This window comes from Pinus tabuliformis, chromosome 3_2, assembly GCF_031772625.1.
Source record: "Pinus tabuliformis cultivar Carrire ecotype Pingquan chromosome 3_2, CPIR1, whole genome shotgun sequence".
In the NCBI taxonomy this organism is placed as follows: domain Eukaryota; kingdom Viridiplantae; phylum Streptophyta; class Pinopsida; order Pinales; family Pinaceae; genus Pinus; species Pinus tabuliformis.
Window position 1 is genome coordinate 624,774,933 of NC_142302.1, and position 116,864 is coordinate 624,891,796.

At 38.7% G+C, this 116,864-nt stretch overlaps 1 protein-coding gene across 1 annotated transcript; it reads right to left on the bottom strand.

The window, feature by feature from the left end:
* Window positions 1-26,546: 26,546 nt before the first annotated feature.
* LOC149182179 (uncharacterized) lies at window positions 26,547-115,361 on the bottom strand. Its single transcript, XM_089416791.1, has 3 exons — window positions 114,738-115,361; window positions 27,222-27,309; window positions 26,547-27,005 (listed from the first exon to the last, which is right to left on the bottom strand). Exons 1-2 carry the CDS (start codon window positions 115,246-115,248, stop codon window positions 27,245-27,247), a joined length of 576 nt encoding a protein of 191 aa, XP_089272917.1. The 5' UTR covers window positions 115,249-115,361; the 3' UTR covers window positions 26,547-27,005; window positions 27,222-27,244.
* Between the last annotated feature and the right edge of the window lie 1,503 nt (window positions 115,362-116,864).

Here is a 116,864-nt window from a genome sequence, read left to right on the forward strand (position 1 = left end):
GAAAGGGTGTGCTCCAATTACTTTGAGATGGATGTGCATAAGCTTGAAATTATGAATTAGGTTCTTGCATCATACTAGGTTGAATAGGCTGCCATGGTCCTCTTGGAGCTACATAACATAATTGCATTGGCAATTGAATTGCTCCATTGTCCTCTTGGTAAACTTCCTTCAACCTTGGTAATGAAGGGCAATATTTAACATCATCTGATTCTGCATGGATGAAACAAATATCAACATCTTCTTTTTTCTAATTTTGAATTCTTAATATTTATACTTGTTTGGTTAGATTGCTAATAATTTCTGTTTTAAAGTCATCAAACAAATTTCCAAGTTTAGCTTAACTTACCGATCTTGATGCTGATGTACTTACTATTGCCCTTCCTCTTCATATGTGTTTGCGTGTTTCACAAATTTCTTCAAATGATAGTTGGTATACATCACCTCCACTCATGAGATCAAGGAGATCAATCCACTCATCCCTAATTGTTCTAAGTAAGAGGGTTTTTAGTGTGTCAGATCCTAAATGATGTAGTTTTGCCCTCTTAACATTATACATGAACCTCTCTATTAGATCCTCTAGACTCTCATCTTATCTTTGATTCATTCTAAAGATTTATTTTTTAAAATCATGATCTTTATATTTTTCTAGAAATATAATTTGCATATCATTCCATGATCTTATTGAATTAGTCCCTAAAATCATGAACCATTTAAGAGCTCTATCCTTCAATGTTGCCGGAAACAACCTCAGTTTTTGAGTTTTTAATAAGTAACCATAATATCTACAAACAATTTCAAATTCAAAGAAAAAGGTTTTTGGATCCTTTGACCTTAGACCATGAAATTTTGGAAGAAAATATGGATGGATATTCTTCATGTGCACACTACCATAAGTATCTTGAATGGGAAATCCGAGAGGATCTTCCTCATTGTCATCGTCTCCATCTATTTCTTCTACATTCTTTTCCAAATTCTTCTTCTACCTGCAAATTGAATGGTGATGTGACTCTTACTGCACCACGTGATCAAATGGGGGGTGGGTTGGCATTGGAGATTTTTTTTTTTTTTTTAATGATTGAATGAAAACACTAATGCAATGCACTTTTCTATTGTTGAAATGAAATATGCCTAATGCAATTATTTTTTTGTTTTTGAAAAAAGTAGAAAGAAATTAATCAACTAGGGAAGAAAACAATGCATACTTTGACACCTCCCCGGCAACGACGCCAAAAAGTGATGAGCCTTGGTATTGCAACAAGAATGTTGCAACTCCCAAGACTACTGACTTTAATTATCAACATGGGGTTTGTACAAACTTAAGAGGTATCGACACTATATGTGAAACATACAATGTGCCCTTCCTTTGTTGTCATGATGTAATGGAGTGCATGTACTGAAATCAAATCCTAAACTAACTGCAAAAAATGAAATGCTCGAAATGGAAAACTTAACATATTGCAAGAAATAAAGTACAAGGAAAGAAACCTATTCTAACTGTATAAAGATCATGAACTAAATGTAAAAGAAACCTAAATTAATCCTATTTATCACATGTCATGATTTAAACTAACTGATCATGGAATCTGATCTAGGGAGTATTAATTGTTGCATGCATGTGCTAATTAAGAAATAAAAAGAACTAGTTTTCTTTATCTTTTCATTTTATAAATGCAAATGCTAAACTTTCCTTGTTCTTTGGCAAGGGAGACAGGTGTGGAGGAAGAGGGGTAACAATGGTTTTGATGGCTTGGAGGTCAAGTAGAGGCCTAATCCTAGCTTCAATGATGATTTTTCTCAATTCGGGCTCAAAACAGGCCGCTACAAGATTTCCTCAGGATGTCTACAGGATCCTCTATTTTATTACAAAAAATAGGTCGAAAGCTTGGGAATTGGTCTAGAAGGTGGAATGGAGCTTGGGAAAGGTGGATAATGGAAGAATAAGGCATGGAGTTGGTGGACACTACCCAGAACTCAAGTAAGGGCTTCAAGATGGGTAGATTTGCTCAATAGAAATGGCAATTTTTGCTTATAAAACAAGAATTCGGATTGAGACTTTAGTGGATTTTGGCGACATGGGTGGATGAAGCGAGATGAGGTCTCCCTGCAATGTAGAAACTCCTACAACAACACACACTATTTTCTAAATCTATCCATAAATTCATCTATACATGGGAAAGATTTATTAAATAACATAAAATTACTAGTCTAAAATCTAGAAATTCTAGAACTAGTGAGCTAGTAAATCTATCAAATGCCTAACCTAATCAAGTGAAAATGCAATGGGGTAAATTTTGTTATTAAATAAAATGTTTTTTTGATCTAATGCAAGTGGAACCAACTCAATTGAAGCTTGTTAGCATGCTCTAAAAAATAACATAAATTTAATGTTCTTTGCTACAAAGGAGTTCCAGAAATCTAGATTTGGGAATAAGAAGACTAATCTAAGTAGCTCAATGATTACTATGACCTTCCAAATCTTTTCTAAGGATGAAATGATGCTTGTGATCCTACAAAAGAACTTACATCAACCATTTAACCCAATCCTACAACAAGAAATCATTAATACTAAATGCAGAAATAGAAAGAAACAAAAACAAGAGATGCATGTGAATAAGAAGTGAAAAGAATAAAAACAAATGATATAAAAGGGCTCTGAGCCTCCTGGGATGGCCAAGCCCAATGAAACCCAGAGACCTATGGAGAAGAAGAAGATTTATAAGTTGAACATGACACTAATCTTCATTATTTTCATCAATACAATTACATCCCTGCAAGAAAATACAATGGAGCTGCAAAAATACGAGTTCTCTCCACAATAAGACTAATCAAAATCTCTCCCTAGAGGCAAATTCGACTTGGTACTTATACAAAATGATTAGGAATCATTCCCCATGAAAGGAGGAAGCTTTCCCCACCAAAATCCCTTGATTAGTGGATCTGGTTCCCAATACTAGGAATCTACATTAAATGGCAGGGAACACATTCCTAGATTTTCTCAATCATTGGAGTTCCACAATCTGTGCCATAATTCCATAATATCTTGTTTATTTATTATTTAATATTGATCCTCCTGTAGTAGGGAGCAAGTCCCTAAATTATCTCCTCCTCCAAATCTTCATAATCTGCCCAATATTCTCATAATATTCCACAAAAATAAATAATATTAGGAACAAATATGCAATTATTCGTAAACCTTCCTAATGAATATATTAAAGTTAAAAATGCATTATCTAGTGCAAAAATAGAGGTTTAATGTGCTAAAGAATGGTCATAGGTCTTAATTTATGTTTAATTTAGAGGCATGGGCCTTAATTTATGACTAATTTAGAGGCCCATCAGAGCCTCATCATGATCATTTTAAAGCTTCCAAACATATATTGAGGTATCTTCGTGGCACTATACATCACTACCTAAAGTATGATAGTAAGGAAGTCAAGCTAAGTGGCTTCACAAACTCTAATTGGGGTGGCAGTGAGACTGATGGAAGGAGCACTATAGGAGGATGCTTTAGTCTGGAAGTTACTATGGTCTCGTATATGATTAGGAAGCAAGATCCTGTTGCATTGAGTAGTGTCAAGACAGAATATGTGGCTACATGTGAAGTAGGAAAAGAGGTTGTTTGGTTGAGGAAGCTTCTGACGGATTTGTTCGAGAAGTCTTTGCATCCTACTGTGATTCATTTTGAGAATCAAATTTGTATCAAGATGTATGGAGATCTCATGTTTCATTTGAGGACGAAACATATCAATTATAAGTTCCACTTTATTAGGAACTTGGTGATCGTGAAGTTGGAGTATGTCTCGACAGATGATCGAGTAGTAGACATATTGACAAAGGCTCTTCCTAATAATAAGTTTGAATATCTAAGGAACCTGTTTGGTTTGGTAGATATTGTTGATTGTATTAATGATAAGAAAGTGGAAGAGATTTATTGAGGCTCTGTGACTGAAGCATTTCCTAGGAAGACATCTGGCCGGCACTTTATGTTGATGTTTGGATCCTGAAGTTGGAAAGGTGGTGTTGGTTATTAAGCTTAGTTTTCGATGCACACATGTATGTTTGGGTTGGTGGTTAGCAAGTAAGCCTGATGGTACCTAGGGAGGATGAAATCTTGAGTCCAAGTTATTCCCACTTGGATAGATTCCCCTGGTCAAGAATCTAGTCTATGGCATTGCGGTGCCTAAATTGTTGAGTGACCAATTGGATAGATTTCCCTGGTCAAGAATCTAGTCCATGGCATTGCGGTGCCTAAAGTTCTTCATGGTTCTTATAGTTTGATATCTTCCATTTTATTTGTACATTATGAATACCTCCCTAGTTAAGAGGGAGTGTTGGAAAATGTAACTATGTTTGGTCTTCATTAATGTACTTGAGTCATCATGTAATGTACTTGTCAAAAGAATAAAGAAAATAATTTTTATTATTGTAACAATGACTTATTAAAGCATGGGTTTCATGCTTGGGTCATCATTATATTAGTCAAAGTCCCCATTGTGGACTCCTAGGATTAATATTGAGTTTATAGAGTCATTGTACATTCAAAGAGACCCTTCTTGGGCTTTTGAATCATGTAAAAAGGTTTAGTATTGAGTCAAATATGATTTATGTACCCTCCACATCAAGTTGGCCTAAGTGAGATCAAGTCGGCCTAAGGACCCTAATTCGACCCACAAGAAGCCTATATATACAAGGAGGTTGAAGTCATTTGGACCATTATCTCTCAATCTAGTTCGATATCTCAAGAAGAGCTGGAGAAGTGCGAAGTCTATTGTTGGGAGGACGAAAGAAGTGCGAGTTTGGGGAAGTCTATAGAGAGGAAGAAAATCGAACTTTTGGTACCTCTCTCTCTCTGTTTCATGGTCTGGATTGGGAGATCGAAGTCTCCTAAGTTTTTGTTATTGTCGAAAGTTGCTTCCTAGTCGAAGTTGTTGGAAGGGGTTGAAGATTTGGGAGGTTGACTTGGTGTGGAGGGAAAGTCTAGTCTTGGTCTAGGGTGAAGAGTCTCAAAGAATACTATTGAAAGGAACAATTTTCTTGACCGGGTTTTACCCTCGAGTGGGGTTTTTCCCTAGCATAATGCCTATATCTTGTGTCTCTTGTTTTGTGATCTTCATACACACATAATGTGGTAATTTCTTGATGAAAGATAAGATAATAAAGAAGTAAAATAAGCCAACACACTCACAAGTAATTATCAAGAAAGGATAATCAAACCCTAATATAATTACTTTGATTTTCCAACACCTTATTTGGACAAAGAATCATACCTTTGATTCTTTCTTGAAAAAGTTAGGGTACCAAGCACACATTGAGGAAGGCCCTGGTGGAATTTCCAAATGGTGGTGACAGTTCATCTAGAAACAAAAAGCTGCTATTAAATGTAAATTAGTGTTACGGTTAGCGCTTAATAACAAGCTATTGGCCTAGGATATTGGTCTTAGTAGAGGATGGCATGGGCATAGTTGATGCCCTTTGTGTTGCACAAATGAACAAACCATAAATCACCTTTTCGCACAGTGCCCTTATGTTGATCAGGTATGATCTCAAATTAGGATTGTTCTAAGACCTGCTTCTACATTGTGGGATAAAATCATATTAGAGGATTGCATTAAGGACTAGTAAACAAACAAGTTTGTACAAGAGTTCTCATTTTTTCCTGCATCCTTTGTTCACAACATTTTATGGGCCCGGAATGTGGCCAAGTTCCAAGACAAATTGAATACTGTAGAAGTAATTATTCGATCTATTGAACATACCTGTAAAAAATTTAAATCTAAAACTAATAGGAGAAATCCTAGGGAGCCTATAATGCATGATTTGGAGGTAGCAATTCCATGAAGCTTCTTTGACGGGGCCAATCAAGGCACCTCCCCCATTTGTGGTTCTAGTGTGGCTATTTTCTTCAACATTACTCACTTCCTTCATATACAATTCTTACCTTGGAGAGGATCAAATAATCGAGCCAAATTTTCTTCTTTATGGGCTTTGGTGTATACTGTGAAACTTCATGAGGCAAAAAAGCTCCAATTTCTGGGCGACTCAGCTGATCATGGATTGGATAAATAGAAAGGTTGGAATTTTTGCTCCGCACTTGACCCCTATCTTGTTCAAGATCTAAAGGAAAATCAGGAAACTAGAATGGTTTAGTTGTCGTCACATATATAGAGAGTTGAACACGCTAGTTGATCGCTTATCCAAAGATACCATTCATGATTGTCAGGGAGTTTTGGAAATCCATTAGTACTTTGAGAGACAGTTCTTGAAGGTCATAGCCATAGAAATATGATAATATTTAGGAGTTAAGATGATGACGGAGAATAAAGGGATTTTTCTTGTGTAGTCTCATCTTTTGAAGCTTTATGCAGATATATGAAGACCCTGGGAGTTTGCACGATGTTTATTTCGATATGAAATATAATGGATTTTGTTCTGGTAAAAAAGAATCAAAACACTTACTATGTAATGCTAAAATTTAAAAAATCATTAAAAATAACTAAAAAGGAACTTTATTATCATTATTATTTATAAAAAGATATTAATATATAAGTTCAACATATATACATTTAAAAAAACTTGGATTCTTAATGTTGTAGATTTATCCCCACTTTACAATAGAGATTCTTGATATGTAAATAGACTTTATTACAATACCATGGGCCAATACCATGATTTATCAATATCACATCTCTTAAAGATCATAACTCACTTCATATGATACTTATTCATATGACATTTTTTAATTAATCAATTTAATTAAAAAAGCAATAAAAACATAATTACTTTGGAGATAAATCTCAACCTTTGATTTGTATATACTCTTATGAATACTCTAGAATATTTAATAGAGATTAAATCTCTATCTTTCGCTTAATAATTATTGATAATTAAATTAACATTCTAAAAATTATATTCCAAAATACACCTTTCTATAAATATAAATATAAATATAACTATATTATATAAATAATAATAATAATAAATTAATTATTTTTATTTATATAATTAACATTTTTGTTTTTTTTTTTAATTTTGATATATTTTAAATTATTGTAAATTATTAAAATTTGGAAAAAAAATAATTAAATAAAACTTGATAATTTATTACTTTGTTAATGAAAAGAAAAAATTTCGAAGTTCTATCAAGAGATCGTGTCTTAGTTTTTGGATATTTCAGACCCTGGAACGAAGTACCGACCCCTTTATAGTAACATCCCCAATGCATCGATCATAATCTATCACTTTACGATCGTAAAATTTCCTATTTTCTAGGTTGTTATTGTTATAACTTATATTGTTGGTAGAAAGTAATATAAATGGTTTTATAATTTAATGATATAAAAATTAGATATAATTAATTTTAGTTATGATTAAGAGTTTATTTTTTTGGAAGTAAGGAAATAGGGTAAGGGTCAAAGAATTTATTGACAAGAGTGAAAGTTTGTTTTCTTACAGATTATCACAGGTGACATGGTTTTCTTTTAATAATAGTGGCGTGGTTTTCTTTTAATAATAGTTATGAAACAACCTGTATTTGTGGATAGTAGCTAGTAATAATTGTTCCTACTACTGATTTGACAATTGAATTATGATAAATTTTCTCACTCTTTAAAAAAAAATATAATTATTACATAGTATATTTTTAAAATAAATTTCAGTATTTTCTATTAATCATCTAAACAAAGATACATGGATACACTGATAGGGGTTGAGGGAATTCTGGCTGAGGAAACTCCACCCCTCCAGCAAAGACCCAAAAATAACTAAAAACATACAAACTTTACATTGACCCTGCCCAATTAAACTAATAAAATAAACACTAGATCAACATAAACAAACCACAAGACATGGCATACCCACAACAACAGTGGAACAACCAAAACTAATTTTCATAATTTACAAAACAAGAGACGCATTTATTCATGGAAACGAAAACAAACATCCACACCCTATACATCACCGTAATCCCGCAAGAGATGCCATGTTGGGTTGAAGAGAAACATAGAAATGATCACATCGTGTATTATTTTTACCAGTTATAAATTATTAAACAACATTTCATGTTAATTATAAACAAGGGGGTCTTATACACCAATTTGGTGTTTGGCTTGGTTGTGACCTTAAAATTGGATAATAATAATAATAATAATAGAATTTTTTTTTGGGTTTACATTGTAATGTTAAGTCTTGGCGTAAATATTTACCTCAAAACAATCCATAATTTACTCTTCCATTTAGAGAATGTAGTGATATGATATTGTATTTATTTTTTTATTATAATTAAATATAATTATATATTCTTACCTAAATTGTAAAATTAATTTTCACTATTGATGATGTCATAGAATAATATAATAAAATAAAAACCATTATAATAAAGACATTTTTTTAAATGCATAATAAAACCTTCACACACACAAAAACATTTTTTTAAACAACATAATAAAATAAAACCTTCACAACCCTTGGGAAAGACGAGCTCTGCGCGCGCTGCCATCTAGGGTTCCCTGCTGCGCAGCCGATTGGGCTTTCGACCTTAGCTCATGGCCCCTCCAAAGGCTCCACCGGAGGGGGTCGACATTCAACAGGTGTTCTCCAACCTTGTGAAATCATTGCCGCCACAGCGCCCTCGACCTGCTGTTTCAAAATTTGTCAAGAAGCTAGATGGCCTTCAAGAAGTTCTCTTGCCTCCTGCCCTTCCTCGCATGGCTGCCCTGTCGCTGGCAGAAAAAGGACTCATTGGTCAGTTTACGGGCCTCTGGCCATCTCCAAAAACCGTCCAGAGATGGGTTGAGAGGAACTGGTCTGATAAGATACAAGGGAAAATATCCATCAGATTTTGCGGGAAAGGGTACTTCACATTTCACTTTGAATCCAAAGAAGACAAGGACTTAATTTTCAGAAACGGGCCCTATTTCATGGATTCCAGGGGCCTGTATCTCAACAAATGGACCCCTGATTTCGACCCTGAGCTCGATGTCCCCAGTGTTGTCCCGGTTTGGGTCCGGCTCCCTCATCTCCCTCTTCACTGCTGGGGGGATGATTCGGTTCGAGCCATTGGGAATGCAGTTGGAAAATATGTTGATCGAAGCGAGCCAAAAGACAACATGCAAGCCTGTGCCTGGATTTGCGTTGAAGTGGACCTCGGCAAAGGCCCCATCAAGCTCAAAGTGGATGATTGGAGCCATATTCAGCAGCTGGATTACGAGCAGATCCCGTTCAAGTGCAAGGTATGTTACAAATACGGCCACTTTTCAAACCAGTGTACTAAACTTATTAATGTAGAGAACGATCCATAAGAGGAACAATGGGAAGTGGTTAAAAAAAAGAAATCGGCCTCCTGGTTAAAGCCCCCACTGAATTAGACCCATCGGCCTCTGCAGCAGGTCATCCTTCCCCCTCTTCTCCTGCACCCTCCAAATCTCCTCCTCGTTCCCCTCCTCCGCCCTCCTCATCTAACCCCTTCTCCATTCTTTCCCTCCCTGAAGACCATCCCCTAGATCCTCCCCCCCATGAAAGCCTTCCCCAAAGTTCTTCCAAATCCACCTTGCCCCTGATCATCTCCTCTCAGCCCCCTCTGGATCCTCCCTTAAACAGAATCACCAGGAGTTCTTCTAAAGACCATGGAGGATCTAGTGATACCTATAAGAAACCTGGTCCGGGCAGGAAATCCGCCAAGCAGCATCGGGATGAGAACGCACAGAAAGATATAGCTATGGGAACTCAGACACCTATAGAATCTTACATCCTGGGTCAACATGATAAAGAAACAGATAACAAGGAACAAGGGGGGCGAGCACCACCCCGAACACCACAATTCCAATGATCAAAATCCTGTCTTGGAACAGTAGGGGGTTTGGGCACCCCTCCAAGATAGCAGCCCTTAGAGATCTTATACATCATGAGAAACCTGGAATTATTTTGCTGCAAGAAACAAAGCAAGGTCAGTGGGAAATGAATGGTATTATAGAACAGCAGAGACAGTTTAAAGGAAGCATCAGTGAAGCAAGAGGAGCTTCAGGAGGAATAGCCACTATTTGGAACCAAAACATATGGAACTGTAATTCGGAAATCATCAATCAACACTGGATCAAAACAGTCTTGGAAAATAAAGAGGACAGGCAAACTGTAATCATCTACAACATTTATGTGCCCAACCATTTCAGAGACAAGGATTGTTGTTGGCGCGATCTAAAAGCCAGCATCGATGAAGAAGGGAACTCCAACATTATTTTGGGAGGCGATTTCAACCTTATCCTCCATGCCAATGAAAAGAGAGGCGGTAGCTTCACTTCTGATCCCTACAGAACGCATCTGGAAAACATCATGCAAGATTACGATCTTATGGACATAGCACCAAAAAATCGACGATACACATGGAGTAATCACAGGATTGGCGCAGGTAACATCATGGAGAGATTAGATAGAATTCTAATCAACGTTTCGCTGCTTTCCATGTTTTCTGTTGGATACACCAGCGTTTTGACATGCCCAGCTTCAGATCATTTCCCTATCACGCTCACGCTGGAAAATCATAGCAATCTTGGACCCATCCCTTTCAGGTACAGCTCCCTTTGGAATGACATACCAGCAGTAGCAGAAATTTTCCTCAGCGTCTGGAGTCAGCACGTCGAAGGGTCCCCTGGCTTCATTTGGGAGTCCAAATTAAAAAAACAAAACAAAACAGGCAATAAAAGAACTTGAAAAGGAAAAAAATGAGCTTAAAAACAAGCTTAACAGCACGCAAAGAGCGATAGAGGAGTTTGGCCTCTCCCAAGAAAGCAAACAACAGGAAAGCGACCTCTATTCACAATTGTGTCGGGTTAAAAGAGCAGAGGAATTAAAATGGAGGCTAAAATCAATGCAACTGTGGCTGTAGGGGGGAGACAAGAACTCAGCGTTTTTTCACAAGCAAACAACAGCCAGAAAGGTAAGGAACAACATAAGCTCCATTATAGATGCTGAAGGTAACAGGCAAGTAAATCAGGACGTCATCCGAAGGACAGCAACTGAACATTTCCGAGACCTCCTTACAGAAACTAAAGAACAGGAGGATTATACTGAGCTATTACAACATCTTCCCACAGGGATAAGCAAGCAAATAAATGACAGTCTAACTAAAGAGATCGATGAGGAAGAAGTCAGCAGATCGGTATGGACTCTTCAGCCTGACAAAGCCCCAGGTCCTGATGGCTTTCCCATATGTTTCTATCGAGCATTCTGGGGAATCATAAAAAAAGATCTGATAAAAATGTTAAAATGGATCCAGCGAAAGTGAAAAATAGGGGGGTACACCAACGCCACTCACTTGGCCCTCATACCCAAAGAAAACCGGCCCTCTTCATTTGCCTGATTCCATCCTATTTCCCTCTACAATTCTTCCTACAAAATCCTGTCCAAAGTCATTGCCTCTCGTCTCAAACCCTTTCTCCCATCCCTCATCTCTGAAAATCAAGGGGGGTTCTTAGCCAATAGACATATAGCTGACTCCATCCTTCTAGTCCAAGAAGCCATTCACTCGAGCCAGTCCAGGAATGAGAAAGGTTTTATCCTCAAACTTGATTTGGCCAACGCTTTTGATAGAGTGAGACACTCTTTTCTCTTGGCCATCTTGAAGAAAATGGGATTCGATGCAGGCTTTCTTAACCTCATCAAAGCTTGCATCACCGGGCCATGGATCACACCTCTCGTAAATGGCAGACCAGGTGATGCCTTCCAATCCTCCCGTGGTCTAAGACAAGGTTGCCCTCTCTCACCTTATCTTTTTATTATGATGGCCAAATATTTTAGCAAAGCACTGGATTTCCATTGGAGGGCTGGCCTCATAACAGGTATAAAATTTGGGAATGGAGTCAAGAATATAAACCACTCGCAATTTGCAGATGACAATAGCCAGGCGTTTCAAAGTCCTTCTGGATAAATTCATGGATTATTCTGGTGGTCTAGTTAATCAGCAAAAAAGTTGTATTTATGGTTGGAATACAACAGCACAGGTCCTCCATAATATTGTTGCAACATTTGGGGTCTCATGCAACTACGACTGGACTCATTTTTCATATTTGGGCATTCCTGTAAGCGCAAGGCCCTTGAGGGCAAAATTCTCGGATATTATAATTGATAAGATGAAAAGGAAAGTTTAGCAGTGGGGCTCCATATGGCTTAACCCAATTGGTCGTCTCATCCTTCTTAAATCCGGTATATCCTCTTTGCCTCTATACCAATTTACTCTTCTTCAAGCCCCTGCCTCCTTTCACCACAAAATGGAAGGCATCCTTCACCATTTCTTGTGGCAAGGAGGGAAACATGATAAAAAGAAATTCAATTTGATTAGCTGGAAGCAAGTAATACAGCCCCAAGATCGAGGTGGTCTTGGCATCAGATCCCCCAAATTTCTTAACTTAGATTTTGGAGGCAAAATTGTTTGGAGACTCATAACCGGCCTTCCTGCATGGTGGAAAAGGGTCTTGGAAATTAAATATTTTAATTTTCCAAGGCATCAGCTCCTTGATCAAGACATCCCCAACAGAGACTCCACCAAAATCTGGCGCTTATGCAAAAAAGCAATTCCTATAATTTCCCAAAATACCTCCAAAATTCCCAAGGGAGGAGCCAGCATCAATATTGGAGCTGACAAAATTATGGGACAACAACCTATTAATACGCAAGCAGGAGTCAATCCTATCCTCTCCTTTTTTGAAAGAGTTGGCATCCATCATCTGGATCAGATCTCTTAGTGGGATCCTTCATCCCTACTTTGGTCTGATTGGTCCTTCCCTGTTATACCCAATGAGCTCAAAGCTAGTTTGTCAGCCCTCCATTCTCATTTGCATAGTATAGCCCCTATCAAAAAGAATGCCTTAGATGAGTTCAGATGGGACCCTTTTGGATCCTCATATACCATTAAGGTTGCCTACCATCTCCTCTGCAGCAGCAATCATCCCATGCCAATCTGGAACCATTGGAAGGTTGTTTGGAAGTCTGAGGCCCTTCCAAAAATCAAGTTTTTTATGTGGACTCTTCTCAAAGGAAAAACTCTTACTGCCGAAAATCTGCAAAGGCGTGGCATCATCGGCCCCTCTCGCTGCCCTAACTGCCTGGCTGCTGAGGAATCCATCCACCACCTCTTTATTGACTACCCCTTTGCTATCGAATGTTGGGAAAACTTGTCTCAGAACAATCAGATTCCGTGGAGCAATCAAAATACCATAGGAGAAATTCTGCACAAGTGGAAAAATAATTACCCCTGGCAGCGAAGGAAGAATAGCATAGCGAAGAGGGTCTGGGATATTCTCCCCTACAACATGCTATGGAATATTTGGTTGGCTCGCAATCGAAAAGTTTTTAAGGATAAGGGCTCGACTATTAGAAGTCTCTGCAGCAAAGCAAGGGGCCTCGCCCTTGAAACTATATCAGCCAAGAACCAGAGGAAAATAGACATTACCGAGCTCAGTGTGGAAGAACGCAACTTCATTGGATACTTGTTGGACAAAAACAACAGCGGGCAGATAGGCAGCGTGGCTAGTAACAGACAAAACATTGTTCCTCATAATTGGAAAATTAGACTTAAGGAAAAAGAGTTTGCAGCTTGGATTCAAAATTGCAACAGGTACTGCCTTTTCTTTGACGGGGCTTCAAAGTCGAACCCTGGGGCTGCAGGAGCTGGAGGAGTGATCTTAAATGCTAATGGGGACATTGTTTTATCATATGAATGGGGTCTCGGCCACATTTCCAACAACAGGGCAGAAGCCCTGGCCCTTTACCAGGGACTTATTCAGCTACGAAAGCTCGGTACAGGTGCAGCCTTCATCTTTGGAGATTCGACTGTGGTTATTAGCTCAATGGTCCAGAAGAGAGACTCCCTCAATGTCTTCCTCCAGCAGATCTTAAGCCGTTGTCACATTCTAGCTCACCTTATGCAAGATCTGCGCTTCCACCATATTCTTCGTAGTTTAAACAAAAATGCTGACATACAGGCCAACAAGGCATGTACCAGACCACTGGGTTGTTTAGTTTGCAACGGCGTGGAGACCTATCATCATTTGCCATGACTGTAAACAGCTTTTTTCCATTCAGCTTTACAATAAATCTGTGAGTTCTGATATGATGGAAGGATTGAAGAACCACAAATCTCTCATTGTGACTAAGATTTACAGAAGGCTTTGGCGCACTCAGAAAACCCACTTGCACGAGATATCAGCCAGGCGTTCGTTCCCTTTTCTTCCCTCCGGCCTCTTCTCCCCTGCATCCCTGTTTCACCTTCAAGACCCCCCCTACCCTCTTGCGATTTCTCCATTATGCCCTGAGATCGCCATCCTGAGCCCCTTCTCCTCCTTAATCCTCCCCTTTTCCCTTTCCGCTCCTTTGATCGCTCGGAATCTGCGGACCAGTCTTTGTCTCAAGCCTCAGAACCCCCCTCCCTCAAGGATCCTCCCTCCTGGAAGCATAATCCATCAGCAGCGCTCAAAGAACAGTGTCCCCAAGAGCATCGCTCCTAGATCATGCCTCGGGCCTCTCTTTTTCTCAGGATTTGACCTCATCTATCTTATGGCGCGGATCAACCAGGCGCTTCAATCATGCATATCAGGCTTCTCGTCAACTATAACAGTCAGACATATCAACCATCTCATTATTGATTGATAATGTTCTGCAAATGTTGTCTTTTAGCGTTTCAATTTGTCAGGATATATTTCAGTTTAGCTTTTATCTCAAAGCCTAAGTGGCGGGAACCTGGAGGATACTGTTGTTGTAAATCCCGCTCTCCTAGCACCACTCGGCGAATAATTATGTACTACAAGGGAGCAGTATTCATCTCCTTTTTTATTTTCGAAACGTAATATAGCAACCAATGATGTTAAAAAAAAAAAAAAAAAAAAACAAAAAACAAAAAACAAAAACAAAAACAAAAACCTTCACAATAAATAGAATAATATTATAAAATAAAAACCATTATAATAAAGACATTTTTTTAAATGCATAATAAAATAAAACCTACACACAAACACATTTTTTTAAACAACATAATAAAATAAAACCTTCACAATAAAAGACATTTTTTTAGTATATCTTATTACAAATCACATACAACAAAATTTGTATTAGAAATGTGTTATTTCGAAATTTTGTATTAGAAGTGTGTTATTTCAAAATTTAGAATAGTCATCACACATCCCCTACTAAAATCTTTGAAGTGTAATTGATACTTTAATTCATGAATCTCTTATTTTCACCATTGCATGCCATATTCATTTTATGAATTTTATATGTTTTAAAATGTGACATTCATTTTATGAGATTTGAGATTTATGAATTTTTGTATATTTTAAATCGTGGAAAATAAAATATGAAAAAAAAAATCTAAAAACTATAATCAAATTAATTAAAATATAGTATTACATCATCTATAAATACAAAAACATAGTATCACTACAGAAATTTTATTAAAAATTGAGGCGATAACCATATTTTGTAAATTATGTAATGACCTGCTTGCAAAAATAAGGAGCCTTACAATGTCTTCTTCTTCCTAATTTATACCACAATTACAAGAAATGAAGAATCATAAAAAATTCTTTCAATTTCTTTTTAGCTTTTACACACTTAAAAACTTGTACACACTTAAAAAAATAAATAAATAAAATCATAATCATGATAAAAAAAATTATGAAAAATTGAATTGATAGGAATATTTTGTTAATCAAATAATAATTTGCTCACAAAAATGAGAATTCTTACCATTTGTTATTCTTCCTAATTTAAAGTTAAATAAGACTTTCCTAATTTATACCAGACTTTTAAAAAATGAAAAATCATAAAATACTCTTTAAATTCCATTTTAATTTTTCAACTTGTATTTATTAATAACAATTTTTTATATATAGTAAATATATTATGTAATTTGAAAATCCTTATTACTTTTAAGTATTGTATTTCATTCAACATCAAAATATTGTCCACCATTTTGATTAAAAGAATACTCCATCTAATTAAATATCAAAATATTTTTTATCATTTTAAATAAAAGATTATCCATATATTCTTAAATCAATTGCAGTTTATTATAATGACATCAATTGTATTTATTAATAACAATTTTTTATATATAGTAAATATATTATGTAATTTGAAAATCCTTATTACTTTTAAGTATTGTATTTCATTCAACATCAAAATATTGTCCACCATTTTGATTAAAAGAATACTCCATCTAATTAAATATCAAAATATTTTTTATCATTTTAAATAAAAGATTATCCATATATTCTTAAATCAATTGCAGTTTATTATAATGACATCAATTTCGTTGAATCGTTAAAAATTATAAACTAATAAATAGACAAATTAAATTTATAATCAATAAAAAAAATTAATATATTTAATAAATTTTATATATATATAACTTTTTGGTAAACATCTCTATCTATATAGATAATTACCATTTGATTTATTTATTGTGATGATATGGACTCAAGATTAAGCATAAGGCCATTATCATTTTACTTGTTTATTATGATTATAAGGTTGGCTATGATATTATTGATTTTTAATTAAAATTACCATTTTATAAATATATTTAATTATGTAATTTTTAATTATATATATAAACTATGGAAAAAAATATTGTTAAAAGGCTGAACGTAAGGTTTATAGCAAAGGGGTTCAAAAAAAATGTTAATTTTCATGATGAGACTTTCCTAAATTCTATAACTTTGTCTTAAAAATGTCTCAATATAAGCATTACATCGTAGAATACAAAATATTAATCGTGCATGTTCTAGATATAGAATTAACATCTTTAGATTAAACAAAAGCAATGTAGACATAATAAACATAGTATTAGAGGCTAAGAGAAGTATTAAGATGCACATTGCATTTGATGGAAACATGCTTTAAAATGAATCGTTGAAGGATGTTGTTACGGACCTTCCTTCTTGACAATGATGATGGGCGCTAGTTCTATTCCATGTTGATTGGGAGAGAATTCATCATATTGTTCCCATGAAGTGTTTGCTTCATGTCGAGCAAGTGTATTAACTTGATATTCCAATGCATCTAGATGACTCATCTCTTGAAACAAGAAAGTCATTGCAAACTCCATCTTAATGTTGATACTTTGTTCTTATGTTATTAAGGATTCTAGGGAGGAACTAAGATCAATATTCAAGATGGAAATAGCTTGTTCGAGCCTCTAAAATGATTGGCGGATCTATTTGATTCTCTAATCTTCCATTGCAAAGTTTGAATGATTGAACTATTAAAGAGAGAGGAGCAATAGAAAGGTAAGAACTAGACAACAAAACCAACCTCCTCCAAGATTCCAACAAAGAGAAAGATAAGGGAGAAAATCTATGATGAGAGATGAAGACTCATGCTCAAGGTGGTGGCCTAAATTCCGAAGAACAAAACAAGTGAAACCAAATTCCCTAAGCTTGCAACAATTGAGCTCGAGACCCCTTCCCTAAGATCATAGGAGGGTGGAGAAATCCTTCAATAGTGACAAGGCCATTATCCCACGACAACACCAAATAATCAAAGAGGAACGTTTATTAGAGGAGATGCAAATTAATTGGAGCATGAGTAAGGGATAGTGGTGTCATCCAAACTCCATGTGGAGGGTTTGTCAAAATTGCTACCTATGAAATTTCCATGAATGCACCAACTGGATTTTAATCTTCTAACTATTAACAATTTATTTGTTTACGACAAATAATGTTTAAATCACTAATGCATTCTTCACAATAAAAAAAAAATGCATAATTATAAATCAAGCACTGAGAAATAGATGCACACACATAATAAAAATAACACCAATATGTTTGGACTAAACATCCCCGGGAAAACCTTGAAGGGAAAACTGGAGCAGCATATGAGGGTTTATTTTATCATGCAACAATTTGGAAATTATTACAACTGGATGCCTAATTGGGTGCCTAACTAGCTATCCTCCAGAAATATACTGGAAAAATAATCTGGAGATCTCAAGTCTCCTCTGCAAACCAATTCGGCCTCCTCTGGCTTGCTCGCACCCCACACTGGGAACTTGCACTAATCCCTGGAACACACACTACATCCTCTAAGAAACACGCATAGCCTTGGATTTTCCTCCAACTAGGTCGTCCAACCTCCCACTGCCTCTGGAAGTGACTTTCTCTGCCTCCTGGAAGTTGATATGGCCTCCGGAAACCGAATCAACCCTCTCCCGACAACTCACGATTTCTAACTATTCGCATTGCTTGTACCGTCTCCTCTGCGAATATATTCAGCTTCCCTTTTCCTACCACTCTGACACTGGAAAAACACTGGGAATCTCTCAAGAATCCCAAATTTTTTGTTGCTCCCTATCTCTGATGCTTTCCCTTTGGCTCAAACTATGCCCTTGCTGAAGACTGCAAATTGGGTAGCTTGATCTGCTTCTCACAACTCGATTGCACTGATGTTATCTCCAAGCCCTTTGACCTTCTCTTAGAATCTCTCTTTGAGTCTTCAACGACCACGATTTAATATCCATCGACGGCTAATATCAATTAGAATTCATCAATAGAAGTCTCTAGAGAGCTCTCAAAGATCCTTAATTAATTAACTTTAATTTACCACTTTTCCTAAGTTGGACCTAGGAAATATTTTAATTATGACAAATTAATTTAATTAAGGTGTTTCCCAAGCTTATCTCACGAAACTATTTGTGGGTTTTGGATATCTAGTGCTCCTTAGCCTCTTAGCATCATTTGAGACTATAACACATGTCTGATGCTACACAAACTAACACTCCCTCTTAGCAAGGAAGGCATTCTCCACTACACCCATATGTTCTCTAAAATAGATTAACATAGCCCTCTCTAGAGCTTTTGTGAGTTTATCTACAACCTACTCCTTTGTGGGTTGTAGCTAGACTGCTCCATCTTGCTTATCTCTGACTTTTGTTGTACCTCCTTTCCTCACATATTAACTGATCTCACTCCCTATCATTGGGAATCACAATGAAAAAGTCAACCTAGCAACATTGTCCATCAACCACTGCAAATACTTTGATCCACTTGCTACTAATTGTAGTTGAATTAGTCTTCGTCCATTGTGTCACTGCAACAGTCTCTGCAACAGTCCCCTTAAGTCCCTAACTGCAAATAACTCTGCACTGTGCACTGAGTAACTGATTGCGCCCAACTGGCTCTACAACTTCCTCTCAAGCATCTAACTGCAACTAGCTCAGCATTGTCTCTCAAGATCTGACTACGCCCTGCTGACACCTTGATCCTCCTGCTAATTTGATTGTGGGCTCATGTAGCAAAGGTATTCATCCACGTGAACAACAAATGGATCTGAACTAGAATTCTTGTTGCTCCTCATGGATCCTACCCTTAATGATATCCTGAAGCATCATGCTACCCCTCCATCTGGAGGTATCATTGTTATCAATGTGAATTCCTCCAAACTAGAGGTCAACTCAAAGATCTTTGCTGAAGTTGTTGTTTGTTGCTTCCCTTTCTTGTCCTTCTTTCTTTTTGGAAATCGGGTGATGTAGTGACCAAGTTCACCACATCCAAAGCATTTGACCTTCTACAAGTCCTTTTTCTTCTTCTCTCCTCCTTTTGAGTTATGTCCCTAACTAGGACCCTTCTTCGCCTTCCCTTTTCTTGCAAGGGCTACGTTCTCTTCTTCCTCCTCAAATTTCGGTCATTTTCTATCGCTAATGGTAGCACCCTCGATGAGATTGAACCTTAACTCCTCCTAAGTGAAGTCACTTTATAAGTGTTCCCAATCTGGTAGCTTGTCTCGTCTAGCCTGAACGAAGATTCACCATTCCTTGGTAAACTCATTTAGAGTTGCTTGCACTAGTTCATTATCTGTTAGTTTTTCTCCAACAACTACAAGCTCATCTCTGACTCCCTGAATCCTTGTGAGATAGGATGTCACGCTCTCACCCTTCTGCATCTTCGTTGTCCTCAGTTTCTCCTTGAGAATTATTTTCTGATTCTCAGATGGATCCTTGTATAACTTCACAACGGATCCCACATGTCCATTGTCGTATTTTTCTCAACAGTATACGAGACGATATGATCCTGAACCCCGTCTACGCCCATCCTCTTGGCTTTAGCCGTCTCCTTCTTGAATTTTTCCAATTATTGTGCATTTTTTGGTTCTACCATGACATTTTTCATGAACTCCTTCAAGCCATTCTCATCCGGTAGGAATTGCATTTCGGCCTTCCAGACACCAAAGTTTGAGACTCTGTCAAGTCTATCCTAATGTCTAAGTCTTGTTGAAGCCATATTTGTGAAATTCAAATCAACTGGAGAACTATATGCTGGAAATATCCTTCTCCTTCCAACAACTTAACTCGACCTTCTTCCTACACTCGCCCTCTGGAAATGTGCAGATCTGCGCCTGCACTTGCCTCTAATGTCCTTCCTGAAACTCGCATTCCATGTTGCTCCTACTAGGTAGCTTGTTTTACCTCTTCAATGACCTTCTCTAGGATCTGGCACACACATTGTTAATGTTGAAGCTCGTACTCGCTGGACTGACAAGTCTGCGACGGCCTTCTTTTGTTGGAAATCTCGACTTCCTTTCTTGCAAGTGGAAAACTAGAAACCCTCTGAGAAATAAATTGGAAATTATGCTTGTTTGTTGTTCTCTTCCTGCCATATGCGGATCTGCAACTACAAACCCTTGCTACAAATCTCTGCACCCAAATATACTCTGTGAAATCACTGATCTGCTCACTAGAACCCTCTCTCCCACAAATCCACTTCTTGTTGCTACATATCTAAGGCAAATCAGGCTTTTCCTTCAGTCTGAACTAGAAATTGATTTTTAGTTCTGTAACTCACACTTTTTGGATGGTCTGCGCAGATCTAGAAATATTGTGCTCGGATCTCCCTCTAAAACTACACAATTTCTCTTATGAGCCTCTGATCTAATCAACAATGCTTTGATACCAAGTGAAATTTCCACGAATGCACCAACTAGAGTTTAATCTTCTAACTATTAGCAGTGTATTTGTTTACAACAAATAACGATTAAATCATTAATGCATTCTTCACAATAAAAACGTTGTGGAATTATAAATCAATAACTTAGAAATAAATGCACACAGACAATAAAAATGACACCAATATTTTTAGACTAAACATCCCTAGAAAAACTCTGAAGGGAAAACCGATGCAACAAATGAGGTTTTATTTTATTATGCAGCTATTTGGAAATTATTACAAATGGATGCCTAATTGGCTATCCTTCGGAAACATATTGGAAAAATAACCTTGAGATCTTGGATCTCCTCTGCAAACCAACTCGGCCTCCTCTGGCTTGCTTGCAGCCCACACTGGCTCCTCGCATTGTTGCCTATAACATGCACTGCAACCTCTGAGCAACATGCACAACATTGGATCTACCTCCAACTAGGTCACTAGCCTCCCTCAACCTCTCGAAATGAATCACTTTGCCTCCTAGAAGTTGATCTTGCCTCCGGCAATTGAATCAACCCTCTTCTAGCAACTCACACTGGGGTTTCTAGCTATTTGTTTGTACCATCTCCTTTGCAGATATATTCGGCCTCCCTTTTCCTACCACTCCAGCATTGGAAAAACACTGGGAATATCTTCAGAATCCTACTCCCAAATTATCTGCTACTCCCTCTCTCTGATGCTTTCCCTTTGGCTCGAACTACGCCCTTGTTGAACAATGCAAACTAGGTAGCATGATCTACCTCTCACAACTCAATCACACTGGTGTTATCTCCAATCCCATCAACCTGTTCTTATAATCTCTCATTGAGTCTTCAACGACCATGATTTAATTTGCATCAGACTAAGACCAATTAGACTTCAGCAATGGAAGCCTCTAGAGCAATCTCGAACATCCTTAATTAATTATGGAAAAATAATTTAATTAAGGTGTTTCCCAAGTTGATCTCACAAAACCTTTTCTAGGTTTTGGAGATCTTGTGTTCCTTAGCATCTTAGCATCATCTGAGACTTATGTCTAATGCTACACAAACTACCAATGTCATTTTCCTTAGTATGCATGCTAACATGAGTTACGCTATGGAACTAGTTTTTCATATAAATTGTTATTAACTTGAATCACCTACTTTTCACTTGGATGTGAAGTTGGCTTTGGGGTAAGCCAAGCCATTGTGTTCACAAAGAATGTAGAACCAATTTGTCTTTTCAATGACATTGCTTACTTCCATTGCCTTGAATTGAAAACAAATGAGAAAAAATAGAAGATGAAAAGCACTTTATCAAAAGAATGTCTTTTCTATGCATGCATTTAAGCTCAAATTTATAATATTTGTAATGTTAAGTATATTCATGAAATCCAAAAAAAAAAAAATGTTAAAAGCAATAATTTTTATCATAAAACTAAAATGTTAAAGCAAATCTATTAACCATCAATTTATTAAAGTTTTGGTAAACCACAATGGATGGATAATAATTATCTTCATCATCAATAATAATATAAATATAAAGAATAATAACCCGATACTATTTTAATTAATAATAACTCAATATTATTTTCAAAATTTATTAAATTTTTATAATAACTAATTTAAAAAATTAAAAATACAAATCTTATTTACACCCATTGTCATATTTTATCACATATTTCACCATATGATAATTGATTTTTTTATCTTGTTTTTTATCATTTTGAGTTGTTTTTCCACTTTAATTACAATTTTACCTTATTTTTAACAACAACAAAAAAATTGTCATTAAGAATAAGATAACTTTTACCCCATTAGGTCCCTGAATGGGGTGATCACACAAGCAGGGAAGTGTTGTTGTCGTCCCACCAACCCACACAACAGCAAAACATGGCAACATGCCCCTTCAAGAATTTAATTGAGAAATGCATAATGCTTAGGAGGCCACCAGGGTCCACCACCCAGTGGATCTACGTAACATTCATTACTCAAACCTATCACTTGTGTGAAGGAGCATTACAATGGATTTTCAGCAAGATTACATCATTGGCAGTATAACTCTCATGAATTTGGCCAATCGATAGAGTCCTATCACTCGTTTGGCATTCAATAATTAGAAATCAATGGGCACTCAACTGAGAATTCACACGTTGCAAAGAGATACACATAGCATCAAATGGCTCGAAGTGGAGCAAAATTTGATTTCCCATGTTAATAGACTCTAGTCCTCAATCATTGGGCTATCCCTTAGTCCACACTTTTCAAAGCATGCAATGGGCACCTCATTTTTACCCTGAAGCAATGGCCTTTTAACAAGTTATGTAAGATTTTTTATCCGAAGAAAAGGAGGGAAAACACTAGTAAAGCTTAGTTGTCTCATCATCTCATTATGTTGTCAACGTCCTCCCTCTCGACACCTTCGTCCTTTGGGAAGTTAAACCCCAATCCTAACACATGACGCTCCATCCCTTCCACCAGTGCAAGTTGGAAGTATGTTGCAATCCTTCCAACGAGCTTCCTTCGAAGCCTAGAGGTCCTGAAGAACTTAGGTACGCTGAGATTTTCTAGTTAACTGTGCTCACTTCTAATTCACGGCTTGCTCCAAGTTTTATTGCTTCAACTGTCATAGGTTTAGGGACAACTCAACTTCTAGGTGATATCTATGGGTCTTGGGCACTTGCACATTGCTCCTCTACATTTTCTAGGCTACTCAAGCTTGTCACAACGCTCTCCTTCTAGTCTATAGCAATTCCTAGGCAAAGAGACAAAGTAAGAGGGGGAAGCAACATATTATCAAGAGAGAGGCCACAGAGCTTAGCTACTCACTATCAAGACTTCCCTCAACTAGTTCAAGAAGAGATCACTAAGTGGAAATGGAGCTCTCCAATGAGTGAAGCAATCTAACAGACATGGGTCCTTGCTAAAGTGGCAGATTAGGTTCCTAATGCAAGTCATACTAGAGGCAAGTATAATCAATATATGTACATCGTGGAAATCTACTGGCACCTCAAGTTTCTGTTGGGGAGGGTGCTTGTAGATAGGAATGAAATCAAGAAGAATTTATATTGACTTTGAATCAAATGCAATGACCTCTAATAGCAATTGATAGCATGTTTGTGAGAATTGAAAGGCAGAGGGGACCTCCTCTTTATCCTAGTTGCTCTCCTAGCAACAATAAGGAGCCCATCCCCATCGAAACAATTGATTCAAAGAAATAGCCATGCATGTTCATCTACGTCTCTACTTTTAGTTCTTCTTATGTTTTTTTGTTTTAATTTCCAAATGAGAAGGGTCCTTATGGCCAAACAACTAGATCTTATGTTTTGTTTTTTAGATCTATAAACTCTCTTATCTTTTGACATATTGAATCAATTGAATTTTTGTGTCTAGTCTGGTTTCGCTAGCAACATGCTAGCACAAATTTTAATAGTTATGCAGGTAAATATTTGAAAGCAGAAAATACAAACTTTACTTCACAAAAAAAACCTATTACCCTATTGGGGGTGGAAGAACATAAAGAACTAGTTTGCATTAAGGAGCAGCTCTGCAACAATCTAAATCTTGCACCTCCAATCAAACGATACAATCCAAATCTTGCACCTCCAATCAATCTAGCCATTCTAGGTACTATTGATATTTCCACATCCTCTTGATGGTCTCAGTTAACTTATTGTTTTTCTAATTCACTTGGAATTTCCAATTTGTGACATAATGTCTTGCATAATGAAGTCTTGGTCAGTAGACCTTTTTGTATGTATCACGTTAGTATGTGGAGATTTGGGTCAAAAGATATTAACTTTTACCATTGGTTTGGTTTTCAATGTCGCAAACCATGGCAAAAAGATTATGATATTATGTAATTTGGTATTAGTTTAATAAAAAGAAGTTTATTTACCCAAAGTTCATTTGTAACTTTTAAATTTATTTTTGTTATTAATTGCAATTCATGTTTTGTATTAAATGAAACTTATCATCATAAATTTAATGTTAAAAAAAAAACGAATTCAATACAAAAATTCAAAGAATAAAATGATATTTCAAAGTTATATCATTTTAAATTTATTTTTGTCATTAATTTCATTATACATTTATGGAAATTTTCATTTCTAAATCGTGATATTAATTTCTTCCTAAATGGCTTTTAAGAGTTAGCTGAAATGGTTATTACCTAAACATGAGTTTTCTTTAAGATTAAGAAATTCATGGATTTGACTCAGGATCCGTTGGAAGCAGTGAAATCTGTCAAATTTTCTGTAAAATCAAAAATATTGTACATATTGCACCATGATACATATTCAATATTTTGAATCAAATTTCTTTCATTCTTAAATTAACATATTTATTTAGTTACTATTATAACTTATAAAGTACTATTCTTATTTTTTTAATTAGGTTATATTTACATACATTAAATATATTAATACTTTTCATTGTACTATTGTTAGAATATGACATTGATTTCATTTCTTAATCCAATCCTATACAAACACACACATTCAAGACAAACATTAAACTATATATAGAATTAAATCTTTATATTGTCACTGTACATTATATCATGAACAAGAACACATCTTTAAGGTAAATGTCAATTTCGTAAATAAGCTATATATAACTAAATATTGGTATTGGTATATATAATTAAATACTTGATCATATACAAACTAGTTGGAAGGTCGTAGTGTAACATGGTGTTGCTTTATAAAATCCAATGTATCTTAAACGATTGTTAGGCACCAATAATAAAAATTAGTATATAAATTGATTAATACAGATCTACAGACAGGGATTTATACACATACATCATACATAAACACGCAAGGATATGTTACTGAATGCTTCTTACAGTTTACCATTTTTTAACCCAACAACCTACATCCTTAAAATATGACATCCTATAATACTTATCAAAGAAGTCATTAACTTGATTTTAAATATTTCTTGAAGTATATTCAAACTGTAGTTATATTTCCATCAACCTCACCTAAAAGAGGCCATGTATCACGTGCAGAGGTACCCATAACAAGGAAACCCACAATAATGAACCAATTTGCTACTATATTACCTTACTCTACTCTATCCTATTAGTAAGGTAAAATCTGTTGGAAGCAGTGAAATCTGTCAAATTTTCTGTAAAATCAAAAATATTGTCCATATTGCACCATGATACATATTCAATATTTTGAATCAAATTTCTTTCATTCTTAAATTAACGTATTTATTTAGTTAGATCTTTATATTGTCACTGTACATTATATCATGAACAAGAACACATCTTTAAGGTAAATGTCAATTTCGTAAATAAGCTATATATAACTAAATATTGGTATTGGTATATATAATTAAATACTTGATCATATACAAACTAGTTGGAAGGTCGTAGTGTAACATGGTGTTGCTTTATAAAATCCAATGTATCTTAAACGATTGTTAGGCACCAATAATAAAAATTAGTATATAAATTGATTAATACAGATCTACAGACGGATTTATACACATACATCATACATAAACACGCAAGGATATGTTATTGAATGCTTCTTACAGTTTACCATTTTTTAACCCAACAACCTACATCCTTAAAATATGACATCCTATAATACTTATCAAAGAAGTCATTAACTTGATTTTAAATATTTCTTGAAGTATATTCAAACTGTAGTTATATTTCCATCAACGTCACCCAAAAGAGGCCATGTATCACGTGCAGAGGTACCCATAACAAGGAAACCCACAATAATGAATCAATTTGCTACTATATTACCTTACTCTATCCTATTAGTATAGAAAGGAACCGCTTTCAGTGCCCCTCGTTATTGCTAGGCATTGTCACTCTATTCCTATTGACCTGCCTATTTGGTTAACAGTGAGCATTAATATAAATCCCAAATAGTCTCTACGGTTTAATACTCCATGCATAAAATTCCAACTCTCAATGCTCCATCTAATGCTTGTTGCCCCCACTCTAATACATGCACAAAGAAGGAATCAATATTATTCAGCTTCAAGATTTCGTGTTTTCTCCTTCCTCTGATATGATAGAAATTTCACTCGGGGGGAAATTTGACCTCCAAGGACTAAACTGCAAAAGGTAATTAACAAGTATTATTTTTTGCATAGTAAATACTAATACATCGACAAGTAGACAAAGACTAGCAACATAGGCCATTGTTACGTTGCAGTTTCGCATTTTTATTTATAATAATCTTTATAGGAAAACACTTCAAATATTAAATAATCTCACAACATAAGAAGCAATAGAACATAAATGAAGTTCAACAGAAAATGTGTCTCTCACCACTTGATCAAGCAAATAAATATTCAACTTTCTTCTTCTCGTTTTTCATTTTTCTCCTCTGTTGTCTCCACCGCATGAGAAGACTCATCTGTAATAACAAATCAAATATAGATATAAGAAACGAGAACCATATATAATGCCAGCCAAAAGTTAAAACAACCATGTGATCATCTTATTCTTTTAATAGTATATTACAGACACAATTGATGCAAGCTCTTTGAAAGAAGGGTCTCTTATTAATTCAAAGGCTAGCCATTATAGACTTTATGTTAGTTTGCAGCAGAAAATATATGATATCAAAAGTACATTTGATTTTAGGATAAGATCCAAGACAACGCATGCAAATATCACGAATAAAAGTTTCTTCCCCATCCCTCAGAAAACAAGATTAACAGCTCCTTAATGTAAGATAGCATTCACTGAAAATCAAGACAAATGAAAGAGTACTATCAAATCTGGAAAGAAACTAAGCTTCAATTCATGCACACATTCTTGGCTTTGGAAAACATGTGCAAGAATATAGAGATTTTACCTAAGAAGCACCTGTTCACTCTCCTCGTATAACCTCTCCTTTTCACATGATGGCAGAGCATAGACTTTGCAAGGTGAGGTGACATATGAAGATGGGTCCATGCTAAATTTTATTTTAACTTTTTTAATTGGTGCTTCTTTTTCTTTTGACATTGGTAATCAAGTTTTTCCCCATTTTAGTTTTTATATACATGCATGACATGGAACATGTCTTCTACCCTAGGCTGTAGAGTACACCAACTAGTAACCAAGATGAACGTATGGTGCTCATATAGAGATGTAAAGTTAAAACAACCATGTGATCATCTTATTCTTTTAATAGTATATTACAGACACAATTGATGCAAACTCTTTGAAAGAAGAGTCCCTTATTAATTCAGAGGCTATCCATTATAGACTTTATGTTAGTTTGCAGCAGAAAATATATGATATCAAAACTACATTTGATTTTAGGATAAGATCCAAGACAACGCATGCAATACCACGAATAAAAGTTTCTTCCCCATCCCTCAGAAAACAAGATTAACAGCTCCTTAATGTAAGATAGCATTCACTGAAAATCAAGACAAATGAAAGAGTACTATCAAATCTAGAAAGAAACTAAGCTTCAATTCATGCACACATTCTTGGCTTTGGAAAACATGTGCAAGAATATAGAGATTTTACCTAAGAAGCACCTGTTCACTCTCCTCGTATAGCCTCTCCTTTTCACATGATGGCAGAGCATAGGCTTTGCAAGGTGAGGTGACATATGAAGATGGGTCCATGCTAAATTTTATTTTACCTTTTTTAATTGGTGCTTCTTTTTCTTTTGACATTGGTAATCAAGTTTTTTCCCCATTTTAGTTTTTATATACATGCATGACATGGAACATGTCTTCTACCCTATGCTGTAGAGTACACCAACTAGTAACCAAGATGAACAAATGGTGCTCATATAGAGATGTAATCAGAGTTCTTCTTTAAAATTCTTGAGAAGTTACTTGGGCTCCCTTCCTGGGAAAATGGCCCAACTGAGAAAATAATTACAACTGGATCTGATCAAGCTGACCAGCCCTCCTTGGCTGATCTGGATCTCCTTGCTGTCCCCTTCCTTGGACCCATCACACTCACTGAGATGCCTCTCTCAATCTTGCGCTGATGTATGGTGTCTACTCCTTCTCCCTAGCCTTGCTTTAATAACTTTAATTGAGCTGAATCCATAACCGTAATCTCCAAAGTGATTGACTACCAAGATTAGTTCTCACTTCACTTGAGATCAAGGGCTGAGATTAAAACATTATCATTAAAGTAATTTAGTTTATTTTTCCAAGTTTATTTTAGCTCAATAAGCCAACATAATAATTATGTGTTTTTCCTAAGTCTAACTTAGGTTAAATTACAAAAACAACTTGCTCACACTAGAGCAAGTGTCAAAAGAGACTTTGGGCAACTTCTGCACGCTTAGACACTTATGCCTGTGCAGAAATACCTGCCGGATCTACTGAACCTCACTTACAAACGAATGAGAAGATGCAATGCCAAGGATGCTAGAACTAATGCCTTGAAAATTACTAGTTACTATTGCATCCATTCTCATTGTTCTGGACTTGCAGTAGCTATACAGTAGAGTGCAAATGAGTGTAGTGCATGCAAAATTAACATGCAATTGTTTTGCATGGGGGAGTATGGATGAAACGAAACAAATTTAACAGGTAGGTGTGTAAGCTAACTCTTTCTGCATCAAGTCGTACTGCACCTTGGTGTGTGATAGATTCCCAGAAGCTCTTGACACATTATTTACAAAGGCAATTTTTTGGAACATAACCCCAATGGTTGAGCATAAATGAGGTTTTAAGAGGTGCCAAACTCTGTCTAAAAGCATACAAAATAGTATTTACTATTTAGCATTTGAAATAAGTATTTAATTCTTTAATACTAGCAGTTGTTACTGCAATACAAAAAGGATCATCCTCTATGACGGATATTCTACATTCGTAACCATATATTACATATATTTCAACTTTCATATCTTGTGCTACGTAAGTTATCTTGCTAGAGATGCAGAGCATATGTAACTGCTGTCCATTAAAACTTTTGTTGATTATGCATGTCAAATACTTTTAACGCCTTCAATGCATGCAAAACAATTATTTTTAAAACTTATTGAACAGTTGATAATCTCCGTTACCTGCCATTGTAATTAAGGTAAGAAATGTAATTTGGAGTTGAGATCTTCTGAAGAATAAATGAAAGAAAAATACAAAATTCTCTTAGCTTGTATAAAATTTAACATGACACCTAGAGGATTCAGGCTGTAATCTTTATATAGGGTAGAAGGTGAAACCATATACCGTATTCAGTGAACATGGAAGACATACATATCCAGTCATTTTGCCCCTGTCCTCGTGAAATTCTTTCTCAGATGGATGAAAACCAAGGCAGAAATAAAATGGAGTAACATTTGGGCATGCACTCTAAATGGAAATGAACAGATCAAACAACCTCCCATTTTCAATGCAAGACAAAAATAACAATACCCAATCTTTATTACCCTGTCCTTCTGAAATCCTTTGTCAAATGGGTGTGTTGCAAACTTGCTATCAGAAATGACTTGACAAAGATCTGAAAATTGAAGAAAAGACAAAACTTAGCAAAAAAATCTCGGGCATGACACAGCTGACTCATGAGCTTTCTTCACAGGCCAAGTTTTTAGCATTTTTCTGAAATGGTTTCTTGCTCTTTTATTGACTCACAGAACTCCCACAAATTGCTAATTACTTGATGACTTTTCCTACACTGAAATAGATTAGGTTGAGAGAGATAACATAAATGAACTAAAATTCCTGTTTTTTCCTCAATAGAATTGACATGCAATTCTAACTGCATACAATTCTTAAGTTATCCACAATGAACATATTCAAATCAATGTAAACCATAGTTAGCTTTTGGGGTTACTCCAAAGTTTTTTCACTTAGCTAGGAGAGCACTAAGTCTCCTAGTCCCTTGGCGATACTTGATGGACATATGGATGACTCAGTTTGAGTGGACATATTGTTGAGAAATCTAGGGCAGAGAGATGAGGTGATTTCTCTAGCAATGATAACTTCTTGTGAAGACTTTTTACTTTCTTAATTAAGTTCTTCTTTGACTTGTTTATTATTATGTATTCTTCTCCATCAAACAGCTACCAAACCAAAAAGAACAATGAGACAAAGGACACAAGATGTAGGCTATCAGCCAGGGACAAAACCTCTCCAATCTTGAGAGGAAAACACACCGAATTCTTCTTCTTATAGAATCTTCAATTGATGAATTCCAAGACCAAGTCAATGCTTCTTCTTGATGAACTTTTCCTTCTCTTAGTCAACACTAGTCAAACTTGTACCACAGCTTCAGATTTCAGCCCTAACTCAGAATTTCGGCTAGCTGTTGCAGACCTGCAATTTCGGCCTCTTCTACAGAAACCCTAGATCACACGTGTGGCTGGAATATGGATAGATTATCCTCCTTTTGATTTCACTTGACCTAGACTCCCTTCCTTGACTATTCGGCTTGCTAATTTGACCTTCTTTGACCCAACTTTGGCTCCCTTTAAGTGGCTGCAATTTTCGGCCTTCACTGCTGCAAATGATGCCCTAACCTTCGCACGTGTGGAGGAGAATTAGCCCAAAACAGATCAGAAAAAGCTTCGCTCTTCTTCCTTCTTCCTTTGCTAGGTATAAGACACCTTACTCTTCCTTGATAGAACTTTTCTTGATGCATGAGTGAGGTCGAGCTCTCCTTTATATAGCCCTTCATGAGCCCTCAGAGGGTCAACTTCATCTTCTAGAGAGGCCGACTTGATCATAAGCACTTGACAAGGTCTTGGAGGATTATTTGACTTGACTTTGACTTTCTTACAATATGTAACATGCCCAAGAAGGGTCTCTTATACATGACAATTACATTCTTGACTTTATAACTCAATGACCAACCCTAAGAGCTCACAATGGGAGCTTGACCTAAAAATAAATTTCTCTTGAGCATGAAACCCATGCATCAAGAACAATAATAATAAATTTATTTTTCTCTTTTCATTGAATACATAAAATCATCATTACATATGCCATTATGAAGACCGAACCTAGTTACATATTTCAACACTCCCTCTTAACTAGGGAGGTATTCATAATCCATACAAGGTACTTGGACATTCTCAATCTGAAGAATTCGTCAAATTGGTAACCCATTTGTATAGCATCATATCACCCAACATTGTCACATAGCAAGGCCTTGACTAACAACTCTATCTCTCCACAAGATCAAAGCACAATGCTAGCGAGACCAATGATTTATAGACACCCTCATCACTATCTCTCTCGGAACATACCCCACCCGAGTTCACTCAGAGTATGTTCCATCAAGACTATTCTTATCTCGGATTCCCAGTCCTCAAAGAATATTGGTCCTCAACGACTACTCTTATCTCGAATTCCCTATCACATCCTCAAAGAGTATCGAATGCCAGATGATTACCCAATCCTCCATTGTATCTTCCCAGGTGAAGACAAGAATGATGTGTCTATCTCTCCCTTTCAATTAGGGAGGATATGCCCATTCCAGTGAAGGAATGGGAATGTACCCAAGCTCCCTCTTAATCAGGAACTTGACCAAGCTCCCTTTAGACAAGGGACTTGCTTCCAACAGCTCTTTAGGTGGAGATCGTGGAACAACTAACTGCTTGAAGAGCTCCTCCTTTCGATGTCATGAACTTTTTCTTTATTCAAGGGTCTTCATCCTTTTGAAACTTCTTCATAGGGAATTGACCATCCATCACTTTCATTCATGAATCATGTGAGTCATGTCATCTTTTCTTTTATTGGAAAGTGATCCATTAGTCCATATCTGGCCTTTCCTTCAAAGTTCATACCTTGCTACCTTCTTCGCGTCATGTTTCCTTCTAGATATTGCATCCTACCTCATGAGTGTCAATTGTAGATGACATCTACAACTCTTCCTTTGGTAGCCCTGCATTAGCCCATCCAGATATTGTTCAAAAAAAGAAAATGAACATTAAATTAAAAATACCTTTGTGATGGTCTTTCATCATGACATCTCCTTGTTTGCATCTGCATCCTGCAAATATATTGACACATCTCCAAAAAGATATACAGCGTCAAGGGTCTCCATTCTTTTTCAGACTTTATCCGGATCTTCATATCTTTCCTATGGAGATATCATAGTCAAATCTTCTAGTCCTTGTATGTTGATTGCCTTCTTTATAGTTGCATTTTTCATGATCTATTCCTTTCTTTATTCACACATTTCCTCCCAGGAACTTCCAATCATAGTTCCTTCAAATTTGTCAACCACCTCATATTTCATATGAGGACATATTATGTTGATTTCATCTAGTCAATGTGTGAACCATGCCTTTATGCATCCTTTCAAAGGAGGAGATCCTTTCTTTTGATCATGCTTTTGAGGTAGAGCACTCATTCATGATATTTGCAACCATATGACATGACTCTACTTAATCAAATACAAGTGTACATACCTCATCTCTTTCTTTCGGTTACCTAGACTTCCTCTAGCAGCTCCCTTGATTGAAATAACATCAATCCCTTAACTTGCTTCACTTCTTTTGACATCATTCCATCATCCCATGAATCCCATACAAGTTGGAATTCCTGGTGAGTCACTTGCTTCTTCCAGTAGGTGAATCTTCCAATGAAGATTCCAACAGAGGATTTTGATCATTCTCATCCTGCAAATGCTCCTTTTGAATGATGTATGATGAACTCTATACTAGATGACTTTCTTCTCTCCAAAAGTACTACTTATTCTTTTAATGAGGTTATTGAGAGCTACTTCCTTCTATTGCTATAGATTCCTCCTTCAGCTATCTTTCAAGCTTCTTATGATGATGTAGAGAGCTCTTGCTTCAATCATATGCTTTCTTGATGCCATCATGATGCATCCTATCATGCTTCTAATGTTTCCTACCATGATAGCTTATACTTTACAAACAAAAACAAAAACTTGAAAAGCACTGGGTGAAGAAGACTTATCTCAACAATAGTAGAGATCTTTTACTTCCTCCTTTTTGGATTTCTTCTTTTCAGCTTCTTCCACTTCTTCAATGATATGGGCTTCTTCCCTTCTTTGTTTGTTGTTGTCCTTCTTGAGCTTAGGACACTCTCTCTTGTAGTGCCCATATTCTTGACATCCATAGCATTGGATTTGCGACATATTGATCTTCTTTTTCTGACGACCAAACTTTCTAAATTTTCCTTTTCTTCTTGTCATGACAGCAAATGTTTGAACCTACTCATTTGATCCTACATCACTTTTTGCATTCAAACTATTTTCTTCAATCTTGCATAGTGACCATAAATTATTGAATGGGATAGCTTTCTTCTCTTCATAGGCCTTTGATACAAGGTTACCTTGTTCATCAGTTAGTGCATTTAGAACAATGGTAATCATTTCTTTATCGGATATCATTTCTCCTAGATCTTGAAGTTGATTCATTATTTGTGATGCTTTGGTAAGACATGACAATATCCCTTCATCCTTTGATGCTTCCTAGAGGGGCACTTGCTAGGTCAAGAGAAACAATGAAGATAAAGCCCACAGTCGCCACAACTAAAGCTTCCTACTTTTTACGAACTTTCACCGATGGTAGGAGACCCGATATATATAGAGAATCACTTATGAAATATAAATCAGCTAAGATGGGTGTGATGTGATCGTGGGGACCCTTTCCTAGGGGAGGCTCGAGAATGGGACTTGTTTGCTTCTTAAGCAAGGTACAAAGCTTTCTAGGATAAGGGGATGAGGATTTAAGGGCTAGGTTTAAGGAGTGTGAATTGTAAAGGAGCTTCCAAAACCCTAAAATCCTTATTGAACTTGGTTTCCCAAGTGGTTTTTGAAGAATTGACTTTTCAAAGGTATGGGACCACACGGGACCAAGTGGACCCAGGTTAGGTTAAGGGGAGGGAGTTTAGCAACCAATGATGATCTTAACCTAAACAAGGAAGGGGAAAGGATCAAAACAAGAGTTTCCACTTAGAGGTGCCAAATTGATCCTATGAGGTACTAGCCTAGGGAACATTAGGGCAAAGTTTGGTCTTAGGGCTAGGGCTTGGGATATCTCGCAATCCCACCGTCAGAATTTCTTCAAATTTGGAGGACTTTGAGGATACACCAGCGCAATACAGGCCCGGAGATCGAACATTTTCTATGGCTACTTTGTCAGGAAAATGATGCCCTAGGTGGCTCAACGTGGTTAGACCTAGGAAAAAGGGGGAAAATGAAGAAAAAGAGGTTTTAAGGTGATCACCTTATGGTGGATCAATGCCTAATTCCTTTGGGGATATGGAGTCAAGAAGAATTATGAGAGTGGATCTCATTTCTAGCTCAAGGAGGCTTTAAGGGCAACTTCATTTAGCATTAGGGCAAAAAGAGAGTGACCTTAAAACGTTTATACTTCGTTTGCAAATCAAGATGGCTTATCAAGATAACTTCAATCTCTAGGAAAATTCGTTCAACAAACATGGCCCATACATAGAGATATGCTATATAGAAACATAATTCCACAATGAAGCAGTAAATGCATGCAGCAATTAGCCCTAAAATAGCAAAAATCCCATGATCAATGTATGTGACAAAGTAAAAGAAAATAGCATCAAAATTGTACTTACATGTAAGAGAATATATCCAACCATCAATACATTTGCCAATTAAGAAGCTCCAAGATAAGAAAATGCAATCCAAACATCAAAATTCATCCATGCTCCAATTTCGTCCACCAAGAAGGAAATGTGAAATTCTCAAGAGAGAGAATGATCCAATCCAAGTGATGATGAGAAATGAACTCTCATCATTTGTATTTATACTCTCCTAATGAGTTTGATTTACCTATTTGAGCCTACATTAGCCCATAAAATAACAATAATGTGCAAATAACTAATATTTGGTGACAAGCCCGCCAAACTAGCTCATAAACAAAATAACAAGCCTCTCAAGAGGTCAAAAAATCAATAATGCATGTCGTTGGCCTCTTTAAGAAGCCTGATGAAGTCCATAAGTGCCAAAATGATGAATTGGACTTTCAAAAGTAATGGACAAGGGGTTGGCCCCTTGTCCTCAACATAATAAACCTGTCGTGCTCCCAGTGGCTGTGATGGCACACAAGTGACCTCATCGGTCACCAAGTAAGTCGAAGATGCTTGTAGACCATCTGTAAGGGCTCAGATGATGGTGTAAGTGATGCCACATCAGCATACAAGCACTGGGTCATCTGCCAAGTGCATGGTACAATTGTGGGGTCTGCTGGGCAAAGGTGAACCAAGTGCATTTTTCTCGTCCAATAGGTGAATCTCGAGCAATCTCTGAACATCTCTGTGGATCCATGGAGTGTTGTCTACTACTATGGAGACCCATGGCTCTCAACACACACCCTACATATGCCAATGTAGACCTCTGGAGGGTCAGGACCCCATATAGGGAGGCCAAACCTAATATGGAAACCACCTGCAATCCTGCATACAATCCAATGTGTCCCCTAGCCTTCCAATACATCAAGTCGTCAAGGAAATCAAGAGATCTTAAAAACCATGGACAACAGGTGGGGACTTCATAATGGCCTGCCCTTCCATAATGGGCTTTGGCATTTGCTAATGTCTCCAAGCTCTAAATGGGGTTAACCAAGTATCCTATTAGGCGGTTTCTACTTCTAAAGGGAATAGTATGTCCAAAGCACACCCTTCAAAAGGGGTGGTATGTGATAAAGAGATGAATAGAGTAGGGGATGAAAGGGGCGGCCCTAGGCCACATGCTAGGGTACAAGGGTAGTTAATAAAAGGGAAGCCCACACTTGAGTATATAATGTATAGGAGGGAGAAATCATGGTACATGAGGTGTCCCAGCCATGATTTTTCCACCCTTCTTTATATGCCTTTTTCCTTTTATTATTTTTCTTTAATTGGCTGCTCGGGGCTCAAGGGGTAAGAGTATGATATATGAGATATAGCAGTGGATACCCCCTTTAAAGTAAGGTGGTTCATTGCCCACCAGGGATTGGGACAATCATGGGTTCCTAAATGATAAAGAAGGCTCATCTAGGGCCTGTAGGAACTAGGGTGATGGCCATGATGATGGGTTAAAGATCATGTATTGGCTTTTTCCCACATGCTAAATGTGTTTGTCCTGACGATCTTTTGCATTTTGTGGTACATTTTCTTGTTGAATGTGGCCAATCATGCTTTTAATTTTCTTTTCAGCTGCATCAACCTCACTCTAAGCCCCAATCAATGTTTTATTTATCACTTCTATGCTCAGTTTTAAGTCATGTCTAAGGCACATTTCCAAAGATTATCATGGACAACTTGTAGAATTTGTTTGAGGGTTGATCAACATAGTTTGTGATAATCATGACACATATCTGAGCTCCTCTGAGGTGCATCTCATTATATCTTCTGATCAATGTTTCAGTGGTGTGAAACCTCCTCCTGAATGCAGGACCTGATACAAGCTTATCTCAGGATTTTGGTTAGACTTGTTTGATCCCTTTTGGTATCATTCTTGTGGTAGACCTAGACTAGTGCAAAGGCATACATCCTTGTGTTGCTTTCAAGCATTCTGAGGATAATCTGTCAGCATATCTGAAGTATATTGAATAATTTTGGACTCCTCTCTTGATGGCTCAGTGGTGAAAACTTATGGTTTTGAGAAGCTCTAATCTGTGCATTTCAAAGGAAGTATTACAGGCGGTCATTATCATGAGTTATCTTTGAAGTCTTGGATTATTGTTTACTGAACTTTTGGGGGAGCTCCAATTTACTGGGTATAGTAGATCTCGTCTATTTTAGAATGGTTTCAAAATCTTTAAAATCAGACAACTGTAGCTACTGATTAGTCTCTGGTAGAGGGCAGTAGCACCATATACAGAAAGAAGGGTTAGAGCAGAAAGATAAAGACAGTTTTGTAGTAGAAGACACTTTGCTTCAGCATATTTGAAGACATCCTGAGTGACTACATGTTGTACCTTAGGTAGGGCTTGTCCTTGATCACATATGCTGAGTGGATGGTTGTGTGTCATGTCATGGCTTGTAGTATTGCAGAGATGTCTGAGAGCTACAGTGTGAATGCTGCAGAGGTATGAATGCTGTTTTGACATAGGACAGGCTGATGATGCAGGATAAATATGATTATCGAGCATACCTGTGTGTGTTCACTGAAGAAGCCAACACATGTGACAGGGTTATCATGAATAAAATCAGTGCCTTGGAAAGGGCCCAAAAATCTAGTTATATTCCGAAAGGAAAACCCTTTCCCAAAAAGCAAAGTGAAGAAGATAGACCAAGATCATCTCAATTCCCAAACACTTTGGCTCCAACTAATGCTGTTGAGCCAGACTCATCTTTTGAGGATGAGGGAAGTGAAGAGGGAGAGAGTGAGGATGAAGAAATTGATGAGCAATCTAACCTTGTGGAATCTGACATCTTCAACATTTTGCTGGGGGGCTCGTACACACACCCTCCCATTAGTGAGGTCACTCTTAAGGAAGAAAAGGAAGAATCCATTCTTAACTTTGATAGCAAGGGAATATTCAAAGGGGTCCTGTATTCACGAAAGGAAAATAACAAACACCCTACAACCTCTAAGGAACCATCTAAAGAAGACTCATTGCCCAAGCAAGCCCCTCCCAAGGAGTCTTTCCCTGAAATTCCTCCCAAGAAGGATCCCCCAACCAAAGCTAATTCAAAAAAGGATCCTCCAAGGAAGGAAAACATCAAGAAGAAAGAGAAGGGAAAAAAGGTTAAGCTTGACATTGACATAGGGGCTGCCGTGGGAAAAATAACCATACCTGTTCCTTTGAAAGAGATTGCAAAACTTCCCGAGCAACAACAACAAATCAAGAAGTCCCTAGGTATTTAGGAAGAAAAATTACCCGAAGATTTACAAAACATTCATATTCCTGACCAAAACCCTGGGTGTGAACCATTTATACTCACTTTGGTTATCAATGACCTCTCCTTGCACAATTATATGTCAGACTCAGGGGCTTTTGCAAATATCATGCCCGTAAAAGTTATGAAGCAATTGGGTCTCAACATCACTAGACCATATAAGAAGGTGTGTGGTTTTAACTCCAAGCCTGTGGAGGTGGACGGTCTCATAAAGGACCTTAAGGTTTCTTTGGCTAGGAACCCTGACATATCCCTTCTCATGGATGTTGTTGTCATTGATATTCCTGAGGTGTGGGGAATGCTATTATCTAGGAAATGGGGGGCTACCATATCTGAGGAGCTCAGATACGTGTCTTGATTATCACAAACTATGTTGATCAACTGTCAAACAAATTCTACAAGTTGTCCATGATAATCTTCGGAAATGTGCCTTAGACATGGCTTAAAATTGAGCATAGAAGTGATAAATAAAACATTGATCGGGGCTTAGAGTGAGGACTAGATTGCAAATAATTTCCCACAGAGTTGCTTCCGAAATCAATTGTAATATGCCTCAGAAATTTGCCATATATCGTCTTGATTTGTTTAGAGATATCAGTGAATGACTTAATGTAAAGTAGACTCCAGAAACACTGCCTCCACCACAAATTTGAGCTTCAGAAATATCTGCTTAGAAGGCCAAGAAGGGTTAATAAATTTGTCTCAGTTCAACCTCAGAAATACGCCTGAAATGCATGTAAATTTTCCTCAGAATGTGCGTGGACTTTGCCCAAAAATGCCCTACCACAAGGCCAAAAACAAATATTCAGTAACCCGCCCTAGATTTATCCACAAAACTTCAGGCAAAGGGTTCATATTCCTACGCAAAAGCCTCAAGGAAATCTCAGATATTTTCTTCAAATGATGTGCCACAGATCTGATCCAAGGAGGGTTGAATATGCATTCTACAGATTGATCAAGGAGGACCGACTAAGTGTGCCTCTGGAAGTGCACAAATCTGTCTTTGAGGGAGGACAAATGAAAAACCATAGCCCAAAATAGAACCTCTAAACCAAAAGAAACCGTCAGAACTTCGACCTCCTCAGCTGCCCTCAGCCTCATACCATTTCAGAGCAAAGATATACAAAAGATAGGTGTGGAATAAATGCCTAATGAAGGAGATGAGACACATATTTATACTTAATTGAAAGCCAGATGACATTAGGATTAAATTCAGATTTTAAATTCTTGGAGACAAAATAATTTCCCTTCTTGGAAGCCGACCTTCAACAATTTGAATTTGAAATAATAAATTTTGGAGCCAAACTTCGTTGTCCTTTTAGGGCCGACTTGCATTTGGAGGGAGGCAATAAATTTGAATTGACTTGGATCCACCAACCAAATTGATTCATTTGATCACAAGGTATTCAATTCAATTTTTCAATGAAATTCCTCCTTGGTCTTAGCCAATGTTGAGCTGCCACATCAACTTAGCATTTGGGGACTTTGACCATATGAAAGGGGCTTCAATTTTTTATGGGGCATATTTCCTCATCTGTAAGGAGCCTCATGGTGTGCCACATACCGTGAGAATCGGCATGACGAGGAGCATCAATTGATGAAAGTCTCCAAAGCAAATTCACTGATCTTCATCCTCAAAAACTTCAATGAGTGCGACGCTTCTAAGGTTTCCTTCCATCCTTCCAGGGTTTCTTGTCTATTGGAGTTTCCAACTGATGTAATCCATGACGTATATTAAGAGCATTCAATAACCAATGTTGACATCAATGAGAACACCATTAAACGGGTATTTGGTTCCCAACAATTATTAGATGAACAAATACACAGCCAGATTCTTAACACAGACAATATAGTGGAAGCAAAAATTTTATCTAAAATACATCACATACATATTTATGCCCAATCAACAGTTCTTCATTAATAAATTAATCATGGAACTTACTTCGGCTCTCATCCTAGACTGGCCCAACTAAGAAAATACAGATTACAAAAACTGATCACTAGCCTTCCTGTGCTCTCTCAGAACCAACACACCCTCACTGAGAAGCCTCTCTCAATCTTGTGTTGTTGTTGTGCCTTAGCTTCAACACTTAGGCTCAATTTATAATTTTCCTAAGCTAAGATTGACACCCAAAATTAACTCGTCAAGTTAACTAAAGATAAATGAATTAACCCTAGTTAACTTTCCTATCTTTAGGTTTATTTACTTAAACTCAATTACAAGTCATAATTTAGCTTGCTTTACATGCAAATCTCATGCATGTCACATGCAACACATCCGCATGCATGCAACTCACTTGCATACTTTGCATGTTTCATGCAAGCTCCTAAAGAGAAAAAACAAGGTCCTTCTACTCAAGACACATGGCTAGAAGACATTTCGTAAGTACAGAAGTACCTACCTGAGCTACAAACTTCAACACTCCCTCTTAGCAAAGAAGGTACTTCTGGAAGAACCTCCTCCACTTGGATATGTTTCCAAGCCCATCTCAGTATCTGTAGCTACTCCCTCTGACTCTAAAGCCTGTCCTATTACCTAACCTGAAACCTGAGCTAAGAAACTGTCACATCCAGCCATGCTTCGACGATCCTGCTCCCAAGCATCCATCAATGTCATCTCATACCAACTAAGTCTCCTGACAGTACCTGAAAAATCACTCTTCCTTGCCATTTGTTCCCTCTTAGTAACTGACATTGATTCTGTATCCAAGATCCCCTCACAGACACCCACAAGTTGTCCCAGCACCCAGTATGACTACCCCTCTCTGATGCCAAGCACTACAACTTCATCCAAGGTCACTTCCTCTAAATATAGAAGCACCTATCCATCCTAGAACAAAACTCTATACCCATCATCCTCCAAGGCTGATATTGAGAGCATGTGTACCATTAGCCCTGGAACAAATCACAACCATGTCACTTCCTGACTCTATCTGAAATATGACACATCCAACCCCCTTCACTACATGCATGGTACTAGTCCCACTAAACACACTACAGTTCAAGCCTGTCTCTGAATACTGCGGAACACTGACCTCATACCCGTCATGTGATCGGATGCTCTATTGTCCACTAGCCATAACCCACTTTCCTCACACAACAGTACTATTGTCCGAAACACAGGGAACTAGAGAAAATTCCTTTTCAAATTTCTCCGTAAAGTCATCAATCTCAATTGATGTTGATGCAGCGACTTGACTCTCCTTCTTCTTCTTGTATGGACATTGGCTCGCATAGTGACCAATCTTGTGATACGCAAAGCACTTCACTTTGCTCATGTACTTCATGGAAGCAGATCCCCCACTTCCCTTTACTTTACCTTTGCCCTTTCCAGCAAGAGCAAAATTCTCCTCATCATCCTTACCATCATGTTGGCTTGCAGTTTTGGAACGTCTCCTTGTCTCTTCCTGTACGAAATCATCCCATAATCTATCCCAACTAGGCAGATTCTCCCATGCAACACTCCCATCAACAAACATATCCCATTTTGGAGGAAAGCCACTCAATGCTAATCTGACCAACTCTTCACTATCAATAGTTTCCCCCACTAGTTCCAAGTCATCTCTAATTTAAGTGATCCTAGTTAGGTATGATGCAACTGTGTCAGTTTCAAGCATCTTGGCATTTCTCAGTTTCTCCTTCAACACTATCTTTCTATTTTGGTTTGTACTCTGGTATAACTTGGTTAAGGATGCCCACATCTCAAAGGCATTCTTCTTCCCCGTCACGAGGTACAATATGGTCTTTAATGGAGTCCAAGATTATTCTCTTAGCCTTCACACTCTTCTTATTAAACTCAGGGAACTGTGTAGGATTTGTGGGAATATGGACGGCCTTCTCCATGATGTCCCACAATTCCTACTCCTCAAATAATAGAAAAAATTGCTCCTTCCAAGGGCTGAAATTTCTTGCCCAACCAACCAATCCTCGTAACGTAACCCAATAGTCATCGCAAACCCCACTAAACAAGAGTAATTTTCACCCATTTTTATTAATTATCTCGCTAACCAGCTGCCTTACTCAAGCTTGCACCCTGCGCCCTAAGTGGACCCCTCATGCTACAGTCTACTTCCTAATGTGTCAGCCTGGTCCCTGTAATCTACAACCCTGCCAGACTATTGTTGATCTAAATGGGTCCAAAAAAACCTCTAAGTCTTCAAAAATCGCTTAAAAGATCAAAACTATCACATAAGGAAAACCTATGGAAAAGTCGGATTACAGTATCGGCAGGCGAAAAACACAAGAAAACAGTGAAAACAGAGCTATCAACGGCTTGAACAGTGAATGCACAGGAGTCGTCAGATCTGAGCAATCAACAGTCCAGATCTGATCGGCAAATCGCAATTGGCAATGGCAAGTGAAGGCTATCGGCGGAGACCACATGGTATACACGACAACGATCAGCGGGGTCAACGAGGACCGTCAATCAAGCGCGCAGATCGACGGCCCACGTTGCATCGCAACATCACGTCGGCAAACCACAATAGAGCGCTCACCAAACGGCCCGGGGTTATCACGATATGCGATTGCGATCAATCGCATCGCAATCGACAAACACAATGGAGCGGGGCTATATGCATACATATATATGCGATGCGATTAGCCGGACCCGATGGAAATATAAACGCCACTTCATAAGATTTGAGATCCGTCAAATAGCATTTTTAATGTATTTTCATGTATTTCGTTTATTAAACGAAATGCGAAGGGAAGCGTTGATGCGATGAAACCCGGACCCGAAGGGGTTTGGGAATGAAAATGAATAATATTTCAAATCCGCCCAAAGCCATTTTTACAGGATTTTCATTGTTTTAACGTATTTTCCAAATGCAAAGGAAATCCACGAAACAAGTGGGATTTCGGGAGGAACAAAGCGGTAAGTGGTTTGGGCCGTGCTCCGCCCGAGCCCATACATTGGCTGCCACGTGTCCAAGCCGAGGAGAGAGAAAACCACCCTCATCGGGCGGTTAACCTTCGTATGGAAGGGACGCCCAAAATAGACCACAGCCGTTGGATCTGGATCTCCCAGATCAACAGTGGAGGTGTGATAGCAACTTATAGGCGGACCCAATAGGAGAATAGGACGCATTTATGAATATTTGAAGTCCGAATGAACAGTGCTTTGGCGGTTTTTCCTGTGTTTGAACGCATTTATCTGTGTAAACAGAGAATGGTCGTTTCAAGGATTTCAAAGGGCCCAATGCACTCATCCGTTGCGGAACACGTGGCCACCTCCCCTAAAGGCGTTATGCAGTGATTATTTACGCTCAGAAGGGGGGTTCGAGCGGACAGAGGTCGGGAGACAGAAAGCCGAGAAGAGGAAACGAACAGGCAAAGCAGATTGGCTTAAAGCCATAGAAAACAGAAGACAGAGGCAAGCAGTAGTGCAGGTAGTGCTGAGAGACTGCAACAAAGACAGAGATTCAGTGAGGAGAGTCTATGTACTTCGAAGAGACTTGGGGGATCCAAGTGAAGCCTTATTGTTTTGTATCTGTTGTGTCAAGCTCAAATTGAGCTCACTGTTGTAAAACTCTATTTTGAAGGCATAATAGAGAGGTCACCACTGAAGGCTGGACCAGGAGTGTTGGGTGAACTCCTTATTAAATTTGTTGTTTATGTGTGTTTTCTATTATGCTTCTTTACTGCTTCATTGTCTATGTATTTCGCAATCTTATCAATCCATTGCACAAAGTAACATAGGCATATCCATGCACATGAGTCTGTAATACCTTATTAATTGTCTTAGATCTCAATATCAGATCAAGTGGTATCAGAGCTTTAGGTTTACTAAGGTTAGACAAGCTTGTGCTAGATTGGTGAATGCTAACTAGGTCAAAGCTCAAATTAGGAGAAGGAGAATTGGTTGAGACTAACCCAGAAATAGGAAGGGTCTATCCTAGGAGGAAAATGGCAGAAGAAAGTCCCTTGGAATCAGACTCTCAGTTCATGGAAAGTTTCATGACCATGAAAACAATGGTAGAAGAGACGTATCGAGAATTTAAGAAAGGTCGAAGTGAAGATTCTTCAACCTCCAAACAAGACAAAGGAACCTCTTCTAGATGGCCATTCAGAAGGCAAAGGGAAAGGAAAAGAACCTTCTCTATCAACACCTCCTTCTAGCCCTTTGATTAAATTAAATGTAAAATTTGATTTGCCAATATATGATGGAGAATTAAATGCAGAAAAGCTAGATAACTAGATTAGACAGATTGATGTATATTGCAGGGTGCAGAACATCGATTCAGAAAGGAGAAAGATTCAGCTAGCCAGCCTTCGCCTTGGAGGAACTGCCCTAGTGTGGTGGGAAGGCAGGACACAAGCTGATTTGAAGAAGCATGGTAAAATTCTTTCTACCTGGAGTGAATTTGTTTCTGCCATTAAAAAACAATTCTATCCACTAGCTTATATGCAGCAAGCTATGATGAGTTGGCAAACTCTTCACCAATTAAAGGGGCAAAGTGTACAAAGCTACACCCAAGAATTTAGAAAAAGAGCTTTAATTCTAGGCATTTCTTTAGACTCACCTGAAACTTTGTTGAAGTATATAGGTGGTCTACACAGCTATTTGAGGCACACCATTCTCATGTTTAACCCTACTAGCATAGATGAAGTATCTATTCAAGCTACACATCTAGAGGCTAGAGGCAAGAATGTGAACCCAGAGGTTGGAGGATCATCAAAACCCACTACAAGCAAGAACAAGGAAAAGAGAAAGCAGAAATGGAAAGAGAGTAAGGCAAACGTTGTACAGAAAGACAAACCTTCATGCACTCACTGTAAGAAGGGTGGACACGATGATGAACATTGCTGGTCTTTGCATCCGGAGCTGAAACCCAAGAAGTTTGATGGCAAGAAGAAGAAGACTACTGCAGCTATTCAAAAAGATTTGGGGTCAAAGTCAGGTGATGAAACAACAGCCACAGCTATAGGTATAAAAGGTAAAAACTCTGAAGCATCTACTAGTAATTCTACACAATCTATTGATAATGAAGAAAATGAGAGGAAAAGACATGAGCTTTTTCATATTAGAGTTATTTCCAAGCATCAAAAGATTGATACTTTATTTGATAGTGGTTCACAAGTAAACTTGATTTCTGAAGCAATTTTAAAGAAGTTGGGACTACTAACCACACCCCACAAGAAGCCATATCCATTAGGTTGGGTATGTGACAAAGCAAAGCTACAAGTGACTAGACAATGTAAACTTAGGTTTGCATTTGGGTCAACATTTGTAGATGAGGTTGAGTTAGATATAGTTCCCTTGGATATATGTGGTATTGTTTTAAGAAGTCCTTACTTGTATGATAGAAAAACCATTTTCTATAGAGTTGAAAATAAGTATCAACTCACAAAAGATTGTAAAAGCTCATCAACTCAAAAATAACTACACTTTCATTAACTCAGGGCAGATGAAAAGAATTGTAAATTCATGCAAGCAATTTTTACTAATGATTGTAAAGGAAAAGACCCTTGATAAAACCAATGTATTTGAGGGCTATGATGCTAAACAAAAAGTTGATTTAGAAAAAGTTGTTTCAGAATATGATATCTTATTTCAAGAACCTAAAGGTCTGCCACCTAAAAGGGAAATTGTACATGATATTCATTTGCAGCAAGATGCTCCATTGCCTAACATCGGAATGTACAGGTTATTCGCTTTAGAGAATGCAGAGATCAAGAAGCAAGTACAGGAGCTGCTCGAGAAAGGGTTCATAAGGCCAAGCACATCACCATGCGGATCTCCAATCGTGTTGGTGAGAAAGAAAAATGGTTCGTGGAGGATGTGCATTGATTACAGAGCACTGAATAAAATAACAACCAAGAATCATTATCCCCTTCCTCGCATTAATAATCTATTGGATCCGCTGAAAGAAGTTGTTTACTTTTCCAAGTTAGACTTGTGTAGTGGCTACCATCAAGTCAGAGTAGCAGAACAAGATGCATGGAAGACTGCTTTCAAAACAAAGCAAGGGTTGTATGAATGGATAGTTATGCCTTTTGGCTTAACTAATGCTCCTGCCACTTTCATGAGAGTAATGAATGATGTACTCGGGCCTTTTATTGATGATTTTGTAATTGTATATTTAGATGACATTCTTGTTTTCAGTAAAACATGGGAAAAACATTTGAAGCATGTAAAGCAGACTCTATATGTTTTGAAAAAAGAAAATCTCTATGTGAAGTTATCTAAATGTGAATTTGGAAAAACATCTTTGAATTATTTGGGTCATATTGTAAGGAGTGGTGAATTGAAGATAGATCCCTCTAAGGTTGAAGTCATTGTGAACTGGCCTAAACCCAAATCTGCTACAGAAGTTAGAAGCTTCCTAGGAGCAGCACAATATTGGAGAAATTTTATTACTAGTTTTCCTTGATTGCAGCTCCCTTACATGCTTTGACGGGATTGAACAAGGTGTTTCAATGGGGAGGCAAACAACAGAAAGCCTTCGACACCTTGAAAGAAAAAATTAGTACAGCACCAGTACTAGCATTGCCAGATCTTCAAAGACCATTTGAGATTGAAACAGATGCCAGTGACTATAAACCCATATGTTATCATTCTGAGACATTTAATTCTGCAGTAGTTAATTATCCCACATATGATAAAGAATTGTATGCATTAGTACAGAGTGTGAAAAAGTGGAAACATTACCTATTGGGCAAAGAAACGGTTATACATACTGATCATCAACCACTTCAATATTTGCATTCACAAACTAAATTGCAGCAATCAAGACACTATACATGGATGGGTTTCCTACAACAGTTTCATCTTGTCATCAGATATAAGAAAGGCATACACAATAAAGTTGCAGATATGTTGTCCAGACCAATTATAAATGCATCTACTATACTTAAGCGTAACTCAGTATTGCATGAAAGCTACATTGAATAGTATGCTCAAGATGTAGATTTTAAAGATGTATATGCAACTTTAAGTCATGGCAAACAAGTAGAAGAATTGGATTATCATGTTAAGGACCAACTCTTATATCATTTGGGAAAGTTATGCATTCTTCAAACTGAAAGAGTTAATATAATCCGAGAAGCACATACTTCTCTAATATCCGGTTATTTTGGTGTAAGTAAAACAGTTGCACAGCTGCAAAGATTCTACTATTGGGCAAGAATGCATGAAACAGTTTCTAGATATATTAAAGGGTGTATCATGTGTGCTAAAAGCAAGCCCAGCAATAGAAAACTAGGCTTGTACACTCCACTTCCAGTTCCTTCTCATCCTTGGGAAAGTGTTTCCATGGACTTTGTTGGAGGACTGCCAAAATCTAGAAAAGGTCATGATTATTTATATGTTATTGTGGACAAGTTCAGCAAAATGTGTATTTTAATACCTTGTAACAAACAGCAAAGTTGTTCTTTCAGCATGTCTGGGTGCATTTTGGGTTACCCACTTCCATAGTATCTGATCGAGATTCCTGATTTGTTGGGAAGTTTTGGTCAAGTCTGTGGGAATTGATGGACACCAGACTGAAGAAGAGCACAACCTTTCATCCAGAAACAAATGGCCAAACAAAGGTGGTCAACAGGACAGTGATCCAGTTGCTCAGGGGCTATTGCAGCAAGCATCCCAAGCTTTGGGATGAACATTTGTGTTATGTGCAACATGCTTACAACCATGCTAAACATTCTTCTACACAAAGATCTCCTTTTGAGACTTGTTTTGGTTTCACACGAAGGTCTCCCTTGGATTTTGTCTTTGGAAAAGACATAGCAGTTGATGGACACAGTGATGTGGACAAAGCAACCAAGTTCATTGAACAGATCCAAGAAATTCACTAGGCAGTGCAAGAACAGCTGGAAAAGAGCCAAGCCAAGTACAAGACAAGGCATGATAAGCATCAAATTGAGCATAGCTTCCAAGTTGGTGATCAAGTCTAGTTGTACATCAGCAAAGACAGAATGCAAGGTGAAGAAAAGAAGCCGAAGCCAATAAGGTATGGGCCTTTCAAGATACTTGAGAAAATTGGTGAGAATGCTTTTCGCCTTGATTTAACAGCTTACATGCACATCTATTCAGTAGTTAATGCAGAGAACTTGAGACTATTTGAACCTTCATTGATTGAAGATCCCGAGGAGCAAAGTCAGTTGCCTTCTATTGATGATCTGTTGCCTGAATATCTCAATGTCTTGCAGGAAGATACAGTTCTGGACAGAAAGGTGAGAACTACGCGCAGAGGGGATGTGGAGTACCTCAGAATCGGATTCAAAGGTTCAAAACCAAGTAGTGAAAAATGGATAGAGATTGGGCAAGTGGGGAAGCTGTATCCTCACTTGATTGATGCTTAAAAACCAACTTTTGGTGGTCCAAAAGCCTTTTTCAGTGGGAAGGCGTGATCTAAATGGATCCAGAAAAACCTCTAAGTCTTCAAAAATCGCTTAAAAGATCAAAACTATCACACAAGGAAAACCTATGGAAAAGTCGGATTACACTATCGGCAGGCGAAAAACACAAGAAAACAGTGAAAACAGAGCTATCGGCGGCTTGAACAGTGAATGCACAGGAGCCGTTAGACCTGACCAATCAATGGTCTAGATCTGATTGGCAAATCGCAATCGGCAATGGCAAGTGAAGGTTATCGGCGAAGACCACATGGTATACGCAACAGCGATCAGCGAGGTCAACGAGGACCGTCGATCAAGCGCGCAGATCGATGGCCCACGTTGCATCGCAACATCGCGTTGGCAAACCACAATAGAGCGCTCACCAAATGGCCTGGGGTTATCGCAATATGCGATTGCGATCAATCGCATCACGATATCGCAAGTGGCAAACACAATGGAGCAGGGCTATATGCATACATAGATATGCGATGCGATTAGCCGGACCCAATGGAAATATAAACGCCACTTCATAAAATTTGAGATCCGTAAAATAGCATTTTTAATGTATTTTCATGTATTTCGTTTATTAAACGAAATGCAAAGGGAAGTGCCGATGCGATGAAACCCGAACCCGAAGGGGTTTGGGAATGAAAATGGATAATATTTCAAATCCGCCCAAAGCCATTTTTACGGGATTTTCAGTGTTTTAACGTATTTTCCAATGCAAAGGAAATCCACGAAACAAGTAGGATTTCGGCAGGAACAAAGCGATAAGTGGTTTGGGCCAAGCTCCGCCCGAGCGCATACATTGGCTACCACGTGTCCAGGCCGAGGAGAGAGAAAACCACCCTCATTGGGTGGTTAACCTCCGTACGGAAGGGACGCCCGAAAAAGACCACAATCGTTGGATCTAGATATCCCAGATCAACGGTGGAGATGTGATAGCAACTTATAGGCGGACCCAATAGGAGAATAGGACGCATTTATGAATATTTGAAGTCCGGATGAACAGTGTTTTGGCGGTTTTTCCTGTGTTTGAATGCATTTCTCTGTGTAAACAAAGAATGGTCGTTTCAAGGATTTCAAAGGCCCGATGCACTCATCCGTTGCGGAACAGGTGGCCACCTCCCCTAAAGACGTTATGCAGTGATTATTAATGCTCAGAAGGGGGATTCGAGCGGACAGAGGTCGGGAGACAGAAAGCCAAGAAGAGGAAACGAACAGGCAACGCAGATTGGCTTAAAGCCAAGAACGCAAAAGACAGAGGCAAGCAGTAGTGCAGGCAGTGCTGAGACAGAGCAACAGAGACAGAGATTCAATGAGGAAAATCTATGTACTTAGAAGAGACTTGGGGGATCCAAGTGAAGCCTTATTGTTTTGTATTTGTTGTGTGAAGCTCAAATTGAGCTCACTGTTGTAGAACTCTGTTTTGAGGGCATGATAGAGAGGTCACCACTAAAGGCTAGACCAGGAGATATAGCCCAGGAGTGTTGGGTGAACTCCTTATTAAATTTGTTGTGTTTATGTGTGTTTTCTATTATGCTTCTTTACTGCTTCATTGTCTATGTATTTCGCAATCTTATTGATCCATTGCACAAAGTAACATAGGCATATCCATGCACATGAGTCTGTAATACCTTATTATTGTCTTAGATCTCAATATCAGATCAATTGCCTACTATTAGATCATTTTTGGGATTCAACTGCGTTAAGTAAGTCATTCAAACGTATGACCATTTCCATGAGAGGTAGTCGTAACTGACTAATTTCTCATGATTTTTGAATAGTTCACTTAGCACTCATTGCATCGGGTGATGCTCACAGGGGTGAAGAAGTGGGATTGAAACTAGTGAAATGTGGAGAACGAATCACATAGCATCAATCATCACTTCCGGGGCTTGCACCCGGTAACCAGGACTTCCCAGGAGGTCACCCATCCCAGAACTCCTCTGGCTCAAGCGCGCTTAACTGTGGAGTTTTTCCACAATCAAGCCCACTTAGCTTGCTACCCCATTTGCAAAACCTTAGCAAGTATTGTGCCTCATGAACCATTCAAGTAGAGATCCCTTGACTCTTTTTGAATTTAAGTATGGGGGATTTACGCAGTGCATTATATTAGATCATTTTTGGGATTCAACTGCATTAAGTAAGTCATTCAAACGTATGACAATTTCCATGAGAGGTAGTCGTAACTGACTAATTGCCTACTTTTCACGAGCCCCAGCATTAATTACATTGTTGGTTTGTTGATGCTCGGTCCCCAAACCTCTGCGCTGGTGCGGCTGTTCCCGATCATGATCGGCTCTCCGTGTCCTGATGGCTCCTCTGGCAGACAACTCCCACTAACGACTCCTCTGAATGACGTTGGTCAAGATACAATGTCAATGATTCAACTATTGTGCGCAGCTGGTACGCAATCATGCTCCTGTTCTGTCAGTCGACTAAGTGGCTCTCGGTAAGATGGCAACTACCTCCGCTACTTTTTCCCCGTGTTTCGTTGTTGTATTCAGCGCCACAACCCACATAGCCTGTGGTCGTGTCTCATGGTTGTCAGTTCGACCTCTGTTGTTGGTCTCTCATGCCCACTGATTATTCCATGAAGCTCGCCTATTCCCCGTTCCCTGTTCTCCCATGTTCTGTTGTCTATTGTGGTTGTGGTTGTGTCGTCGACTGGTTGACTAATTGTTGGTTGCTCTGGTAGTTGATGCCAGCAACTGGTGGCTCAGCTATCAACCACCACCACAGTCACTCACCCTTTTTTTTCTTTTTTTTTCTTTTAAAAAAAGTGGGCCCTCTTTTTTTTTTTCCTTATTTTCCCTTTTTTTTTAATCATCCCCTTTTTTTGACTCAAAAGTTGCTTGTAAAAAAAATAAAAAAATAAAAATTTATCTCGGCCCTTAAAATAAAGCTTCGATTTGTATGATCCTAGACAACATGGCTCTGACGATCCAAAAACAAACCTGGCACCTGTAATTCCAAGATTGATTCAAAGTTGGGGCTCCAATACCATGTTAGAATTTACCAAACCTAGCACCCAGTATTTGGTTCCCTGCAATTATTAACTAAACAAATACACAACCAGATTCCTAACACAAACAATATAGTGGAAACAAAAATTCGATTTAAATCACATACGCATGGACAGATTTATTGCTCAATCAATAGTTTTTCATTAATAAATTAATCACGAAACTTACTTGGTCTCCCATCCTAGGATAATGGCCCAACTGAGAAAATACAGATTACAAAAATTTATCACCAGCCTCACTACACTCTCTCGGACCCAGCACATGCTTACTAAGAAGCCTCTCTCAATCTTGTGTTGCTATTGTATCTTAACCTCAACACTTAGGCTCAATTTACTTTCCTAAGCTAAGATTAACAGCGAAAATTAGCTTATCAAGTTAATTGAAGATAAATGACTTAACTATAGTTAACTTTCCTATCTTTAGCCTTCTTCACTTTGACTCAAGTACAAGTCATATATTTAGCTTGCTTTACATGCACATCTCATGCATGGCACATGCAACACATCCGCATGCATGCAACTCACTTGCACACTCTGCATGTTGCATGCAAGCTCCTAAAGAGGAAAAACAAGGTCCTTCTAGTCAAGGCACATGGCTAGAAAACCTTTCGTGGGTACAAAAGTACCTGCCCGAGCTACAAACTTCAACAGAAATGTCTTCATTGTCAAATGTTGGTGCCTAACTCTCCACAACCCATTCTGGTAATGGATCAAAGTCACCCAAAACTATGTTGCTTGATTCAAGGGTCTTGTTCAGCAATTGATTATGCCTCAACTTAAGGTTGTACTAAACATAAACCATGTCGTTCAACCGTTTTTGCTCCAAACAGTTCCTTTAAGTAGCTTTAGGGAGGGGCTAGTGTTGCTTTAGAGGTGGACCATCCAACAAAATTTAATCAAAAATAAGAATAAAAAAATGGTTTGAGGGGTCCAAAGTGGCACCATAGAGACTAGTACCGAACTGGCCTTTTCCGGTTCCAAGCCACCAGTTGGACCGGTTTGTCAGTAAAAATGATTGGACAGGCCAGTTCCACCGGTTCCAATAACACTACAATGTATTTGTTTAAGCCTACATATTGGGAGACTTAACATGACGCAGGGATTTCAATTCACGCACATATTGATGCCATATTTCATGATTTGATGTATTTCCAAAGCAGCTTTAACCAAGAAAAGTAGGCACTAAGAATATTCTAAGGACATTTTCCGGAGGTTTCCTTGATGCTCTCTGAGTTATAGTAACTAACCACTTGCAGTATGAAGAACACATCAAACTAGCATAGAGAACTGGAATATTTTGTTATATGACAGGGTTACAATATAACAAACCAAAAACACCATGTTCACAAAAAGTTGTTCAAGACTCTGATATGTTTTCTGGGATGCCCATGGACAATACTAATTCCCAGAATTCAACAAAAAGAAAACCATCATCAAAAGTACTACTAAAATCTCTTTGTTGAACTAATTTGATCCCTTTCAGTGTCAATGCGATGCCTTTTGTCATTTCTACCACCAATCTTATAGCTGTCATTTGAAGGAGTGATGCCCACAGCCTATGACAAGCTTTTCCATCTTCAAAATGTTTTCTCATATGGATTACCTAGAGGCCAACTCCTTCAAACAGATATACGTCTGACACAAATTAGATCATGATTAGGATATGGCATCAACATGGTTTCCCAAATAATTATCAGAAAGCATTTAACCATGGTCATATGGAATACCTGAAACAATACAACATGCTTCAAACTTTTTCAACTTAAATTTACCTGAAAAATTACAATACAGCAGCTTTTCCTTTTCTTCCACTTAAATTGATTTTCTGATTTGCAAATAGCCAACCATGTGTTCTCTAACATGACAGCATCCAGCACAATTTTCTGATGAACACTACAACAAGGTCATGTGTAACATCCTGAACACTGCATCCTCAATACTACCAGATGTTTTACTTTATTCCATTTGGATTGATCACCCACTGTCCAATTTACATGTGGACAATGCCACCACCCATTTCTTTGAAATACATTCAAACTATTTCAGCCAGCCAATTTTATGGTCTGAAAAAATCTCGATTTCTTCCATTCCCAATTTTTTCTCGATTTTTCCCGATTTTTTCCAATTTTTTCCAATTTTGAAAAAATGAATATATTTTGTATTTGTTAATGTTTTCCGTGGTTAGCTTATTTTTGCCCTTTTTTTCGCCAATGTTGCCGAGAAGATGTTTTCTGGACCCTCGCGGACTTTTTGCTGATGCCAATTTTTTCAACACTAGATTAAACTGTAAGATATCCTATCACTCTGTTATAAGAACTTCAAACTCGTATTTCTGTTATGAACTTTCCTACACAAGGAGATTCGAAGTTGATATATTGGGCCCAACGGATAAACTCATAATAGTTTCCTAAATTCTTAAAAGTGAAACCATCAAAATGCATTCTTTATTGTCAATCTCCTACTGACTGCATACTCTGTGTGTGCAATATATAAGTTTTAAAAAACGACCCAATTTGAACTAGAATCAGTCAAACCAGCCAATTGGATAGGTCCAAGGGTCAAACCAACCACCAAATTGGACCAGTGAACTGGTTTGTAACGGTTTGGTACTGTTACCGACCAAAATGGGTAAACCCATAGAAGAAAACTTTTCTCCTACATTTGACAGCCAGCTGGTTAGCCAGACAACCAGCAGTCCCTGTCAGCCACCATTAGTTGAGGATATGGCATATATCTTTGCCACTTGCTTCTCACCCATTCGGCATTAGCACTTGGACGAAGGTGGGCTGCCATTCAAAAGGTACTATGATTATTTTGCATTCGGATGCTTGTATTTGTTTGTTTTTGGGCATTTAGTATGCATTATGGGTGATCTGGAAGATTGATATAATTTGACTGTGATCTTGTCCTCTAACCTTACTTGGGGGGTTAATTTTTGATCCTAGTCTAGTGGGACCTCCTTTAAGGCCCTTTCGGGTATAGGAGGGGCACTACTTGGGAAGCCTTGATTGAGATAGCATAGTTCCATCTTCCCATATGTCATAATTAACACCTTCCATCTTACATTACAAGCCCATATCTCACCTCCATTCTTCGAGTTCAACCTGTCATTGATTTTTGGAGATTTGGCACTCATATGTTCACATACCTGAGTAGGGCTCAAAAACTTGGCCCTAGGAGGTTGATGCAACTAACGGAAACAGAAAAAGCAAATCATGGCCACAAAAAAACAAAGAAAGAAAAGTTAAAATGCAGAAGATGGTCTAGACATTAAGAATTAGCATGTGGGCAAAAGTCTAGCATGAGCTCTACCTACCTTATACGGCCATCACCCGATTCCTGAGCACTTGATCCTCCATTACATCAAAAAAGGAACCCTTGCATGTCCCAACCATGATGAGTGATAAACTAACTCATCTTAAAGGGGTAATAAAATTGTTGCATCATACAAAGCAAGGTTTAACCACTGATCTATAAGCGGTAATACAAGGAAAAAAATCAAGAAGTAAAAGGTGCACAAGAGGGGTGGAAAAACCAAGGCCGGGGTGGTAACTCATGCATCCACAAATGCTCCCTCCTCACATCTATACACTCAGGATGTGGACACCCCCATCAGTTGGTCCCTTTGACCATGGCACTTGGCCATGAAGTCTTCTCCCCTCTGTTGCCATCATTATTATTCACTAACACCTATCAATTGAAGGGTGGACCAGGGAAATGTTACTTCCCCTTAGGGGTTGGAAGCACCTAATAGGGTTGACCTTTAGCCACCCCTACCTAGGGAGAAAACACCTTTGCGAGATCAGGGCCCTGATTTTGGAAGGGGATCCTTATTTGAAGTATTAAATTGCCCTTAACATTCAAGTTTGGTTCACTTAGATGCATTATTGATCTTGGTCCCTAATGACTGATTGCTTTCACTAGAATCCATGTTGTTCTTGTCAGGTGATCCAACAACCTAAGTCTTGGGCACCTACTCCACAAGTACCCAGGCCCTCCAAAGAAGTATATTGGCACAAACATGTGAAGCATTTAGACTCTTGGGCCTCTTAGCAACATCACTGGATGACACATGTCCCAAAGCACCTCCAATACCCAGGATGTTGGTTGACTTTGTCCTAGATTTGATGATTCTTCAAGATGACACAAATGGACACAGCATGCCCCCAAGTTGAACTTGACACAACTTGATGGGAAATCGTTGATTCAGAGCCTAGATGAGGATGGTCTCACCATGAGAGACTAGGGAGGGCTTGCTATATCAAAGAAGCCCTTAACATTGGAGCAGAGGAGGCCACATTTAGCAATTGGAGACCCATGGAGACCACTTTGTGGTGCCCCAATTAGATCTTGGGACCCCATAGGAGGCAATGAGGTGAATTTGAGGGCCAACCCTCAAATCATGGACTTGACATGCTTCTACACCATCTTGGACACCTCATCACCCTTGGACATGGCATTTGGAGCACTCGGATTGGATGATGTCAGCCCTAGAGAGCTTGTGGCTCACACATGTGGGCTAATTAGGGCATATTATGATAAAGCTAGTGGGTTGGCTTGCAACCTACGTCCATTTTATCATCAAACTTGTTTTAGAGGCTTTTGTAGGCTAATTAGTAGTCCTAATCCTCATATAAATAAAGGAGAGATTCATTTGTATTGGATCATCATCACTTGTGACTATTTCGACCCTCTTGGAGAATTTTGGCCTTCTTGAATTCTTGTGGAGATGTGACTCTATGTTGTACTTTGCTATTTAGAATTATTTCTTTGGTCTTGGAGATGTTACTTTGGATCAATAAAGGATTATACATGCATTTTATCTTGTAAGTGTGCCTTGGATTTGATAAATTTTATTCTTATGTCTAATGTATGGAATGATTTATTTTCTAAGGTTTCTATTGTGTTAGTTATTGTTGAAAATCAATGTATAGAATCTAGATGATAACATTGTATGCATTACTCGCCAGTAGAATATGAATGGCAATCCCCTTGGTGTATCTTTAAACTAGCTCTCCCAAGTGATTTTGTTCCCTCACAAAAGTAATAGTTAGGGTTTTGAAAGCTAGGGCTTCATTATTCCCTTACTCCTTACCAAGATTTAGCATATTTTTCACTCCCATAGACTCCATCATCCCAAGGATTAGGCGTTGAGATTTGTAGCTTGGGAGGTACTCCAAACCCTAGCCTAGAGGGTTTTGGAGGAATGGGCTTCACAAAAGTTGTATGTGGGCTTAGAACGCAGGTTTGGGGTTTTGTACCCAAAGGTGTGGGGCCAAAACCATGAGGAGATTTGGGCACTTGGCACATGAAGGACGTAGGGCGTCCTTAAGGGAGCAAGAAGCCATTTCAAGCACCATGAGAAGCCTTATAGAAATGGAGAAATTAATTCTTTTATTTATGTGTGGGCAAATGTATCTCAAGATGAAGGGTCCACTTGACTTAAAGAAGGCCCAAGGATAGGCTAGTCGTTGCCACATCAACTCATATAAATATGAATGAGGAGAGACCTCATTCTCATCATCCAAGAAAAACACATCAAGGATATTTCTCTCTGTTTCTCCGCAGACCCAAAAGACCCTGGCGAGGAGGAGGAGCATAAGTTTATGTCTTTTGAAGTCTGATTGGAGGGTTGAGTCTGTTAGGAAGCACGATTATCGTTAGACCAACACCCGCAAGTGTTAGTCAACGATCACATCGCCAGAGATAAGGATCCACAAGAGGCAGTTAGTTCATGTCATGAAACACACGGCAAGTGTTGGTTTATCCAATGTCCAACAGAGTCATATGGGCAATTGGTCAAGACAAGAAGAGTGAAATTTGGGCAACTGAAGTGTTGGTCTAAGGTGAAAATATTCTTTGTTGCAGGCCACATACATTATGTGTTATTGCAAGGTATAGTTCCTTGTTTTAGAGGAGGTTGAGAGGTCTAGAAGGCAGCCTAGCCTAGGCCGCATTCACAAGAACGGACAACAAGCTTGTAAAGTTGTTTCAGAGGATAAACGCAAAGGGTTACAACAGGGAATTAGGGTTGACGCATGCCCTAACCAGGTCTGTTAGAAGTGCACAAGAGCCAAGGATAAGTGAAGCAAAAAATCAAGTATGGTTGTCTTCATTTGTTGATGTGTTTGCTAAGAGGGTGGAGTCCTAGTAGAGGATAGATTGCAGATCATCCTAGTGCAAGGAGCATAAGGAATTCACCTCAGAGATAACAGCAACCAAGACAAGTCATGCAAGTCTGTTATGACATTCTTAGATAAGGTCGAATATAGAGGGAAGGCAGGGCTTGGAAGAAAACATAAAAGCGCAGAACTTAGAGGGGTATTGAGGACGATTTAAGGGTTGTTGCAATGGCACAAAAAGCCCTAGCCAGTGGGCCGAAAAACTCAGACTCTAGGGCACAAAGCAGAGTTGCATCTCAAGTATGTAGTATGGTGTTTCATATTGTTCTTTACTGAGTGGATTGGGTCCTAGAAGAGGACAGATTAAGGAGGGCAGCAAGTGGATGGTCTTAGTAGCCCTAGATCAATTGGAAAGGACTTTGGCAGTTGTAAGAAGGGTGAAGATTGCATAAGCTTGGGACTGATTCTTGAAGGACAAAGGAAGGAGGTCAAGGGAGCATATTACATCAACCCAAGTTCATTGTTGGAGAAGGACTTTTAACAGTGATAGGTGGCAACCCTCCATGCCCTAAGTGTGTCTTCATCAGGCAGCACAGGAAGGCACTAGTGGGAAGAAGTCCCTAAGAGTTGTGTCCTTGAAGGACTAAGGAGCAGCTAGTGGGCAAGAAGTCCCAAAGGAGCTAAGGAGCAACAGTGGGCAGTTGAGAGTTGTGAACAACTCGACAGGAGTCTCAATGTGTTGATGCGTTGAAGGACTAATAATCAACTAGAGAGCAGTTGGAGCCATGTTTAGTGACCTAATGGAGCTAGTTCATTGATAGAGGCAGGTTGGAGTTGCTGCAAATCAAAGCCGAAGGATCAGACATATGTGTTCAAGACATGTGGACTAAAAGGGTTGTGGAACGCTACATCAGCAAGTAGGTCAAGAGTTGACTTGTCCAGGGTAGATTGGTTATCTTTGTATCAATGGATGTATGAGGGCCATTATCCCCGGTACGGGAGCCCTAGACCATTGTATTACAATTTGTTAATATAACAAAGTTGGGCAGTTAAAATTGTAAAAAGTTGTCTATATTTGTGCACGTGTTGATTTACTGCTATTTATTGTTCCGTTGTGCAAAGTAGTTTGTTGTGATACTTGGATTGGTAGCGTCAGTGATTATAAGATTCTAACCTAGACTCCAGTATCAAAGAAAAACAACACTAGGCACTTGCCTTGTCACTTTGTTAATCACCTTCAAAATCAACCATAAATATGATTCTCTCTCCTAATCTGAATTTCAACCCCTTAAGGTCAAGCCGCTAGCTAGGGTTGAATTTGTTTGTTGGTGGGAGGATTCAACATTGAGAGGAGTATTGGTTGCCTCAAAATCAACCCCCTTTAGTGGTTAATCCATCCATTTCAAAGCAAAATCCTTTCGCCCTAGGTTAATCTTGCCCTAGATAAAAGCTAGTTTGCCATGGGCTTCAACTTGGGGCTTGTTGAAGGGTTCTTGTTTCATTGGTTGCTGATATTCATTGTTTGGAAGCCTTTTCTTGGCCTCTTGACTCTAGGTTAATCCATTTCGCTTGTTATCTCTCAAGCCCTAGATTATTTGCCCCTTAAATAGGCCTTATTAGAGGATGTGAATTGCCCTATCACACTTGTTGAGCCTTGTTCTTAGGAGATGTCCTCTATAAGCCTTTCTTGTCACCTTGATCCTTGAACTTGACATATCCTTAGGTGACCTATCTAAAGGGAAGCCTTCTTATTGGTGAAAGTCCACAAAAGAGCAAGAGATAGTGGTTGTGGTGACAGTGGGCCACAACTCATTGTAGTCCCTTGATCGTCTTTCTGCCTTACCCCTTACAAGACCTGCTAGATTGTGAGGCAACAGGTACCAAATCAATGCAAACCAGACCAAATTGATCGAACCTAGCCAATCCTATCCCAAATCAGTCATGCAGTAAAAACCTACCTCCTAAACCCTAAACTTAAACAAAAAGTCTAACTTACCCCTAGAAATGCTAGCAATCAATGGTAATGTTAAAATCTTAAAGTAAAAGAATAAGAAGGAAAGATAAAAAAGTTGACATTTCCTTATTTAAATTTACCAACCCTAGTAAACTGGCAAATTATTTCGTAGTGATTTCCTTATTGTGAAATAATTTAAATTTCTGCTCACTAAATAAATTGCACAACTGGGATTTTTAACTAGTAAATAAAATAATTAACGAAAGCAAATGAAACCAATTTCCACACATGCACACAGGAATTTCTACCCTTCAAATCAACTTCTCATTAAAAATAAGATCAGGCTTTCCGAAACTGGGAAACAAATTGCCCACTGAAAAAAATACAAACTACAGCAACACCTGGAGAAGTGTCTGCTGAAGAAACCCCTACAATTTGTTGTTTGTACGACCTATACAGCCTGCCCTTCCTGCTGCTCACAGCTTTATATATCTACCCACGAGTTGTATGGCCTTGCTTGCGGCTGTATGGCTTGTTCTTGGCCCTACTCTATCTTCCCATGGCCTGTACGGCCTGGCCGCAGCCCTTTCTTGGTTGCCCGCGGCCTGTTCTAACCCCCCGGCTACTGTATGGCTGCCAAAAAAATCAGTCCTCTGATTTTTGGCTGTTGGGTCTTCTCCTCTTGCTGTTACACTAGCACTCTCCTCCATTGGACTTGATCTCTAGATGAAACTCCTTTATCACCCTTGCCGATATCTCCTTGAATCAATGTCCTTCGTGACTGAATCACTTAATGCCTCTTGAGTCTTGTGTGTCTTTCCTCTTCACCTACCCTTGCTTTTATAATCTTGAGTCATGACCAAATCAATTAACCTAATCTCGAAAGAGATTGGTGGTTTGTTATCACGCAAATCTATATTGACAAACGTACATGACACTTTTAGATAGTTAACCCTATCACGGTTGAAAGCCTCTCCATTGAGACTGGTGTTTTCCAGTCCCTGGGGGGTGTCCCTATATGATGTATGCTATTATCCACCTAATATACCTGCATAAAACTTCAATCTGATTAGCATACAACAAAGCTTCACTTTTGACTTGCCAATAAGCAACCAAAAGTTAAGTAATTCTTGAAAATGAAATTTGTAATGGTTCAAATTAGATTTCTGAAAGTAAAGGTCGCAACGAAATTCGAAGTGATGCAAGAAATGAATGTGTCTCAAGTGAAATAATTCAAAACAAGTGCACATCAATATACCATCACACAACATAAAAATTTCTTCAATGGCCTCCAATATGTTCAAAGAGTTAGAATCAAACATAATTGAATAAAATCACAAATTACCTAAGAAATTGGTTGCACTGGAGGTAGTGGTTTAGGAGACTAGAACATAGAAAAGTGAGACCTCCGCTGCTACTAAAGCATCTACAAAAATTTGTTCAACCCCTGAAATGCTTTCAGGATCTGCATATATGAAAAACGCATCCCCTCCAATCCAGGTCATCTTCATTGCTGAGAAAAGAAGAAAGAAAGCATCCAAAATGGAAAAAGCTATCCATGCCCAATGGGTGTGACCTTTCATGCCTTTGGATATCTTTCACTTAGTGTTTTGTGTTGCCTTTCCTTGCTGTCCTGAACCAATCGACCTCTTTTTTGCCTCTTAAGAAGATTTTTCTCTGTTGTTTGAATTGGCTTTTACTTTATTTCAAATGGCCTTTACTCAAGTCGAATTATCCCCCAATATGACTGTTGTTTCCAAGGTAATAAAGCTCAAAATCATTGTTGTTTTATATCCTTTTCCAACAAAAGAAACATCCTTCATTGTTGTTTCTCCAAAGCACAAAACAACCTCTTCTTTATACTCACTGTCTGGCTGTTTTTTTTGGCCTATATCTTTTATGGTAATAACACAACATATGCATGCTAACTTTCTAAGAACAATTGAAGACAAGAATAGGATGTTTGGAAGTCATTTAGCTATAAATGCTACTCCTTGCCAAGCAGATCACCATTTATCATTTCATCTTCAAACAATTCAACCCATCTGTGAAATGTGCATTTGGGAATGACAAACCGTTTACAATCTTCATTGGTATCTTCCTTTACTCTCTTTTGTTGCCTTTTCCTCCATGCTAGAGTGAATCATGATACAAATTCCCTTAATGTCCACAGCTAAGGCACTTCAAATTTATTCTTATTAATGTATGTTAGGAGCATCCCACATGGCTATTTTTTATTGCATATCACCAAATTGTTTAACAGTAGAAACCTTTTTCCTGAGTTTGACATGGGTAAGGATATTTCTCTTTAAAAGGAAAAGACCATATATATACTTCATACTACTCATACGGCTAGATTAAGCCATTAGAAACAACTTAGAGTATGGCTGAGTATAAAAAATTATCAACTCGTGCCAATGGCCCAATAGTCTCCATAACCACCAAACTAAGGCATTTTTCTCCAAAAAGCATAGCATGATTGCTATAACAACTTCATGGGTTCAAACTTCTCGACATCCTTGGGGTCAGGCTGTTTGCATTATGATGTATGTGTTGTACTTGATGGCAACCCACTTGTAGCAGAACAACTCACTTGTACAGGGTAACTAGATAAATCTACAAAAAAGATATCAAATGTGACAGAATGCATGACAGTAGTGTTTACAGATGTGATGAAATGCAGGGCAGCTTCAAGGAATCAGTTCAGAGGGCAACTCACTCAGATGAAAGATCACAGTATAGCAGGTAAACAGCAAAGAATTACAGACTAATCTTCATAAAATGAAGAAAGAGAGGTATACACAAGTTCACCATTGACCAAGCTGCGTATACACGCAGTTTCACTGTATACAAGTCGTGTATACGTACACACGCACTTTCACAGAAGAAAAAGCATGTATACCTTGGAAAACTAAATTTTTGGTCAGAAGTATTTGGTCCATGGTATTTTGATCCATGGTATTTGTCCAAGGTATCTGGTCCGAGGTATTGACCCAAAGTATTTGGTCCAAGGTATTGGTCCTAAGTGGTTTTGGTCCATGGTATTGAGAAAGGCCTAAAACTATAAAAGAAGGAGAAGATTATTAGGCCAAGGTGTGCAAGTATCGAATATCTGATGAAGTGTGAGATCTAGTATGCAAGTTATTGGGTTATGGTGCATTGTTGGATCTAAACCAAAGATGAACCTTAGCTGATGATGAAAGATCAGATCTAATGATGGATCTGGAACTTAAGGCGTAAAATGAACTATCCTTATGTGCTTTTGCTCATGTATATTCTGGATCTGAATATTGATGCATATATTATTCTGTAAATGATATGATCTGGATATAACTAAAGTCTGGAATAGCTGCAGAACTCTGAATTTATATTTGCAGATGTATACGTTGGTTGGCTTTGAGCAAAGCGCGTGTACACGCAGGTTCGACACATGGAAGTAGCGTATACCTTATAAAATATATTTCAGTTGTTTCTCTTTACTGTTGCAGAGTTCTGGGTTCTGGTTTGGGTTCTGGTTACTGTATTCTGGTGACAGTATTCTGAATGATCAGATTGATGGGTGGTCTAAGTGAATGATTGTTTCAGCTATGGTTGGTTCAAATGGTGATTGGTTGATACAGATATATTTGATGATTGAATGATGTTGTTGATGGATCCAGTCTGAAAATTTATGAAACGTGGTCCCTGGAAGAAAAGAGAAGGTCGTAGCCTTCTGTAGGTCGGCGCCTACGTACTAAGCAAACATATCGGCTAGTACAAGAGCTAGGGGGTTGTAGCTCCCTTCCAATAGAAGCTGGAGAACGAGAGAAGGTTGTAGCCTTCTACAAGTAGAAGCCTGCGTACTGGTATAAGACTGCACCAGTACAAAAATTGTAAACAGAATTTTCTTATTATTAAAAGAAGACAGAGACAACAGCAGCAGGTGGTTTTCACCCACATTGGGTTTCCACCTTATATCTTGGTGTTCATGTGTGTTGCTTATGTGTGATGCTTTATTCTACTTTTACTGCACTGTCTAATGAATTCCTGATATACTGATTAAAGTTCAATACATGATAATTTGGGTAAATCAAAGATCTCTGCATATACGCTGGTTTCATTAAGTATAGTTGCGTATACACGCTAGTTCACTGAACTGAAGTAGTGTATACAAATCAGTTTTGAAAATTAATTTATTGATATGATAATACTGATTCACCCCCCCCTCTCAATATTATTTCCAACGATTGGTTTCAGAGCAGATCCTTCAGAAGAAGCTTGATCGCTTGAAGGAAGATCCATCATCATGAGTAATCAAGAAAGCGGGGGATCCATCAGACCGCCAATCTTTAATGGGAGCAATTTTGTTTATTGGAAGATAAGAACCACAACCTATCTTCAATCTCTTGGAACAGATGTCTAGGAAATCGTGGAAGGACGATATACATTTCCATCAGCAATCCCTACAGATACGGCAGCTAAAAAGCAATATGAAACCAATGCCAAGGCGGTCAATACATTATTGGGAAGTCTGTCACAATCAGAGTTTGTCAAAGTTATGCAGCTCAAATCAGCGAAAGAAATATGGGACAAAATCGTTCTAAGCTACGAAGGAGACTCTCAGGTAAAATGTGCTAAACTGCAAACTCTCAGAATTCAATATGAAACTCTCAAGATGCACAATGATGAAAGTATAGCTAGTTACTTCTTACGTATAGATGAGGTTGTTAATTGCATGAAGAATCTGGGTGAAGAGATAAAGGAAGTTACCTTAGTTGAAAAAGTTTTAAGATCCTTATCTGCTAAATTTGAATCAAAAGTATCTGCCATAGAAGAAAAGCAAGATCTACAGACTATTACTATGACACAGCTTCATGGAATCTTAACTGCCTTTGAGATGAGAAAAGGAGGTCCATCAAATATGAGAGAAGCCACATTTAAAGCTTCAGCAAAAGGAAAAGAAGAACTCAATGAATCAGGACATATTTCAGAAGAAGAAGAGGAAGTAAACTTTGTCAAGAAGCTTCAACGAGGTTCCGGAAGATTCAGAGGTAAACTACCTTTCAAATGTTTTGCCTGTGGTAGAGTCGGTCATTATGCTGCCAAATGTCCTCATAAAGATAAATATGATAAAGGGAAGGAATCTACAAAATGGAATAGAAAACAAAGTGTAAGTAAAAAGAGCTACTATACTCATGAAGATAGCGATGGTTTATCAAATAGTGATGAAGATGAAAATAGTAATGACTATAGACTTCTGATGACTTATGAAGATGATAATTTTTTGGATGCTTTAGATGAAGATAACCTTTATGAAGAAATCTCTAAACTCAAAATCTGTTTAGAAGAAAAGAATATGATTATAGATACCTTGACATACCAACTTGCTGAAAGAAAAAAACACAATGAAAAACTAGAATGTGAAATTGTGGGTCTAAGAAAAGATCTTGAGAAAACAAAAGCTCTCAATCTTAGATTTGCTAAAGGATCAGAAACCTTAAATGAAATTATCAAAGTGCAACGTTCTCCTCTGATAAAGACAGGTCTTGGATATACTGAAGAAGCATATCAAACACAGAAGCCGTCAACCTCCACTAAAAGCTATCTTGATGCAGCAAAGAGCAGTGAACAGTTTGACAATCATCAGCAAAGGCATAAAGCAGATCACCAGGTAAATCAGCCTCAATTTACTTCAAGGATGAACAGAAGCCACAATCAACCTCAGGGAAATTGTACTCAATTTGCTTCAAAGATAAATATCAATAGAAACTACAATCACCAGGTCATTAGATTCGATAATCGCAGGAACTTCTTTAATGGTCAATGTTTCTCATATCATAATTTTGGACACAAAGTTGCTCAATGTGTTGCTTACAAAACCATCATGACTAGAGAAGCACGAAATCAAAGGAATGTGACAGGGATCAAGAAAAGTTCCTATAATATTTCTCTTCTTGAAAATGAAATAGAATGCTCAATCTGTAACAACTTTGGCCATGAAGAATCTGAATGCAGGAGTAAATTTCGGCAAATATCTCAAAAGGAGCAAACTTCATTAAATCCCAAAATATGGAGAAAGAAAGAACCGCAAACAAAAAGATGTGGTATAGCCTTGTATGCAGAAGGACAAGAAAACCAATGATACATCGACAGTTGATGCTCAAAACACGTGACAGGTGACAAAGAAAAACTACACTCATATAATGCCTTAGAAAAGGAAAAGAGTGTCTCATTTGGAAACGACACTCCTGCTGTCATAAAAAGTAAAGGCTCTATTTTCTTGAAAGAAAAAATTAAAGCTGAGAATGTTATGTATGTTGATGGCTTAAAGCATAACCTATTGAGTGTGAGTCAAATGTGTGATCAAGGAAATGAAGTAGTGTTTCGATCAAATGAATGTGTTGTTCGTGAGCTTGATACAAGAGGAACCGTGATCAAAAATACAAGAACTCCAAACAACCTATACATACTCAAGGGAGGACAACAACAGTGCTATCTAAGCAAAAATGATGAAAACTGACTATGGCGCAGAATATTGGGACATCTAAGCTTTTCTCAAATAAGAAAAGCAAGCTTTTCTCAAATAAGAAAAGCATGCAGATTCCAGGTTGTTCGTGATCTTCCAAATAGCAACATTCCTGAAAATACTATATGCAAATCATGTCAATTCGGTAAGCAAACCAGATCTCACTTCATCGAAAAGGAAGGGTCAGCTAGTAAGCCTCTTGAACTTGTTCATACTGATTTATGTGGACCATCAAGGAAAAAGTCACCTCGTGGAGAAAAATACTTTATATTGTTCATTGATGATTTTTCCAGAATGTGTTGGATAGATCTTCTAAAGCATAAAGATGAATCATTTGAAAAGGTCAAAGCCTTCAAAGCTTTGGTTGAAAATGAATCAGATCGCAAAATCAAATGCCTCAGATCTGATCGAGGAGGGGAATTTACCTCGGACGAATTCTTTGACTTTTGTGAACAACATGGAATAAAAAGGCAGTTCTCCATCGCAAGGACTCCTCAGCAAAATGGAGTGGTAGAAAGGATGAACAGAACTGTTCAACAAATGGCTCGTGCTATGCTAGATGAATCTGGAACTCCTGCAACCTTCTGGGGTGAAGCTGCATTCGCCGCCATCACTATTCTCAACCAAGAAAATGTTCGGGTAAACAGCACTCAAACTCCACATGAACTTTGGTATGGTAAGACTCCTACTGTAAAATACTTCAAAGTTTTTGGAAGCAAATGTTACATCAAAAGGACTGATGAAAAACTTGGTAAGTTTGAACCCAGAGCAGATGAAGGTATTCTTCTTGGCTACTCTTCCCGAAGTAAAGGATATAAATGTTATAATAAAAGACTTGGGAAAATTATTGAAAGTATTGATGTTGTGGTTGATGAAGCATGCAAAAATCCAAAACAGATAAAAACCGAAGATTATGACAATGAAGAAGATGAGGATCATTTTCCCACATCAAATCACACTAATTCTGAAGAAGAAACCAATGAAGCACCAGAAGAAGAGATAACGATAGAAGAAAAGACTCCGTCCAGGTATGTTCAGAAAAATCATCCAGAAACTCAAATTTTAGGGGAAAAAGGGCAGGTGTGCAGACAAGAAGAACCATTGTCGAAGCCTCAAGCTATCTAGCATTACTATCTTCCACTGAACCTCAAAATGTAAATGAAGCATGCAGAGATGAATGTTGGGTCAAGGCCATGAATGAAAAACTTGAGCAAATTGAAAAGAATAATACTTGGGAATTAGTTCCTAGACCTCATGATAAGAACATCATAGGAACTAAATGGATATTCAAAAACAAATTGAACGAAAATGGAGAAGTTATTAGAAACAAGGCCAGACTTGTTTGTAAAGGATATGTTCAACAAGAAGGTATAGATTTTGAAGAAACTTTTGCACCTGTTGCTAGACTTGAAGCCATAAGAATGTTTTTTTCTCTTTCTAGCTTTCAAAAATTCAAAATATACCAAATGGATGTAAAATCTGCCTTTTTAATGGAGACTTAGAAGAAGAAGTCTATATTAAACAACCAGAAAGATTCATTGTTGGAAATGATGCAAACTCAGAAAAGCTTTATATGGTCTAAAACAGGGTCCAAGGGCATGGTATTACCGTCTTGACAAATATCTCCACCAACAGGGTTTTTCAAAGGGGTCAGCAAATAGCAATCTATATACAAAGATGGACACTGATAAATTGCTAATAATTGTTGTGTATGTTGATGATATCATTTTTGGTAGCAATGAAGAATCCATGAGTCAGAATTTTGCTTCAGTAATGCAGCAAGAATTTGAAATGTCCTTGCTTGGTGAGCCTACCTATTTTCTTGGTCTACAAGTTCAACAAAATAAAGATGGTATTTTTCTCTCACAAACCAAATATCTCAAACAGATCCTGAAAAAATACGGCATGGAAGATTCTAAACCAATATGTACCCCAATGGTAACAGGATGCAATCTTAGCTCAAATGATGAATCAGCAGCAGTACATCAACCAACTTACAGATCCATGATTGGCAGTCTGCTTTATCTAACAGGTACCCGACCGGACATCATGCATGCAGTGGGAATAGTTGGAAGATTCCAAGCAAATCCAAAGGAATCACACCTTCAGGCAATCAAAAGGATTTTCAAATATCTTCAAGGAACACAGAACTTTGGTTTATGGTATCCTAGAGATACAGATCTTACACTTCATGCATATACAGATGCAGATTGGGCAGGAAGTGTTGATGACAGAAAAAGCACTAGTGGTGGTGCATTCTATATGGGTTCCAAGTTAGTGTCTTGGTTCAGCAAGAAACAAAGTTCAATTGCATTATCTACAGTTGAAGCAGAATACGTGGCTGCTGCATCTTGCTGCACACAACTACTTTGGATGATGCAAACCTTGCAAGACATTCAGATCACATGTACTCCACCCATCTCCATTCTATGTGATAATACAAGTGCCATTAGTATTTCAAAAAATCCAGTCATGCACTCCAAAACCAAGCACATACCCATCAAATATCATTTTCTATGTGAACAAGTGCTTGAACAAAAGGTCAAATTGGAGTATGTTCCCTCCAAAGAACAGGTTGCTGATATATTCACTAAACCACTACCCAGAGAGACATTTGAATATCTCAGGCAAAAGCTGAGAGTAATCGCTACATCATCTTGTTGTTAAAACCTATTTTCTTCAAAGAAAGGTGGTTATACGCGAGTTTCATAAAGCGTAGTCGCGTACATACGCAGGTTTCTGTGGGCACAGTCGCATATATGTTGGTTTAAAGAAAAGCAGTGGGGCGAACTAAGGAAAAAGGGGTCTGCTATGGTTCCGTCAATTATCTGCTCTGTTTGATGATGGTTTCAATCTACTGATAACATGTGGAAATATATTGGTCCTCATAAAGTTGTTGATAGCTTGATGTATATCTGATTGATGATGATGCTTTGATATCTCTTACTGACATATGCAATGATCAGATCTGACAGTGAACAAGTGGAACAGGTTCAAGGGGAGAACATGGTTGATGATATTTTGGGAACTAATGATGGACATATACAGGTTGCTAGTTTGGATGTTGTTGACAGATGTTCTGATGATCCAGATCATATGATAGTTGATGATGACTATCATGGCCTTGTTTAAGATATTTGGTCTCTGTTATATATGTCATGTATATCTTTTAATGTAACGGTCATGAAAAGACCTAATTTGTAACCCCACTATGCATGGGATGGATGATGTAATGTTTCTTGTTTTTGACATGTATAAACAATTGATATATCCCCACTTGGTTGGGTGGATGAGTCAAATTTGGTATATCCCCACTTGGTTGGGTGGATGAGTCAAATTTGGTATATCCCCACTTGGTTGGGAGATGGATGTATGTATCATTAGTGATAGGAAGGTCATTTGTGATGTATGTATAGAGTCATGTTCTTCTTTTAGAACATCGTTTTGCAGACTTTGCGTATGCTCAGGGGGAGCATGGACTCGATCATGGGAGCTCAATCAACACACTTCAGCATATTAGAGAATTCAGCATGCACTCAGGGGAGCATGACCCTTTGCCCTTGATGTCAAAGGGGGAGAGTGACTTGGTGTGGTTGTTGCCATCAAGTCCAAAGGGGGAGATTGTTGGCATTATGATGTATGTGTTGTACTTGATGGCAACCCACTTGTAGCAAAACAACTCACTTGTATATGGTAACTAGATGAATCTACAGAAGAGATATCAGATGTGACAGAATGCATGACAGTAGTGTTTACAGATGTGATGAAATGCAGGGCAGCTTCAAGGAATCAGTTCAGAAGGCAACTCACTCAGATGAAAGATCACAGTATAGCAGGTAAACAGCAAAGAATTACAGATCAGTCTTCATAAAATGAAGAAAGAGAGGTATACACAAGTTCACCATTGACCAAGCTGCGTATACACGCAGTTTCACTGTATACAAGTCGCATATACGTACACACGCACTTTCACAGAAGGAAAAGCACGTATACCTTGGAAAACTAAATTTTTGGTCCGAAGTATTTGGTCCATGGTATTTTGATCCATGGTATTTGTCCAAGGTATCTGGTCCGAGGTATTGACCCTAAGTATTTGGTCCAAGGTATTGGTCCTAAGTGGTTTTGGTCCATGGTATTGAGAAAGGCCTAAAACTATAAAAGAAGGAGAAGATCATTAGGCCAAGGTATGCAAGTATCAAATATCTGATGAAGTGTGAGATCTAGTATGCAGGTTATTGGGTTATGGTGCATTGCTAGATCTAAACCAAGGATGAACCTTAGCTGATGATGAGAGATCAGATCTAATGATGGATCTGGAACTTAAGGCGTAAAATGAACTATGCTTATGTGTTTTTGCTCATGTATATTCTGGATCTAAATACCAACACATATATTATTCTGTAAATGATATGCTCTGGATATAACTAAAATATGGAATAGTTGCAGAACTCTGAATTTATATTAGCAGATGTATACGTTGGTTGGCTTTCAACAAAGCACGTGTACACGCAGGGTCGACACATGGAAGTAGCGTATACCTTGTAAAATATATTTCAGTTGTTTCTCTTTACTATTGCAGAGTTCTGGGTTCTGGTTACTGTATTCTGGTGACAGTATTCTAAATGATCAGATTGATGGGTGGTCTAAGTGAATGATTTTTTCGGTTATGGTTGGTTCAAACGGTGATTGGTTGATATAGATATATTTGATGATTGATGATGTTGTTGATGGATCCAATCTGAAAATTTATGAAACGTGGTCCCTGGAAGAAAAGAGAAGGTCGTAGCCTTCTGTAGGTCGGTGCCTACGTACTAAGCAAACATATCGGCTAGTACAAGAGCTAGGGGGTTGTAGCTCCCTTCCAGTAGAAGCTGGAGAATGAGAGAAGGTTGTAGCCTTCTGCAGGTAGAAGCCTACGTACTGGTATAAGACTGCACCAGTACAAAAATTGTAAACAGAATTTTCTTATTATTAAAAGAAGACAAAGACGATAGCAGCAGGTGGTTTTCACCCACATTGAGTTTCCACCTTATATCTTGGTGTTCATGTGTGTTGCTTATGTGTGATGCTTTATTCTGATTTCACTGCACTGTCTAATGAATTCTTTATATATTGATTAAAGTTCAATACATGATAATTTGGGTAAATCAAAGATCTCTGCATATACGCTGGTTTCATTAAGTATAGTTGCATATACACGCTAGTTCACTGAGCGGAAGTAGCGTATACAAATCAGTTTTGAAAATTAAGTTATTGATCTGATAATACTGATTCACCCCCCCCTCAGTATTATTTCCAACACAGGCTCCATAGTTGAGTCAGAAGGAAGTGATCCTTTCGGGTGGATCTACCTGGTACAAATATTCCATGGATGTAGAGGTCACCAATATCTGGGGACCATGAACCACATAGAAAAAAATAATTGCTATAACAGCAGGTGTCTTTATACTATTAAGAATTGTAGGTTGCGAGTAACACCACAGTGATGGTTGCAAGAAGATAATCAAATTTGAGTGGTCAAATTCCGAGGATGTTGACCTCAACCCAATATTATAGTGTTGTTCCTGCAACATAACACGCTGATTTCTGTAGCTGCATCCAACTTAATCTATGCAATGATCTGAGGATGTTTTTGTTAAATTTCCAATATTAGTCCAAATTTATTTTACCTAAACATTTTTTTATTCCCAGAAAATTATTAAACAATATTTTGAATTGCTATCAAAATAAAATCATTGGTATTTAACTTCTGAAATAAAATATTTGCAGCAGAAATAATATCAAAGAGATCAATCACATCACAACAATAAGTATACACCCATAACAATTTTCCTTCATTAAAATCCTTGGGAAAATCTGGGCCTATACCCACAGAGAAAAATACACAGAAAAATGCATTGTCAGAACATGTAGCTCGGCCCCCACTGGAAAACTTGGCCCACTAGAAAATCAGCCTACTAAAGAATTCAGCCCTAGAGAAATTTGGCCTCCACCACCAGCAAATTGGCCCTGTCCTTTCATCCTCATACAACCCTTGCGAACTCAAGAAAATTAGACCACTGGATAAATTGGCCTCTCCACAACTTGACCTCCTCTATGCTTCAGCTACTCAACCTCTCGTTCCTGAACTTGGCCTCCTGGAAATAGTCCCGAAATTTCCCTATTGCACTCCTCCCTTCTCTTCAGTCTAGTTGAGCCTCTAACTGTAGAGAAAATTGCTTCCTCCACTTATGCCTTCACCTCTCCCTTGAGCTTATTTTATAACTTCATTAAGCCAAATCCCTAACCCTAATCTTTTAAGCGATTAATGGTTAAGATTAGATCTCACCTTACTTGAGATCATATCTAAGTCACTTAAATAATTAAATTATTTATCCTTATTGCTTTGGCTTAATAGTCCACAATAATTAATTAACTTTAATTATTGTACCTTTCCTAAGTTAGAATTTAAGAAAGAAGTCATAAATCACTTATTCCACCAAGCAAACACCTAAAGAGGAAATCAACCATCTCTTGCATGTTAAGACACCAAGCTCATGTAGAAGACCTTCTAAAGCTACCAAGAACTTCAACACTCCCTCCTAGCAAGGAAGGGATTCTTCACCACCCCTAGCTTGTCCCTATAAAACATGAACTTCCCTTTCACTAGAGGCTTGGTGAGAATATCTTCCACCTGCTCCTCTGTGGAAATGTACTACAATCTCACAGGACCTCTCTAGATCCTGTCTCTGATATATGATATCTATATGTTTGGATCTATCATGAAACACAAGATTTTCATAGAGCTTAATGCAACTTTGATTATAGCAGTGAATCACTGTGGGATCCAACTCAAGACCAAATAACCCTGTGAGCATCTTGAGAAGCCATATGGGTTCACAACTCGCCAAACTCACTACCATGTACTCTGCTTCTACTCAACTAAGTGACATTGGTTGTTGCTTCCTGCTATACCACACAATCATGGTTGATCCCGAGCTCAAACAACATCCAGACGTGGATTTTTGTCCACAACACTCACGGAACTATCAGAATCCATGTACCCTTGCAACTCTACTCTATCAAATCCAACATATCTCAATCCAAAGTCCATTGTACCTTGCAAGTATCTCAACATATGCTTTATAGCCACCTAATGAAGCTATCACAGCTCCACCATGAACTTGCTATGTGTTCACAGCAAAACAGAGATCCAACCTAGTTTTGACCAGATACATCAAGGACCCAATCAAACTATCTATACAATGTGGGATCCACCAACTCTCCCTCAGAAGCACTTAGCTTCTTCAAGTTGGTGATCATAGGTGTAGACATCGTCCTGTCATCCTCCATTTGAAATCTCCTCATGATCTCAACTATATACTTGTCGTTACCTAGGAAAATCTCTCTTGGCTACTAACACACCTCCAATCCCAAAAAGTAATGCATCAAGCCAATGTCCTTCATCTCAAACTCCAAAGCAAGGTCCTCCTTACACATCCTTATGAGCTTCTCTGATCTCGTCAAGAAGAGATCGTCCACATAGAGGACCAAGATAAGCAATTCACCCTCACAAGTACATAGTACAAGTTGGAGTCTGCTTCACTCTTGGTAAAGCCCAAACCAAGAAGATATCCATCAATCTTGGCATGTCATTAACATGGAGCTTGCTTCAACCCATAAAGGGCCTTCTTCAACCTGCATACATGAGACTCTCTCCCATGCACCTCAAAGCCTTGAGGTTGCTCAATATACACCTCTTCACCCCATTGAGGAAGGCAGTCTTCACATCCATCTGATGTATCCTCCACTTCATCTCTGAAGCAATAGATATAACTGCCCTAATAGATGCATATCTGGCGACAGGAGCAAATGTCTCCTCATAATCTACTCCCTCCTTCTAGAAGAACCCTCTCGCCACAAACCTCACTTTGTACTTCTCGACACTACCATCAATTGCATGCTTGATCTTGAAGATCCATCCAAAAGTGATCACAGACTTTCCCTCCGCCCTCGACACTATGTCCTACACATCAATCCTCATGATTGAGCTATACTCCTCCACCATGGCATCCCTCCAAACCTACTCACCTGCAAGCTGCAGCCTCCTCAAAAATGGAAGCCTCAGATTCACTGATGCTACTCAACAAGGCCAAATAACCAGAAAATATCACTAGTGGTCTCCTCTTCCTGAAAATGTTGCTAGGTGCCTCCACATGCTCCTCAGCATCTCTCAAGATTTGTTCGACCCATCTTGACCTCATCCTAGTACAGCTTGAACATCTCGCTCCTCTAGATCTACAATATGTGTCCCAATTGTTGGTGTTGTTGGTCCTTTCTCAACCTTAGGAGCCTCTTGCTTCTAATCCTCTACCCCTGCTAGCTTTGTATGATGAGACCTCCTAAAGGTCCTGCCCTCCTCAAATATAACATCCCAACTGACCATAACTCTCCTCTGTCTTAAGAATGTAGACTTTGTAGGCCCTAGAGACTTCACTCTCGCCAACAAAAATTCCCTTATTTGATGAGGGCTCCAGCTTGGTCCTCTTCTTTGTAGGAATGTGCACATAGACTAGACTGTCGAAGATGTGCAGATGACAGTATGACTCACTTCCAATATCACTCCTGTAAACATCTCAGGAGTCTTGTCCTCCAATACTCTATGACGACTCCTGTTCTGCAAATAAACAGTTGTATTACAGGCCTCCACCCACAAAAACGTAGGCAAATCTTGATCATAGATCATTTCTTTCATTTCTCCCACTATGGTCCTATTCTTCCTCTTGGCAACCCCATTTTGCTAAGGGTTGTAAGGAACTGTGAGTTCCTTCTCGAAACATGCCTCTCAGCAGAAATCCTGAAACTCATTGGAGGTATACTCACCCCCATTATCAAATCTCAGTACCTTAATCTACTTCTTGATCTGGTTCTCCACAAGAGATTTAAACTCTTGAATCCGATTGAAGACCCCACCATTGGTCTTTAGGAAATAGATCCAAGTCTTCCTAGAATAGTCATCTATGAATGTCGCAAAGTAGCTAGGCTACTAGACCCTCTGATTGATTCCACACATAAGACCACATATATATGAATGCACCAAGTCCAATATCCCCTTGGACCTGGTCTCACTGTGAGGAAACATTGCCTTGGCATGCTTGTCAAGCACACACCCTTTGCACACTCCCTCCTGCTCCACCCTAATCTCCGAAAAACCTATAACCATCCTTCATAACATAGGAAGAGCCCTGTAGTGTAGGTGTCCCATCCTCCTATGCCAAAGCTCACTTTGGCTATCACTCTCATGTACAAGAGCCTTCACCAATTGTCCTCTCAACAAATATAGGTTGTTCTCCTTGCTCCCAATTACTCACCTCTTGTTGGGATCAACTCCTTTCAACCTAACAACCACTTCACCTCCTATGAAGCTAACCTCTAGTCCTCTGTCCTCCATGACTGAAATTTACAGGAGATTCTTTTCCAACCTCGGTACAAACATCACTTGGTTCACCTCCATGATACTCCTTGAGTCCATCTGAAACTCAATGCTGCCAATGCCCTCTACTGCATACTTGGTGTTGTCTCCAAGCTCCACATGTAGGTCTCTAGGCTCTTTGGCCATGTTGGTGAAAATATCTTGAGATCTCATCATGTGACAAGATGCTCCACTATCCACAAACCACACCCCTCTCGTAACAGTGCTAGAAAGGCATGACACCAAGGCAAAGTTCTTCTCGAACTTCTCAACCAACTCATCCATCTGTGTTGTGGTTGTCGTAGATGTCTTTCCCTTGCCCTTCTTCCTATTTGGACATTGTCTGGCAAAGTGATCGAACTTACGACATGCAAATCATTTTACTTTGCTCATGTCCTTCTCTTTTTTACCTTTTGAAGATCCTCCTCCACCCTGGTTTTGCTTGGCCTTCCCCTTGCCCTTCTTAGTTTGCATAGCAAGAGCAAGTTCCTCATCCCCACTCCCACTCATACGCTCCCCACCAATTATTGAACTCTCCCAATTTCTTTCTAGATGAGGTCATCCCACAATTGGCTCCAATCAGGAAGTTGTTGTCTAGCAAAGATCCCCTCCACAAAGGTGGTCCATTGCTTAGTGCAACCCTTCAGAGCTACCTTCACTAGCTCTGAATCACTGACTAGTTCTCCTAAAGTGTATAGCTCATGTTGGATCAGGTGAGATGTGAGGTTACGATCTCTAATCAATTCACCTGAATGTTGTTCAACTTCTCCCGCAACACCATTATCCTATTCTGATTTTCTCTGATAAAGATTGGTTAAGGCTACCGACATCTGACGTGTTGTGTCCTTCCTTGTTATGTGAGAAAATTATATGATCCCTCACACCATCCAAGATTATACCCATCACTTTCACACCCATCAGATTGTGCTCGGCTGCTTGGGCAGGGTCAGAAGGAACTTGGAGCTCTGTGTTTGCAAAATCCCACAAATCATTCATTTTCAAAATAATAGTGATCCACTCCTTCCATGGACTAAAATTAGTAACCCCATCCAACTTGTCTTCATATCTCAAGCTCATTGATGCTATTTCACAAATCGACCTTGGCCACAAAACCCTATCTGCAAAATTTAAAAAAAATGTTGCATAAAAAGGAATAACTCGTTGTAAAACACTTGTGATCCCATATCTCTTTTTTAGAGTTTCTGCAGTTCTAATCAGTGAAGCACCACCCGCATAAGACCTGCGGGTCTTGGCAGGTTCTATAGCGCGCTGGGTCACTCGCATAGAACCCGCGCTTAAGACCCTTACTCGTCCAAACTTGAATTAAACCCATGTATTCATATAAGACTCGCGGGTTTGGCATAAGACCCGCATCAGACCCCTACAAGACCCGTCGAACCTTTTTTTTTATTTCTCTCTTATTTTTTTCTTTTCTTTTTTGGAAATGAAGTGGAGGAAAAGGGTAATTGGAGGTAAGAAAATGCTTTATAAGCACCTCTCTCCCTTTCATTTGTCATTCACGTGTCATTTGAGTGTTTGGCTCATTTCTATGAGTGTTGAGTGACTCCATTGCACAATGAAGGAGCTCTTGGAGGAGACTAAAGGAGGCTTCATCAAATCAGACCCAGCTTCAGGTAGGCTTAATGAACCTTGTTTGAATGTTTTCCATGTAATTTTCTTTTTAGTTTTTGTATTCAATTTAATTTTTTTTGGGATGAGGAGAACTGCATGTAAATTTTTTTTAATTTTTTGTATTCAATTTAATTGTTTTTTGATTTTCAATTTTTTTTACATTGCAAATTTTTTTGGGCCGAGGAGGATTGCCTTCTCAGCCCACAGGGCCCTATGGCTGAGTTTGTCAACCACACAGGGCCGCTGTGTGGCTGAGAAGCTCAACCACAAGGCCCTGCGGGCTGAGGAGGGCTCACAAAACAAGTGCAACCAAAGGATACAGATCCAATTTTATTGGATACTATTGATTTAGAGTTTGATTGGGTTGTGGAGGAGGAGTCCCCTAATTTGAGTTGGCTTGATGAAGAGACTGAGGATCTCTCTAGTTTTCCATCTCAAATGGAGACTCCAAATACACTTGCCTCACAGTTGCTTCAGCCTTCCGATGTTAGCATTAGCTCCACGAGGGCTTATTGTAGGCGTGGTTGTCCATGAGTGATGAGACTCAAGATTGTTATGAGACAATCATTTATCATTTATGACATATGTATTTGAATTTTGAACTTGCTGACATTTTTTATTTTAATTATGGAATCATGATTCCTTTTCTTATTCAGTATCTAAATGTTTTGCTTACAAAAATCGAATATGTTATGTTGTGCTTTTATAGATATGAGATGATGTTATGAATTATTGCATATATTGTGGTTTCTATAACTTATAAGGATTGGAATTGTCATTAGTTTCTTTTTTGTGCTTAAAATTTACCATATTTTAAGGTTTTTTTTGCATTTTGATGAGTCTTATACGAGTTTTATACGGGTCGTTCCCGAGTCTTATACGAGTCGACGAGTCAATAGCCAGACAAGTCTTATACGAGTACGAGTTGTGCAACATCGGTTCTAATACCATGTTAAATTTCCAATACTAGTCCAAATTTTTTATACCTCAAAAAATTTATTCCCAGAAAATTGTTAAGATACCCTACAATCAGCTATCTAAGCAAACATATCAGATCTAGATACTTGCTGATAATATTAACTTTTGCATGTAGCGGAAAATGTGAAAAGTAATCACACACAATGATTAAAAATTTTGCCCTTCTAGATCAGTTTATCATTCAAAATTATCTTCAGAACTTACAAGAGCTCCCTGAAAAATGGCTCTACGAATTAATCAAACAAATAGCAAACCTGAAAATTACAATTTGCATGAAAATCGAGGCAACCTGCCCTCAAATCTGTGCAAAATCCGTAGAACGATACAGCCTGCTTTGTCGGGTTGTATGGTTGCTCATTTCCTTGCTGTTTACTGGCTATCTGTCCTTGTTGAAGACTAGTTGCCTTCTCCTTGCTAAAACACTGTTGAAATCCTTGCCAATAGCTGAAAATCAGATCTCTGATTTTCTCCTTCACTCACGTGACTTGTACAATGGATGTTTTGTGTGTCTTTGTCCTTTGCCCTCTCTTTCTTTTATAACTTTGACATGAGCCAAAAACCTAATCTTCAATGATTACGATTTAAACGTGAGATCAATGCCTATCTTTTAATTAAGTGACCCACTTCAGTCACTTTATTAATTAAAAATCACTTTAATAAAAGAATGTTCGCTAATTAATTAATAAAGTGAACTTCTAATATTTAAAAAAAAAACATAGGATACTTTTAATGACGATTTCCATAAGTAGACACCCTCATGGAAATACCTATCTGAGCTACAAACACTAACACTCCCTCTTAGCAAGGAAGGTATTCTCCACCACTCCAAGCTTGTCTTGAAACCAGACAAACTTGCCCTTCACCAAGGGCTTGGTCAAAATGTCTAGCAACTGCTCCTCTATAGAAATATATTGGAGCTTGACTGCTCCCTTCAGCACCATGTCTCCGATGAAGTGATATTTGATTTCAATGTACTTTGCCCTGTCGTGGAACACTGGATTCTCTGAGAGTTTGATGCAACTCTGTTTATCGCAATGGATCATTGTCGGCTCAAGGCGCTATGTACTCTGCCTCCGCCTAACTCAATGCTACTGAGGTTTGCTTCCTACTAAACCAAGAAATGATTGTTGACCCCAAACTGAGGCAGCACCCAGCGGTGCTCTTCCAATCTATACCACTGCTTGCCCAATCTAAATTTGAGTACCCCTGCAACCTCACACCATCTCCACCAAGGTACTACAATCCTAAAAACCTAATCTTCAACGATTATGATCTAAACATGAGATCAATGGCTCTCTTTTAATTAAATATTAAATGACCCACTTTAGTCACTTTATTAAAAAAAATTACTTTAATAAAAGAATATTCACTAATTAATTAATAAAGTGAACTTCTAATATTTAGAAGAAAAAAAACATTGGATACTTTTAATGACGATTTCCATAAGTGGACACCCTCATGGAAACACCTGTCTGAGCTACAAACACTGACACTCCCTCTTAGCAAGGAAGGTATTCTCCACCACTCCAAGCTTGTCTCGAAACCATACGAAATTGCCCTTCACCAAGGACTTGGTGAAAATGTTTAACAACTTCTCGTCTGCAGAAATATATTGGGGCTTGACTGCTACCCTCAGCGCCATGCCTCCAATGAAGTGTTATTTGATCTCAATGTACTTTGACCTATCGTGAAACACTAGATTCTCCGAGAGTTTGATACAACTCTGGTTATCACAATGGACCATTGTCAACTCAAGCCGCTATGTACTCTGCCTCAACATAACTCAATGCTACTGAGGTCTGCTTCCTACTAAACCAAGAAATAATTGCTAACACCAAACTAAGGCAACACCCAAAGGTGCTCTTCCAATCTATACCATTGCTTGTCTAAATCTCAGTACCCCTACAACCTCACACCATCTCCACCAAGGTACTGCAATCGATATCCTACCATGCCCTACAAATATTTGAGCATGTGCTTTGCTGCAACCCAATGAACCTCCTCGGTTCCACCATGAATTGGCTTAGGGTGTTAACAGCAAAGTTGATGTCTAGTCGAGTGTTGACAAGATACATCAATGGGCCAATCAACATAGGAGTTGGTCACCATAGGAGTGTTCATCATCTGGTATCCCCCATCCCATCTCAAAAGCTATCGAAAGAACTGCTTGAATAGAGGAGTATCTAGCTACAGGAGCAAAAGTCTCCTCGTAGTCTACTCCCTCTTTCTGAGAGAACCTGTGAGCCACAAATCTGGCCTTGTATTTCTCCACACTACCATCTATTGCATGCTTTACCTTGTAAAGCCACTTGGAAGTCACAACTGACTTCCCCTTTGGTCTTGGCACAATCTCACAAACATCATTCTTCATGATGGAGTTATGCTCCTCCACCATGGCATCTCTCCACACTTGTTGATTGGCTATTTCCTCAAAGTTGGAAGGCTCTGAGTCTATGATGTTGGTCATCAAAGCCATGTACGTTAGAAACTTTCGCGGAGGTCTACTCTCCTTGAAAGTGGTCCTAGGAGGCTCAACATGCTCCTGAGCATCCCGCAAGGTCTGCTCTGCCCACCTAGGCCTCCTGACTAATGTCGAAGGAACAAGATTCTCCTATTGCATTGAAGGTTGGCTATCTCTGCCAGTGTTGCGAACATCGTGATTGCGATTATATCGGCGAGGGGAAAAAATCGGAAAAATTAGGAAAAATCAACAAAAAATCGGTAAAAATTGGCAAAACATCGGCAACATTAAAAAAAAAACAAAACAAAAAATCAATATTTTTCAATTTTTTAAGTATCTAAAGCATCCACGATTTTTTGACGATTTTTATGATTTTTTGGCAATTTTTAGGATTTTTAAGCTTTTTATCGCGATTTTTTCATTTTGGGAAAAAGTTTGGCGATTTTTTGGCAATTATTTCAAAATGAAAAAATTGTTGATTAAATCGCCATGCCGAAAAAATCGTGATTTTTCACAACACTGATCTCTGCTACTAGAAGTCTCTGCTCTTGGCTCCTCCTTTAGTTCCTCCTCCTGAGGCCCCTCTACAGTTGTTGGTAGGTCCTAAGATTTCCTAGATGCCAAGTTCTCCTCGAACTTGACATCTCGGCTCAACACTATCTTCCGCTAATCTGTCAAGAAGACTCTATAAGCCTTTGAATCCTCATTGTATCCCACCAAGATGCCCCTCTCACTTGAGGGTTGCAACTTTGTCCTCTTTTCCACAAGTATGTGGATGTAGACTGGACAACCAAATATCCTAAGATGTCCTATCTCAGGCTTCTTGCCTATGAATGCTTCCTCTGGTATCTTATCCTCCAGAATCCAATGTGGGCTCCTGTTATGCAAATACACAGTTGTGTTGCATGCCTCAGCCCACAGAAACATTAGCAAACTCTAATCATGGATCATGGCCTTCATCGCATTGATGATAGACTAGTTCTTCCTCTCTACAACCCCATTCTGCTACGAGTTGTAGGCCATCGTCTTCCCCCTCTTGATCCCTACCTCCTTGCAAAAAAATGTGAACTCATTAGAGGTGAACTCACCCCCATTGTCTGTCCTCAACACCTTGATCTTCCTTCCTATCATATTCTCCGCCTAAGCTTTGAAAGCTCTAAAATCACTGAAGGCCTCACCCTTGGTCTTCATGATTCATCAATGAAGGTCACATATTAACTTAGTAAGATGCACGCTTTACTGAAGATATCGACATAGGCCCTGCTAAATCAGAATGGATCGGATCCAAAATGCCTTTGAAATGAGTCTCGTTGCTAGGGAAAGATGCCTTAACATTCTTGCCAAGTGCACACGCCTATTGGTCCACACTGAAGTTTGGAAGCCCAGTGACCATTCGCCTCAGTAATGGTAGAGCTATGTGATGGAGATGGCCCATCCTCTTGTGTAAAACCTCACACATGCTCTCACAAGCGTGCACTAGCGCCTGAGCGAGCTGACCCTAAAGTCTATACAGGTTCCCCTCCCGCACTCCAATCCTCATTGTAGTCTTTGGACTGGCTCCCTTTGGGCAGATGAAAAATTTCACCCTTTGAAAGTTAACCTCATAATCGTTGTCATCCATGACTGAGATGGACAAAAGGTTCTTCTTTAGGCTATAGGTACATAGATTACCTCCTATGCATCAAAGGACCCTCCTAACTCAATCTAGAAACGAATTGTCCCCTATCTGTTCACTGCATATTGGCATCATCGCCAAGCTCAATATGGATCCCTGAGTCATCCACTGTAAAACTACTTATTGAACAAAAACATTTACAAAACCTGCTTTTCCTATCTCCTCCATGAAATGGAAAAATTTTCACTTTTCTCTAGTTTTACTCATGAAGACATCTAGGAAAAACCCCCACTTTGTCATTAAAACAATTTGACCCCTTTTCCATGTGATTAAATAATTAAATGGATATTTAATAATTTCACAATTTATGGAGATTTTCATAAAATTTGAAAATTTCCCTGGAGATATGATTCAAATCCATACCAAATGTCGTCTTAACAAAGAAGCCAATGACAAATATGCTACTCAACTCCCCACTTTTCCATGCAAAGGAAGCTCAAACCACCCTTTAGTTGCTAGTTAGGAACCACAACCAACACTTGCACCTACCAAATATATTAACTTACTACTTATATACAGGCCTAAAAGGGTAATCTTCCCAAAAAGGCAAGCTCAACCTGGAGCATTCTTCCTAATTCTTAGATCTGAATTACTTCATGTTGAGCTTGCTTTTCTTACCAAATATATTAACTTACTACTTATATACATGCCTAAAAGGGTAATCTTCCCAAAAAATCAAGCTCAACCTGGGAGCATTCTTCCTAATTCAAGTCAATGTACTTGATACAGGGATAACATCTCTAATTCTGATCAATGTACATGACACAGGAAGAATGTCAATCAATGATGCTATCTAATCTATCAAACCATTCTCCCTAATTTCGGTCAATGTACTTGACACAAGGATAATATCCCTAATTACAGTCAAAGTACATGACACAAGGCAAAAACATATCCATGATGCAATCAACATTCCTTATCAATGAGAGGGGCATTCTCCACAAGACCAAGATTATCCCGGAAGTACACAAACTTCACTTTGGAAAGAGGCTTCGTAAGTATATCAACAATCTGCTCATCAGTGGAGATATATTGGAGCTTGACAGCTCCCTTCTGCACCATGTCTCAAATGAAGTGATACTTGATTCCAATGTGCTTTGACCTCCCATGGAAGATAGGATTCTCTGAAAGCTTTATACAACTTTGATTATCACAAAAGATCACGGTCAATTTCAACACCTCATCAAATAAACCTGCAAGCAATTTACGAAGCCAAACTACTTCACAGCTAACTGCATAGGTTGCCATATATTTTGCTTCCACAGTGCTAAGAGCAACGGAGGTTTGCTTCTTGCTCATCCAAGAAACCATTGCAAAGCCCAAACTAAAACAGCCACCAGTTGTACTTTTCCCGTCTTCAGCACTTCCAGCCCAATCAGAGTCGAAGTATCCCTGTAGTCGAACCTCATTGCTTGCAACATATCTTAAGCAATAGTTAACAGTACCACGAAGATATCTCAAGACATGCTTTGCGGCAATCCAATGATCATGATTAGGCTCCATCTGAAATTGGCTCAATGTGTTCACAGCAAGCAAATATCTGGCCTATTATTAACCAAATACATCAATGAACCAACCAACTACTGGTATATAGATGGATCAACAAGATTAGAATCAGAACTCCTTAGCTTCTTCAAATTTGTTATCATAGGAGTTGCCATAGGTTTACAATCCATCATGCCAAACTTCTGGAGGATCTTGATAACATACTTCCCTTGACCAAGGAAGATTTCACCAGGTTTCTGCCATACTTCTAGTCCCAAGTAATAGTGCATTAGCCCAAGATCCTTCATATCAAATTCAACAACTAACTCCCTCTTACACTGAAGAATGAGATGCTCCACACCTGTCAACAATAAGTCATCCACATATAGCAATAGAATCACAGCCTCATTCTTCACAACCTTGATGTATAGGTTCGAATCAACATCACTCTTGACGAAACCAAGCCTTGTCAAATAAGCATCAATTCGTGAATACCAAGCTCTAGGAGCTTGCTTCAATCCATACAAGGATTTCTTCAATTTGCATACGTGAGAGTCTTTCCCATGAACCTCAAACCCTTGAGGTTGCTCTATGTATACTTCTTCATCAATTACACCATTGAGGAAAGTTGTCTTCACGTCCATTTGATGTATATTCCATCCCATAGAAGCTGCAATAGAAACAAGAGATCTAATAGTTGTGTACCTGGCAGTTGGAGCAAAGGTTTCGTCATAATCTTCTCCCTCTTTCTGGGAGAATCCTCTAGCCACAAATCTAGCCTTGTACTTGTCAATGCTTCCATCTGTTGCATGCCTAATCTTATAAATCCATTTGGAGGTCAAAACTAACTTTCCTTCGAGCCTTGGTACAATCTTCCATATATCATTCTTTATAATTGATTGATACTCTTCCATCATTGCATCCTTATAAGTTTGTTGTCTAGTTGCTTCTTCATAAGTATAAGGTTCAGACTTGATGAGCTTAGTCGTCAGAGTTGCATATTCGGAATACTTCTTTGGCTTCTTGCTTTCTCTAAATGTGCCATGGGGAGTTGCATGCCCTTCTGCTTCTTGAAGAGTAGTTCTAAGCCACACTAGTCTTTTCTTGTTTTCAAGAATAGTAATGGGATCCACAAGTTCACTTGGTCCTTCAAGCTCTTCTTGATGATCAATAGGTGGTTTTGAAGAATGGGAATGCCTTGGATTTTCCTCTTTAGGAGACTCGGGTTCTTCATTGCCATCAGAGTCCATGGCAACTTCTTTGGACTTCTTGAAGGCAACATTCTTATCAAAAGTGACATCTTGACTTCAATTTGACGTTGTCCTTGAATGTAGATTTTAAAGGCTTTTGATGATTCACTATATCCAACAAAGATTCCCTTCTTTCCTGAAGGGTCAAGCTTCTTCCTCTTGTCCTTAGGAATGTGAATGTAGACAAGACAACCAAAGATTCTTAGATGATCAACCCTTGGCTTGTGACCAGTGAATGCTTCTTCAGGAGTCATGTCTTCTAGAATTCTGTGAGGACTTCTATTTTGAATATATACAGTTGTCTTGGATGCTTCTTCCCATAGGAACTTGGGAAGGTCTTGATCATATAGCATAGCTCTGATAAATTCTTCAATAGACCTGTTCTTCCTTTCTGCTACACCATTTTGTTGTGGATTATAGGGAACTATTAGCTCCCTCTTAATCCCAACTCCTTTATAGAATGCAACAAGCTCTCTTGAAGTATATTCCCCTCCATTATCAGATCTCAGAATTTTGATCCTTTTCTCTGACAGATTCTCGACCTCAACCTTGAATTCCTAGAACTTGCTAAATACTTCATCTTTAGTCTTCATGAAATAGATCCATGTCTTTCGTGAGTAGTCATCAATAAAGGTCACATAATATAGAGAGCCATAAAGAGATTTCACAGACATGGGACCACACACGTCAGAATGGATTAGATCCAAAATTTCTTTGGATCTACTATCACTACTAGGAAATGATTTCTTGACATTCTTTCCAAGAGCACACCCCCTACATACTCCTTCATGATCTACCTGCACCTTAGGCATGCCTGAAACCATTTGACTTAATGAAGGCAAAACTTTGTAATGAAGATGGGCATACCTTCTATGCCATAATTCACATGGATTGATATCAATGTGAGTCAAGACTTGAGGAGGTTGATTTAGAAGTCTATACAACCTTCCTTCACAAACACCAATGGTTCTAGCATTTTCTATACTAGAGCCTTTAGGCCATACAACTACTTTGCCATCAATAAATGCTACTCAATCTAAATTCTTTTTCAAGCCCGATACATAAAGTACATTGTTAAGATGAACGTTCTCTCTTGATTCCAGCTTGATAGATGCAAATCCAATGCCTTCAACGAGGTAGTTATTCTTGTCTCCAAGTTCTACCTTGTGATATGAACTTCCTTTCAATAGACTTGAGAGTTGGTCATGTTCACCTATCATGTGCCTTGATGCACCACTATCAATCAGCCACATATCATCATCTTCAACAGAACCTGTAAGAGTAAAGAAGTAATAAAAATCTTTGTGACTTTCATCCTTGACTTTCTTCGGGTGTTCCTCATCTTTTGTTGTAGATGCATGATGTTTGCCCTTTCTCTTCTTATCCTTTGATGCTTCAGGACAATTGTTTCTATAATGTCCAAACTTATGACATCCATAACATTGGACTTTAGACAAGTCTCTTTTTCCTTGAGGCTTAGGTCTTCTACCTGCATTCTTATTTTGAAAACCAAACTTCTTTTTATCATTATTCCTTCTAGATCTTGCAACAAAGGCTTGAGATTCTTCTTCATCATGTCTTTGGATCTTCCCTTTAGCAATAAGCCTAGATTCCTCTTGAGTGCAAGAGGTCCATAATTCTTCAAAGCTTGGAGTATCCTTTCTAGCACAAATGCTAACTGCAAATGAATCCCATAAATCTGGTAGGCCATTGATTGCAGTAGTGATTAATTCAGATTTAGAAATGACTTCACCAATACTTTGTAGTTGATCTCTTATGTGAGCAATTTTCATGAAGTAGGAGGCCACAGGTTCATCTATTGACATTTTTGCATCACGAAGTTGATTTCTCAAAGACATCTTTTGACTAATGTTGTTAATTGAGAACAAATTAAAAAGAGTATCATAAACTTCCTTTGATGTAGCTAATTCTGAAACAAATGGAATCAAATGATCCTTAAGAGATTCAAATAAAAAATTTGAGCCTTGACTTCACCCTTTCTAAACCTCATTCTTTCTTGCAGCGTCATTGTCATCTAGTTGAGGTACTTTACCTTGGAAAAATTGCAAAACTTCATGTTCTTCTAGGACAAGATCAATCCTCTTCTTCCATGCCTTGAAGTTTGATGCTCCTTCAAGTTTGTTTCCTTCTTTGCAAGAGGGAACCATTTGCTTAGAAATCTTGGACATAGAGATAAGAGATTTCTTCCAAGGAAAATTTTAAGGATGGAAATTTTTCTTGAAGTTTAAAAACATTGACGAATCTCACTAATCCCTAATATGCAAACTATAAAATGTTTTGGAGTAGCATGATCCGGATTATCCACAGTATCATGTTTAATTTGATGACGTTTCAAACCCCAAAGGGGGTCCATCATCAGGACTAATTTTTAGAATATGATTGATAGTTCTTTTGAGAGAAGAATTATGCGACCAGAGTATAAATAAACCTAAATCTTGAGAAAAATCAGCTTCTTTATATAAAATTTATCAAGATTTAGGTTTATTTATACTCTGGTCGCATAATTCTTCTCTCAAAAGAACTATCAATCATATTCTAAAAATTAGTCCTGATGATGGACCCCCTTTGGGGTTTGAAACGTCGACAAATTAAACATGATACTGTGGATAATCCGGATCATGCTACTCCAAGAAACCACCACAGAAGCTTAAAATCTAATATAAAATGTTTATTGATATATTTGTAAAATTATTCAAATTTATATTGATTTTATATATAGTCACTAATAATGTTAGCGATTTTTAAGGTAAAATAATTTTATGTTCTAAAATTTCTGCGAATCGTCTTTTATAAAATTGGAAATTGGTGAATCTTTTTTGTGGAAAATTCATGGAAAATTAGCCCACTGAGCGAATATTAGCCCATAAAATTTTCTTCCCTGAGAGAGAGAGAGGGATTCAACAAAACATGATCTTCAACTTTCTTCCTTCACCAAAGCTTTGATACCATGTTAAAAATTCTAGTACAAAGTACTTGTTTTTGAACACTGATAATTACTTGTGATGATTACATATACAATCCTTTTAACAATTACAACTTCTTCATCAAGCAACTATACTTCAGAAAATCAACCATACAAGAATAAGAAAGCAGAGATCACAATGCACAATATCAACACAATGATTACCCTGGGAAAACCCACTTGGGGTAAAAAACCAAGCAAATATTTCCTTAGAGAACCAATTCAACAAGAGATATCAAAGTCAAAGCTATGGACAAACTAACCAGAAAGTGCATCCACCAAGTGTCCAAGTCAGTGCTCTCAATCTAATGACAACCATAAGAGAACAGAAAATTTCGGCTCCATCTTCCACAAGAGATGTGAACCTTTTACCACAGAGATCAACTTCAAAAGCTCAACCCTTATCACAGAGTCTCGGTCCTCTTTCAACAGCGAAAGGTCACAAAGCTTCAGTCCCTTGCAACAGATATATTTCGGCTTCCTTCAACAGAGATACCTCTGACCTTCAGCCTTCTACCAAGGATACAAACCACAAAGATTTTAGTCCTTATAGCACAAAGATAGACCTCAGAAAAACTTGGTTCTTCAAGAGAGATGCCACAAAGAATTTTGGTGCACTTTGATCTTCATTATTGCTCCATTTCTTGCTTCGTAGGATCATAAGATAATATCGATGATGCTCAAAACGAATGTGCTTGGAGAGGAGGATGAATAACACCAATATATGGAGATTACATGGGTCGAATGGGTGGCAACATTAGCTGAGCCGACTTGAAGGAGAGAGAGTTGACTTGCACACTTCTAGTGCCAAAACAAATAATTTTAGATTTTGTCTTTTCGATAAATATAAAATTTTGATTCTAATGAACATGAAGAACATGCTTTTTAAGAACAAGTACATCAATAAATAAATCAATATAAATACCAACCATAGCTACAAATTCAACACTCCTAAAGTGTCCAACTTTGTCGTCTTCTCCACATGCACATGGATGTATACTGGAAAATCAAATATCCTCAAATGTCCTATCTCTGACTTCCCCCTAATGAAAGCTTCCTCTGGAATCTTGTCCCCCAAAATCCTATGAGGACTCTTATTCTCAATATAAATTACCATATTGAATGCCTCAACCCAAAGAAACATAGGAAGATCTAGGTCATGAACCATAGCCTTTACAGCTCCAATGATGGATCAATTCTCTCTCCACAACCCCATTTTGTTGAGGATTGTACATGTTGAATTTTGTAGCTATGGTCAGTCTCCATAATGTTTCATTTGTACTCATAATGATGAAATATAAATTATATTTGTAAAAGAAAATTATACGAAGCACGTTCTTCAGGATTGCAAGAAAAGAAAATTATTTTTTATTTTTGTATTCAAAAAAAAATATTATAAAGCATGTTCTTCATGACCTTATCAAAGCGGGAAAATAAAAATTTGAATTTATATTCTAGACACCACAAGATGCCCAAGTTGGCCTCCCAATGTTGAAGTTGGCCCTGCCAAGAGACACCTATTTGACCTCCTCCAACTTGTATATATAGAGAGCACTTGTCTCCACTCCAAACACAATTTTGCATCACATCTTCAAGTATATTTCTGATCCAGCATAGCGAAGGAAGTCGAAGAAGAGGAAGCCCAAGTTAGAGAAGAAGAAGAAGCCGAATTGAAGAGAGAATCTACTAGCGTGTGTGGATCCTTATGTTGCCCTCACAAGTGTGATCAGAGGTCTGAAATTTCTGTTTTAAAGGTCCGAAAATCTGGGGCAAAGGAAAGACCGAAATTCAGCCCTAGTGCAGACTTAGAGCAAGTTTGTTGAGAGGTTTCTTGAAGTGATTTGAAAAGTTTCGACTTGGCATCTTGGGCATCTTATGGTTGTCATCTTGTTGGTTAGTTTCACTTTGATGTATCTCTTGTTGCAATAATTCTATAAGGAAACGGTTGCCTAGCTTTTTGCCACAAGTGGGTTTTCCCAGGGTAAAATCTTGTTGTCTCTTTGTGCATTGTGATCTCTAATGTTCTATTATCTATGTGGTTGAATTTCTGAAGTATAATTACTTAATGATCATCTTGTTGCACTAAATAACATCTACATCATTGGAAGTAATTATCATAGTTCAGAAATAAAAAGTACTTGCATCTATTGTACATGAAAAATCAACAGTATGAGACTGTGAACTCCTTCTTGATCCCAACCTCCTTGTAGAAATCCTTGAAGTCATTGGAAGTGTACTCACCCCCATGTCTAACCTCAACAACTTGATCCTCCTTTTAGACTGGTTCTCCACTTGAGCCATAAACTCCCAAAACAATTAAATACCTCATCCTTGGTCTTCATGAAGAAGATCCAAGTTTTCATGAAAGAGTCATTAATGAATGTCACATAGTGCAATGCTCCCTGCATTGATGCCACTGACATCAGTCCACACACATTTGAATGTATAAGATCCAAGATCCCCTTGGACCTACTCCCGTTGCTTGGAAAAGCAGCCATGGCATTCTTGCCAAGTGTACACCCTTTGCACATGCCCTACTTCAACAATGAAATCTGGGAGACCAATGACAATCTCCATTAGGATCAGTAATGCCCTATAATGCAAGTGTCGCATCCTCCTGTGCCATAACTCACACAAGTTGTCATTATCATGTACCAAGGCCTAAACTAGCTTACCCTGCAACCTATATAAATTTCCCTCTAACCCCAATGACCATTGTTGTGCCAGGGCTAGATTCCTCTAGACTAATGCGTACTTGCCCATATTGAAACATGACGAAAAACCCTTGTCCTCCATAACTAAGACTAAGAGCAAATTATTCTTCAACCTGGTACATATAACACATCTTTGGTTTCAAATGATCCTCCTAACTCGAGCTAGAACAAGATAGTTCCTTCCCTCACTACATACTTGGCATCATCACCAAGCTCCACATGAATCCCTGAATCTTTCTTCATTAGATTGCTAAATATCTCTTGTGCTTCTATCATGTCACAAGATGTTCCATTGTCCAAGTACAATGCACTCCTTGTGATTGTACCAATAAAAAGGTGGGAAACTAGTGAGAAGTCGTTTTCAAACTCTGCAACAAACTCATCCAACTGAGTTTATGTTGATGTTGCTTCCTGCTGCGATTTTCCCTTACAATTCTTCTTTTGTGGACACTGAAATGCACAATATCCATTCATCTGGCATATGAAACACATGATCTTGATTAAGTCTTTTTTCTTACTCGACTATGAAGTTGACTCCTCACTGTTACCCTTCTCATCGGAACCTTCTCCTTCGCCCTTTCTTTCCTGACTAACAAGGGCCAAGTTCTCTTCTTCTCCTCCTTGCTTGATGGATTCAAACTCCTCTCGAGCCTCTTCCTGGATGCAATCAATCCCAAAGCCTCTCAAAATTGGGAAGTTTCTCCCAGGCACAAATATCCTTGGCAAATGGTTTCCAAGGCTTTGAGAAACCATTCAACATTGTATTCGCTAATTCTACATCATCCACTTTCTCCCCGATCACTACAAGGTGATCACATATCTGGGTGATCCTCATGAGGTAGCTAGTATGGATCTTAACTTTTTCCTCAAGATCATCTTCTTATTCATGTTGTCACTCTAGAATAAATCCACTAAAGCCTTGAACATTTCTCTGACCTATTACTTCTTAAACAAGAGAGGTATCAAATGACCCTTCCCTACATCCATGATTACTTGTTGGGCTCTAATGTCCTTTTTCTCATGAGTTGCTAGTTGTGGATCTATCGATGTAGGAATTACTAATTGTGGATCTATCGATGTAGGAATTACATTGTCAACTATTTCTCACAGGTCATTTTCCTTCAAAAGCAAGGAGACTCTTGCCTTCCAGGACAAGAATTTTGAAGCTCTATCCCACCTATCTTCAAACTTTGGACTTGTTGCTGCCATTTCTAGATCTGATCAAACTATCATGTGCTTATTCCTTCAAGCACCCACAAGAATTTTACTGTTGGTTTATAAATCTGCTGAAATCTTCTTGCAGATCTAATAGATATGTTGCAAAATTCAAATTGTTGGATACTTTGCCAATCGACTTGATTGATACAACATCCCTCTCTCCCTCTTAAGTTTATAACCTCCACCAGTGTCACTATTGGCTCATTTGTTATGCAACCTTAAACTTGGCCTCCCTCTTAAAGCAAAAGCTCTGATACCACGTTTAAATTTCCTAACCCTAGTAAAGTTGCAAATTACTTCCTAGTAATTTCCTTGCTATGAATTAATTTAAATTGCAACTTACTGAATAAAATGCACTACTGGGATTTTTAATTAGTAAATAAAATAAATAACAAAAGCAAACAAAACCAATTTCCACACATGCACACAGAAATTTTTGCCCTTCAAATCAAAGCTTCTCATTAAAAATAATATAAAAGCTTACAAAGGCACTTTACCAAACTAGGAAATAAATTGCCCGCTTAGAAAAGTACAAACTATAGCAAAACCTGGAAAATTTCCTGCTGAAGAAACCCCTGCAATCTACTACCCATATGGCCTGTACGACCTAATGGACACGGGCTATACGACCCTTCCCATGGTTGTACAACTCGCTCGTGGCCCTCCTCTATCTACCCACAGCTTGTTCTAACTATGCTCGCCTGTTGAACAACTCCCCAAAAAATCAATCCATTGATTTATGGCTATTGGTTCTTCTCTTGTTGCCACACTACTTGCACTCTCCTCCTTTGGACTTGATCTCTAGACAAAACTGTATCACCCTTGATAAGATCTACTTGAATCATTGTCCTTTGTGACTCATTCAATCAATGCTTCTTGTTTGTCTTTCCTCTTCACCTAGCCATGCTTTTATAATCTTGAGTTTTGACCAAATCAATTAAACCTAATCTCCAAAGAGATTAATGGTTGGTATTAGATCTCACCTCACTTGAGATCAATGGTTAAGACTCATTTAATTAAAACCTTTACATTTCATTACATTAAATTCACTTTTTATGAAAAACGATTCACTTTAATAATTCCTTTAATTAAACTGAATTTGCTAAGGTTGAAGGCTTTGGATGACTTCCACACGTCTACACACTTAGACCTATGCGGAAGTACTTGTTTGAGCTACAAACATCAACATTCCTTTATCTTTCCTCCTTATCCTTTTACTTGAAGTTTTAGCATTACCATTAATTGTTTTAGGTTGTTTGAGAGTGGTTCCAACCTTGTCTGACTTCAGATAGAGAAAGTAAGATTCCATATCCAACTCAAAATTCAACAGACTTAATAGTTTTTAGGATTTTAGGATTGGTAGGATTGTAACATTTTCATCGAATTCTATCATGTGTAAGGGTATGGGACTGGTATTTAATCAAGAGCATGAAGTTCTTTATGTACCTTGATGTCGGTGGTATTGGTTGTTGAACTTCTCTGCCATGGCTTTAACAAAAAATGTACCCTTCACTCAAACCAAAATCATTGGTTAGGCATGTTAAGCTTTTTCTATCATATTATACAATTGACGAATCTGAGCAGTATGAAAACTCTGAACCAATTGGTCTTTATGTAGCTCTTGTTGATGATCACATTTCTAGTAGTGGTGATGAGATTGATGAGTGATCATGTTGATCAATGATTTGTAGTAGGCCAATGGCCAAATAGCTTGTAGCATGTTTTTTGGAATCTAAAGGCCATTTAGAGCCTCATTGATTATGTATTATGTTGTTGATATGTATTGCACTAGATGCCATTTTGATATATTCACCCTTGCATGGTATATAGATGAGCAAACTTTGCATGTTTTTTCCTTAATGGTTTGAAATCTTAAATATAATTTTTTATTAAAAAATATTTTATTTTATTTTTCGAAAACCAGTTGATTGAATCCAGTTTCAGTTCAAAACCCAATGTGATATGTCCTATGATAGTATGTATGTTATATTATCATAGTCTGTATGTACACCTATGTTGCATTGCCTTTAGGGACAGGGGGACGAGTTTCCAGTATGGCTAAAGCGCACCCCCAAATTTTCCTAGGGATGGCAATAATATATACAATAGATTCTAGCCATCTTCACCTCCATGATCCAACCATATAAATGATGGAGGTAATCTTGAGTAACAGATTCCAGCATCTCACTAACAACGTTCTCTCCATCTAAAAATCCATGCTGCTGGGGAAGACGAATATCTTCATTAACAACATTTTCTCCACCCAAAAATTCATGTTGTTGGTGAAGATGAAGATCTTCATGTTTGTTTTCAGAGGCTATTTCCACCTGTCACGACAGTTGGCTTTGTTGTGGTTTTTGATAACAGAAGCTGGCTCATATACTTCTGACAAGGTAACTAGAGTTCGTGGTGGAGGTGAAGATGGCTGTGAAGAAAAACCAGTATTCATGTCTATATTTGTATGTTTTACTTTTGTTGCAGCATCATTTATTTGTGGAAGTGGCATTGAAATGCCAGGTCCAAATACCACTCCTTTGAGAAGTGTATCACTTCCTCCAATCTTAACAGTAATGAGATATCCTGCAGGAAATGATCCATCGAGTATTCCATGGACAATTTGTCCAATCAGAGAATCGATACCCAGGCCAGCCGATGAATTGTCCCCATTTTCATTACTTGGATTTTGTGATTTATTATAAGAAGGGGGAACATACGTTTTTTCCTCGGGGACAGTGGAATGGTACCTGAAAAGTCCCCAAAATTTTCCCAAGACAGATTGGCAACGGCTCGGAAATCCCCAAGTCCCCAATGACATTCCCAACCCCTGTAAAATCCTTGGTACGCCAAAATGTCAGGTACGAGAGATTTTTTGGCGAGGACAAATGTAACATAGGTATACACATATATATATATAATATTAGAGTGTGTGTGTGTGCGCGCGGACACTATCGTAGTGTGTGTGTGTGTGCGCACACTATCGTAGTGTGTGTGTGTGTGTGTACCATTGTTTTAAAAACCAGAACCGGTCCACCTAATGAACCGGGTTTCGAACAGGAACCAGTCGAACCGGGACTGGTCAGGTCTAAACAAACCAATTTAAAAAATACATTAAATAATTAATTTTTAATGAAAAAACTATTTTTAAGATTTAAAACCATGATTCCAAGCCAATAGAAACAAAATATGCAAGGTTTTGTTAAATTATGGTATGTTCTATGCTTAGAGCAGTTTACTTCTTTTCTTCTTATTAGCCACTATTTAGCAATCACATAAAGTAAAGTGCAAATAGAACATTAAAAGATCGACAGAAAACAAGCCAAGACAAGAGACACCAGATGTGGCAGCTAGCCAGGGACAAACCCTAATGCGGGGAAACCCTTTGATCAAATCTTCTTTAACCTTCAATAGTTCAGCAGAGAGAGAAATAGTACAATATATCAGATCTGTAATTTTTATGACAGCAGTAAGAGATGCCCTAACCAAAACTTGCAAAGTGAATCAAATGATTCACAAATAGTCTAAGATCAACCCTGTACAACCCAGCCTTCAACAGAGATGAAGAATAGCCCGAAACAGCTCATGAAACATGGTCAAATCTGGTCAACGTTCAAGCAGCCCTGCAGTCAGCCCTAACCAGATTTGTGCTGGTCACTTAGTGGTCAAATCAGCCCTCCAAACAGCAGATCTGATTTGCGCTTGCTTGAGGGAGACTCCCCACACAAGGCCGCAATCCAAGGAGGCTCTTAGTTGGTCAACATTGTCCCTATTTGCAGGTTGCACCCTAGGTCAACGCAGAACAGACCTGCGTCCCTTCTTTGTTGCGTCCTCCTCCTTGTGGCTGCGTCCTTCTTCTCCCACTAGCTACTCCTTTTTTTACCCAAACAAGAAAAGAGAGTGAGAAAGAAGAAGAGATGATGAGATGAAATAATGACTCAACCTCTCCTCTATTTATATGCAACGTTGGGCATGTGTGCCACACACTTAACTACTGGCCAACCTTGACAATTTGTCAAGTAATTACAAATAAATTCATATCTCCATAAATACTTGTCGGAATCGGATGATCTTTAGATCAATCCTACACCACTCGACAAGAGGAATCTAGGAAAAATATAAGTTGCCATAAATGAGGTGACCCTCATGGAGTTTGATCCTAGTTGCCAATTTTAACACTCCCTCTCAACTAGGGAGAACTCCATCTGCAATCCATTTGACCGTCGCTACTATCTAGCCATCAAATGCACTGCCCTGCACTGCTTGGCCCGGCTCTGCTCTGCTCGAACTATGAAGAAGAAGAAATGATCAAGGATGTATCATACCATCCTCCACTGACCCGAAGTCAGTCTCAGAGTGTGTCATACCACTCTCATTGATCCCAGATCAGTATCATTGATCCCAGATCAATGGAGGTCATCCTAGCATAGGGAGTATGGTAGATACAACGATGCGTCCATCGATAGTACTACTATGGTCCCTAACCCCATTTCCCTGCTCATTGATCAAATGAGAGGTACTTCCCATGAGTCCCAGACTGCATGGGTAGGATGCCTCGACAAGAGAACTAATCATCCTATCCACAGGAGAACGAATCATCCTGTCCAACAGTCACCACAGGAGAACTAATCATCTTGGCCCACAGGAGAACTAATCATCCTATTCCACAGTCGCCACGGAGAACTAATCATCCTGGCCCACAGGAGAACTAATCATCCTGTCCTATAGTCGCCACGGAGAACTAATCATCCTGGCCCACAGGAGAACTAATCATCCTGTCCTACAGTCGCCACGGGGTGTCACAGGGGAAGGTTGAACCTTTCACCCTGTACATAGTGCACCACCAGGGGATGGTGAGTCGCCTTGTGGTCGCATGTCACTCCAAGAAGTACCTTGCGCCCCCCTGGAGCTCCCAGAGCTCAATACATCATACTCGACCCTCATAAGAGGGTCTCCGAATGACACCAAGTCGTTCTCGGAAAGTCAAGAATTTCACCTTTCCCAGAGGCTTCGTCAAAATGTAAGCGACTTGTTCATCTGTACCGATATGTTGGAGCCTTATTGCTCCTCGTTGCACCATATCCCGAATATAGTGATACCTGATATTAATATGCTTGGAGCGATCATGAAATACGGGATTCTTTGATAAACGAATCCCACTCTGGTTGTCACACAGGATCACGGTGGTATCCAATGTAAATCCAAACAGCTCACTAAAGAGCTTTCGCAACCAGACCGCCTCACAAGAGGCCATACTAGCAGCAATGTACTCTGCCTCGACGGTGCTCAAAGCCACCGACTTCTGCTTCTTGCTCATCCAAGATATCGAGGCAGATCCCAAAGAGAAAGAGCACCTCTTTCAGTCCACCACACTGCCTGCCCAATCAACATCGATATATCCAAGTAGTCTCACATCTCCGGCAGTGTATCTCAACCCATCAGTGATTGTGCCACAAAATATCTCAACAGATTCTTGGCACCAATCCAATGTGTGTGGTGAGGCTCAACCATATGTTGACTCAACGTGTTGACTGCAAAGCATAAATCCGGACGGGAGTTCACCAAGAACATCAATGCTCCGACAAGTTGACGATACTAAATAGCATTTCGTAAAACAGGTCCGGCAACACTACCGCTTAACTTCTTGAAGTCAAGCTCCATCGAGGTAGTTACGAGCTTGCAGTGCACCATACCAAATCTCTCCAATATCTTCACCACATGTTTTCCTTGAGATAGGAAAATCTCCCCTAGCTTCTGCAGGACTTCTAGTCCTAGGAAATAGTGCATCAATCCTAGGTCCTTCATTTCAAACTCAGAAGCCAACTCCCTCTTACATTTGTGAATGAGAAGGTCTACCCCTGTTAGAAAGAGGTCATCAACGTACAACACTAGTATGAGAGGATTGTCATCTTCAACCTTAAAGTAAAAGTTAGGGTCGGTTTCACTCCTAGTGAATCCCAGCTTCATCAAGTAGCTATTGATCCTCTCAAACCACACTCGGGGTGCTTGCTTCAGCCCATAGAGGGCCTTCTTCAACCTACACACATGAGATTCTCGATCATGAACCTCAAATCCTTCAGGTTGCTCCACACAGACTTCCTCTTTGATCGAACCATGCAAGAACACAGTCTTGACATCCATCTGATGTAGGTTCCATCCTTGCGAAGCAACAAGGGCTATGATCAAGCGGATGGTGGTATATCGGGCAACAGGTGCAAATATCTCGTCATAGTCTATACCTTCCTTTTGAGAGAAGCCACGAGCGACAAAACGAGCCTTATACTTTTCCTCACTTTCATCAACTGCATGCTTTATTTTGTAAAGCCATTTCGAAGTGACAACTGCTTTGTCCTAGGGTCTGGGGACCACATCCCAGACATCGTTTTTCATGATGGACTCATATTCCTCAATCATAGCATTCTTCCATACTTGATACTTGACGACTTCTGTGAATGACGAAGGCTCATTTTGGATGATCGTGCTCATGATGGTCAAGTATCCCTGATACCTGGTCGGCTTCTTACTTTCCCGGAAGGTTCCCCTGGGTGCAACGTGCCCTTCAGCATCATCAAGTGTCCCCCTAAGCCATGAAGGCTTCTTCTTAGAAGAGGAGGGCTCTTGTAGAGTGGGATCAATAGGATCCATAGGTTCTTCCACATCGAGCATCGTCTCATCTTCCTTTTCCTTCGGTTCCCTTGTGTCAGCTTCTTTAGATCCCCTTAGAGTAGGAAGATTGTCAACTTTGCTAAGAGCCATATCTTCGTCAAAGGTGACATCATGGCTAATCTCGACTTCCCTTGACCAGCCACAGATTCTATAGCCCTTAGTATTTTCGCTATAGCCCACAAAGATTCCTTTCTTTCCAGATGCACCCAATTTATTCCTTTTCTCCTTCAGCACATGAAAATATACAGGACTTACAAAAATTCTAAAATGAGATACGTTAGGTTTCTTACCAGTGAACATCTCTTCGGGAGTTTTGGAACCCAATGCTTGATGAGGGCATCGGTTTTGTACATGTACGACGGTATTTGCAGCTTCGGCCCATACAAACTTCGGAAGTCTTTGATCATGGAGCATAGCACGGACAGCTTCCACAATCGTACGATTCTTCCTTTCCGCCACACCATTCTACTCAGGAGTATATGGTGTAGTAGTCTCCCTCTTAATGCCAACCTCTTTACAAAAGTCATGAAACTCATTGGATTCATACTCAGTCCCATTATCAGTCCTTAAGATCTTGATCTTCTTTCCGGTTTGATTCTCGATCAAGGCTTTTGAAGTGACGAAACCAGGAGAACACTTCATCCTTCTTTTTCAAAAAGTATATCCAAGTCTTGCGAGAATAATCATGTGTAAAAGGGAGGTAATATAAATATCCTCCCAAGGAGTTCACAGGCATCATACCGGATATGTCTGAGTAAACCAACTGCGATATATCGGAGGTCTTGCTTTGGCTTGAGGGGAATGCTCCCCTTTTGAGCTTCCCTTCGGCACATCCCAGACATACACCTTCTTGCTCTACTCGAAACTCGAGCATCCCTGTCACCATTTGTCTTGCATCGGGTAGAGCTTTATAATGAAGGTGAGCAAACCTCTGATGCCATAGTTCGGACTGAAGAGATGTGTCACAAGACATGACACCCAGCGGACTTCCTTCGACTTGATATAATGAATCAACTCGAAACCCAAGAGTGAAAGCATCTTTAAAGTTCTTTTTCCATACACGTACCTTGCCATCGATGAAGGCCACCTTGTAGCCTTTGTCTTCCATTGCCGAAATGGACACCAGGTTCTTTTTGAGATCAGGTACATATAATACATCTTGTAAATGAATTGTATTTCCCTGATTCAATTGAAGAGTGACATTCCCTACGCCTTTCACAGGATATTTTGAGTTGTCCCCAAGAACAATTTCCAGGTTGGTCTCCTTCTCTATCAGATTAGAGAGAGCTTCTTTGTAACCAGTGAAGTGCCTTGAGGCACCACTATCAATAAGCCAATTTCCCAGCGAGTCCGGGGGAGCAGTAGTAGAGAGGGTCGCTGGTAGATAATATTCATCTTGCTTATTGTTAACAATGTTAGATTCATACCTAGAGTTTCTTGCCTTCTTGAAGGGTTGTCCTCTTCCTTGATTTCCGACATTTCTTTTACCTCTACCATTGGATCTATCGTTCCTTTGATTGCCTTGAGAGTGATTTTGATCATCTTCATGGTGTGAGTCCCTTTTATCAGGGCACTCCCTCGCATAGTAGCCCATTTTATTGCAATTGTAAAATCGTCCTTTTCTTCCACCCTTCAGTCTAGCCTTTCCTTTGGATTTAGCCCCAGAATTGTTTCTTCTTTTAGCATAAGAAGAAAAGGCAAAGGGATGGCCTTTAAGTGCGGGCATTTCCTACTGTTCCATCCTTCTTTCTTCTTGAATGCATCTTGCCATCAATTCCTCAAATCCAGGAATTACATTATTGTTGAGAAGAGTAGTCTTGAATATATACCATTCAAGTGGCAGTCCTCCAAGAGTTGTGAGTGTCATTTCCTTGTCAGGAACTACTTCCCCAATAGATAGGAGATCATTCTTGATCTCGGTGATCCTTAAGAAATATGCTTGCATACTCTCATCTTTGCCCTTCTTAATTTCCTTCAGCTTATTTCTAAGGAACAAAACTTGATTTGCATCATTAACTTTAAATAAACTCACCAGTCTATCGTAGATTTCCTTGGAGGTGGTCAGCTCGGAAACATAGGCCACCAGGCGCTTGTCGATAGAGTCTCGGATGATCTTCCTTGCTTTGACTTCTCCCTTGGTCCACTTGTTCCTTGCAACAACGGATGCATTTGATGGAGGCTCAACAATTCTGCCTCTCACATGGTCCAACACTTCCTGCTCTTCTAATGTTAGATCGAGAGACATCTTCCATCCGTGATAGTCAGACTTCTCACGGAGTTTGTCTTCAGCAGGGAAGTGTGCTGAGGACCCCATGATTTCTTTAAGATAGCCTTGCCAACCTTCTCTTCGGTGATTGCTCTTGCTCTTGCTCTTTCTTGGGCTTTGTCTTCACCTCAGCTCTGATACCATGTTAAATTATGGTATGTTCTATGCTTAGAGCAGTTTACTTCTTTTCTTCTTATTAGCCACTGTTTAGCAATCACATAAAGTAAAGTGCAGATAGAACATTAAAAGACCGACAGAAAACAAGCCAAGACAAGGGACACCAGATGTGGCGGCTAGCCAAGGACAAACCCCATTGCGGAGAAACCCTTAGAAAATTCTTCTTTAATCTTCAATAGTTCAGCAGAGAAAAATAGTACAATATATCAGATCTGTAATTTTTATGACAGCAGTAAGAGATGCCCTAACCAACACTTGCAAAGTGAATCAAATGATTCACAAATAGTCTAGGATCAACCTTATACAACCCAACCTTCAATAGAGATGAAGGACAGCCCGAAACAGCTCAAGAAACATGGTCAAATCTGGTCAACGTTCAGGCAGCCTGCGGTCAGCCCTAACCAGATTTGTGCTGGTCACTTTGTGGTCAAATCAGCCCTCCAAACAGCAGATCTGATTTGCGGCTTGCTTGAGGGAGACTCCCCACACAAGGCCGCAGTCAAAGGAGGCTCTTTGCTGGTCAACGTTGTCCCTGTTTGCTGGCTGCACCCTAGGTCAACGCAGAACAGACCTGCGTCCCTTCCTTGCTGCGTCCTTCTCCTTGTTGCGTCCTCCTCCTTGTGGCTGCGTCCTTCTTCTCCCACTAGCTGCTCCTTTGTTAACCCAAACAAGAAAGGAGAGTGAGAGAGAAGAAGAGATGATGAGATGAAATAATGACTCAACCTCTCCTCTATTTATATGCAACGCTGGGCATGTGTGCCACACACTTAACTGTTGGCCGACCTTGACAATTTGTCAAGTAATTACAAATAAATTCATATCTCCATAAATACTTGTCGGAATCGGATGATCTTTAGATCAATCCTACACCTCTCGACAAGAGGAATCTAGGAAAAATATCAGCTACCATAAATGAGGTGACCCTCATGGAGTTTGGCCCTAGTTGCCAATTTTAACGGGTTTGCTCATCTATATACCACGTAAAGGTGAATATATCAAAATGGCATCGAGTGAATTACATATCCACAACAAAATACATAATCAATGAGGCTTTAATGGCCTCGAGAGTCTGAAAACAATGCTCTAATATATGGGGTCACTGAACTACAACAATTCTACATATCAGTGATCAACAACATGGCTCCTCATCATGATCAAACTCATCACCACTACTATACAAGAGATCATCAACATGAGCTACATAAATAATATGCCTCCGAGTTTGAGGATTCCTAAAACTCCTCTACAACTTTTGCTCTAATATATCGGGTCACTAAACTACAACAATTCTAAATATCAATGATCAACAACATGATCACTCTTCATCATGATCAAACTCATCACCATTACTAGACAAGACATCATCAACATGAGCTATATAAATAATATGCCTCCGAGTTTTAGGACTCCTAAAACTCCTCTACAACTTTAGTAGTAGCAAAAATACACATCAAAACTACAAATCACTGATCAACATGGTCACTCATAAAACTCATCATTGATTCAACGCTACTAGAAATACATAAACATCATCAACAAGAGATACATGAACATCATCTAGCTCAAAGTCTTCAGACTTGGATTGCTCAACCTTATAACATGATAGAAATTGAAAAGGTTTAACATGCTTAACCAATGATTTTGGTTTGAGTGAAGGGTTCATCTCTTCAACCTTCTAATGTGGTAGAAAAAGATTAGCATGCCTAACCAGTTGTTTTCCTTTGAGTGAAGGGTGCATTCTTGTTAAGGCCATGATAGAGGAGTTCAACATCAGTGTCACCAACATCAACAAAGTTCAACAATCAATGCCACCACGATCAAGGTTCTTAAAGGGCTTCATGCTCTTGATCAAATGCCAATCTCATACCCTCGCGCATGATAGAATTAAATGGAAATATTGCAAACCCGCAAACCATGAAATCCTAAAAACCATTAAGTCTGCTGAATTTTGAGTGAAATCTAAAATTCTAGTTTTTGCATATGAAATCCAACGAGGTCGAAACCACTCTCAAACATCCTAAGTCATTTCATGGTAATGTTAAAAATTTAATTAAAAAGGATGAAAATGAAAATTAAAGGAAATGTCACTTTTACTTTTAAAAGTTAACATTATCATTAATTGCCAACATTGTTAGGGTTGAGATGTGTCAGGAAAATGAAAGGGTAGGCATGTTTTTCTTGGAGGGACTATTTTTGGAGGAAAACAACCCCAAATTTCCCTCAAACCAGCTTCAAAACTCACAAAAATGCATTTTGTGGGGGTTATAGTTGCCCTAGCAATAAACCAGCCGGTTTAGGACAAAACCGGCCGGTTTTGTCCTAAACCGGCCTGTTAGGACCGGTTAGGGCAAAAAAAAGGTGACATGAGGAGGTAAAACAGGTTTTTAAGCCGGTTTGACTGGTTACCGGTTCAGACCGGCCGGTTTTTAAAACACTGGTGTATACACAATATCATAATGTATGTGTGTGTGTGCATGTTATATATGCTATCATAGTATGTGTGTATAATATATATATATATATATATATATATATATATATACAAACACACACCATCATAGTACGTATATATATATATATATATATTATATATATATATAGAAACAGCTTCCTTAGCGCAGTGGTCTAGCTCAATTGGTTGAGTGATTTGAGCTTCATGCAGGAGTTCTCTGGGTCAATCCCCTGGGCTGGCTAGACGAGGAAGGGCGTGGTAAGCGACGAAATGCTTCGGGGATTTGAAAATTAGCATAGATCCGGAGATTCCCGAATAGGTTAACCTTTTTCACTGCTGCTGAATCCATGGGCAGGCAAGAGACAACCTGGTGAACTGAAACATCTTAGTAGCCAGAGGAATAGAAAGCAACAGCGATTCCCGTAGTAGCGGCGAGCGAAATGGGAGCAGCCTAAACCGTGAAAACGGGGTTGTGGGAGAGCACAATATAAGCTCTGTGCTGCTAGGCGAAGCGGTTGAGTCCTGCACCCTAGATGGTGATTGCATGCCTCACTCAATGTCCCTGCCAGATTAGGTGCTGTAATCAGAGCTGTCAGGTTTCGGCTGGTTACCATCCACAAAATGTGGGGCAGTGCCCCACAGTTTCCCCATAAGGTTATCCTTGAGAAAAAAACATCTTTCTCATTCATTAACCCCTGCTCAGTTGCATGTATCAGTTTGCTTGCAGAAGAATAGCATACTCTCGTTCTGCTTCATCAGATTCACTCAAATCACTATCTAACTTACTCTGACTCCTCTTCATGTAAATAGGCTACTAATTGAAATTTTAAAGTGCAGAGAAAGGAAATCTCTCCCAAATAATCTTCCCATGAATTTAATCTGAGAAAGCAATTCTATTTTAGGCAAATTCTGTTATATAGTTTTCTTCACTGATTATAAATCAGATTTTTTTCCTTCTGCATGCTGTCAAATTCAAATTCCCAATGATGGGAACAACCAAGGTCAGTCAAAAGAATCTCATTTGGTTACAACAACATATCAATTGAATGAGACAGAAAGTTCCCACTTATGTGCGCATAAAGCAAACAGGGACAAAATTAACAGGGAGGAGAGATGCAATTCACTTAATTTACAAGGATTTTGTCCTAAATATCCATTCATGTTCATTTTGAGACATATAGTCAAAGTGTAATGCAAGGCTTAAGTGAAGATCTATACCATCATAAGAATGTAAGCATTCTGTCGGTGATAAAATGAATAAAGGCATCCTTCAAAAAAAGATTGCAGGCTGAGTCGGCATGGGTGTGGGTGAAGTTGAGAAGGATGCCATTTCCAAAATTAGTGATTGCTTGTATGTATATATGCATGTAACAGAAAACTGACAAAAGACAAAAATTTAAAATTTGAGAAAAAATATCATTGATCAAATAATTATTCTTGTCCATTGGGTTGTAGTCTAGACTCTAATGGTAAGCTGGAGTGATGTCCATGATGATGACCCGGTTTAAAAGCCATTGAGTGTGCACCTCATGACAATGCGGTTGACCAAGTCTTCCCAAGGTGCTAGATCATGGTAATGCAATAAACATTGGTGATGTGGTCATGCAGAGGTCTGGTCAATGATAGTCCCTGCGGCCTTTGCAGATGAGTCCAACTGTTAGTCCTGGGAGACTTTACAGAACTAATAGCCCTCAGTCACTGCTTTGTACAGAGGTCATTAAGATGTAAAATTTGATACTATAAGGAATTCCGCCCTCTCCAATCAAAAGGGCTTGACCAGCTAAAAATAGCAAGTAATAATTTCTAATGCAAGATCCCAATTCACAAGAGTTGAGACAAGAACTTGGAACTCAGAAATAATACATAATATCTTAGAGAGTTGATTTGTTGTGTGGTTTGAAACTTTTGCAGTAGATGTAGATATTAAGTCATCTATTTGAAAATCTAAAGATGTCACATCAAGATTCACAAGTTTGAGCATTCAAAAGATAACTCAACAACTCATCAATGCTAATGCCAGTGACATGAATGATGTGCCCCTATCTTCCACATCTTGTGGGATCCTCAATCACGATGCTCTCCAGCTATTCATTGTTCTCAAGTTGTGGCTCCCTACAAAAGATTTTAACTAAAGGTAATTCAGGTTCAATTTCCCCAGTACAAAAATACAATCTTCAGAACATTGGTCCCATTTCTTGAGGAGACCTTCCTACTACCCTAGGACTTGGCAAGAAATAAATTAAACAATATTGTGAATGTAATCTAAGTTCTCTGTTTTTTATCCCAATGAATTTTCTTCCCTAAATCAACAAGATCATAAATACACCAATTGTTCTCAAATGTAAAGAAAGTAGCAAGGCATGCCTGCCATGAGGTGCCCACCAATCTATCAGACATTTGCAAACATACCTATCACATAAACCCTCGAATATGAAAATCATCTCGACCACTAGAAAATTGGGCAAGCTGACTTTAGATGATGGATGCCTCTTTGTTGTACAATAAATCTCTTCACTACAATCAGGAATCCCTTCCTAACATCTATCATGGAAAGAGAGACCTCTTTCCCATTTCGTTAATATCATAGCCTCTTGGATTCTAGGCATAAGATTCCATGTGAAGAGGTGTCTTAAACTTATTCCACCCCACATATATGATTTTCTAGCTGTAGATATAAAAAGGATGGTCTTTGTTGTCCAAGATCATTTTAGCCTTCTTACATGTAGAGGCAATTTTTTCACATGTCTCTCCCAAACATGGGCTATCTGTTAAAATTGGCAACTAGGGCCAAACTCCATGTGGGTCATCTTATTTATCACAGCTGATATTTTTCTTGGATCCCTCTCATCGAGAGGTGTAGGATTGATCTAAAGATCATCCGATTCCAATAAGTATTCATGGAGTTATGAATTTATTTGTGTTATAAGACAATTCGTCAAGGTCGGCCAGCAACCAAATAAACCCCACATGTGCTCAACGTTTTAGTATAAAAGGAGATGACTTGAGAGTCATTTCACACACACTTCTATCTTGATTTCTCTCCACTTGTCTTGGGTTTTAGTGGAAGAGAAATCTAGGAGTGGAAGCCCTAGACGTTGGAGGAAAAGAGGCTGCCCTAGCCGCAGTCAAGAAGAAGAAATACACTGCCCTAATCTAAAGGATGCAGTCATGAAGAGAAGCCCTAAACCTATACGTTGGTCCCTACTAAAACGCAGACCTAAAGGTGCCCTAATGCAGACCTAAAGGCAGCCCTAACGAAGACCTAAAGGCAGCCCTAACGCAGATCTGAAGGCAGCCCTAACGCTATCAAAGAAGGAGCCCTAACCTAACCTAGAGGATGCAGTCATACCCCAATCCTCCACGCTGTCTCAAGGGTAATCAAGAGGAGGATATATGCTGCCCTAATAGGTCTTAGCCGCAGCAAAAGCCATGGGTCTTTTGGAGGACCGAGCTGCTGTTAGGAGGGCCGGTATGCTAGGCTAGAAGGCCGCAATACAAGGTCTACTTCAGCAAAAGAAGAGGGGACGTTAAGGTCACCCTTGTGACTGTTGGAGAGCAAAGGAAAGGAGCTCGGATTTGCTCCTTGAGGACTGTGTGAAGAGGCAGCAAGGTCTGTGTGAAGGCTGCCCTCATAGAAGGCTGTTCTGGATGATGGGACAGCAATGGACAGCAGCAGCACAATGATGGGACAGCAATGACATTATGGACAGCAGCATGTTGGGACAGCACAATGATGGGACAGCAATGTCATTATGGACAGCAGCATGTTGGGACAGCACAATTGGGATAGCATGACTGTTAGGGACAGCAGCTACAGCAATATAACTAGGCAGCAGTGGCAAGCATGAAGCTGCAAGGGACAGCTGCATGATAAATAGGACAGCAATGACATTGTGCAGCAATGACACAATGGGATAGCAGCAACAGCAAGATGCAGCAAGCAAATGGGACAGCTAGGCATGGTGCTTAGTACAGTATGGCACATGGGACAACTGTGGCAGCATGGTGCAACAATGGCACATGGGACAGCGGTGCAGCAGTATGATGTGTACAGCATGGTCATGAGGTCCAACATTGTGATGATGGGTGCAGCATGGTGCAGCACGGTGAGGTGCAACATGATGACAAGATGCAGCACAATGATAGGTGAAGGAGTCACCTTGAAGAATCAATTGAAGCAGCATATCTTCAACTGATCTCATGTATCATCTTCTTAGATATGATCTATGCTCTTATCTAGATAAATCAAAGTGTTGACTTCTGTTGTAAATGTACTATGTCTCTCTCTCTCTCATTGTTGAACTATTGAAGAACATATAAGAAGAATTGATCCAGGGTTTCCCCACATTCGGGTTTGTCCCTGGCTAGCACCATATCTTGTGTCCTCTTGTCTTGGCTTGTCTTCTGCGATTTATGTTTATGTTCTATCTGCAGTTTACTTTAATGTTGATGTGATTGCTAATCTGGAAAAGGTATTGAGCTAACTATAAAAATTGGAATAAATTGCTCTAAGCGTAGAACATACCTAAAATTAACACTATCTTTATTTGCATAGTAGATCGTTCCCATATTGGTTCAATGGGATCAACAAGTTTAACATCATTCCAAAATCAAACATCATACATCTTACGGCTCACCAAAATATCAATGTCTAATGAAGATTGTTTCCATGACACAAACATGTTCCTAACAATAATGGCACATAAAGCAACTTTCACCTCACACAAGCAAAGAAGAAAAATGATGTACAAAGTAAATCAGGTACTAACTGTTGATTTTTTGAGGTCTTCTTATCTGAAATTACTTCTAATGATATCTACTTTAATTCCCATTTATCACTAAGCAATTACACAGAAGATCTCCAACAGTAGAAACAAAATGCCAGTAAGAACATAAAGAGACAGCCAAACAAGAACACAAGCATTTACCCTGAGAAAACCCACATGGGGTAAAAACCCAACAACCTTTTCCTTAGAGAAATTCATCAGTTCAACAAGAAATCATGGTCAAACCTCGTCCAACTGCCTCCTAGTCAAGTCATAAGTCTGCCCACTGAATTCGCTCTGGTTAGATATGCTAGGGCAGAATTGTAGTCTCGTACTGAACCTAGAGAAGCTCGGTCGTGCTGCCTTTCACAGAGTTTCTGGTCCTAAGAGATTCAGTCCTTCCACAGAGAATTAGATATACCGCTATCTCATAAATTTGGTTTTGCATTTGAGCTTTAGATTCTTCCTTCAACAAGCCTTAGATTCATCGTGTCATTTTCCTTCGATTCATCCCTTTCTTTCTGCCTCAGATGATCGAATTCTTCCTTAGAGATAATCCGAAATTCTTGCTTGGGAAGGAGGCCAAATGCCTCATATATATAGAAGACTGGCTGACAAAATGGGTGCCTTTCTAACTAGGCGACTTGACTAGGAAGAGGGCCAACTTCGCTTCTTTGGAGCCAAAATTTTAATTTTCAAAAGTTTATTTTTTTCTCTTTTAACAAGGATATGAAGAACATGTCTTAAAATTTCTTTTGACAATAGCATGAAGAACATACTTTATAAAATACATCAATGACTAAAATGAAGACCGACCATAGCTACAAAAAACGAAATTCAACACCAACTCCACCCTTGCAAACTTGTTGTGAATGGCTTATGATTGGTGATCATTAGGTATAAACAACTCGATTTTTCATTAATAATGTGATTGAAGATGGAGTAAAATAACAAATGAAAAAAAACGTCTTAGGGAACCAATAGGAATACTAAACTTACTTGAATAAGGGACTATATTCTCAACTCTAAATGAAAGAAGCGATCTTTAAATGGAGAAAAAGACCACTACTCATGAGGATGGTGAAGCCTCTACTAATGTTACATACAACTGATTACACTTGCATTTATGATCTGTAATCAGCAAACCAATCAATCAATCAACCATCCAAAATCCCAACAACCAAATAATCAAATTATCCAACTATTCAACCCCCTTACTACCTGCAAATAGGTCCACTCTAAGAATCAATTGCAATCTACTTGTATGCCTTGGGACTACTAGTCACTTTAACAATTGAACTTCCACATTCGATCTTTTGTTACATAATTCTCTGAGTCCCTAGTAATCTTTGACATATATCCCAATGACACATGTTTCCAATCAATCACCTCCATCAACAAAGCTTCTCAACACCAAATGCTCTATCAACAACTACTCTTCGTTGTTCCTTCTTTTGCTCATCTATTTTGTCCTCATTCCTCCTCAAATCTAAACATTTAAACCTTTTTTCCTGCGTTTTTTTTAACTAAAGTCATGCGTTTTATAACCTCTAGAACAATATGATATGGTAAAGTAAAGTAGGCTATAGTCAATCTTGAGCTCATCAATCCCAACCATTATCAGAGGTTGTCAATCACCAAATATTTCATCAGTTGATATGTGCCTGCTTTCGACAACCCCACTTAGTTGGTCCAATGCAGTCAACTCCTATCTAGTCAATTTTCTTCTTAGTCAACTCTACTTAGTAAAAAATCATCTTGTCTATGTAAGGTATCCTCCAAAGAACTTGTCACCTAACCTCTTCAAGTCGACTTACAAACGTTGAAGAAGCTGCCAAAACAAGTCGGTCTACATCCAACTATCAAGTCGGCCTAAAGACCCAGTGAAGAAGAGTATAAATAGAGGAACTCCGCCTCCATTCTAAGCATCAAGTTCGAACTCAATCCAGCGAAGAAAAGTGCAGAAGGAAGTGCGAAAAGGAGGCAGTGAAAAAGGGTTTTCTCTAAAGCTAAAAGGACACTCTTCTAGGGTAATGAAGAAAGCATCTTCTAGGCCAAACAAAGCAGAATCTTCTGGGACAGCAAAGCAAGATCTTCTGGGGCAGCAAAATCTTCTGGGGCAGCGAATAAGGGATCTTCTGGGAGGCAGTGAACAGGACTCTTTTGGGATAGTGAAGGAAGAAATCTTCTGGGATAGAGAAGTAGAGACCAAGTTTCTCTAGAAGACCTAGAGACCGAGATTCTCTAGGGTAGTTGTGAAAGTGCAGTATAGAGACTGAGTTTCTCTAGAAAAAGCAAAGGAGCAAGAGAATGAATAAATAGGAAGATCAGGTTGGTGACAATGTTCTTGAAGAGGATAGTAGAGTCAAGGGTCAATGTCATGGTCTTGGTACTTATCAATTGAAGATCTAGAAAAGAAGAATTTTGATCGGGTTTTCCTCTCAAGAGGTGAGAGGTTTGGCACTGGCTGAAGAAGCCTATATACTGTGTCACTTGTCATTATTTATTTTGATAATTGTCTTGATGAAAAGAGCACACTAATAAGCTAACAAAGTGAAAGATCATAAGTAAAGAAGAACAAACATATCACAAGCAATTATCAAGCAAAGAAATTGTTGACATTAAAAGCCCTAGATTTCTCAACACCCCTATGACTGTAAATCTAGACGCATTAGCCTCAATACTAATAAGAGGAAGCTTAGTTGTTAATTTTAGATAACAATGGTATGTTCTATGCTTTAGCACAATTTACTTCAATGTTCCTTATCAGCGCAATGATAAATTTCCAATTATATTCAGTAGCAATCACATTAACTTAAACACATTGACAGTAAATGCAAATAGAACATAAAACCATGTGCAGAAGACAAGCCAAGACAAGAGGACACAAGATATGGCGGATGCTAGGGACAAACCCCAATGTGGGGAAACCCTTTGATCAAATCTTCTTATTATTCTTCAATAGTTCAACAGAGAGAGAGAGAGAGAGAGTACAAATATCAGAATTACATGCCCAAAACAGTCTTGTCAAATCAGCAGTCAACAATCGTCAATGCAGCTCTAACCAAAAAGTCAATAGTGGTCAAAGCAGCCCCAAAATGTCCTCCAAGCAGCTCAGTCAACATCAAAAGAATTCGGCCTTCCAAGAGAGTCAAAGTCAGCCCAAAAACAGTTCAATCAAAAATTGCTGTAATTTTTGCAGTCAAAGGTTGAAGTCAATGCTAAAGTCAAACCAGTCAAACTGTCCCAATCACCTAGAAAATCATGCCAATCAATGCGGCCTTCAAAAATCAGAATTATGCCCACTAGAACAAGGTCAACGCAAGTCAAAGTCACCCAAGTCAACACTGCCCTGTTTCCTGAAATTTTCAACCTCCAACAACAGTCCTAAAATTCGCCCTCTTTCACACGTGCGAAGAAGAGAAGCCTCCAAGTTGTATGAACCAATCAAGAGAGGGGAGAGAGAGATATGTGATGAGATGAGTGAAATCCAAATGAGAGAGAGGTCACTCCTATTTATAAACTTCGTTGAGGGTGAGGAGACACATCCATTGGGCTTCATGAGCCTAAATTTGACTGAAGCCGACCTTGACAATTTGTGCATGAGAGAGAATAAATTCAAAATTCCATTTTGGCTTGTCAAAATGAGATGATCTTTATATTGAAATTGTACCTCTCGAAAAGAGGAATCCAATGCAATAATTGTATCCATCATATGAGTTGTCCTAAGGTGGAATTTGGCCCTAGTTGCTAATTTTAACATTAGTTCACTCAATAATACCCAACTTTATATCCACCATACACTCCTCGAGAAAACTAAGAAAATGCTTTGTTACCAAATTGATTATTTCCCAATGGGAAAGTCAAAATTGCCAAATGTATCTACACCATAGATTCCGTAAGCATTGCAATTTCAACACTTCCTTTGTTTGTTATTTATGTTTGCAAGTCTATTTTTATAGTACCTAACATTCACGGCAATGGAGGTAGAAGCATTCCCTTCATGTGGCTCTCTTCTTCTCCTTCTTCGCAATATTCCCAATCAATCAATCAACCAACCAATTGATAAATCATCCAAAATTCTAATGACTAGATAATGGAATTATTGAGCTATCCAACTATCGAACCCCCTTACAACTCACAGTTCACCTTCAAATAGACCCACTCCAAGAACGAGTAACAATCCACTTGTATTCCTTCAGACTATCAATTACTAACGATTCAACTTCCACCTTCAATCTTCGATTACAATTGTTTGACTCCCTAGTAACTGTCAACCATTGCCATTACGACAATTGTCCCAACAATGATACCCACCTCCAATCAGCAAGGTTTCCCGTCAACAAATGTTCCATCTCTAGCCACTCATTGCCAAATACTCCATCAGTCTACATGTGCTTACTTTAGTCAATCCTATCCATTCAACTCTTGTCATTCAACAATGTGTGAAGCCTGTTATAAGTGAGTGAGTGCTTTGTACCCTACAAGGCCATCATCACCACAAACCATTTGGTCATAATAGGAAGAACTCAGCACATTAATTGAGATTACACTTGCAAGCAAAAACTGAATTTAGTAAGATCAACAGCCTCCCTACTTTTTGATATCAAAAAATTCAACAACTACACCAAGAAAAGATCTCTTGTAAGACAGGAATACAAAATTGTGAACTTCACTTGACGACATTGTTGAGGAACCTACAATAACAATAACATTGGCTCCTATGTTCTTGTCTTCAAGGATGTCTTACACACTAGAGCATTCAGGCATGTAATCAAAGGGTGCACATGCGAGAGGTGATTTTCCATCGACTCTTTTTGTTCTTTCACTACATTTACTCTTCCATCTTCTCATCCAATCCAAGGCCCCACTCTTTTTTTAAATATCCTTAACCGTTATGTAACAGCTACACCATTTCAAACTACACAATTTGACAATCACTTGTATTGTTTCTCTCAACCCCTTGGCAACCTTTTTCTCTCACGATATTTTCACAGCAGCTGGTTTGTTGTGATTGGAATCTACAAGCAAAAGAAAACCCCCAAGTCCAAGAGTACATGCTTTCGTAACGATAATTGTAGTTTGCTTTTTTCTTAACCGACGGAGCGCACTTTTGGGTTTAGTTTATAGAATCATTTTGTCTAGATATTTTTTGTCTTTGTTTTGGCGCAGGTGGGGAACTGGTTGCAGGGACGCAATGTTCCCCAAAAACCCTTAGAATTACAGAGGACACCACCAAGCTGCAAAAACACCTTCCACAAACTAGGATTGTATCTTCGAAGCATCTTCATCCTGCCATAGCGGATAGGGAATGCATCAACAAACCTAGTTCGCCTACCCTGTAGATTTGGATAACGACCAACTATTGGAAGATAGAACCAGAAAATTCATTCCATCTGGAATGATTTTTCACTGTCCCTACCTTGACGATATGTTGAAAGAAGTAACCCGCAAAAGATTGTGACCATAAATGTTGAGGAGTGGCCATGGAATGCGACCCTACAGTTAGAGTTGGGTTCCTATACTACAGCAGGTAAAATACGTATCTGAAAGACACATATTATAGGAAAAACCCTTCCCAGCCGATCAAACCAGTGATGATTCCTTGGATGAGAAATTCATGTGAAGATGCTCTAGATTGCATATGTTCAAAGATAAATCTCACTTTCATGGAACCCAAAATTTTCAACATCGTATGCTTTTTGTGTGACAATCTTCTTGCTCCACAGCAGCAGCAGAGACAGCACAATGCAATGCTTCTTCCACAAATGAAATACATGTAATCGTTTTTCTCACAATCTTTCACATGTACGTACAGGTCTCCTACAGCTTTGTTATGGAGAATGCTAACACTGGTTTTAATTGACAATTGTTTTTCATGATTCTGGCTCTAAAATAAACAGATTGGAGGAATAAACTGTATGAAATACCTTGAAGAAAGTAAGACGAACAAGGCCATCCTCTCCTGGCCGTAGTAAAAAAAGACAGGAATTCCTCTTCAGTCACGTTGTTCCTCGCTCCAATTGCAACTTCCAATTCAGCATATTCCCCGAATTTTATGGCTGGTAGAGGAGGCACCCAATACGACATGCCCGGCAGAAAAGGAAGCCAAGTGGGGGCCACCATTTTCACCATATTCCTGTGAATGAGCTTCTCCAGACGTTTAGAGCTGCTGACATATTCAAGCCCTTGACCTCCTGAATCTGAGTCTGGCTCCACCTCCAGCTCTATTACCTGAGGAGCCAATAGCCTCTTCTTGCCCCTGCCATTGCCCCTGCCATTGCCATTTCCATTGCCCCTCCTGGAGGATCCAGATCTGTGCCTCACATTTCCACATCCCCAACTCCAACTGTGCCCAGGTTCCAAGATCCTCTCATGCGATGCCGATACCAGCATACGGCTGCACAGTGACAGGCGATTAAGACGAAATCTCTGTGCCATGATCGTTATCTACACATACAATGACACAGATTAGGAAACTTGTTGGGAACTGAAGGGTGCGGGTTGAAACTGGCGTATGTATGGCGGCAGTTACGGGTCGAGGCTCGTGCAAGCTAACTAAATAATATATTAGCATATTTATGCATTATCATGGTTTTTTTTAAATGTATATAAGTAGGGTTGATTTCGTGATTTTATATATATATACAATAGGTATATTTAAAGTAAATAATAATAACGTTTTCAATTCTATATGGCATACTTCAAGTGGTGATTGTTGTGGAATGAAGTCTCACTCAACTAAGAAATCTTGGGTTCGAATCTTGTGCTACCCTCTTCATAGCGGGGTGAATAATGGACATGTAAACTTGAAACTCTAAGTCCTACCAAGTTTACAAAAAAAAAAAAATGTTTTCAAATAGTTTGAGAAATTTAAATTTTAAGATGATGAATGTTGTTATTTATTGATATTAATTTGTTTATTAAAATTTAGTAAATATGGGGTGGCAAGTGTTAGAGGTTATTTATCATGGTGGAGGAGATATGGAAATTTTGTACTCATAGAATTTGGGTATCACTCTTCTAGTGACCAAGTTAAGGCCTATGCGTTATTATTGGGCATTGATCTGGTTTCATCTTTTGGAGTATAAAATCTGAAAACTCTCAATGATTCTAAAAATATCCTCTACCACTTATGCCTTGTCACTATGTTAGGATCATGCAATATCGATATAAGTGGTGGTGTCTAAAGACATTGTTGCTTGGGATCCCACTAGTCACCAAGACAAATTTACCTAGAGTCTTTCTACCTTTAAATAGGTTATCTTCCATATGAATACCTTGGCCAAAAGCATGGCTTCTCATAAACTTAGAGCCTAAAAATTGCTAGTAACTTGACTGAGTCAAGTTTAGTTGAACCACCCAAACAATCACTCCCTTAAACTTGACTGAGAGAGATTAATCTGGTCTCAATCATTCATCAACCATATCACCTGAAATCTCACATTTCCCCCACTTAAGTTAGGACACGAGTACACCTGCCAACTTGGTACTTATCCAACTAGTCCATTCCACAACTTGATGACTCCATGCACCACTTCACTACGTGTATGCATGATCTATCAACAATTCGTGTTGGACCCTTGCAACATGTATGCCTAAACAACAAGTCTTATAAGTTCTTGGGGAAATACACTTGTCTTGGACCAAAATTATCAGGGTGATCACACACCACTGTGGCTCTCATCACACGTTGGCTCCTTCACTAAACTTCAAACCATTAACTCCATCTCCATTTTCTCATCCATACAATCACTCTCTCGCTACATGATTCGGATTTAAACAGGAACGTAATAAAGTACATAAATAAACACAGATACAAAGATACAACAGAAATAATACTTCATTTCATTAATGGAGAATACTGAAATATGCTTACAAACAGAAATGGAAATAAACTAGCTCAGGCAATGGTAGCTTATCTCTAAGAAGAGATGTGGCGGCTACATGTCTTTGAACTACTTTACAGTGAGGCTCGAGGACCTTTTTATTATTGAACAATAAGAGCAAACCCTAAACAACCAAAACCCTAACCCGAGGAGATGTAACACCAAGAG

Bases quoted from the DNA above. Each gene is read 5' to 3' on its own strand.
- LOC149182179 (XM_089416791.1), bottom strand. From the start codon at position 115,248: ATGGCACAGAGATTTCGTCTTAATCGCCTGTCACTGTGCAGCCGTATG. The intron at 27,310-114,737 runs GTATTTCATACA...TTGTTATTACAG, and splicing joins TTCGTCTTACTTTCTTCAAG to ATGAGTCTTCTCATGCGGTG.